We start from the raw sequence: 144179 nt of genomic DNA on the forward strand, positions 1-144179 counted from the left end.
AGACTTAAGGAGGGCAGTGTCAAGGGTCACCACATGGATGGCCTCGGGTAAGGATGGTTTCTTTGCAGGCTTTTATAAGTCCTTTCGTGTCCCCCTTTCCCATTAATGGTTGAACTGTTCAATGATATCCTGGAGACGGAGGAAGCCCACGAAACCTTCTCCCGAGCAATGATCACAGTCATAACAAAGGAGGGTAGGCACCCCCCAAAATGCCGGTCATACCACCCCATCTCACTCCTAAATATTGATGCTAAAATGTACACGCGGGTTCTGGCAGCAAGAGTAGAGACACACATGCCCCAATTGATACACTCGGACCAAGTGGGCTGTATAAAGGGGACGCCATGGGGTGGACACATTTCGGAAAACCTTGCATCTGATTCATGAAGCAAAGGACATGGGGGGGATCCCATTCTTCTATCTGTGGATGCGGGAAAAGCCTTCGACAGGGTTGAGTGGGGCTTTCTCAAGGAGGTACTGGGTAAAGTAGGTCTGGGTCCAAGGTTCAAGCGAGGCATTATCACAGTCTGCAGGTCCCCCCAGGCGTGCGTGGAAGTCAATGGAGGCTTTTCCACATGGTTTGCTTTGAGCAGGGGTACGCGTCCGGGCTGCCCTCTCTCCCCTATTTTATTTGCTCTCTCCCTAGAACCGCTAGCACAGAGAATTAGGGATGAACCAGGAGTAGAAGGATTCACAGTGGGGTGGTGGAATATAAGGTTGCACTATACACAGATGACATGCTCCTGCACATGAGGAAACCCCTAACCTCCATACCCAGGGCAATTGTGCCGATTGAAGAATACGGAGATCTATTTGTGTTTAAGATCAACAGATCAAAATTGATACTGCTTCCGCTGGACAGGAAGGGGGACAATAATATAGGAAGGTTCGCTCCTCTGGGACTAGTTGTTCGCCAGGACACATTAAGATACTTGGGAATTAACCTCACAAGGGTATTGGAAGACCTATTCCAGGCTAACTTCCCCACGTTGCTAGCCGGATTTCGTGCGGATCTAGAAAGATGAGGGAAACTCACCATTTTGTGGCTCGGACTCCTGAACGCCCTTAAGATTGTGTGTTTACCGAGATTCCTCTACGCATTTCAAATGCTCCCAATTTGTGTCCCTGAGGCATTCTTCCGGGAAATAAGATCCACAGTGTTGAAATTCCTTTGGCAGGGGAAAAAGCTTAGAATATCATTTGACGTCCAAACCCTACCGAAAGACAGGGGAGGGGAGGGGTGGAGCTCCCCAATATGAAACTGTACTTCAAAGCCTCACAACTATGGGTCCTTGTCCCACACCTCAGAATGCAGAGGGAGTACCAATGGGTGGGTCTGGACAATCTACATCTGTCCCCCGCCACAGTTGGGGAATGGCTCTGGGTCCCTAGAAACAGGCTCCCCCACAGGATCTGTGACCACACTATCCTAGGCACAATATGGGACCTCTGGAGACAGGGTACCGAAATGCAGGGGTGATGACCTGGCCCTCCCTGTTGAGCCATTTGTGGGCACCAGAAATAGAGAATGAAATCCCGATTCCAGGGAGATTTCAGGCCTGGTTTGAGGCAGGTCTTGAGAGAGTGGCTCTATATTGGAAGAACGGCACATTTGTTAACATAGGTGAACTTCAGGGGGAGCTGGGTATGGGTACACTCTCCATCTTCTCATATCTTCAATTAGAAGGGATGCTTACAAGTGGAAAATGGAGAGATAAGATACAGAGGGATAGTACTCCTTTCGAGCAGCTCTTAGATAAGAGAACTTAAATGAAGAGCCTGATCTCGGTCATGTACAGAGAACTGGTGATTGCGGGGAAGGAGTCAACTGAAAAGCTGAGCCGGAAGTCGGAAAATGACCTGGAATGGGAGATAGATCCTGCATTGTGACTGAAATTGTGTAGAGGGGCCTCTCAGATGTCTATTTCCAGCTAACATAAGCTCCATGCCATTAAGCTCTACATAGATGGCAATATGACCCTGTCAGGCTTTCTAAGATGTTTTAGTATGCACCCCGGAGTGCTGGCACTGGTGTGGGGCAAGGGCCGACTACTGACATATGTGGTGGGGATGCCCAGGGGTACAGATGTTTTGGGACAAAGTGTTGGGCTGGATAAAGGAAATTGACGGGGTACCACGAACTAAAACACCATTCCTGACCTTGTTCTGGATGGAGGAAACTGACAGTGATCTGGACAAGATTGGGGGGCTGATAGCCCCCCTGCTCCTTGCGGCACGAGCCTGCCTGGTTATGAAATGGAAATGTGCCCAGACCCCAGGTAAGAGGGAATGGGTCAATGTGGTGCTAAATATCTGTACTATGGAAAGGATCACGGCGGCACTCCATGGGAGGTCAGCATCTCATGAGACCATGTGGGGGGATTTCATGGCCAAGCATTTGAAAAACTAAAGCAATAGGGAGTTTAATATATGGATTTAGAAATGAGATATTGTGTTATGCTCAATGGATGTAAAGGGAAGGGCGTCCCCCCAGGGGACCTACCGGTGCATTGGACGACGATGGCCCCAGAACTATGAAAGACGCAGGAGGCAGCCATGGGCATGTGACTATATTTCTACCCCACGTTTGACAGCTGAAGGATTTCTTGTTAATGTTTCTTTAAAATGAGAAGATTCTGTTATCTGAGGCATGGGGGGTGAGAAGGGGATGGGGGAAAAAGGGGTTTTCCCTGTTGATGTGTTCTTAATGTCTTCTGTTTCTTTGGGATTGTGAAAACCCGAAATAAAATAAAATGAAATTTAAATAAAAAGAAGCTGCGAAGGTGCTCGCTCTGTTCATCACCTTCATGATAAACGCCTCATTTTAAACTTGCACAGTGCCAAACAATCTCAAAGATGCATGGGCCATGCCACTTCTCAAAAAACCAAACCACCCCCATTAACTACAGGCACATAACTACAGTACCTTACTGAAAATCCTGGATAGAGCAGCATACCTTCACATTCAAAATCATTTAGAAACCAATAACCGTGTTGGACTGTGTCAATCAGCGTTCAGACCAAGACATGGCACAGAAACAGCCCTCATTGACTTAAAAATTCAAATAGATGAATTCTAAGATAAGAGAAATGTGGCCCTCCTCCTACTGCTTGATCTATCAGCTGCGTTTGATTTAGTCGACCATAAAATCCTCACCAGACATTTGACCACAGCAGCATCCTTCTCCACGAATGCTGCTGCTTGGATACAGTCCTTCCTAGCAAACAGTCCATGAGGGTCTTTGCTCCATCCGCCTCGACTGATCCTGCACCAATCTCCTGGGGAGTTCTGCAGGGTTCTTGTGTCTCCCCTTCTTTATACAATATCTTTACTAAGCTATTGTTTGACCTTCTGGATGATTTGGGTGTGACCTCCACTAACTATGCGGATGACACGCAAATCCTCATCACTCTGACAGGATCCTATGACAAAGATTCCAAACTCCTGAACGAAATATAACTAAGGATACAGGCTTGGATGGCCATTCACAGCCTCTGTCTGAATGACGATAAGACAGAGTTATTTCTTATTGTATCACGGTCACGATTAAATAAGTTAGACAACCAATACAACTCCTTCAATATCGACAGTAACAACATCAAAGTCTCTAACGAAGTTAAAACCATGGGTATATATTTGGACTCTACCCTCTCCTTTACCAGACAAGTTAATGCGAGGGCGACGGTAAAAGTCTGCACTTCCAAATTGATTAATGCTGGCAAGCCCTTTTTGACCATGAAGAGCTGCATCACGTTGGCTAGAGCACTTACCTGATCAAAATTGGACTATTGTAACACTCTCTATGTAGACACAAATAAGTGAAACTTGAATAAACTACAAGTGCTTCTGAATAATGCGCTAAGAACAGCTCTAAGCATCCCGAGAGGCAACCACATATCATCAGCAAGACGTAATTCCCAGTGGCTCCCAGTGCAGGACAGAAGCACATTCCAAACATTAGCGATTACCCACAAATGTCTTTCCAATTCTGCCCCAAAATACTTGGTCGACAAATTCACCAGAAGCCAATCCAACAGGCCCACCCGGTCAAAATACACACACTGCTTAAATATCCCCAGATTCAAGTTACAAAAAGCAGGTGGGATCAGTTTCCAGTTCTAGCCTCTAAGCTCTGGAATTCATTGGCCCTCATCAGGAGGTTGGAGGTAACCCTGTCGCTTTTAGCGGCATGGTTGCCTCCTTACCGCATTCCGGGCCCGGGTTCCTCAAATGAGGACTTACCAGGCCATCGTAACCTTGGTGGACCCGGTAATTCCCCGTCCGAGGAACCCAGACCCGGTCCATCCCCATTCCCATTCGAGCCCCCATAGGGCTCAATGGGGATGGAGCTAACAACGGGCCCGTTAATGACAGGCCCGTTGTTAGCTCCCTGGTGTCCTCGTGGGACCCGGAATGGACACCTGGTTTTTCCAGGCGCCCATTGCAGGTCCCGCGAAGAGACCTCGTGGTAGGGCGGAATGGGTTTACCGGCACCGGCACCTTTACCGGTGCCGGTAAACCCATTCCGCCAACCTTCTGATGAGGGCCTCTGCCTCTAGCACTAACAGCTGAACCATCTTTCTGGACATTCAGAAAAAAAAGAAACTGGCTATTCTCCCAGCAGACTTAAAGAGTGCCAATGTTTGCCTGCTGTAAATGTTTCCTGCTCGGCCCGGATAACTGCCTAATTCTGTATCACAAGGCAATGTCGCGTTTTCTCTGTCTGTAATTATTGTGCATTATTCAAGTAATACTTTTTGTCTGGCAAGCTGACTTGATATGTAACAACACAAATCATTGTCAACTGAGTTTTGTATGCATGCAACCATTGCGGATTCCGTAAGCAAAAGCGCCCAGATACCTTCGGGTTCGACGCGCTCTATAAATAAATAAACAAACAAACAATTCAGGTCGGTATCAAGGTGGCACACCCTCTTCCCCCTTCAGACACATCACTTTCGATGAAAGTAGGGATCGCGTTCCTGTAATCCAATGACAGGCTCTGCAGGACAGTCGGTGTGCTCTCAAGCAGTTTCTTACTGGCCTAGGACAGCTGGTGCTTCTGGAAATGTTCCTGTGAGCCTGGCTGCGCGTTGCCCTCTGCACCCAGAACACTCCGCTCGCCTGTGCAAATGCTTCTCCTGGTATGCGTGCCCCCTGGGGCCAGATTACAGAAACTTTGCACCGGTGCAAGTGCAAAGTTGCACGGTATTAGCCCTAGGGCAAAGTCTGCCCTATTTTTAAAAAACAGTGGCACACGCTAGAAAACGATTGCATGTTCACTACATTATTGCACCAGGGCAAAAATGCATAAAAAATGTATCTTTTTTGCACTAGGGCAATTTCTGACCTGGTACTTTTAATATGTCAACTGCACTTGTCATGATGCAATAGGTTTCTAGTGTGTGCCACTGTTTTTAAAAATAGGGCAAAGTTTGCCCTAGTGCTAATACCGTGCAACTTTGCACTTGCACTGGTGCAAAGTTTCTGTAATATGGCCCCTGGTCAGTACTTTCCTCTGCCAAAAGCACCCAAAACCCTGCACCCTGCCACAGAGCCCTCCTGGGGAAGGCTTGCCTCTGCCCCAGGGACAGGTTGTCACTGCTCTGCAGAACAGACCCAGGTCTCAGTGGGCTCCACCATACCCAAACACCGAGCTACCCAGCTCGTGTCACTCTGCCTCAGTTCTCTCAACAGGGTGAAGGCAGTCAATGCTGTTCCCACTGGCACAGGGCACACACTGGATCCCCCCTCCCTCCTGTAGATTGGCACAAAGATTGCAGTATCCTGAGTTGCACTGATGCATCACAACCACTTCCATAAACACAACAGAGAGGCGAGCCTTAGCCATAGAATCATGGAAGGAAAAAGATGAAGGGGTGGACCTGTGCGAACATGGAAAGTGAAGAGGGACAGGCCTTCTTGCAATTTTGCAAACTTCCTGAGAAATACTGGCAGTTAGATTACTTGTAATTCTTAAATACTGTGATATAAGCCCGAAAGATTAAATTACTAGCTGTGCTGGTGAAATACTGACCAGGTTGCAACCCACAGATTCTACAGGCATGCAAACTCTCACAAACTCCATTCCTTCACTCATTCCCCCTCACCTGTAAACAATCGTTACTATTTGTTTAACTCTGCTCCCCCTTTCCTCTTCTCTGATGGCTTTAACCATTCCTCCACAGACTGTCTGACATCCTAGGATGGGGCACAACATGCCACTTTCTGAACAAACCTCAGTGCTGCTACACCACTAGGTGGGAAATGAGTATAAAAAAACGAATAACATAACATATATGCCAGTATTCCACTTTACAAATATTTTCATGGTTGCTGTGTCTAGAATATGCCAGCAGAGTTTTTTTGGGGGTGACTTTTGGATGCAACTTCCTCTTTCGGCGACCTTGTTAGATATTGCCTTTCAGCCGTGTCGCGTTCGTGCAGAAATTTGTTGGAGGAGCCAATCCCCCTAACTCCTTGGTTAGTAAAGATTGAGAGTGGTTCACCACACATTGAATGCGCCACACACAGATTCAAAAAAATGGATTTGTATTTATGGGTTGTTCACAAAAGGATATGCCAGTATTGCTAGTGCAAACGCATTTACATGCTGACTATGCTCAATATATACAGCAATTCCTTGGAAAATAGGTAGTCCTGCAGCCAACGCCCCATATGCCAAGATCACCTGCAAAAGGGAAGGTGCTGATGCAATTAGAGACTGTGGGCCTCATTACGAGTAGGGCGGTAAGGCATGCCGGGCACCGTTAAGGAGACCTGTCCCGGTAATCCCTTACTGCCCTTCTACGAGTTCCCTTAGCGGGTCCCTCCTTCAACGCCTGCTTTTACCAGGCGTTATGGACGGGACCCGCTAAGGGACTTCAGAGCTAATAACGGTACGGCAAATTGCGGTACCGTTATTAGCTACTTCCCCATTCCCATTGAGCCCTATGGGGGCTCAAATGCAAATGGGGAATGTTTTTTTCAATGGGGAGTTACCGGTCCCACAAAGGTCGCACTACACCGGTAAGTCCCCATTGAACGAGACCGGTGCCGGTACCGTTATTGGAGGCAGTCATGGCGCAAATAGCGCCATCACTACCTCCAATCTCGGAATGAGGCCCTGTATATGCTAGAAATTCATGTAAACATTTTGTCTTTCAGCCAGGGCCTAATATATGCCAACAACGTCTTAGTAAAACACATTTTCGTGTTTGTGGCAACCCCATTGTACACACACATATGCACACCTCTTCACATACTTGCACACACACACACACGCACACACTTACACACATTAACGGTCCTGCCCATGCCAGGTCACCACAACTCATTCCTTAAAAGTCTGGTTTTGGCTGAAATGTCTATGGGCCTCATTACGAGGCTTGCACTGATGGAATGAAGGGGGTACGGGACCGGCCCCCTTCATTCCGTCAGTGCTGATTACAGGGTTCCCATCGCGGTAAAATCAGGCATGCTTTCCGGGTCCAGCAAGGGGAAGAAGGAGGGAACAACGGGACACTTATAATGTGCCCGTTGTTACCTCCATCCCCATTCCCATTTGAGCCCTATGGGGGCACAAATGTGAATGGGGAATGGTTCCTGCAAGGAGGACTTACCGGGTCCTCCTATGTCGGAATGACCCGGTAAGTCCCCATTGCAGGGACCAGGTAAATTAGCCCAGTTTGGAGGCAGCCATGGAGCTAATAGCTAATAGTAATGAGGCCCCATGAGTCCTTCGTGCACAGGTTCTGTACGTTTCCTTTATACGCCCTCTGGTAACGCATGATTATCCACCCCAAAGATAAAATCTCCTTCCACCGACAGTTCATTATGGACTTGACAAAAGCAATGGGATTCTTCAGGTGCAAGTTTGGCCTTTTGAGTCAGTCACCGATAATGCTATCTGAATGTTTTGGAACACTGTATAATTCTTAACAACATCAATCCACTGTTCTTCTAAAATTTGTCGCAAAACAAATTCACCCAGTGATCCGTACCATATTCAATGCACGATATCCGCACTTTCAACATTCTCGCCACTGTCCTCTGCTTTCATCCACGGAACACATCAGCAATTAGATTTCTCTTCCCAGGAAGATGTTTGGCCACATACATATGACTCACATTTGCGGGGGTCTTTTGGGGCAAAGGGGACTCTGGAGGACAGGGATGGGCTGCCATACCCGCAATGTGACTCTGGATGCGGTATAAGGAGGAGCCTCCAGTGTCCATTGAGCCCCGGCCACTCTCCTGCATTGCCCCAAGCCCCAGCCAAGCCTTTCCCTTTTAGGACCCATGACATGTACCATAAATGGAGGCAGGAACATCTTGTTTTGCTAGCCCCGTGTTTGGGAGATGTCAGGGGATGCCAACCCAGAGTGGCAAGGTATTTTGTAGACTTGTAGGCAGAACCCAACCCTGCCCCTTAATCTGAAGCTTTACAGCAAGGTACATCAGAGACGTCCCACGGCATGCGCCTTTCGAGTAGAGACAGGACCCTTCCCCATAGTGAGAATAAAAGTGAACTGAGTGCTCTGTGGTACCTCCACATGATACGCTGTAGCCTCGGCACCAGTATAGTGAACTATGGTGTCAGCGTGTCTGAGGACAGGTTACTTAATTTGTTTTGGAGGGCCTTGTGGTCAGTGTTTGACTCAATCTTGCCCCCCCCTGATATAAAGTAAACAGAAATGTCCAGCCCCCTTCCCCCACCCCAATGTGCAAAGGTAACTCCATGCATGCATTGGATTCAAGAGCAGTAGGTGTTTGGTCTGGTGTATCTGCGTGATGATGCCGCCTCAGAGGAGGTGGTTCCTTTTTAACTTCTTCCTGGTGTAGGCAGTGGCCTTGGTGCATTCCATTGAGCAGCTGTTGAGGGCTACTGTGAACCTTTAATCACAGCAGAGGCCAGTGCTTCAGCTGTCAGCGATGTATCAGGAGGCACACGTTTGAGTGATAGCTAAGCAAGCCAACAGTAACGGCGTATTTGGACATTATATTGACTGCTGGGGATGTGACAGAAGAATTTGTGACAGTATCTTTAGGCGTTGACAGGTTTTGAAAGGGAAGTAATAATTTTCTCTCAGCACTATGCTGTTTCCCTTGAAAGGCTCTGGGCACTGCCTCTGCCGAGGTGAGGAGCGAACATCTGCCACAACAAAACAGAGCGTGTGTTTATATGTTGTATTTGTGTGGCGTTAGCTCGCAGGACAGCCCTTTGTTGTGTATTGCCCAATTTAGTAAGGGGTATTGCCTCTTTAACAAAACGAGTCACAAACTCGTCATGACTCATCTTAATAAAAGGGGCTCTGCTGGCACGTGACAGGCACTGCAGCAGAGCCCCAGGAAGTGGCAACTCTGACTCTACGTCTTCTTGGGGCTTTGTTCTGCCATGTGATCACGGCCTGTGTGGTGACTGTTGTGGTCCAACGGGGTCTGCCCACCTGCCGCCATGAGGTTAATGAGAGCCAGGACACGGAGCATGAATGCACACGTCTTTCTTTATTAACTTCACACGGGCTCTGTCAGTGATGAGCAACGGTTCTTCATGAAAGAAGGAAGTGTGTTTGTGTGTTTGCTGTTGCCTTACTGCAACTATGTCTCCTACCTCCATCTGAGGCTTTGGAGCACCCCGACGTTCGTCCGAATAAGCTTTCATCCGCTCCTTTGCAGCTTCATCACGCTCTCGTACCTCTCGGTCAACTTCAGGTTGACTGTTCTCTGACCCGGCTTGGGGCAACCTCGTCTGGATGTCCTTTCTGAACATCAGTTCAGCTGGGGTCTTTTCGGTGGTGCTATGGGGTGTGCCTCGGTAATCCCGGAGTAGCTGGTACAGTACTTTTTCATAAGGTTGCCCTGTAAGCTTGGCGACCTGTAATGCTCTCTTTAGATTGACCATGAATCTTTCGATCATGCTGTTGGGCTGCGGCCAAAGGGGAGTAATCTTTTGATGGTGAAACCCCATGTAGCCGACAAACTGTGCAAAGTTGTGACCTGTGAACGGAGGTCCATTATCTGTTTTCAGTACCTTTGGGACTCCATACGCAGTGAATATGCGATCTAGTGCTGGTATTACGTGATGGGCCGCTGTTGATGAGACAATTTGAGCCTCCGGGTACCTGGAATATTCGTCCATAATGGCTAGCACATACCTCCCCCCCTTCAATAGGTCTGAAGAAGTCGGCGGCCACAGCCTCCCATATCCCTTCGGGTAGTTCAGACATTTGGAGCAGTTCAGGATGTCTGCTGGGAGTGATAAGGCAGCACATGGGGCACGATCTAAGCAGGTCCTCCACCGTCGAGTCGAGACGTGGGAACAAGACCTTCTGGCGCAGCATGCGTTTGATGGACACCACCCCTTGATGTCCTTCATGTGCAAGCTCAACAACCTTCTTTCGCAGGGACAGAGGGATTACGATCTTGCAGTCCTTCAGCAGCAGATGATCATCAGAGAGTGCCAGTTCTTCCTTTACCTGTAGCAGCCACTCTATGTCCACTCGTAACTCCTCCCCCGCCGCATGCCCTTTCTCTTTTGCTCTCCTCTAGTGTCCTGATCGGAGGCCTTCACAGATTATCTGGCAGGCGGTATCATTGTCTACCTCTCGGGCCATCTGGGATGTCTTGATTCCTTCCGGCATTGTTTGCTATATGAGATATCTGAGGTATCGGTCCGCCACGGACGGTTCAGGGACACACTCGCTTCTGGGGCGTCTGGAAAGAAAGTTGGCAGGGTTTTCACCTTTCCCCAGCTGATGGGTAATTTCAAACAAGTAGTCCTGCAACCTTAACCCCCACCTCGCGATGCAGGGTTGCATTTTCACCTCAGGATTGCCGTACAGGAACAACAGCGCCTGATGATCAGTCACCACCCGAAACAGTTTCCAATATAAAAAGAGTTCAAAGTGTTTGCATGCCTACACCACTGCCAACCCCTCCTTTTCGGCTTGTGAGTATGCCTGCTCTGAGGGGGAGAGGCTTCTGCTGGCATATGCGACGACATGCGTCTGGGCCGTATCCGCTGTACCCACTTGAGCTAGATTGGCCCACAGGCCCACTGGACTTGTGTCCTCGGTCAGTTCTGTTTTCCGGTTGGGATCGTAGTAAGACATGTTTTCGCCATTGGCGACCCGTTCACAAATGGTTTCAAAAGCCTTTTGACATTCGTCCGACCAGCAGAATGGGACATCCTGTTTGGGTAGCGCTCTCGGATGTTGATTTACAGTGGCCAAGTCCTTGACATAACGAGTGCAATAGCTTGCGAGGCTCAAGAAGGACCTCAGTTCCGACACATTTGATGGAGTTGCCGTTTCATTCAGCGCTGCAACTTATTCGGGATCAGGTGTCATTCCCTTTTCTGAGAAAATTTGACCAAAGAAACGCAGCATGCTTTTTCTGAATTCCCACTTTTCGCGATTGAGCGTGAGGTTGGCTGCTTCCAATGTCTTGCATACCTTGGTTAGAGCTTCATCGTGCTTGGTAACGCCCGTCCGAAGACCAAGATATCATTGCTACAATTGATGCAGTTGGGGATGTGCTTGATGACATTGTGCACTTCGGCCTGAAAGATTTCCACGGCCTGGGTGCCCCCAGAGCCAAGGGTTATGTTAGCTGGGTGCCCCCCAGCACAGGTGTCTCACTCCGGGGGCCCGGACTCTGCAGGTTGCTCTCTGCTGTCTGCTTGCTGCGTGGACGCAGCTCCATTGGTGTACTGGAGTTGCTATTGTTATTTCGCTTGGTAGCTTTGTAGAGTGTCAGGTACCGCTTCAAAGAGCTAAGGCAGGACATGAGAATATTAAAGCCAATCTGGAGGGACCATATTGGGGTGGTGTTACATATCAGAGAGGTTGAAAGAGAGACACATATTGGGTGTAATGTACATTTAGGAACCTTTCTGAGAGTGGACAGTAGCCGAAAAGAAGCACGCATCAGAAAACCTTTCAGAGGGCCACGTGATTCGGATTTTGAAGTTAGCACTTGGACATATATATAGTGTGTGATGGGTAAGACATGCTTGCTAGGTGTGAAGTGCTTGTAAAGTAAGTGAGCCTAAGGGATCAGGTGGATCTGGTTGGGGGGTGATGTGAGGGGAGGTCTATAGATCCATTCTGCGAAGCACGATGTCAGCAATCTATTGAAACACCCGTAGCTCGATTCGATCTATATAAGGGAGGGGGCCGGGAAGGTCATTCCAGTGATTGGATGGTATTACCCAAATTGTTCGAACACAATTGTTCGAATTACCGAATTGACCGAAAGTCGAGGGTCCGAATTGACCTTTGCACAATTGACCGCACATATATATATATATATATATATATATATATATATATATATATATATATATATATATATATATATATATATATATATATATATATATTGGTTTGGTAATATATATATATATATGTATATATATATATTTATATATATAATGGGGGGTTGCGGGGGGTTTCCCCCCGCATATATGTAACAATTGACCTTCACAATTCGGTCAATTGTGCAAAGGTCAATTGTAATTCGAACAATTGTAATTCGAACAATTTGTATACATCCGATTGGATCATAATGGAGTGACTGATGTTCCACCATGTTTGTGTTTACTGAGCCATGGTATTGTCAGGCTGTTGTTAAGAGGTTTTGGAAGGGTTCACTTGGGGGGTGTCTCTACTGAAGAGGATGTTCAGGTAGATTGGGAAGTCTTTCTGGATAATATGGAGGTTAGATAGAGTGCCTTGCTTCTATTACCATGTGGCAACTATTTTTCACCGACCTACAGTTTCCCCAAATTTCTTTTTGCTGACTTTTCTGCTTTTTTCCACAACAATTAGGGGGTACCACACCCTTGGACTCCCACTTGCTACACCTACCCCCACCCCATATATACCATACCCCAATATTTTTTGCAAAAGAAAGTGGGAAAAAATTCAGCAAAAAGATGTTGGTGAAACTGTAGGTTGGCGAAAGTGGGCTACACTAGGGCCTTATATTGGATTTGTTTCTCAAATAATAGCCATTTGGTGGATTTCAGATCCAGTGAAATATGGTCCCATATTCTGAACTAGTTGGAGTTGTTGAATTTGAGATTTGTTTAGACCAAGGATAGACTATTGCAATAGTTCTGATGTGAGCATACCAGGGCCTTAGTGACATCAATTTTGCAGTTCATATCCAAATATTGAATGATATTTCTTATGATATGCAATTGAAAATGGGATTATTGTGATATTAGATTGGCTGGAGGTCAGAGGGCAAAATTGCTATTGAAAATCAACCCCATATTGTTGGCTTTATCAGTGGGATTATGTGCTATGTTCATCCGGGCTGGCCATCTAAAGGGAACGATGCCAAAGACAATTATCTCAGTTGTGGAGATGTTCAGGCACAGAGCAAAAATGTTCAATTTTGGGATTTTTTTAAAGAATGTCTGTGATACGTGTATTTTTTTCACAAGGTTATAGGTTCAGAGGGCTTTGTGCATCATCTGCATATATTTGAAAGGAGTAAGTGCATGAGTTAATGGAATCTGGCAGGGGTTTAATGTAGACAATAAAGAACCAGAGTGAGATAATGGATCTTTAGGGAACCTTAGTTTTTTTAGAGATAAAACACCCATTTTAACTTCAGATAAACAATAATTTAAATTGTTGGAGATCCAATCCATTGCACTTCCATCAATGGCCATTTTAGTTTTGACCCTAGCCAGAAGGGTTTGGACTATGACTATATCATCTGCCACAGGTAGGCCAAGTAATAATGGTATAGGCATATGTATTCAGTGAATTCAGTATTTGTCCTCTCATCTGCAGAAGTCTAGTTCCAATACTTCTGTTAGGACGGAATCGGAATGTATTTTTGTGAAACAGGTCAGGTTGTTGTCTGTCTATCGATTTTTGGGTATTTCTAGTATATTGCCTATAATGGGGACATTGGAAAAAGGACAATAGTTTTCTGGGAGGTCAGGGTCCTTTTCTTTTCATCACGACGTTAGGATGGCCTCAAAGAATTCTGCCAGTGGTTAAACTAGGATAGGAATGTGGCCCTGTCCATGCTGTTAGTTTATTTGTCAGTCTTTTCAATTGCTCTGGTACAGATTTTGCAAATTCTAGGAATTCTGGGTTATGGATTGATTGTTCTATCAAGACAGTGTTATATTTATTCTGAAATTTATTTTTCTTTTGGATTTTGTCCAGTAATGTGAGCACTAGGGTATTAGACAAGTAGTTTTTTACATGTTTTGAAGACCTCTTTTATTTTACAGTGGGCTCAGAGAGTTGCTCTTGAAATAAAAAAAATCCCATTCTAAAGTCTTGTAGTAACCTCAACTGTATGCCTTGGAAGTCGATTTGCCTTGGTGAAGTTTGGACTTCCGTACCGTTTCTCAAAATTACATTCTATTCTTTTCATTGCTGATATTTCTTCATCCAACCGTTTGTTGTTTTATGGGATAATGGCTTTAATTTGTTTTGATCTTCTTGGTGTAAGACTCTAGAGTATTTGTTGTTTCCTTCCTCAAATTATTCAGGAGGATGTTGGGATTGTTCAGACTGATGGTCTTTCATTCGTGGTGTGACATTTTACTCACGATTTGTCTTAATTACTTTTCTGACATGTCTTACAAGTAAATGTTGATTCTGATTGGGATTATCTCTTAGTTTGAGGTTTTTATGTTGCATGCAGTCCAATTTATTATGTCGGATTTGATGATCTGACCAAAATGTACAGGCCATTACAGTGGGTGGCGTATTAATAAGCATAGCTTGTCTCTCTGGGGAGAGAGGAAGGTGATGCCTCTGCCTCATTTGTTGGATCTGTTCATTGCCAGTACTTTGTAGCCTATAGGCAATGTATAGTCCAATGCCATTGAATAGCTCACCGAATTATGTTTCCGTGATGACTAACAGGTAAATATCTAGCACCTCTATGTATTGTTGGCAGTTGTTGGCATTTGTGGTAGCGGATCGATTATGAACTCTGCATACAATTAGGGGTTCTTTTTACATGGATTTGATGAATAGAGGTCGTATGTTGTAGATCTATTGGGCTTGGGAGTTTTCTTCCTCTGTCTCTTGATTATAAGGTTGGTAGGGGCCTTACTTAGTCGTGGGTTCATGATAGAGCGAATAGCCTCTTTGCACTCCTGAATGTCATCAAGTCCTTTTGAATTCACCCAGGTGGTGACTGGGTTTCCAGTCCTATTTGATGAGGGCTATTTTTAAATAGCCGAATATGCTTTGGGAGATAACGGATAGTGTTTTGCTTGGACAATTATGTTTCCATTATCATAGACATTGAGCTTGAGTTTATATTCCTTAGTGATTGAGGAATTAACCTCTCTCTGTCCAAGCTTGCTAATACTGTTTATTCCGATATTACATCAAAGCCTGTTTTTTTGTGTAATTTTCAATAGACTGAAGTTATTAGTGAACATAGGTCCATGCACCTTTTTTTCTTATTAATGCCTCGACAGATAGCGTAGCAGAAATCTGGCCTACTGTGTAAATAGTCTTTCCTAACAGTTTTCTTTACCGTTTTTGGAGGTGAACAATTTGGGGTGGTTAGATGTTAGCAGCAGCTCACTCTGAGTGGGCTGGCAGTACCTAACCTCATCCCAACCATCCCTACGACGCTAGAGATGAGGTCAAGCAGAGTTGGGCAAGAGTCTGCTGTCTGCAAGCAGCTGCTGATGGGGGTTGCTAGCTTCCTGGATAGGCCTTGTTATAGGATGGACTACAGTCTCAGGGGTTGATCCTAAAGATAAATGGTACGTTTAGGATTCCTACTGGGGTGTCCTCATATTGAAAGATGTGTTGTGTTTGACACAAGGTGTGAGGTGATTAGTAAATGGCAACATCCCTCTGCTAGTGTAATAGTCCTAATTATGTAGACTGTGACCAATACTGATAAATATATAAGGTGGCGGGGGTAGAATATCTGATCCAATCTGTAGTGCGTGTTTGCAAAATGATCAGACTAGGTAACTTACAATCATGTGTACATCTAATACAGGTTACTATCTAATACATTCCATTCTTAGATAACATTAGCACATGTTGGATACATTCAAAAGTGACGGCCCTTAGAGTTACAGTCAGACATCTATTTGCATTCCTGTTGGGGGGAGGGGACACAATTTGCTATGTTTAGAGAGATGTTCCCTGCTAAGAAGTGGAATCAGTTAAGTTGCTGTGGGGAACAGTGCAGGAGCTGCCTGTGCCTATGCTTTGGGCAATGTTAGATGGGATTAATGCAGGCCCCCCTGCATGCTATCACAACAGGATACAAATATCACCAGCACTTGAGGGATTTAGGGTTATGCTTTGTGTCAGCAGGAGTTCTTCTATCAAGAGGCTGCAGCTAAAAGAATGCACACACAGAGGTGAGCCAGTGGTGTTAAGTGCTGTTTTGGGGCTATATCTAAGCGGGGTTAGTGACCGAGAATGTCAGGGGGCAACTCAGTGGGGTAGAGTACCAAGAGAGGGGAGTTAGGGTTTAGTGTGATGGAATCATGATGTGCATCAGTGATGCACATGTGTGACAGGTGGCAGTGAAGTTTAGGTTAAGGGGATGTGATAGGAAGACGAGTGTTCTGTAAAGAATGGAAACAGACAATGAGGTAATGAGTGGGTGGGCTCTTATAATGGGTCATATAAGAAACCATCAAAATACTGTGATAAATGTGCTTTAATGGTGAGAAGTGTTCAGTAAAATCCAGGGCCTCGTCATACCATGGGCTGCTGGTTAACAGAGGTTAGCACTTGGAGCAAAGATCCTGTCCACCAAGAAGTGTAGGCGCCATCTTGGGGACAAGTGTAGGGCAAGAGACAGCCCAGTGACCAGGCATACAGGTTGGACCCTTAGCCAACTGCCCTTGATCGGGCCACAAAGGCCAGGACGCACAGGTATGCTAGTGCTACAAGCAATCCTCACATTCAGGTTTTGCAGGTAGGCACCTGAGAGAAGCCTGGACAAAATGGGGGCAACTTTATCAAACTGTTCCCAGACAGATGTTGGTCCTGGGGAACATCTGCTTGCAGCAGGCAATGCGTTGCTCTGTGGCTTGGAAAGTAGGTCTTACTTCTGGCCTCTTGGTGCACTTCTCAGCCTGATCACGTAGAGGTTGCAAATCAATCTCGCAGGCCAGGTCTTGCACGAGGGCCGGCCGCTGTGAGGAGGCTGGCCCAACAGTGTATCATCTAACTCTTCTCCATTACCTTTCCTCTCTTCTTAGTTCTGCTTCAGTTCTTCTTTGGATATCCTCTCATTTGAATTCCTCTTTTGTTTACTCTTAATACTCTACTACATTCTCGTATAATTGTATAATGGCTGTGTTCGGTTTTTCTGCACATTTCTATGCAGGTGACACTCACATTTTCTTCCCCTACTTTTACCTCTGACCTTCGGAACCGGCGATCTGGTTGTCTTTTAGCAATTAACTCCTGGGTGTCTACTCATTCCCTTTGTGTTGATTTGAAGAAAACATTACGTTAATTGTTCTGGCTATAGTTTCCATCCCATTTCCTTTCTCTTTTTCTTTTACTCCTCTTTCTGTAATTTGATGTGTCTGTATCCTGCCACGATGAGATTATGTCGTTGTCAACTTTACAATAGCTTGAAAATTCAACATTTAGTTAATTTCTCTGCCACTAAGCTTTGGCTACAAAGTCTCTTCCTCTCCTGTCTTAACTATTGCTGCTCCTTGTATGTTGGGCTACGTCCTTATGTTATTTTGCCTCTTCTCTTTGTTGTGTTCTCTGTTCTGCTGTCCAGGTACTTATTTGGTTTTAAAAAGCCAACATCTATTTTCCTTATTTATCTCAACTTCATTGGCGCTCTGCTCCTTCTTGATTGGAATTTCCTTTTCTGTGTATTGTTGTTAAGTGTGTCCATGCACCGGCCGTGGCCAATACTTGTGACTGGTTTCATTTTATCGTCATCTCCGCTCTCTTCATTCAGCTTCTCAGCTTCTGCTTTCAACTCAACGCCCTCTTTATGCTTCTTCTTGCTTTCAGTCTATCCAATTACTTGCTCCTAAAATGAGGAACACTCTTCCTTTTGAAAGTCTTCCTCTACTTTATCTCTATTTAAAAAAGTCTTAACAAGTGTTTGTTATCATCTACTATATAACATGTTGCCTATGTTGCTTGGGATTCTTTATGTACCCATCTCTCTTTGCTGTGTTGTAGTTAAATGCTGCTGGTGTTATTTATCAGATGTTCTCATGTTCATGAACTAACTATTTTGGTTATAATTTGTAAACAGCTTTGCATACAAGCAACTATAAATACATATTAGAAACTATAAACAAAATAATACATATCAAATGAGGCAACTTTTTCAAATGGGTCCCTGGCGGATGTTAGGCCTGAGGGCCCTCTGTGCTGTCTGCAGGTGCTGCGCTGTTCTGTGGTTCCGAAAACAGGCTCTTCTTCTGGTTTCCTGGTGCACTTCTCCTTCCGGTCACGTGGGCCTAGAGCCTATCCCACGGCCAAGATCTTGCAGGTGGCTCCTAGGAGAAGGCTGGCCAAACAAAAAGGGCATCTTTTTCAAAAAGGTCCCATGAAGCTGTTAGTCCTGCTCAGGCTCTGCACTCGCTGCAGGTGACACATTGTTCAGTGGCTCAAAAAACAGGTGTTCATGGCGCGCATAGCAGCAGTGTCACATGGGACCTCCAAGCCAACACGTGGCCTAGGTCGTGCAGGTGAGCGACTGGAAGAAGGCTGGACAAACAATGAGAGTAACCTTTTCTAAACAGGTCCCAGGCGTATGTACGGCCTGGTGTTTGCTGAAACTAACCAAGGTGTTGCCCCTGGCCAGCTTGGACCTCTGGCAGCAAAGAGTGGGCTGAGAACAGAACTGAAGAATGACAGTAGGCATTTTAAAAGGTCAGGCTAAACACTTAGAATTCCTTCATCCTTTGAAGTGAGGAAAGGTGGCAAGTAAGATCCTTACCGGGTGTAGGTTTCCACAAACCTTACTCCCTAAAGAAAAGGGAACTGTGATTTGACCAACCAATGATCAAAACATGGTAGGTGGATATTTCCAGGAGCACATACATACAGCAACATACAATCCACCTACTTAGTGCAGCCTAATAAACATTCCTCTTTGGTCAGAAGCCATATCAGGTCTTTCTAGAATACATTCCGTTGAAGTACAACTTTTCACATTTTACTCATTCAAATTAACAACATTAAAAAGGATTTCACATTCAATGTAGCACACCTATTTCAAAAGTCACAATACAAATATATATGGGATACATTTATGGAGATCATCACACAACAATCATCAATGTCCTTACAATTAATGAAACCCAAATCCCCATATCCATGGCAAACAATTCACCAGTCCATCTCCATCACTTCATACATATGTGCCCAAGCCAGAAGCGATGATCACTTCTAGTCCTTGAAATTCTTTCTAGAAAACAGATATGAATTCCCCTGTTACTCAGTTTTCTCAATCTGTTTTGATGGAATGCAGCTCTATACATATATAGATGTTGCCAAGAACAATTATTTGTCTAACATGTTTCGTTCCCTGGTGGCAACGATGGAACTTTCTTCAAGAAACATGGGGCAAATAGTGAAGGGAATTCTAAGTCTTGTGCAAGTTGCTTGATTGGAGACACAGTACTAATGGCCGGGGAAGGGAGCCACGTGCAATAGTCACCAAACACCTCCTGTTGTGAGAAAGTTATACTTAAAAAGAGGTCTGGGGTGTAGAGGAACAATTCATAGTGAGAACTTAATTCCACCCTTCAGTTCCTAAATCATTCATGCTTCAGTTGGTGTGTGTGTGGTATATCATTGTGTGTATCCTATACTATCTGTTGTTTTCACAACCTCCAAGATCGCCCTTGTAGGTGTCATCTAGCTTTGTGGGTATTAGCAGTCCCAAACTCATTGCCTCAGTGTTTGTACGTAGGTCACTTGACTTTCAGCACCCTAGTTGTTCAGGTCCCACACAAGTGCGCGCAAGGGAAAAGTGTTGCTGTTATTGAAGCACTACTCTAGCACTGCTTGAAAAGTTCCACACAAGTGTTCCTGAGGCGAAAACAGCTGTTGTTATTCAGGTTCTACTGTAGCGCTGCATGATGGAAAAGGTGTGTTTCTATCAAGAACCTACATTAATGCTGCTTACAGAGCGATGGACGTGGCATTCCTGAGAAAAGAGTGGCATTAGTCCTGGTAGAGGACTAATGATAACTTCCACTTTGCAGCTCCGTAATTAGGCCTAGCCACCACCATGTCATCCAGTGGAAATTGACGAGTTTCACCTTACCCAAGACCTTGACTTCTTGGTGATAACTGAAACCTGGCTCAAAGAGATCTCTGGTCACTTGTTTGCCTTGGCCATTCCAGATGGTTGCCTCACTACAATCTAATTGTACAGTGTCAATAGGAGGGAGTTATAGGCCCACTCTTTCAATATTTTTCCATACATTGGCCCAATCCCCGGGTTTGAGATTTAAGTATCAAGATTTCCAACAGCAATCTAACACTACTACAGTATTGGTATATTACGCACCTAACTATTCTCCTGAATTGGTCTCTGAATTTCTAGATTGCATGTTACCCATCACGCGCCTCAAGGGTAAATTGCTCAGAGTTGGTGATTTCACTTTTGCGATCAAGATTAAATTCAAGCCAATAGACTTTGGAGCAACTTATCAAACCTAGAGTTTAAACGATATGACAGGGCCAGGGACCTTACCCCGCCACACCTACTACCTGATGCCATTGCAATGTATCAGACTATTTCTGTCCGAACAGACTGTAGGAATGTGCCGCTTGTGGGTGCCCAACAAAAGATTCTGTTGGCAAGTTCTATGGAATGCTGCAGCCAGGATAGTTGCTACTACTCTGTTGCTCCAACACATCACTCTTGTCCATCACAAACTACATTGCCCAGAATCAAATATAAGATGTTGACTCTTGCCTATAAGGCCTTGCATAGTAGAGGTCAACAGTACCTGAAGGGTGAAGTAGTTTGGTACTTAGTTTGTCTTTACTTGCCTGCTCATTCCCTTCATTCCAGTGCCAAAGACTTGCAGGCTGTCCCACATTTCACATGCACTCATGGGCCTAACTATGGCAATACTGGTCTTCACCAGGATACCCTAACTAAAGATCTCTACAGTGACACTTCCATGGTATATCACATTGTTTTCTTCTTAAATGTATAGTTTTATGGTTATAGTGCCCAGCCTGGTTCTTGGCAAAACATACGGCCATATTCTCAAAATGAGTGCATCTCGTCATTTATGCCAAAAAAGGTAACAGCCCAATTTACAACGGGCATCTGAATAAGCACATCCTAGATGCGCTCATTCAGAACGCCCCCCCCCCACCCCTTTGTGCATTTATGCAAATAAGAGGGCCTTTCTGGCCATTTCAAAGAACATCCTGAGGGTTCCATGTAATAATGTCGCCACAAAAATATCGGCATACAAAAATATTGCGGAAAAATGGTTGTTTTTTGTGGCGACATTATTGCATGGAACCCCCACATTTTTTTTTTCTTTATTTTTTAAAATAAATTATTTGATTTTTTTTGCCCCTGTCGCCATATATATGGTCACCCAAATAATATTGCCACGACATTTTCCCGGCGATATTATTTACGGCGACCATATATGTGGCGATATTATTACCTGGTACCATCCTGAGTTCACATTCGGGTTGTGCTTTAAAATGCCCAGAAATTAGGGTCATCGCCCAGTGCCTTTTAAAACAGACGCAAATGGGGGCAGAAATCATGACATGGTAATTTCTTTTGAAGTGTGACAGCCACAATTTAAACCACGGCTACCACATTAGCATTTCCATCCCCCAAACAGGGATAGAAATGCGTTTTTTTTGGTTTAGTCATTTCACCAAGACAGGCCCTTTAACTGCCCACCTCAGTGAAATGCGCACCCAGAAACCATGTTGTTGCTGGAAGCCAATCATAGATTAGTATCAGGAGCATGCCCCAGACACTAATGTATGCATGGGGACTGGACAGCGCACCTATGAGCTATTGATCCAGCAATGCTCAGGTCACCTTTGTGAAGAACGTGACCTGAGCATGTCTCATGATAGTACAAATGAAACAAGCACATTCTCTATGCTCCTTTCATTTGCTCTATTATCAGAGAATCTGGCCCACTGTCTCTATCTACTCCCTGCTACAGCTCCCTCTTCAGAAATATTTCCACCGCTTGCTTAGGATTTTTCTCAGGCTGTAATATCGGTATCCGCAGCGATGGCTCCTTGGCCAAGATCCCCAGGCAAGTGGTGGTAGCGCTTGATACTCTCTTCAGGTCTGTTGTGGTCTGGGTTCTCTCATTGTGGGAAATGTAGCCCTCTGCAAAATCTTAGATTTCTCTCTCAAGCGGATCTTTCCCCATGTCTGCTCATGCTCAAGCTGGTCTCTCCCCATGTCTGCTCATGCTCAAGCTGGTCTCTCCCCATGTCTGCTCATGCTCAAGCTGGTCTCTCCCCATGTCTGCTCATGCTCAAGCTGGTCTCTCCATGTGTCTAGTCTTGCTCATGCTCATGCTGGTCTCTCCCTGTGTCTGCTCTTGCTCATGCTGGTCTCTCCCTGTGTCTGCTCTTGCTCATGCTGGTCTCTCCCTGTGTCTGCTAATGCTGGTCTCTCCCCATGTCTGCTCATGCTCAAGCTGGTTTCTCCACATGTCTGCCCTTGCTCATGCTCAAGCTGGTCTCTCCCTGTGTCTGCTCATGCTCAAGCTGGTCTCTCCCTGTGTCTGCTCTTGCTCATGCTGGTCTCTCCCAGTGTCTGCTCTTGCTCATGCTCAAGCCGGTCTCTACCTGTGTCTGCTCTTGCTCATGCTCATGCAGGTCTCTCCCTGTGTCTACTCCTGCTCATGCTGGTATCTCCCTGTGTCTGCTCTTGCTCATGCTGGTCTCTCCCTGAGTCTGCTCATGCTCAAGCTGGTCTCTCCCCATGTCTGCTCTTGCTCATGCTCAAGCTGATCTCTCCCAGTGTCTGCTCTTGCTGGTCTCTTCACATGTCTGCTCTTGCCCATGCTGGTCTCTCCCTGTGTCTGCCCTTGCTCATGCTGGTCTCTCCCTGTGTCTGCACATGCTCAAGCTGGTCTCTCCCAGTGTCTGCTCTTGCTCAAGCTGGTCGCTCCCAGTGTCTGCTCTTGCTCATGCTCAAGCTGCTCTGTCCCCGTGTCTGCTTTTGCTTGTGCTCATGCTGGTCTCTCCCTGTGTCTGCTCCTGCTCAAACTGGTCTCTCCTGCGTCTGTTCTTGCTCTTGCTCATCCTCATGTTTTTCTCTCCCTGTGTCTGCTCTTGCTCATGCTGGTCTCTTCCTGTGTCTGCTCTTGCTTAAACTGGTCCCTCCCAGTGTCTGCTCATGCTCTTGTTCATGCTGGTCTATCCCTGTGTCTGCTCCTGCTCTTTGATTTCTCTCTCTCTCTGTCTCTTTCTCTCTCGCTAGTCTTCCTCAGTGTTTTAGATACAGCCTTGAACAGGCTCTTTGATGTCTCCCTCAAACTGGTTTCCCCATGCGTCTGAAAGACAGCCCTAAGCAGACTCTTTGATTTCTCTCACTCATACTTTCATCTTCATATTTTAATCTTGCAAGACATTGAATAAGCCCGTCTACAGACACCATTTGTAAAAGGTCTAGTCAGGGCAGTGCTCTTGGCTAGTATTTCCTACACCTGGCTTCTAACTCCAGCGTGTGTGCCTTCTCTCCTCTCTCTGCCCTTAGATTTGTAGCCTAGCCTGTGACCGTAACTGCAAGCACTAGCCTCATGTATATTGTCTCTTATTAGCTTAATAATGCAAAGTATTCTCTGATCTAAGATGTTGAATGGTTATTCCTACTTTGTGACTGTTTTACTTCTTGTGTTTTCCTTTTGCTACTAATAATGGTCAGATGTAGCGTATTATTGCTCCCTTATTGGTGCCTGCTACTGATTAGGCCTTCCACGGCAGCAGCTGAGGGTTTAAGAGGGAGAGCTGCCCTTTTGAAGTCAGGTTAATATGCCAAATGGCTGTGCAGGTCTGTGTCTCAGTGCATTACCTCCAGATCAGCTCCTCTCTGGTTGCCTGCAGTATATGAGTGGGGTAAGGAGATTGGCTGGGAAGATGAGGTTGTCAGGAAGAAAGGGGTTTTGTTAACATTAGTATGCAGCAACAGCCATGGCTCCCATGCACCAATCTTTTGGGGCAGTAGTGGTAGGTGTAATACTTCCCTAAAGGATACTTCAGTGAAGGTGCCAGCAAAATGGGCTTATTGACTCAAAGGAATTGGCAGCAATTGCCTTTGTTATCATTATACAAGAGGGACTGTGGTATAGAGGTGGGGCTCTCAGGAGTCCCCCTTTATTCCTTTAGTACCCCTTTTTATGCTGGAAATGCATTGGAGGAACAGGGCATCCATGGCACCCATGGATGGGGGTACAACCCTGTACCACTAGTGTATGTTTTTGGGCACCTCTGTGTCACCCACAGAGCCGGGTATGTGCTGGTGGCAGCTCCATGCTGAATTTGACAGTGCTCTGAGTATCCTCTATTTTGGGATACCCAGGCCCTGCAATTGGAATTAGTTGATTCCTGATAGGAGACAAGATGGCCCCTGTGGCCTCTTGCTTTCTATTGCCTGTTACCTTGTTTTCCCACAGTCCTGGGAAGCCCCGACTCTGTCCCTTCCCCTGACTGGCTGTTGGGTGGAAGTTCCATATATGGTATTGTGGGGAAGTCCAGGCCAGACTGGCTGGAGTCTTCCCAGTGACTTTATGTTGTGGGAACATCCTTGGGCTGGGACCTGGGTGAATGAAGTGTGTTACCAATACACGTTTCATGTTATGGGTGTCTGGTTTCTGGTATGTGATAGAAAAACTGAGACAGCCATGTCCGAAACTGGTATGAATGTAGTTTGGAGTGCTGAATGGCTAAGTACTTGTCCCAATCCACATTCCTTGTTGTGAGTGTCTAGATGGAGAAAAATGGCCTGAATGCACTGTGAGCCTGATTGGCTGCCTACATGCCCGAATGCCCTTCTGAATGATTGGTTGCCTGAGTGTAACCCAGCAGAGTGAATGAGAGAACAAACAGTATATCTGGGGACCTCTCACTGATGGAAATTGTTCAGAAGCTGAAGTCGAAACTTGATGTTTACTCTTGAAGCCTAGCCGGAAGAAGAAGGTTAACTGCTGTTTCACTTCGACACAATCTGAAAACTGCTGTGCCTTCAAGAAACTGATCCAAGAAAGGACCTGGCTTGGAAACCTCTTCCTGAGTTATGAGGGACCATCGTGCACCAGCTAACCTTTGCCAAGGCTCCCTGGAAGTCAGTCCTCAAAAGGCTGCCGACCGGAGATTGGGACCGCCGAGCAATTTCGAAGCGCAGCACTCAGACATCGAGGCCATCGAAGTCCATCATCGTCGACCAGGGTTCGGTGGATAGATGTGATGGATGGAGGCCCATCGAAGCTGTGTTGTCCAGAAGCGGTGACAGCTTGACGGCGTGCAGCCGATGACCGGAGCCGCAACGCTCCATTGCCTAAGATCACTTTGAATCAAGGACTCCCTTGCTCATCACCGTCGATTGCTATGTCCCGCCGGAGAAAGTCAAGGTCACAGACGAATTTAGGAGAATCCCCTGGTGAGTTTCCCGCCACCCGAAGACCACAAAGACACAGATGACCCAACGCCCTTGCTTGGCCAAAGTTCTTCATTGACTCTTTGCAGCAACGAACTATCGTTGTCGAGGTGCACCGAACGCCTCATCTTCGCAGGACATCCATGGGCGATCATCGACGAGTACCGCCAGGACCGAAGCTGCTGCCTCAAAGCCATTGTTCACCCTTTTCTTTGAGAGATGTCGACAATCCGTGGCTCCTGCCTTAAAAGGAGTCCACTCAAGAGCGATCCATTGACGACCTGACGTCGAACTCTGCTAAAACAGGTACATTGGGGTAGTAGAACATTTGTAGACGGAAATAAGACTCTGCTAACATATATGGACGGGGCTTGTCAATATACTTTATTTACAGGTTGCCCAGGTGGGGGGATCCGCACACAGAACTGTTTGGGGCCCAGTATTCTGCCAATTGTTTAACCAACTTGTTTTCCTCCCAAGTCTATGGTTGATATCTGTTGCTATTGATTTGTATACCATTTGAAACTGTCAGCAGTTGGTGCATTTTAATGGAGTCAAAGAGTAATTGTGGTACCACATAGACATTGTACATTTATCATTATAGTATAACCTGAGCAACAAGTGTGTTATTGTATGTGTATATAACTTGAACCTTATTTATATAACGAGCTGTGTTATCACTAACATAGTGTGTGGACATTCCTTTGTGGGGGATTGGGGACTACACTGTACTTAAGAACCAGCCTACAGCACCTCCTGAGAGCTTAAGCCTTGATTGCTCATCCACGTTTACCAAATAGAGAATCCTGGCTGGGGTGCTCTCTGCTTATACTCTGCCATATAGAGTACAGGAGTACAGATACCCCCTCCAGTCTTTACACCCATGCATCGCCGATCGCACAGGGGCAGGCCTCACTGGTCCCCAGAGACCATCTGAAACCAAAAAAGTTATGTGTCTTTGTCACAGCCATTAAGACATACGAGCTGGCATCAAATGTGTTAATACTAATAGCGTGGGTTTCAAAAGATTGCAGGGTGAAGATGCTAAAATCCTATTTTCTACTCCCTGGAAACTTTATTTTCTGCTCTTATCCCTAATAGTATAACACCTTTTCGGTTTGAAAATATGGTGGTCCTTTTGAACTGTCTTGCTGCCAAAACATTGCACTTAGAGGAGAGAGAAGACACATTTTGAGCCTCATCATGAGTTGGGTGGTATCCTGGCAGTAAATCCACTGGAATACCACCCAAAGCAATTACCGTTACGGTCACTTGTCCAGCGGTATTACAGCTGGATTACAAGTGGCGGTGGCGGTGAAAGTCCCATTTTTTGGAGTCCACAGGACTCAATGGGGCATTTTCAGCGCAATTACTGCAGCAGTAATTGCACCGTGGTAATTGCACCAAAATGGGCAGAAAGTCCGTGAATTTACCTCGAGCTCAGAGCTGGACGTGAACCTTCCAACTTTTCCCCAAACTCGTAATTGGGCAGTGCGGTAATGCGGCGGTGACGCTATTACTGCTGCATTTTTACTGCACCGCCCAACTTGTAAGTCTGTTATGAAGCAGCATATTTGATTCACATAGCAACTGGCACAGCTATTGGCATGCATAGGCTGTATCACAGATTGTTACTTTTGGTGTCCTTCTGTTTCATTTATTCCTTCATTTTAGTCCATCAACTTTGTCAAAGTACTTATCCTTCTTACTAGTCCTCCTTTGTGTTCATTATAGTCCTTCAATATAGTCCTTCCCCTTTGTCCTGGTCCTTCACCTGTGTTGTAATCCTTTATCTTAGTCCATCTCTTTCATCATAGTCCTTCATCATAGTTCTTCTCCATGATTGTCCTTCATCTTTGTCCTTTCCCTTCATCATTGTCCTTCTCTTTCATGAAAGCCCTATGATATAGTCATTTTCCTTGATGAAAGTTCTTCATCATAGTCCTTCTCCTTTGTCTTGGTTCCTCTCCATCATCATAGTATCTTTCCTTCACATAGTCCTTTCTCTTAGTCCTTCACATTTTTCTCCCTCATCAGAACCCCTTTGCCAAGTCCTTTATCCTAAGACTCCTCCTTCAAGATAGTCCTTCTTCTTCATCAAAGTCGTTCATCACAGCTCTTTTCTATCGCAGTCTCTCATCCTATGCCTTCTCCTTCCTCATAGTTCATCAGCATACACCTTCATAATAGAGCTGGGCCATAGTTCCTTTTTTCATACTCCTTCATCATAGTTTTTGTCCTAGTCCTTCTCTTTTGTTATTGTGTTTCTCCATTATCTTGGTTCTTCACCTTCATCATAGTCCTACCTAATCTTTCATCATAGACCTTCTCCTTCATCAGTCCCTCATCACACTTCTTCACAAGGATTTATGTGTTCAAACTGAATCTTAACTGATCGAATTTCGACCCCTAGTCCCCTCTCTGATCCCTTCCCTGCTCTCCTTTCCACCCCACCCAATATCGTCTGACCCCGACCAACCACATGCCTTTTAGGGATAAAAAACAGTAAAAACAATTAGAGAAAGACAAAGTGGATCAGTTGAGGGTCGACCAAAACACATGAACCCCTACATCATAGTTCTCCTCCACCAAATCCATTTGTCAAAGACCTTCTGATTCATCCTAGTCCTTCTTATTCATAGTCCTCATCGTAATCATTCTCCTTCAGCCTAGTCCTTTGTCCTAAACCTTCTGCTTTATCATAGTCCTTCTTCATTGGTCTTTTCCTTCATTTCTTTTCCTGGCGCACAAGTGCCTACACGGCTTCCCCCCCCCCCCCACCTAGCTTAAAGGATTAGCCTTCACACTCCCATCAGGCCCCCCAGATCGGCCTTTACGAACAGAATCACTGTACCCTCTACCCGCAGAGTGAGAGCAGGCGGTACAAGCTTCCCCAACATGGCGGCCACGCTGTGGAACTCCCTTCCCCCTTCCATCAGGGGGATTGATTCCCATGCAACTTTCAGGAAGGCCATCAAAACTAGACTCTTTGTCTAACTAATGTATTTTGTCCGATGTGTACTTTAACATGTTTTGATAATGTACTCTGCTTTTGTGCCTAAATGTCATGAAAATGTCCACTGGCATGACGACCAAACAAAGGAGGTGGAGGTAAGGTAAGCCCTACTGGACCAAGGCAGAATCCAGGCTGAGTCAATGAAACAATGGGTAGTTGAGCACAAGAAGAGTCCAAAAGAACCTCTGTCAACAAACACAGGTCAGGGTCCTGAGCAATAACACAGGTCCAAAGATAATCCAAGAGACATGCACAGGACTGAGTGTGCATGTGTGAGAAACCTGAAGGTGTCTCCATGGCTAAGCCCTTAGGATCTGTCATCCAGGTGGCCAGGACATGGCCATCGCTATTGGATCCAGTTCCTGGGGGTGGACAAGCGAGGGGGGTCTTCGGGAGTGGTAGTGGGACACTGATGGGTGAGACGCTGTATCCCCCTTCTTTCAGCACCTTTTCCCCATCCTACCACAAAGGACATTCAAAACCACTGCTCCCCCCCCGCCCTTTTCGGACACAAACACTTTTGCATGACACAGCAAAGAATGGACTAATACCAGAGCCATTTACCTGGCATGTCCCAATACAAGGGCCAGGCAAAGTCAGGCAGTGGAGCAGAATAACATACACCTGACGGCCCATTCCTTTCCCCACAGGGATAAAAGGTGAAGCAAGAGAGCACAGTATGAACAAGGCAGACTACACGACGAGACAGCTATCCAGCTTCGGCAGTTCAAGAGGAGGAGAAAGGCAGTGAATTTTGAGAGGCTGACAAGGAGAGACACAACCTTGCCCTTTCCGACACAGACCCGCGAAGCCTACGCAAAGGGTATCGCAAGATCGAGGAAAATAGCCCAAGTGTGCTGCAACAGATGTCAACGGTACACGAAGGGTATCGACACTGATAAGCGCGAGAGAGGGAAACTCCTGCTACCGTGGTACTGGCTTTGACTCCAGTTACGAGGAAAGCCAAGCTGTTCATCACAGCCGTTGAGTCGAGGGGAGAGCCGATAAGATCTGGGCTTTGGTGAATGGAAGACGCAAAGTGGCAAGTTGAACTAAGTACAAAGAACTGTAAAAGTGTTGAGGGGAGACCAGCTTCAGAGTGAACTGGCACCACGTGGGTGGTAACTCAAGAGTCTCTACTCGATGCCCGTTGGAAAGAAAATACAGAAACCAGAAGGCCATAGGAGAGCCGCCAAGATAGGTCAAAGTGGTCATACAGGAGGTCAAGCAAAATCCCTGTACAGTCGAAAGCTTTTTATCTACGAACTATAAGGAAAGCAAGGAAAGTGAATCCTGTAAACATTGAATGTGAATATGAAGTTGGCAAGAGTGAACCCAAACGAGGGAAGCTAACGAAGAGGGGGCAAAGTCTAAAGTCCCAAGAAACAGTATGTTGATTGATTGATTGATTGAATGATTGATTTGTTTATTTATAGAGCGCCTTACACCAAGGCACTGTACAATGGAACAACTCATACAGTGAACAACAATAAACATGTTGTTAAAAGTGAACCCGATCGAGGGATGTCCATTGGAGCTGTTTAAAAAGACATTGGGCCTCATTACGAGGAAGGTGGTAGAGGGTTAATGGTGCCGGTAGAGCTGCCGGCCCCGTTAACCCTCTAACGCCTCATTACGAGGTCTGCTGGCGGGACCCGCTAAGGACGTCAGGTAAAACCAGGTGTTCTTAGCGGGTCCCGTGAGCAGACCAGGATGCTAACAACGGGCCCGTCATTAACAGGCCCGTTGTTAGCATCCTCCCCATTCCCATTTAGCCCTATGGGGGCTCGAATGGGGATGTACCGGGTCCGGGTTCCTTGAATGGGGAAATACTGGGCCCTCCAAGGTCGAAATGGCCCCGTATTTCCCCATTCAAGGAACCTGGACCCGGTACATGGTATTCTTGTAATGAGGCTCATTAAGATTAATGGGCGAGGGAAAAGCCATAGTGAACCAGGAGGAGGGAGGCTGAAAGTAAAGAGTGGTCAGCACCTGGAAGAGGGGGACCCAGGGGTGAAGAATCCTCAACCTAAGTGAAACCAGGAAACAAACTTTCATTTTGTTGAAGGAACATTTGTTTGTTATTTTTGTAAACCTATCAGGGCCTCGGATCGAGAAGAAAAAAACACTGAAGGCCCCGATACTGATAGGAATTGTTTTGGTGATCTAAACCCGGAAGAGGGAGATCCAAGGGGGTGAGTATAAGATATCAACCGACAACACGAGGAACAACAGTCCGCACCCAGAAGAGGGGGATCCAGGGGTGAACCATTATCACCCTAATCAAGAAGGGAATGTGCCCAGATGAGGGGGACCCAGGGGTGAGACCATCGCCCAAAGAACATTTAGAACTGAACTTATTTTGTGTGTTATTTTCCAACCCTTGAAGGCAAGAGATTTTTTTGTAGAAGAGACTTAGCCATCTTGGCTCCTGATAAGCTGAACCAGAACTGTCGACTCGTGCTAGGAAAGCTCAAGAGTCTGCTGTGCTCCAAGATCCCACCTAACCCATGCTGAAAACATGGGGAAGGAAGACCCAAGCTACCGCGTCCTGAAATATTATTTATGAACACTTCTTTCTTTTCTTGAAAACTATCCCACACCATTTTTGTATTAGTTGTAAGGTTTGGCAATAGGGTTCTTAGTATAAGCCCTTTTGTTTGACAGAACGCCACTCGTACTGCCTTATTTTCATTTAATGGTCGACGCTTGCTCCCATCTTCGATTTAGGTTTAGATTAGGCGTTTTTCCAACCTGCATACAGTTTAATAAACACCCTTGAACTGTGATCACTGGTGTCTGTCTTTACTGTTGCCACCATGAGTTATTCACACATGGCACCAAAGACATCGTACAGAGAGGTAATCCAAAGGGAAGTCCAAAAAGGCAGACACATGTAAGCAATAGGCAATCACCAAAGCAGACAAAGCAAAGAGCAATCAGTCCAGTATGAAGTCCAGGATCAAAAATACCATAAACAGGGAATTTACAAACAGGAACACTACTCACAGTGTGGAGACGATGAGAATCACTGCTTCTTTGCTGAGGCCAACTTAAAACTCTATGCGTATCACAGCATGGACCAGAATTGCCACCTTTGACATCATCGCATTGGACATGATGACATCATCAAGTGCAGCATGCAAACGTTCCATGAGGGCCAGTGAGCATGGCCCGGCACTATGGCAACAGTCATGTCAGTGGCCAACTTCCAGGATTCGTACTACGATGGGCACAAAACCTAACACCTTCTCCTTTATCGCAGTTCTTAATCCAAGTCCTTCTTCATCACAGTTGTTTCCTTTGTCGTAGTTCTTCATAATAGTCCTTCTCTTTCATCATTTTCCTTTATCCTAGCCCTTCCCCTTCATCTTAGTCCTTCCCCTAATTCATGCTAGTCCTTTGCCCTTAATCGTAGTCCTTAATCTTCCATCTTCATGTTTCTCCTTTTCCCTACTCCTTAGTCATTCTTCTTCATTGTAGTCCTTCACCCTAGTCTACCTCCAACACCCTAGTCCTTTTCCTTTATACTATCCCTTTGTCTTAGTACTTCGCCCTTCACCCTAGTCCTTTATCCTTCATCTTAACCACTGTCCTTGTACAATCCATCATCATTGTGTTACAGATGGCCTGAATAATGCAAAGAATCCCATTCTCAGTTTAAGTTTTTTTTTTAAACCTTATTTATTTATTTAAGCATGTAGTTACAAAAACCTTTAACAGTGATCATAAGTATACTTATCATTTACAACATACATATATAAGTGATGATACATAACTATCTTAAAACAATTATAGATCAATGTCATATTCAATTTAATTACAAGTATTGATCACTTAAAAAACAATATACAAATAAATAAAATTCTTCATTTCCTCATTTACATACTTTCAATAATTTCTCAATTTTAATAAATAATGTAATTTAATACCAGTCTAGTCCCTGAATAAAGAAAAGCCCATGTTTGGTCAGTGTGCCAATTATCCAAGGAATATCGAACAGTGCGATGACCCTTGTCTATAATATGAATTGTAGCTGTGCATCAAGTTAACAGATGTCTGGCTGTCTCTACTTCGGAACTGCACAATCTACAAAGCCGTTCCCAATGCAGAATTGTTGTCCAAGCCCCCAATCTTGACATGGTGGACAAAAGTCCTAGACGTAATAGCAATATAAACCATCTAGTTTTTCCATCTCTGATCATTTGTAAATATATGAATGGTTCGTTTATAGGAAATGTCTGAAATACATATCTCTTATATACAATTCTAGTTGATATCTAAATAAAATTGTTGTCTCTGTCCCAAACATAAGCTTTTTCTTTACTTTCTTTAAGGGCTATAAAAACAATATTAAAAGCACCCACATCGCACCCAATCTCATCTCAAATGGTAAAAACATCTTTATACACCCAAGACACCAGGCGCCAGCCATCTTCTAGATCTTACATTAACATTACCAACATATTAGGTTCTGGTTCTTCCGACCAGTTCGCCCATTTCCTTTTTGCCAATGCCACAAGCCTTTGATACCTTAAGAACTGACTGCTAGGGAGACCCTCAGCTTGCATCAACTCATCATGGTCCCAGATCCTTCCGTCTATATATATGTCCCCCCACGGAATGATCCCGAGGTTTTTCCAACTCCTGGCCACCGCCAGTTCATTCCTCACCAAGCATGTATCTGCTCACGTTGCGATATGCGGGGTATATGGAACGCTCATCCCCAGTACCTTCAATGCTCTTGCCATACCAGTAGTCCTAATCTAAGCAGCAGTGACATGCAGCCTACACAACACTCCGCGAAACACACTAGGTTTCCTTTGGCACGGCCTGATGCAACATATCCTGCAGCAACCTGGCCTCCACACTGGGCTCGTCTGACAGCCAGTTCACCACATGTTGAAGCTGTGCCGCTCAATAATAACGTTTTAGCCGCGGAAGTTGCACTCCCCCATCTTCATAAGCCATGCTTAATGTGTTCAGGGCAATTCTCTACCGCCTACCTTCCCATAAAAACTCCCTTAGTAAAGCGTCTAGCCAACAGAAAACCTGCCTGCAATAAAAAAGTGCACATTACCAAAGGAATAAAGAAAACGTGAGAGTATTAACATCTTCATTATAGAGATCTGACCCAGAATGCATAGCCGCAGTGTAGCCCAGAACTTCCAATGCCTTGACCATATTTCTAACATGCATGTCTTCAGGTGTGTGGGCTATGTGTACTCCCAGATATTTGAACGTTTTGACTTCCCACTGTAGCCCCAGTTCTGACAAATCCATCACATCATATTGCCGCAATCCCGCCAGCGGGGATAGGCATGACTTCTGCCTGTTGAATGTGATCTTAGTCAGACTACCCAAGTCCACTTAAGTCTCTAGGATAATAGGCGAATTATGCTTTGGTTCACATAGATATAGGAGAATATCATCTGCGTACATGGAAACAAGATGATTTGCCGCTCCCAACAGCACCCCAGCCTCAGAGAATTCTTGATGGAGGAAAACCGCCAGTGGTTCCAGAGCTAATATGTAGAGCGTAGGTGACAGCAGGCAACCCTGCCACATCCCACTTTGTATGCACCATGTGTCTGACACCCGCATTCCTGATCTCAACCTGGCTACCGGCTGCGTATACAATAACTTAACTCTGCGTATAAAGCCTTCTCCTATTCCAAGCCCCCTCAGCGCCCCCCACATCCACTCCCAGTACACAGAATCAAAGACCTTTATGGTGTCAAGAGATGCCACCACGCACAGGGCATACCAAAATTAGTCTGGTCCACTATGTGGCCGAGGCAGCAGAGATTCATGGAAGTGCTTCTACCAGGAACAAATCCTGTCTGGCCCTCATGGATTATGGTGCTGATCACTTTCCGGAGCCTCCCTTTAAGCAGCGCAGTTAATTTCTTTACATCTTGATTCAACATAGCTAGGGGTCGGTATGAATTACAAACCTGCTTCCCATGCTCAGGTATAGGGAATATGTACATCTCCCGCAAACTAGGTGGGAGTAAACCCCAGTCAGGTGCCTCCTTGTGTACTTTCAGCAGGGTAGGAGCCAGAGTGGAAGCATAAGCTTTATAAAACTCTGCAGGATGTCCACCCCACCTGGCCCCTTCCCAGTGAATAAGGATCAGATCACGCCCCTCCGCTCCTCTTCAGTCAGAGGAAGTTCCAGTGAAGCTGCCTGTTCATCGCGTTGGCGAGGGCAACCGAATCTGAGAAAAAGTCGAGTGCAAGTCTACAGGAGCCACCTGTGTCTCGTGACTGTATAGTGTACTGTAAAATGCACTAAAAGGTGTCATTGATCTCCACTTGTGATTGCCAGCGAACGCCACATTTGGCTTGGATTGCCGTGATCGCTCATCGGGGTCGATCAGCCTTACATAGCCACAGTAGTAGCTTCCCCGGATTTATCCCCCTCTTCATGCATGCACTCTATGTGCACCGTATGATCGATATTGCAGAGCCTCTCCCATGCCTCCACAAACTGGACTCGCAATAGGCAAAACTTAGCCTCAGCAGCGGGAACAGCATCAACCTTCGACTCCACCTCCTGGATCCAGTCTTCTAAGGTCCCCAGAGTGTCTCGTAACACCTTCATAATCCCCCCAACCCCGGCTATGACTTCTCCTCTAGTCACTACCTTGATCGCTTCCCACACTACCCTCCAGCTATCCACACTGCCTACATTAGTTTCAAGGAAGGTAACTACGACCTCCTCAAGTTGGCCTCAAAAGGGCCTCAGCTTGTAGTGACTCTGCCGGCATGCACCAGGTCGGCACAGGGAATCTCGGCCCCTGGACAACCCAGTGTACTGATAGGGAGCATAGTCTGAAATAGTACGCCCCATGTATTCTGCCCTCGAGAATTCAGCTAATTGTTCAGCCCCAGCAAGAAAATAGGCAATTCTAGTATAGAGTTTATGAGGGGACGAATAAGATGAGCATTCCCGTCCACTCGGATATTGCTCCCTCCAAACATCTACCAGCGACAACTCCGCCATGATGTCATTCAGGATTGCAGAGGCCTTCAGCAACCCAGCATGCCTGGAATCCAGATGCATAGCCGGAATTGTCTAACAAGTAGGTCCTGAAGCTAATGTAGTTGGGCCCACCACAGTGGCTTGAACACCTGAAAATGGACCACACAGCGCTGCTGAGTGGGCATTTACAAATTTTGGGTGGCTCTAGCCCGCTGAGGCCCTACCACATTTACGCCTCTCTGTGAATCCGATCTATCCAGGGTCCGGTCCCTAAAGCAGTTAAAGTTCACTCTCCCACCCAAGAAACAGGGCATCTCTTCTTCGGACCAGCTTACTGCACAAAGAGTGGAGAAAGGTGGAAACAGCATGGTTGGGGCAGTAGGAGTTCACTATATATATCTCTTGGCGTTCCACATACCAGTGCACAATCACATATCTACCCTCCTTGTCTGCCTCCACATCAAGGAGTCGAAAGGGAACCCCAGGGTCCATCCACACCATAACCCCTCTGGTAAATTTATTGTAGGCAGAGCCATAACCTTCTATACCCCATCTGATGATCACTGACTCCTGTTCAGCAGGAAGCAGGTGGACCACTTGCTCACTGTGCTCAGAGAGGCACAGTTCCACCTCACTGATGAGGCCCGACTAGGCCGAAACACGTGTCTGGGGTTGCTATTGGTACTCTTGTTCAAAGGAGGATTGTCATAGTATTTTGGTGCTGGACTAATCAAGTGGGCGGGACAAAGACTGATATGGAAATGGATAATCCTCCTCTATGAAAGGTACAGTGAGCTAAAACATGTGGCTTTGGACTCTGAGTGGGCACAGTCCCACAGACCAGGTTATTATGCCATGTTGATCCTTGCAGAGGGGTGCCCTGGCCTCTTTTTGTATGTAAAAAGAACATGGGGTTGGTCCCCCTAAGTTACCTAGGGTTATCCAGACGTGGACCCCTTGCTCACTGTGCTCAGAGAAACACAGCTCCACCTCACTGATGAGGCCCGACTAGTCCGAAACACGTGTCTGGGGTTGCTGTTGGTACTCTTGTTCAAAGGAGGATTTCCATAGCATTTTGCGGCTGGACTGCTCAAGTGGGCGGGACAAAGACAGATATGCAAATGGATATTCCTCCTCTGTGAAAGGTACAGTGAGCTAAAACTTGTGGCTGTGGACTCTGAGTATGTGCATTCCTATAGAACAGGTTATCATGCTGTGTTCTTTCTTGCAGAGGGACACCCTGACATCTTTTTGTATGTAAAAGGAACTTGGGGTTGGTCTCCCTAAGTTACCTAGGGTTATGAAGACATGGACCCCTTGCTCACTGTGCTCAGAGAGGCCCAGCTCCACCTCACTGATGAGGCGCGACTAGGCCGAAACACGTGGCTGGGGTTGCTGATGGTACTCTTGTTCAAAGGAGGATTGCCATAGCATTTTGGTGCTGGACTGCTCAAGTGGGTGGGACAAAGAATGATATGCAATGTGTGACTGCAGAGTCTGAGTGGGTAAATTCCCACAGAACAGGTTATCATGCTGTTTTCTTTCTTGCACAGGGGCGTCCTGACCTCTTTTTGCCAGTAAGTAAGGTGCTAGGCAGTAAGGCCGCATGCAGGGCTGCCCTGCTTTAAGTATCCTAGGCCAACATGAGCAGTCGAAGGGTTCATCCAAAGTCAGGAAGCCCAATACTCCCACGCAGTTCGAGGGGTAGGTGCCAATCAATCCATATCAAGTGTGACCCGCCGTCTCACCCAGCAACGTACAGGGGTTTAGGGAGAACAGCAGTCTAGACACTGCCAAGTCCCATCAGGATCTTGTTCTTCAGCTTAGTGATAGTGTCCAGGACCACTCCACTGTCAGCACAGCACCGCTCACTCCTTGCTTGTGGGCACATCCCCCAGTGCATTCAGCTCGCAAGTAGCCCACTGCTCGACAGTCAACCCAGTCAACCCAGACTTGCAGCGGGCAAACTCTATGGCTACAACCCAACCGCAATAGGGTCGCAACAGGCCTTTCCCTCCATTCCCTCTCACCAGGCACCAGTCCACATGCAACTCCACTGTTCAGCCACAAGTAGAAACTTCCCAATGCAATCAGACTACAGCTTGTACCAGTATCCCTCCCACATCATCTCTTATGGGCACCACACTAATTCCTCCATGCACCTCAGCCCCAACTCTGTATGTGGGGTAACAGAATGGGCAAGCAGGTAATCCTCCTTATGAATGCATTTCAGGGAAATCAATCTGCTATGGCCCACACACCGCTGGTATGCAGCGCTGTCTCCGGTCTGCCTTATCCCTCAAGCCAATGCCAGCACAACCCTTATATCCACTGTGCAGTCAGAGAAAGCTGCAGCGTAGAGCCAGGCCGCCAACTCCGGGGCGGATGCCTCCACCCATGGCCAGTCCCAGCCTTCTGTGTCAGGCCAGTGCTTCTCTGAAACTCCTCTTTGTGAGGCTGTCCTCGTGATCTGTAGGGCTCCTCTAGCAGATCCCCGATTCGCAGTACTGGTCCCGCTCTGGCAGCCGGTGGAAACATCCCCAGAGTCACGCTTGTCTCATAAAGCAGATGTGTCAAGCTGGGGCGGCCATCGCCTCCAACCACTTGCGCCGGTACCCCCAGCCACCACACCAGCTCAGCACCCTCAGCCACCTGTACGTTGAGGCCAGGCACCTCCACCACAGTCCGGCCCGTGCAGCTTGACGTATCCACCACACGATTCGGGTGCCCCGCTACGGTGCACCATCAGCCACCGGCACGCCAATAATCTTATGTGTCAGTATGCAGCCGACGGCTCAGGCTTTCAGCTCCTCATCTGCACCGCTCATCTTTGGGCTTTTGGTTCTTTTATCAAATAAGACAATGCCCACAAGTTAGATAGTGTTCCAAAACCCTTTCTAAAGCCTGCTTGCTGATTTTTAAATGTTCGTGGGTTTTAATCCACTGATTTATATATTCCATAATGGTTTGTGCAAATAATGTAGAACTGGTGTCCACCATGTCTAATAACTGATAAATGGAGGAAAGTGACCTGTCACCTCTCTTAAAGATAGGGACAATGATAAATTCCTTCCACCTTTGCGGTACGACACTAGTAATCAATATTTTAGCAAATATACTATGTAAAACGACGGCCCATAAATCAGGGTCAGCTTTTAAAACTATATTTGTAATTCCCTCAGGGCCGGGTCTGCCTAAATTAAATAAATATTTTAACTTCAGTAGACACGTTATAAAGAGTGGTTATGTGTGCAATTCAAGCTGAAACAGCAATGGGATTAATTTCTTTCTCACTATCCGCAGGTTCTGACCATGAGTTGTATAAAGACCAGAATCTATGAGACTTGGCTGTTACACTCACCTGGTATCTGCAGAGGCGTTGGGGCATGGTTGCAGCCCTCTCTGAAGTTGAATCACGTCCTTCAGGCCTCTCCCTCAGTAGAAAAGCTGTGAGTGGTGGTACGTGCTGATACTGCTCCTGCGTGGAGATAAGAGTGTGTGAGTCCGCCAATCTGTGATTGTTGTACCTCTCGAACCCTTCACCTCAAAGTACGGTTTCTGTGAGCATACACCGGCCCATAAAGCTCACCTGTGAATTATGGAAGATAAGCTCTCCGTCCTGCTACTTCTGGCAGGGGCGCGTCAAATGGGATCTAGTTCCTTCACTGATCCCTGATAAGGATTAGTCCAGTCCAGCTGCGACTATGCTTCTCCTTATGATTGGTAAGTCTTTCTTGAGCTCTAGTGATGCTGCTCGTTCTGTTTAATGTCTTTACATGTTGCTCCTATTTATGCCCGCAATAATGTCTCTCTTCTGTTTTCTTCCCTTAGATGGAAATGCGGCCTCAATGCAGCTATGAGATGCGAGATGCGGCCGCATGGAAGATGGATGCTACCGCAATGTTTGACAGCAGGTAAGTGATGGTTTAAGGAAAGCGCGAAGTATGGTAAAGTGCAACCTTAAATTGTTTTTTCGATGTCTAACCTTGTTTTCTGTTTTTCCTTGCAGGTGCTGCTGTCGACGATGGAGCGTGTTGTTCTGCGGTGCCAAGATGAAGATTTCAGCGTTCCGCGAAGTGTAAAGATGAATACTTGGTTCGCCGAAGAGATGTACAGGTAAGAACAGCTTCCCCCAGTTGGTAAGTATGCTGGCAGGAAGCAGGATGTCCAGGAAGCAGGATCTTCAAAGGTAAGTCTGACCTCAGGCGACGGTGAGCGTTAAGCTGCTTGCAAGTGCTGAATAACGCGAAGCGTCTGTCTTGAGGATCGGGGCAGCTTATATAGCTGAGATCGTGGGCACGCCCATTAGGGCCGGCTTACCAGCCACACCCTGCCACTCCTAGAGAGTGAGCACATGCGAAGGCAATCCATTAGCAGCCACACCCAAGAATACACTTGGGGCTGCTTAATGGATGGAAGGTTCAAGGTGAATGCATCCTGCTCAATGGATTGAATGTTCAAGGTTAATGCATCTGAAGTGCTATGTCCATAATAAAAGCTTTTTGGTGTTAAATGGATGCTCTTGTTTACTTTTGTTCATGAGCCTGATGCCAAAGGCGCCAGGACAGTGTCCACCCAGGTCTCCTGTGCGTGCGACTTCTGCATGCCTGTGCCCCTGACTTCGTGACCATGACATTAGCCTCCTGTAGAGCTCTGAATACATTATGTCATTGGGTAGTAAGCAGCTAGGTTTTATGTTTTCTAGCGGCATTTTTATATTGAGCTCTCAATTTTGTTAGCATTTTCCTCTCCATTGCCAGTTCCAATTTCAAGTTCTTAATTTGCTTTATCTCTTTCTTATATTGTTTTTTTCTCTCCGTTATGGCAACATCATAGGTCTGAGTCTGATCCCTTTTTCTGTTAGTGCACATCTTTTCTCCGTATGTCAAGCTATATTCATAGCCATCTTTCACAGCAATATTAACATACCTTTCAGATTTGGCCTAAATATTTGTGACAGAAGTTAGCTATCAATTAAAAGTTCCTACATTCGTACCACTCCAGCGAATACTATTTCCTGCCCCATTGACCTTACATTTTTTCTGTAATCTATCAGATCTCATTTGGTGATATTGAAGAGTACATTTACTAACAACATTATCGCTGTACTCAGTTGGAATCAACAGCAAATCACTAACTTTCACAAATGCATCCCTCGGAATCAAAAGGTCATTTATCCAAGTATTGGATCGACCGTTAGTCCAAGTATATGCAATAACCTTTGGTTTTGTTAGCCTCCCATACACTTGATATAAACCTTGTGATTTCATTAAATCACTCCAGGGGTCAGGCGATGTTAGTTTTTTGAGTTTCACCCGGGCCAAGGGCTTCAATGCCACATTTATTAGTTATATTCTCTACGTCCTTGGAGGAGGGTCTATGATAATTTAAATCACCCATGACAATATATATCCCTTCTTTACTATGTGAAAGCCAATCATTTATTAGGAGTTCCGTAGTCTTTATAATATCTGCTAAACATCAATTTCCAGGGGGATTATACATGTTGATGAGCAGTAACTGAATAATTGTGTGTTGCATTATTATCCTAACAATCCCCTGTAAAATATAAGGATTATGAATGTTAGCAAAAAATTTTATCATTAAATAGTTTCTCACCCCTATTACGAGACTTCCAAAGGGTCTTCCTGTCGCGTTGTGTCTGGCAGGTCTATAAATTATATGGTATCCATCAATAGTTATTTCACGCATGAGCCATGTCTCCTGCAAGGCAAATATATTTGCTTTTAACAATTGTTTAAGGCCCTCCTCCTTTGTCGTAAATGAATTGAAACCCCTAGTGTTCCATGAAAGTAGACAAATATTTAAAGGGGGGAGTCAGTCGACCTCTTCTTGGTCATTCACCCATTGATTACAATTTTCATTATCATTGGGTGCACTGATGCCGATTGCTCCCGCTACTTTTCTAGCAGTCTTCTCAATGTCTATGTCAGTGAGTTCAAGCTCACTTCTCGTCTTATAACCCTTCTGCAATGTCTTACTAGGTTCAGAAGGTTCCTCGTATTTAACAAACTCATATTCAATTTCAAAGAAACATGGTGCTTAAAGCATAATCAAATCCAATATAATCAGAGAGGTGATGTGGATCCAGGCCCAGTTTGCTTCTGTTGCAGTCGCAAGTATTTCTTTTTGTTGTTTTTCTTTTTCATCCTCTTCCTTGCACTTGTAAGTAAGTTAGTCGTACTCTTGCTTATAGCAGTTTGCTCCATCTGAGTTTGACCTTTACTTGTGGCAGCCTCTTTCAGATTCAGTCAATTCGCTTCTGTCTCCTCCAATAAAGGGGCATCCATAATGCTAATTACAGTGGATGACGATCTCGGATCTGCTAACGTGCGTTCTGTGTTTTCTTGAGTTTCTGTATGAGGAGGGTTATATACAACTATGACAACCATTATAAGTAATAGTTTGCCTCGGAAAGAAAATCCAGAGGAAATAATTCTCAGAAAAGAAAGGCGTATTAAGGATTTTATCATACCCAATACATTTATTTCTTTGTGAATTTCGTCACGAATTAATCTGCACTGTAGCAATTTTTATTTTACATAGCAGGAATAATTAAAAACAAAACAGTTTGATAAGATTCATCCTATTCAATCATACATACATTTATACTACATCCATCCATAAGCTCATACACCTCATCGACAATTACAAGTTAAAAACATATAACAAATATAACAATTCATATACAATTTCATAATTATGCAATCAATTTTTGTGCAAAACAACGCATAGTGCAAGGCCACAATACATTTTTAAGTGGTCAGCAGCAACAACACTTAATGCAAGACCATAGTAGATTTTTGAAAACTGTGGTCAGCAATCAGGTTAGGCCAAACAAGATCTTCATAAACGGCCTTATCCTAGGTCTTTCTTGACCGGTTTCGACGTGTGAAAGATGGTTTAATACGTCTTCATCAGGAGATTAAGGGTAGTTGTCTAAAAGCAAACACAAATATAAGGGCCCATCAGTTCCATATCCCACAAATTGTGAAAAAAGAAAAAGAAGAGACCAAGTCCAAGGAAGCGGGAAAGAAAATAGCAATACATGACTCCACTACACTAAATTGCAGACATAAATTGTTCTGCTACTGTCCTGCTATAAGTGGCCCAATATTTACATATATTGGGATTAAAAACTCAGGGCGTCATGCATGGAGTGCTACCAAGAGAAATCAGTGTCCCTAGACCAACCAGGTGTAGATCATGAGGAAGGCGGAAAGAAATGACTGTAAGATCCAACTCAAGTGAAAAGGAGGAAGGATCCAATTGGAAAATGTCAATCCCCACATGCAAGTATGTTTAGAAAGGCAACTTTGCCGAAGAAAAACCTTTTTTTTTTTTTTATTTTTTTTTTTTGGGGACCAACCTTGTCAATTGTGGTAGGAGTCAATCCATTCAATAATTATTGTACGGAACAGCAACACTGTCATACAAATTGGCAATGTTCTAATAGACGATCCTGCAAGGCAGATAGCTGCAGTTGGACTCCAATCTACAGGGGTTACAAATGAAATTCTGTCTAAGACCCCGGCCACAGAAGTAACTTCATAATATTACATAAATGTCTTTTTTTATATATATAAGGATGTCTAAACCTGCGCTCAATACTCAGGGTTCCAAGAGAGGCTCCACCCCAAAGTCAGGCCCAAGTGGCCTTAAGAATCTTTATGTGGAGAACCGTTTTTTATTATTTTAAGTTGGAAAAAATCAGATTTCACCATTCCGAAATATCCAGTCTGGACTGAAAAAGTCCATGAGGAGAGTAGAGGAAACCCCCTCTAAAACCAATCCCAAATGTTCAATTCTAACTGAAGGCTACTTACCTGCAGAGAATATCCCACAGAGTGCATCGCTGTTACTCGAGCGAGACCCAGAGTTCGCTATTAACTCCGGACGTCTGTGTCGCGTCCAAATGGAAGGGAGACGCGCATCTGAATTGCCTGTCCTTGCCAGCCCGTTAAAGGCAGCTGATTACCTATCATGTGGGTGCCTTACGCCACGTTGATAGGAAGAGCACGTGACTACTGGGCCGCTTGCCACGTGACTCTGTCAATAGTGTTCCGAAATACGCTAACAAGGGGTATGGCCAGCCCGAATGGCACGTGACCGTCAGCACACGCAACACACACTCAGCCCTTCTTTTATTATCGGCTGTTGTCTTACCAACTTGGTGCAGACAGTGTACAGCGCTTTTAATATTACTAGCTGCTCAGCATCTCTTGGAACCTCCTCACCTGAAGTATCCGTGGATGAGTATGTTTCATTATGCCTAGTAAGAGGTATTTATATCATATAGGTCAGTCGCTATGCGCTCCAGATCTGGAGATTTGGATAAATTAGTGGACGTGCTCGGAGGGGTGCCTGGTAGTGTTATTGTGTCTTCATTGTTGTACTTAAGTTGTCGCTTTAGTTGCAGGCTTAGGCATACATTAAGCAAAGAATTGTAATCTATAGGTGGGAGGCCAGATGAATTTGCCGGTGTTATGTTTTCATGTACTAGTGTCTCTGCTACTGCGCTAGCCTAAGTTCTAGCATCCACGTCAAAATTAGCTAGTGGCCGTAAAAACAAAGTAATTTTTCCTTGCATCTCGTCAGATACAGTTGTGCTTTCACAAATGCTGCCAATTAAGCCTGCGGTCCCCACCTTGTCTTTAAGTTTAGTTAAGTTTATTTTGCTTGATGTCGTAGAGATGATTGAAAGACGTTTGCCTGCTGGGCCCGCCCCACTGCTTGGCTGATACTTTTCGGGTATGCCGGCATAATCAAACGGCAACCCCAAATATCAAGACTCTTAACAACAAAATATCAAGCAACACTCCCAGCAGTTCCCTGTAGAGATCGCCTTATGTTCTGCTGTATCGCTCGCCAGCAGCGAACCACTGCAAACCACTTTTCACCCAGTACGCGATCGCGCGGCATAACCCGTGCATCCGTCCATTTGGACCCATTACATAGCAATTGCTCATTCCATCTCCCCCCCCCAGAAATGTGTAGAATGAGTCTTTGTTTTGTTTTTGGCATAAAAAGGCTGCAGATATATTTTCCACAACATCATAAAATCATACTGTACACATTAGTGGAAATAACTCAGAAGATGCGGCGACTGCTCTGTGTCCAACAACCTGCTTCCCCCTTTCCTTCCAAAAGTCCAGTATAGGCCCAACTCTCCCAACCCTTTGCGCCTGAGCCTCGCCTGCCCATGCAGGTGTTCCTGGGCGGGGAGAGTGCCGTTTCCTTGGGGGAAGCTGAGCCCTTGTTGTTCCCCCCAGACGCCCCTGCCGCTTAGGCTCCCAAGGGGCGCTGGTCTGAGAAGAGCGAAGACCCTTCCGGCGTTCTCCTGGCCCATCCGGAGTCTGTCTCTTGTGTTTGGTCGCCCAAACACCGCCACGCCACAGGTGGGTTACCGCCCGCTGTGGTTCCCCCTTTTCCCTTATTTTACCTTTCCAAGTGGTTTTTGCTGATTTCCAACCAAGGAGCTCCCTCCCCTTAGCTACCAAGTGGCTGCCTTCCACCAGCTAATACTCCAGGGATTTTGAGTTAATCAGCCTCTGCCCGCTCTGTGAAACACCTCTCCAGGAGCTTAGTGCATTTTCTGCTTAATTTGTAAAAATGTTTCCGCCCCTTGCTGGCCAGTGCACTCGTCCTTTGTAAATTCAACCAGAGGCTTCACTTTGACCACGTTGTACCTGTTCTGGAGACCCTTCAGCCCCTACCCCATTTCACCTCTCCAGGATGTTAGTGCCCATTGTGCCCAATTTCCTGTACATTTTCCCATGCTGGCCAATGTACTCGCTCTTTTGTAAATTCAACCCGGGGCTTCCCTTTGACCAAGTTACGCCCATTCTGGGGAGCCTTCAGCCCCTACCCCATTTCACCCCCTGGCTGCTCTGTGAAACTCCTCTCCAGGAGCTTAGAGCACTTTGTGCCCAAAAGTTATTTTTGCAAAATTTCCCATGCCCCATGTTGGCCAGAGCCCTCGCCCTTCTGCGGATTCAACCAGGGGCTTCACTCTGACCACGTAGGGCCTGTTCTGAGGCACCTTCCGCCCCTACCACCTTTCTTTCCTTGAACTCCAACCACTGGCTCCTAGTTTCCCTAGAAATTCTTCCCCCCCTTTATTGGGCTAAGACTCCCCCACCCCTTGCACCTTGGTCTCCCTGCCAGTGCAGGAGTTAACAACTGGGGGAGCGCTGTTATCGACAGGTGAAGTTGGGTTTTTAGTCCTTTGTTAGAATTACACCTCTGGTTTCTTTCCCCCGCGCAATAGGTGGCAATACATGAGCAAAATCCGAGCGCACCTGATGAGTGGCTATGATTTTTGGGGAAGTCATCCGTGTCTACGTGCCATTAATGAGTCTCCCCTCTCCCCTCAGCCAGAAACAATATACAGCGTATGTCCCATAACATTGATTCCGGGCACTGACCCGTTGCCCAATTGCTTCTCCGACCTCTGAAAGCTTCTCCTTCACCTAATGATGGCCCTGTGACCAACCCCATCTTCTTGCCACCCCTTGCCATCCAGCCTCTACCGGTGCATAACCCATACTGTATGCACCTCCCTCTGTGAATATCTCTACCTCCAGGTAGCCCATCCAGACAGTCTTTATGCATACACCCCATGAAGCCCCCCCCATAAGTGAACCCCAGTGCCCTCAGTGCAGCACTTCGCTCAAAACTTCGGCCCTCTTTGAACTGGTAGAGCCCTTCCATTCTAGCCTTCTAGCTTCCGCCCCACTTCTGTAATAACCCACCGTGGTATGAGTCTGGCAGGTAGTAACCAACACCCTGGGATGATCTGCACGCCCCGATAACTGCTTGTTCCCTTTGGCCTCTTCCGCTTCCCATTCCTCTCAATGGCCTCTCGGACAGATTTGTGCGCCACTGCATGTATTAATTACCCTTCTAGGCCATACTTTCCAAGCCCTCTATCACCCTTGTCCCTACCGCCAAAACCTTTCCCGTGCATGCTTGACAAACAAAGGAGTAAAGAACCGCATAAATCAACCTAATTTACTAAAATGGTTTACCAAGTCCTTTTAACCACTCCTCACTTTGAGTGTTATGCCCTTGCCAAAGGGACCCTCCACGTGTCCCACACCTTGCCACTAATATTGCCCCGGCAACAATTCTTATATGCCTGTTTGGAATTTAAACCGGTAAAAGAACCGTCTGTTCACTTGCCTGCTTAAATTTGCCCAGGCAATGGCACCCTTGCCTATCCTTTCGGCTTTCCTGTACATTTCGGAGGGCTTCGCATCACCTGGGCTCCAACTACGTAGCCCATGGTTTCAAGGACAAGAGTGCGCTAGGAGACATAGGTCCCAGTTCATCCCGGCAACATCAATCAAACCTGAAAGACTCTGTGAAAATGCCCCTTTAAGTGCTGTTCATTCCCACTAAACATACTATCATGCATTAGCCGGCTGGGAGACCCCCACGAAATGCTGTCACCAAGCAAGGTTAACCTCTTATCCAACACCTGTGATTTTTGCACCCCACTCACACCATGCTGCTTCGTATCCTGGGGGCCTGCCAACATCTATCCTAAACCAATGCACTATTCGTGCCTCCATCCCGTCATCCTGCCTCCATAGTATGGATGTCTGGCACCACATCCTATCCCATCGACCCATTCGCCCAAGGTGTTGCACCAAACCCGAACCCATCTATCACGGTGTTCCAAATGGGTTTTAAACCCCACGGCCGTCCCCCATAATTCATGCACACGACTGCCAGGTTTGTATGGTAAGCCCCCAACATTCATGGGCGTATTTGTTCAGGGGGGGCAGGGGTGCTTGACCCCCCCCCCAACTTTCCTGGTAACATTTTGTCCCCATTCATTTGGCTGGGGCACCCTTTTCTTCAGATGTAATGTCTCCCCCAACATTTTCAGCAAAGTTAGTCCACTACCAACATTCACTGTAAGAACACAACTACCCGGGTGTTCTGAGTCGGCCTTAAACCACTCCGCCGTCCCGAAAATCCAGAAACCAAACTGCCACGTTTTGTATGTTGCAAGCATGACTTACTGACTGTACATTCACCAATGCATTCGAAATGGGCCTTACACCACCATTCTGCATTACAGGACCCAGCACTTAACACCTGCGCCACTGTTGGCTGTGTCCAATTACTATGTTGATAAACCCTTTTTTTAAAAAAAAAAATATTTATTTTTTTAAACGCGCTTGATAACCCGCTCTTCCTATGTGTGGACGCGGCATTCCACCCTGCGACCCTGCGTCGTTCCGAGTTGTCTCGCCTCCCCAGCAGGCTCCCTGTCCCTGCGTTGTGCAACCCCTGCTGCCATTGCCTTTGATGGTGACACTATTTCTAAGTCGTAACCTCTCTCTCGCGCAGCTCAACGCCCTTATTGTGTTGAAGAAGGCGCCTCCACCTGCGTGCCCGGCGGATTGGGATCATAGTCTCGCGGGCAACCGAACTGCCAAAATGTGCACGCAAATCCAGCGCCACCCCGTGAGCCCAGGGTCAACCTGCTCATAAACATCTATGGCGCTATATTCTTGTTCCCGCTTCGGGGTCGCTCCGTTCAAACCTGCTATTTTGCATTCTTTACCAGACCGTAATTTCAGGACCAATTCCTGAGTAAGAACCCATTCTGTGACGATTGCTATCATGTCAATTAAAACATCACCTTTTCACATCCCATCTGAAAGCAAATACACCGTTCGGAGAGGAAATGGCCGCATAGATAGGGGAAAGCGCACACAGTACTTTTTATCTAAATGCTTAAACAACTGGTGCTGTTCACCGAAACACTCGGGCCGAAGTTTGATGTCTTACAAGATGATGCACCAAGGAACTACTTTAGGAAAATACCAGCCGCCTTCTCTGCACGTGGCAAGAGACGGGCCAAAAATTGCGGTCTGGAGCGGATAATACTTTTGCATTTACAGCGCTACGAACCTGGGTATCTGAGCGCTGCTTATTGTTACCCACAGTGTGTGGTGCTCATTCGTTGACCTCAAAAGGATGAAAGGCTGAGTTTGGCCCTGCCGGGATTCGAACCTGCGTTAGCAGGCTCTGCATTGATGTCAACGCGAGCGATATAATCCGATGCCGTACGGCGTCCGCCTTAACTCGAACATCCCCGCAAATCTTATCCTCACATTTAAATGCACCTGAATATTAAGCGTGTTAAATACAAGGCGTTTAGCGATCTTTCCCAACCATTTTCCTATTAAAACCTGATAAGGCTGGGTCGCCCAGAAATACACCCTCCGTGTCTTTTAGTTTTTAGTAGGGCAATGGGGCATGATCCGGTCATCGCTTGCCGCTGTACTGGCCCCCATATTTACCAGACCTCCGGTACAACCTTGGAATGCGCAGCGTGGAGACCATACATAGCACACGTAGTTTTCAAACAGGTGCCCATACTCGAGGTGAGAGATGCAAATCCTGACTCACCCGGGCCGTGCTTATATTCCACACACTTTTAAGCATAATGCCTGGGCAAAGCGCCCGAAGGGAGACAAAGGACGATGCCAAAAAACCCCTCCATGCCTTTATAATCACGCACATCGCACGCATTTCCTGTCCCACCTATTTACATTTCCTGACAACTGTCGCCCACATAGATCCAAACATGATGCAAAATGACCCTCTATGCCACCTCGACAAGCACAGCCATAAAAGCAACATCCCAACGTCATTGCACAGTCCCCTGTTTTCGTCACGCAACTAGCCCAGCTGAGGACAAAACCAAACTCCGGTTGCCTGTCGCCCGCCTCGTGAGCACTGGCTGGAGATTCCGACCATCGAGTTATAACCCAGTCTCCCGCATTCTTTGACTACTACCCGAGAGCCTGCGCTGCTGTGACTTTGACCATACCATCTCCCATTAAACAACTTTTGGGCACCACCGCTAGCGCCGCACATTGTATAATTACTGTAAAACAAGGCGCTCTCCTGCGCTCCTGCCCTGACATTTAGCCTTAATAACGTTATGGCGCACGCCGCCGGTCCTCAAGTGCTAACCGCTGCCACGCTGTATATGTTCCCCATTAATTCCCAAGTCACCGGATCACCTATTAGCGCCCGAAACCAGCCCTCACTTCATCCTGATCCTGGCATACCCGCAGCAGAATCCCACTTTCAGCAGAGTCCCACTCTGCTCTCTATTTACCCTGCTCCTTACCCGACGCTCCTTCATTACTGCGACGCCGCTCCTCCTTCGCTGGAACCTGCCATCACCGGACCCTTTCTTACTCTGTAACGGACCACAGCAAAATTTCCTCACCAACGAACGGCAACACAAACCAGTCCAAATCAAAATCCTCTGGCAAGGACAGCCACCCTTCTGTGTGAGTGACAGCCAGGCTGGAATGAATGGGGGAAACTCTTTAAAAGCAGGTCGCTGGGACTTGGAAAGCAGAGTATATCACTGGAACGAAAGAATCGAAGACGAGCTGAAGGAAGACGACTTCTGCAACTCCTGGACGACTGGTGAAGCCCTGCTGCAGGTTCGAATTGCCTGAAACTCCATCGACAGAGAAGCCCTTCAAGGTTAACTTCTTCCCTTGAGTTTGGTGGGAACAACCAACTCGCAAGCCACCTGGACACCGTTCATGCTCTGGTTGAATTTTCTTCAGAGTGCTGTTGAAAACCGGATAGCCAGTGGGAAGGAAACCAGTTTGTGGAATTTAAGGCACTCACACCTTAAACCGACAATTTGGTCAAGCTTCTGGCCTCTTCTCTGGGCAGTGCAGGAACCTCACAAAGTCCTCATTCTTGTCTCCACGACTGAAGCTCAGGAACAGCGAGATCTGCTCGAACTGCCACAAACAACTGCCTCAGCTACAGCTCTTCTTCACTTTAAAGGTACTGTGCAAACGCAGTCCGGAAATCTTTTCGGCCACGGAGAACGTTTGTGAAACTTTCCCGACTTCGAAGGCTTGTCCTTCCCTAAACCAACATCTAACTTTCCGTCTGACCAAATTTTTCTAAGATCTGTGGCAAAGATTTAACTGTTTACTACCAGAACTATACAAAGACTCTGAACCATTGACTTTGGCCTAGGCCTATGAATTGAATTGCTGTTTGTAATAACTGAAACCCTTTGCCCTGCCTATGAAAGTATTTGTGCTGTTGATTCTTATAACCTTGTCTTTTTACCCCCTTTTAAAGTAACTGAAGTGCCATTTTGCTCCCACTTCAGGGGAGCTAAATTGTTCAATAACTTACTTGTTGTGTATTTGTAGTATATTAGTATATGATATTCAGCTGCTCTTGCTAGTGTAATGTTTTCCAACTGACTGTGTAAATAAATGTATATTCTTTTACCAAGAAACCTTGAGTAAGTGTTTGTTTGAATCACTGTACTCCAGCTCTTTTGCTATATTTTGGGACTTTGAAAGCAGAGTCGACCACTGGAACGAAAGAACCGAAGACGACAGCTGCAACTCCTGGATGACTGGTGAAGCCCTGCTGCAGGTCCGAATTGTCTGAAACTCCATCGACAGAGAAGCCCCTCAAGGTTAACTTCTTCCCTTGAGTTTGGTGGGAACAACCAACTCGCGAGCCACCTGGACACCGTCCCTGCCCTGGTCGAATTTTCTTCAGAGTGCTGTTGAAAACCGGATAGCCAGTGGGAAGGAAACCAGTTTGTGGACTTTAAGGCACTCACACATTAAACCGACGTGTTGCCAAGCTTGTGGCCTCTTGCCTGGGCAGTGCAGGAACCTCCTGTTGTCCTCCTTCTTGACCCCACGACTGAAGCTCAGGAACAGTGAGATCTGCTCAAACTGTCAGGAACAACTGTGTCAGCTACAGCTGTTTTTCACTTTAAAGGTACTGTGCAAACACGGTCTGGAAATCTTTTCGGCCACAGAGAAAGTTTGTGAAACTTTCCCAACTTTGAAGGCTTGTCCTTCCCTAAACCAACTTCTAACTTTTTCGTCTGACGAACTTCTTCTAAGATGCGTGGCAAAGACTTAACCGTTTACTACCAGAACTGTGCTATCCTATACAAAGACTCTGAACCATTGACGTTGGCCCAGGCATATGAATTGAATTGCTAGTTGTAGTTAACTGAAACCCTTTGCCCTGCCCATGAAAGTATTTGTGCTGTTGATTCTTATAACCTTGTCTTTTTACACCTTTTTTAAAGTAACTGAAGTGCCATTTTCTCCCACTTCAGGGGAGCTGAACTTGTTCAGTAACTTACTGGTTGTGTATTTGTAGTATATTAGTATATGATATTGAGCTGCTCTTGCTAGTGTAATGTTTTCCAACTGACTGTGTAAATAAATGTATATTATTTTACCAAGAAACCTAGAGTAAGTGTTTGTTTGAATCACTGTATTGGTTGGTCATTTGTGTAACTTGTTGTACTGCTCACTCTACTCTTGAGATAAGTCTGGCTGCTCAGCCACTGCTACCACATTACTATGTAATACAGGCTTGTACCAAAGGTGAAATTGTACTGACACTTGTAGTCTTAATTGCATGTAGTGTTCCCCAAGCGTACTGCATGTGATTCTGCCTAACAAGCACAAACATAATTCCTCCTTCAGATAGCACCACAGTAAAAAGACGTATCCACACCCCAAATCAATTTTCAGCCATGCAGCGCTCTGCACCCGAGTAAAGGGTTTTAAACGGTTGCAGTTTGAAGTACAAAAAGAACTCCTCCTTCAGATATGACTACTGCAAAAAGCCTTATCCACACTACAAACCACTTTTCACCCACTTCTCGTCCATGCGGCGCTCGTGCCTGAGTAAAGGGTTTTAAAGGCTTGCAGCTTGAAGAACAAACAGAGCTCCTCCTTCAGGTATGACCACGGCAAAAATACTTTTCCACAATGGAAACCACTTTTCGTCCACTTCTCGTCCGTACAAGGGTTTTATTAACATTATAAAAACATTTTGACTGCTCTTTGGCGCAATGAGAACAGGAAGTTGATCAGAGGCACCGCTTGGAAAAGGGGTTTGGGAAGTGGTGATAGGGTGGTCCTTCTCTTTCTCATCTCCCATTTGTTTCACTCCCTAGCCCAGGTGTCTGCAACCCCAGGTTAATGTTACCGACCGGTAACCCCTACTGCCTAAAAGCTGGCTTTGACTACTGCTGGATTTCTCATATGCCAGCTATCTAATCTCCCTCAGGGAGTTCCCAACTGGCCTAATACTATCAGTAGTTAGTTCTAAAGGGTGGGGTAAGTGTGCCATTTCATCTTCAAGCCCTCTATCTGCTTAATACTCTCCTCCTCCCCTACACTCCTCCTCCATCCAACTCACCCCTTCTACCTAGTCCTCGCGCAGACAGCTCAGGGGCAACACGCTCATAATGGAAGCAAGATGACTCAGAGCAACACAGGTTCAATCCCCGGTTCCATGCTTAGAAACCTCCTGGGTATTTACGTTCGGTATAAATAACCCATTACAATTACAATTACTTTCCTCCGCACATTCTTCTCCTCTGTCTCTTTGATGTTCTTCTCTCTCCTCCCACCTTCATCTGTCCTCTGATGTTACTACCTTCTTTCCTACTATTCTCCCCTCTCCACTTCATAACAACTCTGCCTTTCCTGCACTACTACTCTCCCTTCTCTTTACTACTGCTACTCTCCCTGCACACTACTATTCTCATTGCTACTACTCTCCCCTCTCTGCACTTCTGCACTTCTCTCCATTGACTTCCACACTTCTAGACCATGCCTCCACCCTTTGATGTTTCTCCTCCTTCTGTCCTACTACGACCACTCCCTCCACATTACTACTGCTCTCTTCTCTCCCAAACTCAGGAAAAGGGTGCCATGCTCACCCTTCCACTACATTCACTACTCTTCATCCCTCCCCACATCTCTGCTACACCCTTCTCCTCACACCCCTCTCTGCTAGCCTCACTCTCTCCTAACACTCACCACCTCTCATACTAACTACTACTACCCCACTCCCCTAGTCCTGTGTCCTAAATTATCTCGACCACTCTCATACCTTCTATACACCCCTTCCCACTTCCTACTGTCACGACCCTCACCCAAAACTCCCACGGGCAAACCCATTGGCCAGGTGGAGTCAGGACTTGGGCCTCTAGAGCCTGGCATCCTCTTCAAAAGCCCTCATGGGGCCAGTCCTGGCGCCTATGGCGCCAGGCTCATACACCATGAAAAACAATGTGTTTGGGAACTACTTTATTGTATTGTCAGCCAACATGGAGGCATCCACATATCTTGGTTCCTAAGAACCAAGCTATGCGGTCTAGTGTTTTGGGTGTGGTAGCCTAGGGACTACTTTAACTGGACTATTTTGTTGGGGCTATTTAAACCACACCCGAGCAAGACAACACGCTTCACGTTACTTTGCAGCTTGCAACGTGACGCTCACCGTGGCCAGCTATTCCCTTGAACCTCGGAGAAGCAGAACCTGCAAGGAGACAAAAGGAACATCATTAGCAGCAGCATCTTACCTGCAGTCTTAATCTTTAAACACTTGCAGCTACTGAGAACAGCGTCCTCGAATCTGCACGCCTCCCGGACAGAACGACCTGAAAGAGGAAGATAGAGGCAACATTAAAGAAAGCAGCAGAGACATTTACAAATTACAAACTGCTCAAAACGCTTATCTGGCTGGTCGCCTCTCGGCTGGCACCACTCCGGACATTCCACTCGCGCTGAAGAACACCGCGACCTACAAGGAAGGAAAACACAGGTTAGCAAAGGCAAGACTTCACAGCGCTGCGCATAGCGCTTACTTACCGCATCATAGCGCTCTTAATGCGCCATCATTTACCAGCGTGGCTCAACCAAGCCAGTTCGCCGTTCTGAAGCTCTGCATACCTAAGGGAGAAAAAAGAGACATTTTAAACAAAGAAAGGCATGCAGGATAGCAACAAAACAAAATAACAGCAATAAGACCTACCTGAACAATATCAAACAGGCCGGTGTCAGTGAAGTAACTGGACCGCACTCGCCCATAAAAGACAACGCGCCCCTGCAAAGAAGGCAGGACGGAGAGCACGCCTAATTCTACCACAAGGTGAGGAGAGGGCGCCAGAGCGACTGAAATCATACGCGGGTGGAGGGAGGATACTTACCCCAGTCAGTCAGTCTTGAACATAGTCCTCCTGTGTTTTCAGACAGAACCTTCCCCGTAGACCACATCAGGGCAAAGCTGAGAAGCAAACCAGCGAGTGATCCGGCTGGGTGGCGTCCCTGTGGATACCAGGTGAGCGTAACAGAATGCGAAGCCTACCATATCAAATCCACCTGGGCGCCATGGAGACATCAGAAATTGACCAATTGGCCCAATTACTAGGAGAGCTTCGTGCTGAGGGTCATTCTGCCCGACAAGAGACTAATGCCCTCCGGAGAGACCTAATACTGACCAAAGAATGCACTGAAGAGATTAGCAGGCAATACTTGCAATCACAGGCAGGACAGACGCCTCTACCTTGAAGCAATCCAACGATGCAAAACCCCGCCATACCACCCACTTCGGTACAGATCATGTTACCTGGAACAGTGCCGCTGGCACCACCAGAAAGGTTCTCAGGCAACCCACAGAAGTATGCAGCATTCTTCAATCAGTGCCGCCTTCATTTTCTTTGTAGGCCTGGAGCATTTCCAAACGACCAATCTCGCGTAGCTTTTGTCTTATCATACCTAAGTGGTAGTGCAGCAGATTGGTCGGTGCCGTTGGTAACCCATGACCATCCTCTATTACATGACTTTGGGGGGTTCCAGAGAGAAATGGAAAAACGTTTTGCTCGCCATACCCAGGAACAAGCAGTAGACAATGAACTCTTGTCCCTCCGAAAGGGGAATCAGGACTTGTTAACGTGCATTACTACCTTCAACAGACTGGTTGCCGAAGCTAGGTGGCCAGGAAACAAAAGAACCACGTTATTCCATCGAGACTTACGAGGTGAATTAAAGGACGTCTTAGCCCAGGTGGTTGATCCACCCAGAGACTGCAGAATTCATAAATCTGGTCGTGCAGCTAGACCACCGGTTTCAGGACCGAAAGGCAGACCGGTCTAAGACAGACACTCGGACCATGTATGTTCGACCAAGGGAAAACACACCCCGTGTACCTGAAAATGCTATAGAACCCATGCAGATTGGAGGGATACTGTCTCCATTAACAAAACAAGAGCGGGACAAAAGAAGACAACAACAGCTTTGTTTGTATTGTGGGAAACCAGGACATTTCCTGAAGGACTGTCCAGTAAAACCCCCAAGAAGAACAGTCGGGCCACAGAGAAGGATGAAGCTAAGGAATCGGAAAACTACCAAGCTCGAAAAACGAAGAGGTCAGTTTGTCGAGTGAGAAGAAAGAGTTGCTGACCTCGCACTTTGCCATACCAGTGATCTTAATTAACCACCAACAATCGTCAAGAAGGCATGCCGTTGAAGCATACACCGATAGCGGAGCAGTTGGAAATTATATTGATCAAGGACTGGCAGCAGAGATGGGGCTTCCTTTGTGTTCTAAGCCAACTATGGACAAGGTAAACACCGTGGATGGGACAGAAATCGCTTCAGGACCAGTAACCCAGTGCACAGCCAGGGTAACCTTGCTGTATCAGGACGGACATCGGGAGTCTATTTCATTCGATCTCATCAAGGCACCTCGGTTCAGGCTAATACTAGGGATGCCTTGGTTGGTTGCTCACAACCCTTTGATAGACTGGCAGGCACGAAAATTAACCTTCCCCAGTGACTACTCCCCTGCCTGCTATTACCAAGAGGAGAAACCCGATGTCTGTATCCTCATGACTCCCGGAGAGACAGTATCAACCCTGGGAGCAACTAATACCTTGAAAAGTGAATACCATGATTTCCAGGATGTTTTCCGAAAGGACCAAGCCAAGACATTGCCGCTGCACAGGCCCTATGACTGTCAGATCGACCTTGTTCCTGGTGCACAAATCCCTTGCGGCAGGATCTACCCTCTCACAGAAGCAGAAAACCTTCATTTGAAATCATATTTAGACCAGTACCTTGCAAATGGATTTATCCGTCCTTCGAAGTCCCCCGCAGGCAGTCCTTTGTTCTTCGTACCGAAAAAGGAAGGAGACTTGAGAACCTGTATTGACTACCGCGCATTGAACCAGATCACCTTGAAGAACCGCTACCCCTTGCCACTTATCCCTGAGATGCTAGACCAAGTTAAAGATGCCCAGGTTTATACCAAATTGGACCTTCGAGGAGCGTACCACCTGGTCCGAGTCAGAAAAGGAGATGAATGGCAAACCGCCATCCGTACTAAGTACAGCTTGTTTGAATATCAAGTCATGCCCTTCGGGTTATGCAACGCTCCTGTGGCATTCCAGTATTTCATGAATGACGTCTTAAGGGAGTTAATTCATGTGTGCGCCTTAGTGTACATAGATGACATCTTAGTATACTCAGCCTCGGAACAAGATCATGTCAGGCACGTTCGTTCAGTCCTCATCAAGCTCCGTCAACATCGCTTGTTTGTAAAACTTGAAAAATGCTTTTTTCACGTCACCCAAGTAGAATTTCTTGGTTTTATCCTTACTCCAGGAGGCATCAGAATGGACGTGCACAAGGTAGATGCCATTCTGAAATGGCCTTCACCGACGTCTCTGAAAGGGGTACAAAGCATGCTGGGCTTTGCGAACTTCTACCGCCAGTTCATCCCAGCCTTCTGTCAGGTTGTGCACCCAATCACAGTATTATTACGAAAAAACAATAAAAAGTTTGCTTGGACCGAAGAAGCAGAAGAAGCGTTTCAGGAACTTAAACAAAGGTTTACCTCTGCTCCAATCCTGCGACATCCTCGTCCAGACCTCCCTTATGTCATTGAAACTGATGCGTCCAGTCTCGCAATGGGGGCTGTCCTTTCACAGAGAGACCAGGAAACCGGCCAGCTACATCCTGTGGCCTTCTGGTCGAAAAAGTTCTCACCTCCAGAGATTAATTATGCCATCACGGACAAGGAACTCCTGGCTATCAAATCCGCCTTTAAAGCCTGGAGGCACTACCTTCTGGGGGCCAGACACATCATTACAGTCATCACAGACCACCGAAACCTGCAATATCTCAAAACAGCCAAGGCCCAGTCCTCGCGCCAATTACGGTGTGCCCTTTTCTTCGCCGAATTTGATTATGAAATCACATTTCGACCAGGAGTCAGAAACGGAAAGGCGGATGCCTTATCTCGCATGGGCATAGATGAAATAGTATATCCAACTCCAGACCCAGTACCTATTATACCTTAAGACAAACTCTTGGGTATCACGACAGCCTTAACACAAGCAGAACTACGAAAAGAAATCCAACGGACAATGAATCCTGATGCCTACCTCGCATGGCAAACTCAAAGAGAACAATATACCATCAAGGACCATCTACCCTTTTTTAGGGATTGCCTTTATATGTAACCAAGAAGGAATTACAACAGCATATTATTTCAAACTATCACGATTCACTGATCGAAGGGCATCCTGGGATCGCCAAAACCCCAGCTAAGGTGAAAGAGAACTTTTGGTGGCCTACCTGGCGTAAGGACATCATTCAGTATATTCAGTCCTGCGGTGTCTGCGCACAAAATAAATCACACAAACAAAAACCATCTGGTCTCCTACAACCATTGGACATTCCTCCAGTTCCATGGCACACTCTTTCCCTTGACTTCATCACTGATCTACCTCCAAGCCAAGGGTTCAACACCATCCTTGTAGTTGTGGACTTATTCTCGAAGATGGCCCATTTTATTCCTCTCAAAGGCCTCCCAGACGCAGCCACTTTAGCAAAAGTGTTCCTGGAGGGCGTGGTTAAGCTACATGGCTTCCCTTCGGTTCTGGTCTCTGATCGAGGCAGCCAGTTTGTTTCCAACTTCTGGAAAAATTGTTGTGCAATGGCACAGATCGACGTTCGGCTATCTACTAGTCACCATCCCCAAACGGAAGGCCAAACCGAGAGAACCAATCAGACACTCGAGCAATATTTACGGTGCATGCTGCACCACGAACAAAGGAATTGGAAAGACCTACTATGGATAGCCGAATATGCATATAACAACTCTTTGCATTCAAGCACGGGACAAACGCCCTTCTATACCCTTTATGGCAGACATCCATATACCTCTGAACTAGACCTTCCAGCCAGCTTGGAAATGCCAGCGGTAAAGACTCTACACACAACCATTACTCAGGCTTTCAAAAGGGCAAAGGAACACCTTATTCATGCCAAAGAAAAAAAAAGAGATTCGCCGACCAACACCAGAAAAAGGCCCCTGATTATTAAGTAGGAGACAAAGTTTGGTTAGCCGCTAAATTCGTACCCATCAAGGGAACCTGGACCTTTCATCCCAGATTCTTAGGACCCTATACCATTAAGGCAATTATCAACCCAGCAGCCGTGAAACTGGATTTACCACCTAATATACACATCCACCCGGTATTCCATGTATCCCTCCTGAAACCAATGCAACCCGGCACACGGATTGGGACACCACCTAAGCCCATACTTGTTGACGGAGAACCAGAATTCGAAGTCAAAGATATCTTGGACTCTAAATACTCTAAGACCAAGCTATATTATCTCGTCGATTGGAAAGGATTTGGACCACAAGATAGATCCTGGGATCCCAGTGAGAATATCCACGCACCACGTCTAATCAGGAAATTCCATCGGAACTTCCCAACCAAACCATGGCCAGACAGAAGGAACACCATGGGAGGGGCCTTAGGGGAGAGTGCTGTCACGACTGTCGCCCAATACCCCCTCTGGCAAACCCATTGGCCAGGTGGAGTCAGGACTTGGGCCTCTAGAGCCTGGCATCCTCTTCAAAAGCCCTCATGGGGCCAGTCCTGGCGCCTATGGTGCCAAGCTCATACACCATGAAAAACAATGTGCTTGGGAACTACTTTATTGCATTGTCAGCCAACATGGAGGCATCCACATAGCTTGGTCCCTAAGAACCAAGCTATGCGGTCTAGTGTTTTGGGTGTGGTAACCTAGAGACTACTTTACCTGGACTATTTTGTTGGGGCTATTTAAACCACACCCGAGCAAGACAACACGCTTCGCGTTACTCTGCAGCTTGCAACGTGACGCTCACCATGTCCAGCTATTCCCTCGGACCTCAGACAAGCAGAACCTGCAAGGAGACAAAAGGAACATCATTAGCAGCAGCATCTTACCTGCAGTCTTCATCTTTAAACACTCGCAGCTACTGAGAACAGCTTCCTCGAATCTGCACCCCTCCCGGACAGAATGACCTGAAAGAGGAAGATAGAGGCAACATTAAAGAAAGCAGTAGAGACATTTATAAATTACGAACTGCTCAAAAGGCTTACCTGGCTGATCGCCTCTCGGCCGGCACCACTCCGGACATTCCACTCGCGCTGAAGAACACCGCGACCTACAAGGAAGGAAAACACATGTTAGCAAAGGCAAGACTTTGCAGCGCTGCGCATATCGCTTACTTACCGCATCATAGTGCTGTTAATACTCCATCATTTACTAGCAGGGCTCAACCAAGCCAGTTCTCTGCTCTGAAGCTCTGCAAACCTGAGGGAGAAAAAGGAGACATTTTAAACAAAGAAAGGCATGCAGGATAGCAACAAAACTAAAGAACAGCAATAAGACCTACCTGAACAATATCAAACGGGCCGGCGTCAGTGAAGTAACTGGACCGCACTCGCCCATGAAAGACAACGTGCCCCTGCAAAGAAGGCAGGACGGAGAGCACGCCTAATTCTACCACAAGGTGAGGAGAGGGCACCAGAGGGACTGAAATCATACGGTGGTGGAGGGAGGATACTTACCCCAGTTAAACACAGTCCTCCTGTATTTTCAGGCAGAACCTTCCCCGTAGACCACATCAGGGCAAAGCTGAGAAGCATACCAGCGAGTAACCCGGCTGGGTGGCGTCCCTGTGGATACCAGGTGAGCATAACACCTACACTACACTATACTACACTCTGGTACCACTCTCACAAAGATCGCACCTTTTCTAAGCTGTGCCAACAACACTCCAACACGCCACTCTGCTGCTCGTCCTCATCTGGTCTCTTGGTTCACCTTCACCTCATCCTGTGACTTCACCGGCAGGACCCACAGACTGCCTCTCCTGCTGTGTGCTTTTATAGTGTGGGGCTGGTGGTTCTGTGCCAACCCCTCCTCCATTGGCTGCAGCACTCCCCTGACACTCTGCACTAATCGCCGTGTACACCAATCGGTGCCTGTGTTTTCCCCAGTACCCAGGTGAGAGACTTTAAAACACCTCGAAATCCCTTCAAGGTTTCCAGCACGGTTTTCACAACAGTCTTTGATGTTTCCTTGTCAGGCTGCATGGCTGCAAATTAATTTTTCTGCTTTGGTGGTGAGTGTTCTGGTTTGCTGAGGTGCTGGTCACTGTTGGGATGATGTAAAGGCTCCTGGGCCGTCCTGGTGCACGTGTCGCTCTTTTCCCATTCAGTGGATTTCGGTTTGGTTTTTTGTGGCTCCTTCCAGGTGGATTGTGGGAGATGCAGTTCTGAAATGGGAAAAATAGGACACTCACTGGAAACTGTATTGGCAGGCATTGGGCGACACAGAGTGGTATCATCGATAACATGTATGGCATAAGGGGGAGGATTTTCAGGGGGAGGCGACCCCCAAATGTTCATTTCCCATATCTGAGTCTGGGCTGGTTCTGCCTTTGTTCTTAGTGAGCTTCCTGCCCCAGGTTGAGAAGGGTTTCTCTCTCCTCTTTGCCAGGGCCATGGCCCTGTCACAATAGTCATTCATTATAAATGCTCTACTTTGTTCTGGTCTTCTTTGTTATAGTCCTTTAGCATAGTCATTTGACATAGTCTTTCTCCTTCATCATATTCCTTTGTCGTAGACCTTTTCCTTCATTATATTCCATTGGCCTAGTCCTTCTCAACCATAGTCCTTCATCCTAGTCCTTCTACTTTGACATAATTCTCCTCCATCACAGTCCAACATAACTATTCTCCTTAGGCATAGTCCTTCATCAGAGTTCTTCTATTTTGTCTTTGTACTTCAACCTTCATAGTCCTTTTCCTTCATCAGAGTAATTCTTTCCTGTATTTTTCCCTGATCATTTTCCTTCATCATAGTCCTTTGTCCTAGTATTTCTACTTCTCCCAAGTCCTAAGTCCACCTTCTTCGGCCTAGTCCTCCAGACCTAGTCCTTCTCATGCATCCTAGTCCTCCAACTTCATCCTGGTCCTTCCTCGTCACCTTAGTCCTTCTCTTTCAACCAAGTCCTTATTCACAGCCTTTCTTCAGTCTAGTCCTTTGTCCTTCATCATTCTCCTTCTTCATAGTCCATCATTATAGTCCTTTTCCTTTTTCACTGTCCTTTATCATAGTTATTTGTTTATTTATTTAATTTAAATTACAGGGGAAACAATGCATTTTTGGCACTTTTTAACATTGATTTACAGAGCGGAGGACCAGTGCCCTTGACAATGGATGAGAGGATGTGGATATAAGACCAGATGCAGCAGGGCAGGTAGAAACATGAACCAGGGACAAGGACAGCAGAGCATGATAAAGCAACGGTATAGTGGAGGAAGTGCTATGCTTTAGGATGAAGGGGTGAGGGATATGTGCTCTGGGGTTGCCATAGAGAGGCGGAAGGAGAGGAAAACAGGGAGATGTGGTGATGTAGAATGCTATGCAAGTGGTTCTACAGAAAGGAGGAAAGCTAGGCGATTGGATTTAAATATAGATAGAATGGTAGTAGTGCATAGAGGGAGAGAAAAAGCATTCCACCGTAAGGAAGTGAAGAGAGAAAGAGTGCATAAATGAGAGGCAGTGCAAGGCGAATGTGAGGTGGCTCTGAGGTGTGCCTAGGATGATCGTAGGGAGTGTGGGGGAGAGTAGGGAGTGTGATGGGCATATAGGTAGGGTGGGGCAAGCCTATGTATAATTTTGTAGATGATGAGAATGAGTTTATCTTTGCCCTCTGCCTCATAGATACCAGGCTAACTTATGACAGTCTGGGGAGGTAGAGGTGATGCAGAGGACTTTGTCGAGAGGTAAGAAAGCATAGTGGGAAGGCCATAGAATACACTGACATAGTAGTCAGATCGAGAGAGTACTAAACAGGTGCTTATCAGTGTTGAAGGGAAGAAGAAGTCTTATTTTTCTGATGTTGAGGAGATTCTGGTCTGTCCGCAGTGGCCGATTTGGAGATGAAGAGTAGTCAAAGGGCGACACCAAGGTTTCGAGCAGATGCAGAGTAGAGAAGGTAGTCATGAGAGAAGAATAGAAGCATGGGAGAGGAAGAGATAGCGTATTTGGATGGGAAGTAGAGAACTTCAGTCTTAGCGAAGTTGAGCATGAGCAAGTGAGATGTCATCCAGTATTTGATGGCGGAGAAACAGTTAGAAATGTTTGACCATAGCTAGTTAGATAATGAGGAAAAGGAGAAGAAGATCTGAGTGTCATCAGTGAAGAGTTGCTAGGAGAAGCTATAGGAGGAGTGGATTTCAAGGTGCCAAGAGTGGAGGTATAGAGAGTGAAGATAAGCAGTCCCAGGACTGACCCTTGTGGAACAGACACTAACAGTAAGGGGGCGAGTGGGGAGGTAAGGTTGTTCCATGACACCTGGAAGTGTTTGGGGGCGATATATGACGCAAACCAAGCTAGGGCCTTGTCCGTGAGGCCTAGGAGTGATAGTGTTGAGAGAAGGGCAGAATGGTTGACAGTATCGACGGCAGCAGAAAGATCATGAAGAATAAGAATAGATAACGTTCTGTATGATGAGCGGAAGAGATGTAGTAGCTGACATTGTGGAGAGCTGACTCAATAGGGTACAGAGGTCAGACCCCAGATTGAAGAGGTTGTGTGTGTGTCAAGTAAATTAGTGAGTCAGTTGAAAACTAAACTCTGTAGGATTTTGGATTAGTGAGGTAGAAGCGAGATAGGACAAACATCCGCAGGACAGTTAGGATCTAGCCCAGGTTTCCTAAGGATTGGGATGACAGTAGCCGACTTGTAGGAGGATGGAAAGGTGGCACTGTAAAGAGAGGAGTTGAGAGGGAAGTAAGATATGGAGCAACACTGGGAACTATGAGTTTCACTATGTGTGGTGACACAGGGCTGATGGGGGCACATGAAGTGTGAGCCCTGAGTAGAAGGTCAAGAATCTCAACAAGTTAGTGGAGGCAAAGGAAGACATTGTCACAGGAGAGGAGGCGAGAGGCGGTGGAGAAAAGTGAACAGGTGGGGGACAGAAGGTAATTTGCGAGGGTATTTTGAATGTTGGAAATTTTTGGAGCAGGGCAGAGCGCTAGAGGGGTAGCAGAAAGAGTTTAAAAAAAAACTTAGATCATGACATGCCATCCAAGGACTAAAAAGAAAATGTTGTTTTCTATGATTACGTGGGCGTATGGTTTAACAAATACGGGGACAGTGGTCGAAGTGGGCGGGAGCGGTTGGGAGCGGTGCTCCTCTACTTCTTTTAAATAGGTTTTACCGTTCCTATACTTTTATTTTAAAAAGAAAGCGTTCCGGAACGGTTTCGTTTTAAAATAAAGGTGAAGGAACATGTTGAAACTTGCACTTTCAGTGCACTGCACTGGATGTTCCTTTTAACATCAGGTGCATGTGTTTTGGGGTTTGTATTGTGCATGGGTGGAGGCGCAACAATGGGGTTTGTGGGGAGCAGTGCAGGCCAGTAGGGAACATAGTATCCACTACTTCATTTCGTGCACTTCGACCACTGTACGGGGACTGAAACGACCATACTCAGAAGTGCTAATTGACTATGAACAGGCAGACTAGGGCACTTCTGAATTTTTCTTATAAATATGGGGGCTCAATAATTGATCTAGCCCTAGAAGTCTACAGGGCACAAACAGAATCCGCTGTGTTGTATGCAGCTGAAATATGGGAGTAAATTGAGATAACAAGACTATAAATGTGTGAAAATAAGTTCAAAAAAACATTATTTGGGGTACCTACAAGTACCCTAAGCATAGCTGTCAAACAGGAACTAGGACCGCTTTGAATAGACTACCATGCATATTTGAAGCCACTTTTATTTTGGGTCATGATTCAGTCTAACAAAGAATTGATGTGGCGTTCATCCCCCATTCCAGGGGTGGGGGATGAAGGACATTAGCACCCCGGGTTACCAAAGCAGTAACTCAGGGTGCTAAAAAAAAGATGTTCCTTCCTACAGCGGGACGCCGCGCACGTCCCGTTGTAGAAAGGAACATTCTTTTCCGCGATGGCCACCATGGAAAGGGAAGGCGGGGCTCCGTTTCGAGCCCTTCTTCCCTTTCCATGGAGGCCATGGGAAGCTGACAGGAAGGTGCGGCTGCGGCAGCAAGGGCCACCGCAACCGAAAACAGAGACAAAGGGTAGGTGGAAGGTGGCGGCGGGGGAGCCGACTGTCAGGCCGCTTGGAGCGTGGGCTTACTCCGGCAGTTCAAGCCAGTCTTCCTAGTCACCTAATTGGCTAGCTCCCCCCTGCCGGGTGCTAATGGTCTATAAGGGGCATTGATGGATCATGTTCTAGAAAAATAACCATGTTAAACCCTGGGCATGGCTAAAGCACGTCAAAAAGTTATTGGTTAAGATTGGTTTAGATTCTTTCTGTTACAATCCAGGACTACTGGTACTTGCTGATCTAGGAAAGCTCACAGGTTTTCTTTTGGGACTGGGCTTTAACACATTGCTTGCATAAAAATGAGTGTCAGCGCAACCTCCATATATACATCGGAACTAAATTGGTACTAGGCTGCCAGCAGTATCGCTCCTGGATAAAAGTGCAAGAAACCTCTATGTCAAGCTATGCTTGGGTAAATTACCTTTGCAATATGTAACTAGAAATCGGTCAACACAAGCAAGTACTTGTTGCCTGATTTGTGGAGCTGTGAGGAAGGATCAGTATCACTTCCTGAAGTTGATGTCTTGTTCCAATATTAAAAGCAAACAAAATTAATACTGTGTAAGGGGCCTTGGAGTTTTGCAAAACCGCCAGGCGTATGCCTAGAGTGTACGTGTTTTCCATTTATTTACTCAGAGCCTGAACCTGCCAGACGAAATAATGTAAATGATCATTTACATTACTATTGCTTTTCCAGACTATTTGAAGTTTTTATATTCAATGTTCTAGTTCTATGTTAAGACTGGAGGCAAGCATTGCATTATGGAATGCTTATTGTGCGATGGTAGTACTGATATACCATAGGAAAGTTGATCTGAAGTACGCATTGCGGATTTATAGACGGCTGCAGCCGCATTGTTTTAGATAGGCAATTCAGTAGAATGCTGGACTGATTTGAGCGCTGCGCCGTGAGTCAATAGAACAGAACGAATTATCGTTACGAGCGTGGCGGCATTCAGAGCTTTTGTTTGGCTAGACACCGGCGGCCAGATGAGGGAACCCAGTACCACATTGCCGGCACGCCCGGGGGCTCACGCGGCCTCGCAGTCGTGGAGTAGAGCTGCTCCTGCCCTCGCTCGGGCAGAGCTAAGCTCTTGCGGAGCGCTCTGACCCCCTCCTTTGAGGACGCGGGGTCAGAGAGTGACACGGGTATATTTCCAAAGCGTCTAAGGGGAAAGGAGTACGAACACGGGCCCAGCGGTGATCTACCTAATAAAGAATTGTAAAATAAGATTAACGTAGCAGTGCTACGAATGGGCACGATAAACCCTTGCTGCAGGCACACACGCAGCAGCTTGGTCAGACCGGCTGATCCGGCAGCTCTAAAGAGCTATAAGCGGCACGCAGGGCCGAAGAAACATAGGAACTCTTCTCTACAGGATTAGGCCTCAGACAGCCTAACAAGAAAGCAGAAGGCCACAAATTGGTCAACAGAGATCAGAGATATACTGGTGCTAGCCACTAATAAAAATAAAATAAATAAATTAAGATAAAAGAAAAACACATACCAAGAGGGAGATTGATTACCTCCTACAAGACAATTAACAGAGCATCATACTCAACGCAGCAGTGGGCGTGCAAAAGACACCTGACTCAGGTACCAGGCACACAGCACTCGCAGGCATGTCACAATTTGAGGGAAGAGGAACAGCCTCTAGACCTCGCTGACAGCTTTAAAGAAGTGCTGGGAAGCTCGTTGATGGATGCAGTGGCCCAAGGGGTAAAACCCCTACAGGAAAGGCTGGAAACTCTGGAAAGCATGCTGAGTCAGCCCAGAGAGAGCACCAGAGATGGCAACAGCACGCCCTGAAAACAGGGCCCAAGGGGAGTAACCAGACCCGCAAGAGGAAAGCCTCTTCTAACCCCCCCGGGTCGACCATACGGGATGAAAGGAAAGACCCCAGAGGCAGTCGACGCCTTTACCAAGCTGAAAGAAGCCTTCATGCAAAGGCCGACAGTGCCAGGCCTCAGGACCTCCTTCCCAGGGGAAGAAAATATGGGCGAAGATGACCCAGGCTCGGAAGAAGAGCCAGCAGAAGGTAAGCTATCTTCCCACGAAGAGGAAGAGAAAGCAGAGGAAGAATGGGTGAAACCCAGCGGGGGTAAGAGAGCCTGCAATGAAAACATCTGGCCGAGGATCCAGAAGAGATACTGGATGTGTTTGATCCATACAGTATCAGAAACCCTAGATCCTCTGACTGGCAGCCCTCCCCCAGAGTGACACAGAATTTTGCCATCATACTGAGGAAGGCCGTGGACAAAGAGGTGAGGCAGCATCTTCGAGCAGAATGCCTGCGGCCAGACCTCCCAGGACAGGTGGCGGAGATGCCAGAACTAGACCCTAAGATGTTGACCTTCATGTCAAAGACCAGCAAGGACCCGCGGAAAGGTATTCACAGGTCCGGGAGGAGCTGTCAGGAAAAACTGTTAGACATATCAGGCCTGTTGGCTAAAATAATGGATCTGGCGGAGAGAGCCAGAGATACGAGAGAAGAAGTGGATCCCGAAGCACTGGCTAGTTGGGCACAAAGAGCAGTCTGCCTATTAGGCAACACTAACTGTGCCATCTCTTTGGAGAGGAGAAGAGGTCTGCTACTGAAAATAGACTCGAAGTTAAGTGACCTAGCATCTTATGAGGCCGGAGAAGTGGCACAAGGTCTGCTCTTTGGAAAGACTTTTGGCAAGGAAATGGGCCGATTTGTCAGCACATATACTTCATCGGAGAAGACTCAGGCATCAATTCGGAAGATTTTCCCTGGCAGAGTTTTTGCTGGGACCGGCCGCTATCGGGGTCGAGCAGCCGGTCGCTTTCAAGGAGGCAGGAGATCCCAGAATCCCAGAGCCCAGTACTGGGAGAATAAACAGCAGGACTCCTTCTTCCCATCCAGTGGAAGATTTCCAAGAGGGCGCAGAGGAAGAGGAGCCGGCCAAGGACAAAACTTCACACCAGGTGAGATTAGCGCAATACCCACCAGTGGGGGGCAGAACAGAGATTTTCTGGAACAATTGGCGCGTGCTTTCCAGTGATACTTGGGTTTAGCAAACTGTCAGAGGTCTGCATCTTGAATTTATTCTACAGGCGCGCTGGCCTGTGCTACTCCACCTGGCGCAAGCAAAGCAGGAGAGCCTAGACTGCGAGCTGCGACAGCTACAGAGAAAGGCAGCCATAGAGAAGTGCTACGCAACCCCCAGATTCGTAAACAATATGTTTCTGGTCCACAAAAAAGAGAAAGTGCAACCAGTCATAAACCTGAAAGAGCTGAACGGCTGGATTTTGTACTGCCATTTCTAAATGGAAGGGATACATCAGCTCAGGGATTCTCTCAGAGAAATACACTGGCTAACAAGGTTAGACTTGAAGGACATGTACCTAAGAGTGCCAGTACAACAGCATTTCAGGACTTTCCTGGCATTCCACTGGGACAGCCAACTACGGCAATTCAGAATTATGCCATTCGAGCTAGCATCAGCTCTGTCAGCTTTCAGCAAGTTGATGAGACCGGTAGCAGCAGCATTTTGAGATAAAAGGATCAGAATGATCATTTATCTAGGCGACCTGCTGCTCCTGGCAGAGGAGTGAGAGACGCTGGTGTACCAGACAGCATGGGTACAGGACCTCCTGAGGTTCTTGAGGTTCCTTGTGAACGTCGAAAAGTCAGAAACAACGCCAGCGCAGAGACTAAACTTCCTGGGCTTCATACTGGACACCAAGAAACAGACCCTAGAATTACCAACACACAAGATCAGGGACATCAAGAAAGAGATCAGGGATTGCTTAAGCAAGCAGACGATATCAATCAGGTCACAAGCGAGTATAGTAGGGATGCTATCAGCGTCAATTCAAGCTATCTTTTCAGGCTGCACTACCGAGCACTTTAGAGACTGAAGATCAGACATTTGCAACAGGGTCTGAAATACCATCAGCAGATACCTTTAGATCAAGAATCCATCATAGAACTAGAGTGGTGGTGGAAGAATATGGACGCCTGGATAGAATCAAGCGCAGAGGAGTAATTTTGAAAAGCAGTGAGAGCTATGTTAGAGATATGAGGATCGTCTAGATCTTTGCCAAGTCCAAAGGATTTTCCTCATTGTTGTTTTCAGGGTGTGGATAGTAGGTGTAATCCAAGGCCGTGGAGGGGACGGTATAGGAGTGAATGTAGTAAGTGAGAAGTGAGAGGAGACGGAGCATTAAGAGCAGCGTTAAAGTAAGTGAAGGCTTTATCAGTGGGTGAATTCATCACAGTTCTTTATCATAGGCCTAGCCATATTACATCTCCTTTATATTAGTCCTTAGTCCCCTTTCTTTTTACAGTCCTTTGTACTAATCTTGATCCATTATAGTCATTCATCTTAGTCCTTCTCATTCATCATAGGTATTTGCTTTAGTCATAGTTCTTCATAATAGTCCTACATTCTTGTCTTTCTTCATCATAGTCCTTTGCCTTTTTCATAGTTCTTCATCCTAGTTCTCAGGGATATACGTAATTACACCACAGCGCACAGTTACAAATTTGAATATGTTGATTTCTAAAAGCGCGCTGCAGTATAATCACGCATTAGATGCCCCACATCCCTTTAGCAACTCTCCCCTACCCCCTACTTCCCTTTTGGCGGCAAACTTCGTTGTGTGCGCTGACGCCCCTGCCCCCCTGCAACGCCAGTTCCCATCATTTAAGTGGACAGGAATCCAGGCTGCGGGGTCCTTTTTTATAGCTTTATTTTACAGACAACGGGGGGCGACCCCTGCAACCCCGATCCATTGTAGGAGAAAGGGTGCAGGGAACACCCCTGCAACCCTGCTCCCCTTGTTCGCTATAATGGGAACGTATGGTACAATTTTTTTGTACCACCGAAATGCAAACAATTATACCATACAAATATTTGTTTTTTAAATGTTCTACGGCTTCGTTCATCAGCCGTGGACCTTCTGCATTGCAGTCCTTCTTTCTTGCCCTAGTCCTTCTCCTTTGTCATAGTCCTTCTTATCCATCATTTTTCTTCACCCTAGTTCTTCTCCTTCATCATAGTTCCTCACCCCAGTCTTCTTCATCATAGACCTTTGCCATAAAAGTTATGAATCATTATAGTCCTTCATCCTAGGCTTCTCCTTTGTCTTAGTCCTTCATCATAGACCTTCTCCTTCACCATCGGAATTTTCCCTAGTTCTTTCCCTTTGTCCTAGTCCTCCTTCCTAGACGATCTCCATCATAGTCTTTCATCGTACTCTTTTTCCTTTGTCATAGTTCTTTGCCCTAATTCTCATCTTTTATTGTAAACTTTCATCCTAGTCTTCCCCAGACACTGGGCCTCATTACGATATGGCGGTCCGGAAATAAAGGTGCTGGTAGCAACGTACTGGCACCCTTTCCGAATCACCATACTCCAAGAAGGCCAGTAGGGGCTACCGATCCCCCGGCAGGCTTGACCCAGCGGTAAATCAGGCCCCTACTAGCATATCTCTCACTGAAGCACTGCCACTGTTAGCTATGGTGCCCCTGCATCAGTGTCCTCATTCCCATGGAGTCCTGGAGGGCTCCATGGGAATGGGGATTTACTGTTCCGCGGCCACTTGTGATATTTCGTGGCACCGGGATATCAGGCGAAGAAATCAGTGTTACGGGGTTGGGGCAACCCACCAGTAGCACCAGCGGGTTACCGCCAACCTAGCAATGAGGTCCCCTGTCCTTCACCTTCTTCATAGACCTTTGTCACAGTACTTTTCCTTCATCATTGGCCTCGATAGCCAGTCTTTTTACCATGCAAAGGTCACAGCATTTTTTGTAATACACATTCTTTAATAAATGTGTCCCGCAAAATGCAGGGGGTAGGATTGGGTGAGGCAATATGTGCTAGGGAGAGGGTTGGGGTGAATGGATGTGCAGTGGGCTAAGCAGGGATTCCACTCACATTTTGCAGCAAAAATGAGTAAATGATTTACTGCAAAAAATCTGCAGTGCTGAATTGTGCAGTCAAAACATGTGTCTTGCATCCTAGTCCTTCTCCCTTGCCATAGACCATCTTCTTCCCTATAGATTTTCATCTTTGTCCTTCTTCATCATAGCATTCATCAATAGCCCTTCACTTTCATTATAGTCCTTCATAATTGCCATTCCACTTTATCCCGATCCTTCTCATTCATCCTTCTCCTCCTCCATAATTCCAGCCCTCTTCCGTCATTCTAGCCCTTCATCCTTCTCCTTCATCCTAGTCTTTCTCCTTCATCCTACTCTTTCTCCTTAATCCTTCTCCTTCATCTCCTTCATTACAGCTTTAGCCCCTGGTTTTATGGCCCTGTTCCGGCTGAGCACCCTTTACATGTACCACTGGGCCAGTAATGGGGCACACTGGAACCACACCACCGTCCCAGGCCAGCAGGTAAGCTGAGGTGCTAAGCAACCTGCTATTTAAACAATCCTGGGTTCCTGATATTAAGTAAGGCACAATACACCGCATTGGGATTTTTTTTACCCCTGCAGGCTTTCATAAAAAATAAACTATCAACAGGTAGACTTTCTGTCATGCCATACTAGGCCCATTCCTTAATTCTATTCAGTGTTTGTTATTACATTTTTTAGAGTAGAGGACACCCTTTATAACAAACCCCACTATAGGTGAACTTTGAGCAGGTTCCTAATCTCACATTTCACTGGGTGCCATCCCTTCATTCAACCCACCCATTTTTCCTAATACACTTTAGTTGTAATCACTTAAATAACATTGACAACTGCAGACTTCCCTTACTTTTGAGTCCAATGTCGCCATTTGTCAGTCACTTTAAACATGCAGTAACTCCCCTAAGTACAGCACCTTTTTCTTTATGCTGTCCTTCCCCGCCTGTCTATCTGATGCACTTTCCACCACCAGTTTTGTGTATGCCCGCTCTGCCGCATGTGGCTGCCACAGTGTTATGCCCTGATGTATGGTGCCAGGCTACATGTGGAGTGGACATTAATTTGCTCAATACTCAATAGGGCTAAGGAAGTCTGTCACTTCCTCTGTGGCTTGCTTCACTTTAGTGAGGCTTGTTAAAAACTGTTGTTTCCTCTGTTGCAGTGCTTATTGATAATGGAACTAAATCAGCTCCACTTTCCTCCGAGGGTGGTGCTTTGATTGCATCTGGCGGGCAGTGTTGATATTGTCAGGATCCGCCCAGGCCCTGCCCACTAGGACTGAGCCTACGCTAACTCACCACACTCCAACGATGAGTCCTGCCCACGTAGGATGCAGCAGCTGGCGCTCCAGGTAAGTCCTGCTCTGCGCCACTCTCCCTACGTGGTCCTGGGGAGGACATTAACCTCATAAGCTTCCCGTCAGTGCTGGCAGTCACGAGCATGCCGCTGGTGCCATCGGGGTTCTTTATCTTCATACCCTTCCTGTCTGGCCCTGGGCTGGGTGGGCTTCCAGGTGTCCACTCGGCCTAGGATTCTCACTCTCCTCCGATTTGCCCAGTCTGGCCAGCAACCGGACCGTAGCCTCACAGACTGCGCCCTGGTTCGAGGACACCTGCTTGTGTGGAGTCGGGATGGGGCATCATTCTTCACCAGGCTGCACACTTCCTCTGCGACCCGGCCTTTCTCTTGTTGCCGGCCGACCCAGACTGGCCTTTTGTTGGGCCCTTGCCTCGTAGGCCTTGCTGCTGCTTATCTCGCGGTCGCCTCATTCCCGTGGCCCGGGGCTGGAGCCGCTTCTTCACCTGGATGGCACCCAGGGCTTTTGATCTTTTGCCACACTGCAGTTGGCATACAGAACCCGCCAAGCCACCTCCCTGAAGCCCTAGGGGGCGGGGGACGGAAGGTTTGATGCCGCAACCCCCCAGGGAGCGTTAATCTTCCTTCTTTTTTCTCTTCTCCTCTTCCTTATTTCTCTGAATATCTTTTTCTGCCTTATGCTGTTTTCCCCTTCTTCTAATTGACCCTTCTTTTCTTCACTGAATTCCCTTTTAGAATCCATCTCAGGTAAGCCCTTTCTTGCTGGCAGAGGAGACCTGCCCATTGTCCCAGAGTTCTATGTGTCCCCCCATGGTGGAAAACACCTAGTTCAATCAGGTAAGTCTAGTCAAGCACATACACGTTCAAATAAAGACTTTTAAAACCCCTGTGTCTTAGTTCTTTCTTTTAGTGCTTCCTTTATGTTTGCCCCTACATGCATCTGTCTATAACCCCCTACCTGAAAGGGTCCCATTTGGACTGGGGGTTACACAGCCCTCTTCCTTCATCATAGACTTTCGTCCTTCTCCTTCGTACTGGTCCTTCTCCTTCATTTTGGTCCTTTTCCTTCATCCTTGGTCCTTCTCCTTCATCTTTGTCTTTTCCTTTCATCCACATTCTGACCATTTATACTAGTCGTTGTCCTTTGTCCTACTCCTACCTCTTCTCAATTCATCCTTGTCCTTCATTTCACTCCTTCAGCCTTCATCTGCCTCCTTCTCTCTAGTCCCAGTGCTTTTCCATCATCATATTCCTATACCTTAGCTCTTCATTATAGTTCTTTCCCCGAATTCTTCTCCTTTGTCATAATCATTCGTCATAGTCCGTCATCATATCCTTCATGAGTCATTCTGCATCCTATTCCTTGATCATAGTCTTTCTCCTTTGTCATAGTCCTTTATGCTAGTCTTTTTACATCATTTTAGTCCTTCATCAGCCCTTCATTATAGTGCTTCATTACAGTCATTAGTCACAGTCCTTTTCATTCATCAGAGTCCTTTGTCATAGTCCTTATCCTTTGTCATGGTCCTACTCCTTTGTACCAATCCGGTTCTATGTATTTACAAAAAATCCCCATTGAATACGATTATTCATAATTGAAAAAAAGAAAATTATTTTAATAGTTGTGTGTATCTGTGAGGATATCACGCTTGGTAACACCAAAACAAGAAGACACTGAACACTGAGTTACTAAAAAGTAAACAATATGTGGTTAAAAACAGTGAACATACATAGAAAAATTGGCAATTAATGTTCAAAAGAATTTGAGTATACATAATATTAGCCAGTGGTTTATTCCCTCACTGCTATAATGTTTGGAACAAATACAATGTTTGGTCATAAACGCAGTTTATACGATTTGGGGAAACATTTTCAATAAGGAAGTGCGTAACTGAAGTAGAGGCGGTTGATTGAGACAACAAAGGAAAGAAGAGGAAAAAGAGTTCAAACACTTTTTCACAAGAAGTCTCAAAACCTGTGTGCATATGGACAGTTGTAACTAAACATACATATCAACATAAGTAAAGAATACAAACAGTTCTAGATTAAAGAATAGTTAATATATTGAAGGAAACACAATCAATGAGTTAAACCTAAGTTATTCACAAAAAATAATAATAATCTATTGCATGTAACAAAATTGCTGTGCTATGGCCTTCCGACGTTATACGTCATTTCTTTAAGCATAGTTGTCTATCGTTCATACGTTGTAGAGCTTATCACAACCTGATTCGAGGACCCCAAAGGTGTTTAGTGGGACCCTGTCTCACGTTTTGGCGGGTGACAACGAGTCATCAGTGAAAGGCCTTCTTCAGGGCAGATAAAGACAACCTAGGGGGAAGCAGACAACGAAAGATAGTTACCCAATGTGGGTGACTACCTGAGAGGTGCACCCTATGGAGTTTATGCTGCCTATTCTTGAACATTCCCGGGGCATACTCACCCCTGACTAGGCATGGGGGAAAGATCCATATATCACATCTCCAATTAGTGTGGATGGCACATCCCGAGCCAAGCCATCCCCATTTACTGAAAATTCTGAGAGGTAAAATAAGGGAGAGGGTCCAATCAGGATTTTCTCCTAATGAGCTAGGGTACTGTGTGTCTAAAGTGACAGGACAATCTGTGTGGTTCCACAGCAGTCAAGTTCCGCATGTGGAGCAAAATGTGTCATTTTATTGAAAAAACTGAAATACCTTTTATTTCAATGTATCCGTTACGGAGTTGCTGTGTTCGTGGCGGTGGCACATCAAGTAGTGCGTGACCTTGTCGGGTGTGGCGAATAGGCTCCTGCTTCGGGTAGCTGTTAATGAAGGAACAGGGCTGGGAGGGAAAGGGAGGAGACGTCTATCAATGTCACTGGCAGTATTGTGTTGTATGGATTGGCGGGTGAGCACGTATACGCTTATCTGATTAGAAAGCGGGGCGTGATCCAGCTTTGGTCATCGCGGGCTGTGTCTCATAAAGAAACTACAAGATTGTTGACGAGGATGTCGTTATGGCAACCTTGTTAACTTTGTTGATAGGGCACGTATTTTCAGCTACCGTGTTGTCGTAGAATAGCAACGTGCAATCCTAGTCTGAGTGTACGTGCTGTCATGGAAACCTCGGCAGACGCAAGTTCCCGGGACCAAGAGAATTATACGTTTATTGTACGTATATCCCTCACTGAGTTTAAAAAGTCTGTGAATATACAGTCCGGCACCTAAATGTGGCGGGACGATACAGTTATCACGTATATTTAAAAAAAAGAAGAAGATACTCGTTTAAAATTCCACAAGTAATTCTGTTTTTTAGGAGGCCACCGTCAAACATCGCGTAGTATAGGAAGCTGAGTCCTAGAGAGATTCACAATGGATTGGACAAATATGTAAATGTTAAAGATGTACACTGTGCCATTGGGAGCGATCCAATAAATGCTCTTGGGCTCATCTGCTAAACAATGTTTACGTGCATGGCTAAAGGTGGCCGGGCTTCACCTGACTATTGTGTAGTCTCTCTTCTGCTGCCAAAGTAAAGGAGATAGTTGGTGGAATCATGATAGTAGCTGAAATTCTTTGTTGAGTCCTTGTTGGTGAGTGTCTAGTTGATGAATCCAACAGGCTTCTTTGACTAAAAGGCTCCTCATGGGATGTAAGATTTATTTTACTATGTCAAGCACCCACCAAAGTATGTCATTGGGAGAGTGGTGATACTCAATGAAATGGTTCACTAAGGGTGCAGAGATGTTTCTACACCGAATTTTGGACCTGTTTTCTGAGATCCTGATATGGATGGATTTCATAGTTTGGTCCACACCGACATTCAATGCAATAGACAACTTGTTTTGTCTTGCAGTTGGTCCGGTTGGAAAGTGTTAATGTGCAGTCTCCTAAATTAAAGTTTTGTGAATTTGCATGCAACACAATTGTCACACGGAAAATTATCTGTGACTGTTCGTAAATTCCAGAGGCCAGTCTACGGTATGTGTTTAGTAAATTGTGAATGCACTTGTTTATTATGGATGGTTCATCCGGTAGACACAGTTCAGCAAGGCGGCAGTATTTAGTGATACATTTTTTAAGTTGAAAGGTGTGAAGGCTGTGTGTGATCACACACATCATCTGTTTGTCATGTCCTTCGTCAGAACAAGATTTAGGAGAGAGCAGACTGTCTCTATCTGTAAATCTGACTCGTTTTTTTTTTGCTTAACAGATTTTTAGGATATCCTCGTTCTCTCAATCTAGAGTCCAGATTTTCTGCATGGCTGTAGAAATCCTCCAATGATGCACAATTTCTCATAATATGGAGATATTGGCCACAGGGTAAGTTTTCCTTCAGTTGGCGGCGATGGCTGCTGGTAAAATGTAATAAAGTGTTCCTGTCACTGGGCTTGTGATATGGGCTACATTCTAACTTCCCTTGTTGGTGTTTAATTTTTAGGTCTAGGAAGTAAATCTCTATGTTGCTGTGTACCATTGTAAATTGTATGTAGGTGTCCAGATTGTTCAACCATGATGTAAATGAAAAGAGTCGTCCTCTGGGCCATCCCAGATGAAAATAATGTCATCGATATATCTCTCCTTTGTCCTGATCCGGTTCTATGTCATATTTTTGCATTTTAAAGCCCGAACCCAAAAAAGAGCACATTTATTTTCCAGTTTTTATGTTGTCTTTGAAATGCTAAAATAATACATACTGTCCCCCTCCTTACCCAGCACCACCCTGTCCCGCTGATTCTCTCATTAATCAGGGGGGGTTTAACCCCCAAACCCCCAAACCCCCCATTTCCCCACCCCTCCCTTCCCGGCACAACACATGCATAATCACCACACATACGCACACAGACAGACACTCACCTCTCACTCTTGCAATCGCTCCGCTGGGGCTCACAGTGCCTGTCAGTCACTGTGTGCACTCGTGTGCGGTAGAGGCATGACAGTTCGATATAGAAAGACTGCTCATGGAAGAGTCTTTTTAAAATAAATCTTTTTATCTTTTGGGGGGGGGAAACTACATTTTCACATGGAACGCCTGATCCTTATGCTTCATCACAGTTCTTTTCCTTCATCTTAGTCCTTCTTCTTCATCCTAGACTTTCTCCATTATCCTAGCCCTTCTCCTTCATCTTTCATCCCAGTCCTTTATCTTCTTCCTTTGGCAAAGTCCTCCTTCCTCCTAGCCATCATTCATCCTAGCCTATTTCCTTCATCCTTTTCCTTCTCCTTCATCCTAGACATTCATCTGAGTCCTTTATCCTAGTCCTCCTTCCAAATCCTCCATCATCCTAGTCGTCAATCATCTTTGTCCTTCTTCTCTTTTGATCGTAGTCCTTCACCTTCTTCCTTGTCTTGCTCATTCATCTTAGTCCTTCTCATTCATCATAGTCCTTTGGCTTAGTCCTCTTACTACATTCTTTTGTCCTAGACCTTCTCCATCATAATCCTTCGTCTTAGTCCTTCTCCTTTGTCATAATTCTCCTTCATCACAGTCTGACACAGCCCTTCTCCTTACTCACAGTTCTTAATCTGAGTCCTTTTCCTTTGTCCTGGTCCTTCTCCTTCACCATAAGCATTGTATGGAAACTGCAATGCTTGATTTAAAGGACAGCCTTTTGGAAATTATTGACAATGGCTGCACAGCCATGTTAATGCTGCTCGCCCTCTTTGCGGCTTTTGATGTTGTCGATCATACACTGCTGTTGAATAGGCAAATCCAGACTACAAACTGCTTGAATCCGCTGTAGCGTGGATTGGTTCCTTCCTTGCCCTTGCTCCACAAGGGTCTCGATTGATGAATTCAAGGAGCTTCATGTTCCACTGCTTTGCAGTGCCCCACAAGGGTCATGCCCATCTCCATTATTATTTAACATCTTTACTCGTCCGTTGTTTGACCTACTAGACAGCTCTGGGGTTAAGTATACTAACTATGCAGATGATAAACAGATTATCTTTGAATCTATCTACCATACATCTAATTTACCTGCTGATTCAGTCCTGGATTTCCATGAATTCTCTAGTACTCAAAGATAGTAAGACTGAGTTACTTATTGTGGGATCAGGCCCGTGACTGAAGAAGCTGGAGCTGAATTATCGTCAATTTAAGATTGCTGTTGGTAGGAAATGCCACATGCTATCTCGCCGATAGGCTACATGATGCCCCTAGACCAAGAACATTGTGGTCGAATGATGGCAATAAACTTTTTCACCCTTGTTTCAAACTGAAACATTTTGGTGGAACGAGCTTTGATGTGCGTGCACCGGGCCAATGGAACAATTTTCCGTTAACGCTTCACACAATATCTTGTGTTTTCAAGTTTTAGAAGGCCATAAAAAAATGTCCTTTTTAACTCAAATGATTTAGAACTGTATCTGCACTGCTCTGATGGATTTTTGTTTTTTTTCAGATACTTGCTCTGATCACTCCATTTGGCTTATTTTTTTTGGCTTGTTTGGTTGGGGGCAGGGGGGAAGGGTTGTGCGCAATGAGGCCCATGGGTGTGCTGCGCTTAAGAAGTAATACATAATAATAATACTAATCATAGCCCTACTCTTTCATTATAGTCCTTCTTCTTTGTCCTTTGTCTTTGTCATAGTCCTTCTCCTTCATCATAGTCCTTATATAAGATAATGAATTATTGGTGGAACCGGAAGAGGTTTGCACTGCATCTGCATTAGTATGATGTTCTAGATATGAAAGCAGTGTTTTATGGATGATGGATGTATTGAGTTATGAGGTTGATTTAGAATCTGTTTGATGTTATAGGTACGAAAGCAGTATATTAGCGTTGCTGGAAGCATTGAACTATGAGGCTGAGAGGGGCAAGGAATGTTAACATACTAACTAATCAAATAAGTAATGTGTAAAGCTTGTTATGGTTATGGTGTTTATAAGTGATTGTATGAATGACTTATAGATGATTCTATGACATTTTATGATTTTTTTTAACATATTTTTTTTATTTTTTTTTTACTTTTGATGTTATGTGTAAAGGTTTATACTGAAACACATAAAATAAATAAATAAATCATAGTCCTTCATCATAGTCTTTCTACTTCTCCCAAGTTCCTAGTCAGTCTTCTTCTTACTAGTCCTTCACCCTAGTCTTTCTCCTGCATCCTAGCCCTTTGTAATTAGCATGATCCTTTCCCTTTGTCCTAATCATTCTCTTTCATCCAAGTCCTTTGTCCCAGTCCTTCAATGTTCATCCTAGTCCTTTGTCTTTCGTCATTCTCCATTGTCATTGACCATCATCAAAGTCATTCGTTATAGCCCTTTTTCTTTGACAGGGTCCTTCTTTAACGTAGTACTTTATCATAGTCCTTCACCTTTATTATAGCCCTTTGTCTTAGTCCTTTTCCTTCATTACTGTCCTTCATCCTAGACTTTATCCATCATCATAGTTCATCTCTTTGTCAAAGCCCTTTTTAGTTCATCACAGTCTGACATAGTCCTTCTCTCCAGTCATAATTCTTCATCATAGTTTTACATTCCTGTCCTTCTCCTTCATCATAATCCTTCATTCTAGTCCTCAGCCTTGGTCCTTCTCCTTTGTTGTAGTCCTTCTTCCTTGTCCTAGTTCTTCTCCTTCATCATTGTCCTTCTCCTTCGTAATAGATGTTTGTCAAAGTCCTTCTCCTCCATCATTGTCCTTGGCCCGAGTCCATCTCCTTTTTCATAGTCCTTCATGATAGTCCTTTGTCCATTTTTAATGGAAGCCCTTCTCCTTCATCATAGACCTTTGTCATAGTCCTTCTGCTTCATTCTTGGCTTCTTCATTGTCCTGTGCCTTCATCATAGTCCTTCCCCTTATTGGTGGGCATTTGCCCTTGTCATTATAATTCTTCCTAGAACTTCTCCTTCATCATATTCTTTCATCATAGTCTTTCTCCTTTGTCATGGTCCTACATCATATACATTCTCTTTTGTCATAGTCATTTGTCCTAGTTCTCATCTTTTGTTGCAGTCTTTCATCCTAGTCTCCCTTAGTCACAGACCTTCATATTCTTCATATTCCTTGGTCATAGAACTTCCGCTTCATCATTGTCCTTCCGTATCCAGTCTTTTTATTGTGTAGTAAAAACACATATGACCTCTCCTTGATCCTAGGCATTCTCCTTTGTCATTAACCTTTTTCTTCCCCATATATTCATATATTTTCATCCCGGTTAATCTCCTTCATCCTAGCCCTCATCGGTGTCCTACTTTGACAAAGTCATTCTCCTTCATCAGAGCCCTTCTTCTTTATCACGATTCATCACCTTCATCCTAGTCATACACCTTCATCCTAGTCATTCTCCTTCATCCTAGTCATTCTCCTTCCTTCTAGTCATTTTCCTTCACCCTAGTCCTGCATCCTTCAGCTTCATCCATCCTAGTTCACCTTCTTCCTGCCAACCCTCTTCCTTCCTCATAGCTCTTCATACCTCTGCTTCATGCTAGTATTTCTCCTTCATTTTAATCCTTCTCCTTCATTCTAGTCCTTCGTTTTGGACCTTCTCCTTTATTCTTGTATTTCTTCTCCTTAACCCTAGTCCTTTCCCTTCATCAAAATTCTTACCCTGCATACGAGTCCTTGCCTTTTATCGTAGGCCTTCCCCTTCGCAATTCATTCTAATAATTAATTTTACTGTATCAGCCTTCATCCTTCTCCTCTCAAGAGCTAGTCATTATCCTTCATCTTAGATCTTCATCATAGTCCTTCCTCTCAGTCTTTCTTCAACATAGACCTTCATCATAGTCCTTAATCGTGGTTGTTCCCCTTCATCATACTCCTTGAACGTAGTCCTTCTTCCTTATCTTTTTAATTCATCATTGTACTTCATCATAGTCACTAGTCAGAGGCAAAAATGTACGCCACACACTTCAAGAAATGTGCTAAACTTATATAGGGTAACTAGTTATTAGATTTATGTAGTTTGAGTCACTAACATAAATTAACAGACGATGCCCTTTCAAGATGACATGTGTTTCGACACACCAGTGTCTTTTTCAAATCAGGGCTAATAGCTACATCATATTTACATAATTCAATGCAGTTTAAATAAGTATGTGCAGAAGGATAAATAGAAATCATGATAGAATACAATATAATGCAGGTTAAACATTGGTAAATGGAGAATCAAATCAAACAGAAATTGGTTCATCATAAACAAAATCAAATTAAACAGAAATTGTTTCATCACAGACAAAACAAGGGCCGGTAGAGGGAGTGGAGGTTTTAGGAATGCGAATAAGAACAAGAATGGAAGAAAGGTAAACAAAATATTTTGTAAGTATTATCAATTATATAACAATCTGAGTCAGTGTTTGTTATTTACTGTTTGGTGCCCCTAGGGCCCTTACCTATATTCCAAATAGACTAATTCCATCTGAAGAACCATAAAATTCACGGGATGAATATCTCTATTGAAATTAGTTGGAAGTTTTATGTTTAGGGCTGTACAACATTTCCAAGATGTCAGTTTTAGTCTCCATTTGTATCCTACTTAGGTGTACTTATTTGATTAGTAAGGAGCATTGTGGTATAATCCTTTCAGAGAGAGAGTTCTGTTAGGTATACGTAGGTTAGTGAGTTCTTAAATTTCATAGGCAGTCTGGGACTGCATGTGGATAGCAAGGCAGTCTACTGAATGTGGACTGCAGTACATACAAATAGTTGGAAACGAGAAAGTAAAGTAAAATGCACTCGGGACTGATTCTGGATACGTGCGTCTGATGCACGTTATTAGGATTGCATGTGGTTACACATAGCAGTATTTCTAAATATGGGCTCAAGTGAATTGGAATTCTGTTAGTCAGACACATTTAGATGTAGCCGGGACTATTCTTGAAAATGTCCGTGAACTCCTAAATCCGAGGCTGCACGCGATATGGTGGAGCATTTAAAATAATATCAAAGCATGCGGTTCTGTGTTATTAATTTAGGGTAAGAAACCCGCTCGATCGTGCAATCCCGTCCCTAAGGGCTTACCTCCAAAGTTACATTGCATCCTCATGCCGTCTGTAATGGCGTCTGAAAACGCTGTCTCATATAAACAAAGGTTGCCATGGTATCCTTTGTCCTTTTTCAATTTCTGTTCTACTGAGCTTGTTACTCTGTGAACGGCCGCCATATTTTGGGCTAGCTAAGCGTAATATGCTAAGAAATGAGTGCGGAAAGGCCAACAATTCTCCCATAATAGAAATAGAGGTGAAAGATAAAAAAGATAAGAATATATTCCTCATAATTGTTATGAAATTAATGTCCATAATAAAGTTAAAAGTATGAAAAACACGACTGAACCCAACTCGTAGGAGATATATTTGGTAGCAGCGATATGGTTCGACAAAGTCTCATTATAGATAACAGTGAGACTCGGTTCGAGTTCGGGTTACAGATAGACAGTACATATTGTGGGGACAAGCTAGACTGAAATGTGAGAGTATTTTAGCATTGGAATTAGTCAGTAAGTTGTACAGTATGTGTGTTTGCAATGCAATGTTATTTAGTGTAGTCATTATAAGAAATTTCAATAAATGTCTACATGCGCAATTAATGAAATAGGTGTGCCCGAGATGCCATCTGGTGTCCATCCTAGCTATGATATCTGAACTTCAGTGTGATTCCTATGAATACTGAGAAACTAGTACATGGTAGAGAAAAGGGATAGACAATTTGAAAAGAAAAGAAAATATGCCATGTTGATTAGGATTAGCTTTTTACAGGAAGTGAGATATCTCATGGTCTTGATTTAGGCCAAATTCTGTGGCCCGTAATTTGCAAATAAGGTGAGCTTCAGCCTGGCGAAGGAGAACTTCACGATTTCCTCCTCTATCGCCCAGAGTTACCTGTTTGAGTCCAATGAACCTCAAATTGATCTTGTCGTCCAATTGATGATTCCTTTGCCAGTGGTGTGCCAATGGTAAGGATATATCTGGTTTGCTCATACCATAGAAATGTTCACGTATTCTGAATCGTAGTTCCCTTTTGGTACTCCCGATGTATATTCGACCACATATACAGATAATAGCATATGCAATTTACTTGCTACGACAGTTGATAATGTCAGTAATTCTGAAGGACATTCCTCTTGAGTCAGTGAAAGTTTGTGTGTTAGGGTGTGCTAATTTACACATGCCACAGGATCCACACTTCCTGAATCCTTTGGGTATAGTCGGTAACCACGATTCCGATCCTGATGATGGTGTTTTTGGGAGTAGGGATGGGCTGAGACAGGTCCTCAAAGTTCTTGTCTTTTTGAAGATTAATTTTGGTTTTTCATCGATGAACTTGTTGAGATGTTCATCCAGGCTTAGAAGGTGCCAGTTTTTGTTTAGGATTTTCCTCATTTCAAAGTTGTTGTGGCAGAAGGTTGTTATATATCTCACTTTGTCCTGTTCCTCCAGTTGTTTGGGATGTTTAGGAGTAAGAGTAACATCCCTGTTCATCATTTGGCTTTTTCATATGCCTGTTGTATACATTTTGTATTGTAACCTCTTTGTCGAAATCTTTGTTTGAGCAAGTCATATTCCTGATTGAAGTCTGTATTAGTTGTGCAGTTCCTTCTGGCTCTCACAAATTCACCCTTTGGTATGTTATTGATCACTAATTTATGATGGCAGCTGGTCGCGAATAAGGTTGAGTTTGCTTCTGTGGGTTTGAGGACGGTTTTGGTCATGAGACGATTATCCATCACATAGATCGTAAGGTCCAAGAAGTCTATAATGGTACTACTTGATGGTCCTGTAAGGTGGATGCCTTGGTCATTATTGTTAGGGAGAATTCTCTCTTTAGGCTGAATTTCCTAACCTAGTGAGTCCCCCAGCAGCTTTGCTGGATTTCTGGAGTTTGTTTTTTTCCTCCTGCCAAGAGTTAGACTCTTTTTCTCCCACTCTTGGACATGATTCATGGTGTTCCTTTGAATGTTAATGTGTTTTATAGGCTATGGGGTCCTTTACTCCATAGGGTCTCATGTGTTTTTACTATGTGTGTTGCACAGCACCCTCTGTGCAGTAACACAGGGGTGTCATAGTGACACCCCACCATAGACTCCATACCCTGGGACTGACTACTGTCTCCCAGGGCATGTAAAGTCACCATTGGCTTTACTAGTCCCAAATTATTAACAGAAACCAGTACAAACCATCATATTGTGGACGTACTGGTCGGGGCAATTCGATTGCCCCGGGGTCTGTTAGTCGAGGGGGCACGTCTCCGTCCCCCCTGATCGAGTTTTGGCTGGTGGCAGTGGAAACTACTTTTTATATTCGACCGCAAATATTTTCCTATGGGATTTTCCCATTGTTCGAGGCTACCAACTTCAATTATTTAATTCTCATAGCCTCGAACATACCGCCGGTTTATTTATTTAATATTAATTCGCCGGTTGGTATTTTTTGCCAGGACTCGATTCTAAAATGGTGTCTGTGTTCTCTTCTGTGACTCCAACCCAATTCGAGCCCTTTGTTCCACTTTTTGGCGGGCTTCTCCACAGAAGCCTCCAAAAGTGGTGCCACTCTGTCTGGGTACCACAAGGGGGGTTGGAGGGGGTTTAGGCACCCTGGACTGAGTTACCTTGGTAACTCAAGTCGCACTCTTGTGTGATTGGCCCAAGTGGTGAGCCGGCCGGCTCACCACTTAGCATGTTTGATTGACAGCTAGGCTGAGTGAATGGGGGTATGCTGCATAAAAGCAGGGCTTTGGGGACTGGAACTTCAGAAGTCACCACAGGACCTGAGAATCCGACGAGGGAGAAGCTGAGCTGACCTGCCACGACAACACCACCGGTGGAGCCCTGCGGAACCGACTCACCACTTCCCGACGACAGAGACGATCTCCCGGCTGTAGAGGCTTCTTCCCCTGACTGGTGAGCACAACCAGTTTTTACCTTCTATCTTCGCACCTCAGACCGGTTTGTGGTCGAACTGCCCGTGCCAAGCACTCCGGCGGCCGGATAGCCACTCACCACTGAACCGCGAATCAATGGACCGTTCCTTGTACCTGAGAAACTCCGCGGCTGGTTTCTTCCCTGGCAGTGCAACGGACTCCTGTCTTCCTCCACGACGAGATCCTCTCTTCCCCCCGGACGAAGCACCGACTTGCATCCGCTGCCAGGAACAACTGCCCCCGCTGGAGTCTTCTCACCACTTTAAGGTACCGTGTCCGCTAGGCCTCCCTTTCTAAAGATTGCTACAAGGTAATAATAACTCCTTAACCTTCTGGACTGGGCTGGCCGCCTTGACCCTCTAACTGGTCCCTTTCTTTGGTCCAACTCCTTTTTGAACCTTTACAAGACTTTTGTGCACTGCAACCGTGTGACCTTGGACACATTTCGTTTGGATCCTCTGAAAGTGGATCCGGCCTCTTGAACTCTAACTTCACGGTTTTACTTTGCCTTCCTCTCTTGTTATGTTCTGGTAAAAGTGTTGGGATCTGTTTCAACTTGTTCTCTGCTTTTCTCTCCCTTTTTAAAACGAACTATTAGAGTGCCATCTACGTTAAGCGCTCACCACTGTCTGGAAATAAGTGGGGCTTTACTTAAGACTTGTCTAATATTCTTTGAAGGGAGTGTATATCTTTTAGTGACCGTGTTTTTGAATTGTTATTGTTATTGTTATTGTTATTTTGCACTTATATAGCGCCTTATATACCATTGGTATGGTCTGAAGGCGCTGGTAGGTTGAACGCCCTTGGGAACCGAAGTTCAGATCAGTAGAGAGAGTAGGGAGAGTCAAAAGGTGCGTGTGTGCACCGGATATGTGTGCAGCTCGTGCGGTACATGTGTAATAGCTGATTCTTATTGGTAGGTGTGGTGGTTGAGAGATCAGGAGAATGTGTTCGTTCTGGCAGGATTTATCCGGAACGGATGTGGCTGCGTTAGGCCTGAGGAAGACGCCTGGCTGGGGTTGTGAGACCAGCAGTGATTACATAGAATGATGTGGAGTAAGCGGTGGATGTTCGTATGAGAACAGTTATACCGAATGGTGTCATAGTATCTCTGTGTTCTAGTTGAGTGGTGATGTAAAGGAGAGAGTAAGCGTGGGGTGTGGTAAGAATGGTTATATGCTCTTTCAATGTGCAAACTTCTAAAATCAACTTTCCCAGAGAGGCTACCGGGCGAACTTCTAAGTACAATTTTCCATACAGAGGCTATTGGGAACATGTCTAAATTCAGTTTATCAGCGAGGCTACTTGGTACACTTCTAAGTGTAACTCTCGCGGAGGCTATTGGGTACACTTCTAAATGCAAATTATCACAGAGCGTCTACTGGGCACATTTCTAAATTCAATTTTCCAGAGAGGCTATTGGGCAAACTTCTAATTGCGACTTTCCAGGGTGTCTATTGGATACACTTCTATAATCAACTTTCACAGATGCTATTGGTAGCACTTCTAAATGCAGCTTTCACAGCGTGGCTAATGGGCACGCTTCTAAATGCAGCTTTCACAGAGGAATATTGGGCCCATATCTAAATTCATATTTCCACAGAGAGGCTACTGGGCGCACTATTAAGATCCATTTTCCAGCGAGGTTATTGGGAATAGTTCCAAATTCAGTTTTCCAGCGAGGCTATTAGGAACATTTCTAAATTCAATTTACCAGAGAGGCTTTACCAGAATTGCTTACTATAAGTGCCTGTGTGTTTTTCTAGATGTGGTTTTTAAATAAATAATTATATCTCTTTTATACCAAGTCCTGGTCAGTGTTTACTTGTTCTATTGTGTTTTCTTGACCTATTGTGAATACTCTGTATACTGCCTAACTCTTCTTGAAGGAAGTCTGACTGCTCAGCCACAGCTACCAAGTGAATCGGTGTGGTACAGACTGCTACCAAGTGGGTTTACTGCCAAACACCTGTAGTCCTAAACATTTTGCAGTGGTCCCAGAGGGAACTGCACAGGTTTCTGCCTAACAATTATTATTCAGACGTTCTTGAAATACAGTAAGTTCTTGGTCATTACCATTCCAGATTAGTAGGATGTCATCAATGAATCTGGTCCAAATCACAATCTTGTCTTGTGCAGTCGTATCTGTGTAAAGAAGTTTATCCTCAAACATACTCATAAAGAGATTTGCAAGAGCTGGTGCATACTTGATGCCCATTGCTACTCCCTTTTTTTGCCTGAAATATCTTTTGTCAAACAGAAAAATATTGTTTTGCAGAGTTATTGTCAGCATTTCCTTTAACATATTTACGTAGTGGTAGTGTGAAGCTGTATCCCCACGGAATATGTACTCTAAAGTTTCAATAGCTGATTCATGTTTAATCGATGTATACAGTGCTCCAACATCTCAGGTGAGAAGTTATAAGTGGGCTTCCAAGTTATGTTTTGCAATTTTTTAATGACATCAGTAGAATCTTTGATGTAGGCTCTTATCTTGGGTACTCTTTGTCGTAATACATTGTCTATGAATTCACTAATTTTTTCTGTGGCCCAACCTATGCCACTAACAATCGGTCTGCCTTCAGGTATTTTGTTGAATGATTTATGTATTTTTGGTAAAATATAGATAGTCGGAACCACAGGATATTGGATGAACATGCATGCTCTTTCAGCTTCAGTAATTAGGCCTTTCTTTTCCCAATTTTTAATCCGCTCCAAGATTTGGTTTTTGATTATCACAGTAGTATTTAACAATAGTTCTTCGTAGCATGAGGGGGTTGATAAATGGTTCTGAGCCATCTGGATATAATCTGTACGGTCCATAATAATTATCTTCCCCCCTTTGTCGGCTTCCTCAATAACAATGGAAGAATCCATGTGTAGCTTGTGCAAAGAGTTAAGTTCTTCCGAGGTCAGATTGCTTTGTTTTACCTTCAATTTTTTCTTTTTTTGACATTCAAAGAGATTGTTATTATCCATTTGGACCACTTTATGGAAGGCATCAATCATATTTTCTTGAGCAAATTGCGGTGTAAATTTCATGTACCTCTAAATCTTCAAGTTCTAGTGATTTTAGTAAGTGTATATTCTCAATATCTTGAATGGACAGAGTACTTGGTATTGGGGTTTCCTCCCTTGGTCGATATTGTCGGACTTGAGTAGCAAAGAACTTTTTTAGTTTCAATTTGCATGTAAATTTGAATAGGTCAATCTTAGCTTGGATGTAGTCATATCTGAATGTGCGGGCAAAGGATAGGCCTTAGTTCAATAATTGGTTTTCATCCAGTGTCAAGTCATTTGACGAGATATTCATAACCAGGTTATTTAATTCTTTGTTACCAAAGCTAGCCGAGCACTGGCTCTTGTCAAGCGTCTGTAATCTTCCAGAGCGTCTGGATTTCCACTGTCTATTGCCCCCCTCCTTCCACGCCGCCTGACAAAGCTTGCTGAGGGTTTGTTGATGAAGTTGCTTGCAAACTGACTTTTTTTGTGTTGGCTATTCTACTTCCCTTTTTGAAGCGTCTGATTTGATTCAGGAAGCCTGAACCAGCATTATTGCGTTCTGAATCCCCCGATTCTACTTTATCAGTTTCTGAATTGACGTCCGAACTGCCTGGTGAAGTATTAGGTGTGTTTTCTTTTGATAGTGGTTTAGATAGTTTGCTATATTTTTTTGAAAAGTGTATATTTTATCTTCCCGGTAATCTCGTTCATCTCTGTAAAATGTGCGAACTTTTCGTATCTTGATCTCGTCTTGGTATTCTTTCAGGATTTCATGCATTTTTAAAAAAAAAATGTCTTTGGTAGTTTCAAGTGCTTGTGTTTCTGTTATTTCTTATGTAATAAGATCTATTTGTTCCGTTGCTTGCTTTTGTTCCATTGTTGCATGTTCAATAAGAATCTGTAGCATTCAAGTGGAACTCATATTGAGATTCTTTTCCCAGTCTTCCGCTAAATCTTTGTCCTCTTCTTTTGAGAAATCAGGCAATATTAGTATCCGCAGGCCACAGGGTATAAATCCATTATCTAAGTAATTCTTCAAGGAAACAATTTCCCAAAATATATCAATTTCTTTTCTTGAGATTCTTTCTAATTTAATGAACTTGTAACGTAAATCCTCTCTTTTTGGTAGGGAAGACGAAAAGCCATGTGTTGTGTCTCCTCTTTGCGTAAATAGGTTTGTGGCGTCGGTTTCACGATTCAATATGTATTCCGCCATAATACTAGTTTGAGGCCTTCTCCTTCATCACTGTCCTTCATCATAGTCAATATCCTTTGTCATGGTCCTTCTCCTTCATCACAGTTCACAGTTCTATCCCTTCTTCCGTGTCCTTTGACCAAGCCTTTCTCTTTCATACTAGTCCTTCTTCTTTTTCCTAGTCTTTCCATTTCATACTAGTCCTTCTCTTTTATACTTCATCCCAGTCTGTTATATTATTCCTTTTTCCCAGTCCTTCTCATTCATCCTAGCCCTCCTTCATTCTAACCTATTTACTTCATCCTAGTCCTTCTCTTTCATCTAAGACGATCATTAAATGCCTTTATCCTTGCCCTTAGTCCATCATATAAGTCATTCTCCCTAGTCCTCATCCTCATTTTCCTCCATCATCCTAGTCCTCATCATCTGTGTCCCTATCCTCCATCCTGGGCTTTGTCATTGTCCTTCCCCCTGATCCAAGTCTTTCTACTTTAGCCTAGTCATTCACATTCATTCCAGTCCTTCTCCTTCATCATAGTCCTTTGGTGCAGTACTTTTTCTTCAATATATTCCATTGTCTAATCCTTCACCATTATAGTCCTTCATCCCAGTTTTTCTCCTTTGTCATAATTCTTCTCCTGCATCACAGTCTGACATACCCCTTCTCCTTAGTCATAATTCTTCCTCGGAGTCCTTGTCCTTTGTCCTGGTCCTTCACCTTCATCCTAGTCTTTCATATCCATTTTTGTGTCTCTCCTTCATATTAGTTCTATATCCAGTTCCTTCATCCTAAACCTAATACTTCATCCTAGTTAGGTTGCCTCTCTGGTGAAGTCTCTCAGTGATTCCCAGTGCCCTTCTCTCTACTGCTTTATGCTTTTCTATTTTTGCCTTCTATATGTTTACCTTTGCCATTCTGTCGTGCTTGCTGTCCCTTCCTCTTTCTCTCAGTGGGGAGTGCGGTGCCAGTGAGTGGGAAAATGGTGCAAGAGAAGGCAAAGAAAGAATGAAAGGCTGCATGGAGAGTTGTTTTTAAGGGTGCTGAACACTGAAACCATAACATGTGATGTCATCTAATAGCATTTTGCACTGTTGGGCTGCAACAACCACACCCTAACCCTGCAAATGAATCTGCAAGTGGCAATTCTGCAGTTCATAACTGGGGGCCTCACTTGGTTTCAGGGATTTAGGTATGCATGGAACTTAAGCACTGTTATTAAGTGTGAAACTTGCTGACAAAGATTGAGCACATTGGCTGCTTCAGTTTTCCTGGAAGTAAATGGCAAAGCTTGAATGCTGCTTAAATATTTCTCAACCAGAATTGGGCATATGGACTTCGGGCTCCTGCATTTTCCTTACCTCAGTCATAACTAGCATGCTCATATGAACGATGATGCTGTCTTTGCATGGGAATGCCTGGCTAACTGGTGCTCGGTCTTGGTACAATTTTCACATTTTGCCACAAACAATAGTTATCAAGCAGTACATTTGGTCTTGTGTATCATGTATGGCTGTATTCTGTTTGGGAGTGGTACAGTCCTGATTTTGGCCTTGTAGGAACCAGACTGTTATGCATTGGACATCCTTTATGATCCTTGGGCATGAAGGTGTGTTTTCACATTATTGATGATGCCGACACAGAGATCAAAAGCAGTTTATGGTCCTCGGCGCCAGGCTGGATAAGCTGCAGGCTTTGCGCCTGAGCTGCCGAATTAAAGTGCTAGAAATATTAAATAGGCAAACAAAGGGTAACAGCTCGTAGCAGTAAAATAATAGGCATCTGATGAAGGGTCCTTCAGCTTGCATTGTCTTGTTGCTGGACCATTTCTTTAAGGGGCTATCACAAATGCATGCCTATAAATGCAAAGTGCAATGAACACTTGCAAAAGCCAAACCTGTTGGATTTCCCAAAGCTTGTTTAATCAGCCATGCCAAGGATAAGAGTCATCAAAGTGGCTAAGGACTTCTCCAATGAGGAATAATAGCCACTGTAACTGCACAAATCTAACATGGAAGGACATGTATTGCCTCTCGCTAAACATAACAATGTTAGATAGACATTGCCCCTCTACCATTACATTGGTATTACGATTGTATAGACTCACATATTTACACAAGTAATCTATGTCCTTATGTATTAACACCCACTCAGATATGTGTATGTCTTTTATGATTCCCTTATCACTCATTTTCTTCATCATCCACTCTCCTTATTCTTCTTTGACAGTCACTTTATGTTTAAACCCTTGACTACCTTTGGGATGTATGCACGCCTCCTCATTTGTCTGGGAAAGCGCTAACGTTCTGGTTCGCTTTCTTGAGATTAATTATTTGCTTGTCATCCCATAAGCACTCACATTTTTTCAGAGACCACATCATGTAGTCAGCGGAATCACTCACAATACTCAAGGTCATCTGTAAAATCTTTTGTTGCCCGGCAGGATGTTGCTTCATATGTAAAGCTCTTACCACCAACTAATGCGGCAGCCTTTTCAGGAATGCACACCTTCCTATAAACCCTTCTATCTCGGAAGCCTAATTCGCTGGGACGTTAGCCCCCGCGTCACCCTTATTGCCAGTTTACTTGCCAAGGTTTATACGTGTAGGGTTCTTCTTACCTAGTTTGTTCTTGATATGAACATGACAAGCCTATTCCAGACTATAGGATTTGGGGAACCAGAGACAAATGAAACTTTAACTGTTAACTGCAACCTCACCAATCTGAATGATTTCTTGAGTTGGGCCATATTCATGTTTTTTTTAGCTGTAACTGATGCAGCTAGCTGTGTCAAGCTCCAGATTCTGCTCCCCAACTAACTTGTTTCTCCTTTACAATTTCCCCTCTTTTTCTAACAGTCCCCTTTCACAAAAAGACCTTTCCCGTCGCAAGACGGGCATGTTTCCCCATGCCAGGCAGAATTTAAAACGAGCCTTATGCATCAAACTGTCATCGAAGACACACAGATTTGTTATATTGCTACGTTTAGCATCAGCCATTTTGCTCTCATTCACTGCACATACATCTTCCCCGTGACTTTTGACATTATTAACTTTTGAAAATGAAATACAGCTGTACGCTCGTGCAGTCTCACTAGCGCATTGCATGGCCTGTCCCTGGATTATGGCTATGCCATTGCTTGCACAAGTGTTGCATTAATGTTATCATTAATTGGGCCGGATCCGACAAGCATGTGCTATGACTTGATTCTATGTCAAGACGGAGGTGAGCATTATGCATCACCTTCCGTTTTATTCCTCTCTCCAGCAGTTTCAACAATAAACCATTTTTGTAACTTCCCTTCTGGGAAAACTCATTTTTTTCTTCTTTTTAACCAAAAAATTACATTTCCCTTTCGTCCCAGGCCCACTGTAGTCCCAATGTCCTGGCCATGTGACCTTAGTCCTTCCTCTTCCTGTTCTCACCCTCTTCTTTCCTGCTCTCTGTTCAGATAAGTTCATTTATTTTAGTTGCATAACTCATACAGAGAATGTCTATACTATTGTGACTTAAAAATGTCATTAACGTATTACAGTAGCATACACCATCCAGCGTTAGGCTTTCAAGGGTTTAGAGCGTGCATCGTTTCAGAGTAACTTTATTTACTTATATAAACGGAGAGGTGGCCCGTGATGTATAATCGGCTTACCAGGGGCGCGCTGTCCTTCGTTACAAGTTTCTGAGGGGTACTGCCTGTCAGCGGAGAAAGCTGCAGCTGCGCAGTCAGCTCAAAACAGAGAAGCAGCCTCCACCTCCGTGGGGGCGAGGCTTAACACACACACACGCGCGAGGAAGCGCTGTTTCAGATGATACCAGAGCAGACAGCACATTGGTGGGAGAAGGGCCCCCACCCTCGTGAGGGAGGGGCTTATGGACGCAAACAAGCGTAATACTACGCTAGAATTCGCCCTGCTCCTGGAGAGATCTAACCTACTCTGAAAACTCGAACACAAATATGTAAAGTGTTTTACACCCGGGAACGAGTAGCACAATGCCAAAGCCCTTGGTTGTTCAAGAGAACACTCTTTCCACGCAGTCAAGCACAAACCAGTGCATAGTGGACACAGAGGTCATTTACATAGAAGCCTGCTTGGCAGACCAAGGTGCAGCCTCAACCAGAACACAAAGTGAGCTAGTGGACGTGCCACTACACCTGGAAAGGTATCACAAGGCACTTACCAGCCCAAAAGAATGACAGAGTTTGAATGGAGTGAGGAGGAGTAGGAGGCAGCCTATGCTGAGGATCTAGCCTATAGCTTCAAGGAAGTGCTCGGGGACTCACTCACAGAGGCACTGGCTCAAGGGGTTAGGCCCCTGCAAGGGAGACTAGAGACAATAGAGACATACCTGAGCCAGAAAGAGACAGGCACCTTACCAAAAGAAAGCATGTCCACAAGAGTCATGCTAGAGGACACACAGGGGTGTAAGAAGGCCCAGAAGAGGAAGAACTTTTCTGACCCCCCGGGCCATGCAGACGGGGCAAAACTGAAGGCTCCTGAGGTGACCGACGCGTTCTTAAAACTGCAAAATGCATTTATACAAAGGTCGGAAGTGCCGAGCCTCAAGACCCTCTACCCAGGGGAAGATAATATGGGCAATGAAGAGCAATTCTCCAAAGAGGAACCCACAGGGTCCCTGAAATCCTTGCAAGAGGAAGATAATAAGGAGGAGGAAGAGGAGGTACACCATCCACCAAAAAAAAAAGTTGAGGAAACTCAATAATACAGAGGACGAAGAAGGGACATCGGATATGTTCCAGCCTGAGGACATCCGAAACCCGAAATCCTCGGAATGGTTGCCATCGCCCAGGGTTACTAAATACATGACCCACAGGCTACATAAAGCTCTGGAGAAAAAGGTACGGCAGAGAATGAGGGCAGAATGTCCTAAGCCTAATCTACCAGGTAAAGTGGTGGAGGCACCGGAGCTAGATCCAAAGATGTTGGCCTTTGTTTCAAAGTCCACCAGAGATCCTGGCGAAGTTGGCAAGAAAAAGTGCTCGACCTAGTGGGCCCGCTAGCGAAGATCATGGACTTACGAGCAAGAGATACAGGGAAAAAGTGGACCCGGGGGTGCAAGCTAACTGGGCCCAAAGGGCAGTTTGCCTCCTTGGTAACGCTAATTGCGCAATCTCATCCAAGCACCGAAGAGGACTGCTCCTCAAAATAAACCCAAGCTAGGCGATCTAGCATCCTACGAGGCAGGCGAAGCAACTCAAGGACTGCTATTTGGAGAAACCTTCGAGAAGTAAATGGGGAGGTTTGTAGGAACCTACACCTCCCTGCAGGAGGCACAAGCCTCAATAAAGAAAATATTCCCCGGAAGAGTTTTTGCCGGGACCGTTCAGTACCAAGGCCAAGCGACCGGTCACTAGCCACGAGGGGGCCTCAGAACAACAGGGCGCACTATTGGGAAATCAGGCAGCAGGACACCTTCTTTCCCCCAAGAGGCCGTTTCCCAAGAGGAAGGCAAGGCAGAGACCAGGGAAGAGGACAGAACTTCCTCACAGGTGAGACAGCACACATACCTGCCAGTGGGGGGAGAACATTGACATTTTGGGAGAACTGGAGTGCACTTTCCAGCGACACCTGGGTATTGCAAACGGTCAAAGGCCTCTAGTTAGAATTCACAGAGATACCATCACAATTCCACCCCTGACCCCTATGCTCAGCGCAAGCGGAAAAGGAGACATTACACGCAGAGCTGCGAAGTCTGGCCAGCAAAGGGGCAAAAGAGCCTTGCATTACGACCCCAAAGTTTATAAGCACTATGTTCCTGGTACACGGGAAGGAGAAAGTAAGGCCTGTAATAAATTTGAGGGAGATGAACAGTTGGATAGTGTACCACCATTTCAAGCTGGAAGGAATCCATCAGCTCAGAGATAACCTCAGACAGAACAACTGGCTCACGAGAGTCAATCTGAAGGATGCATATCTCACAATACCAGTCAAAGAAGAATATTGCCCCTTTCTAGCATTCGACTGAGGCGGGGGATTCTGGCAATTTGCGACAATGCCGTTTGGGCTAGCCTCAGCACCATGGGCATTTACGAAACTCATAAGGCCCATAGCCGCGGCAATCAGAGAGAAAGGGATAAGAATGATTATATATTTGGACAACATCTTGCTGATGCCAAACAGCAGGGAAACACTCTTATACCAGACAAACTGGGTGACAAACCTTCTGATGTCATTGGGGTTCCTAGTGAATCGAGAGAAGTCAGAAGTGATACCAGCAAAGAGGATAGAATTTCTAGGGTTCGTCATAGACACCAGGACGGCCACATTAGAATTATCAGCCAGAAAAATAAGGGATATAAAGGGAGAAATAAGGAAATGCCTCAGCAAAACCGTGATCTCTCTGAGGACGATAGCAAGAGTAATAGGTCTACTAGCAGCATCGATCCAGGCGATATTTCGTGGACCTCTACGCTATCAAGCCCTTCAACGGCTGAAGATAAAACACTTACAGCAAGGCTTACAATACCATCAGCTAGTACCTCTAGACCTAGAGTCGAAGACGGAACTGGAATGGTGGTGACAGAATATGGACGCCTGGAACGGGAAAGCCATATTCAGCGATCGGCCCGATCTGGTGATAGAATTAGACACCAGCAGAGCAGGCTGGGGAGCTCGCTGCGGAGAGCTGGAGACATGGGGCAAGTAGAGTTCAGAAGAACTCAAACTACACATCAACTGTCTAGAACTATTAGCCGGGTTGTTTGCTATCAAGTCGTTTAACGAAAGACATAGTGAATGTGTGTATACTGCTGAAAATGGACAACAAATCAGCAGTCAGATACATTAATCATTTAGGATGGACAAAGTCCAAGTAATAAGCGGGGCTAGCCAAGGACTTCCCGCACTTTTGCCTAGAGTCAGGGACATGTGTAGTGGCAGAATATCTCCCGGGTTCGCTGAACGTAGTAGCGGTTTGGAACTCCAGATACCTAGCAGACTCCAGCGACTGGATGCTAGACAGGGAGATCTTTTCACAGATAGAAGAGATATGGGGACCAGTACATACAGATCTGTTTGCGTCCAGACTGAGCGCTCAAGAGAGCAGATATTTCAGCTAGAGACTGGACCCGTCGGCAGTAGGAGTAGACAGGGCCGGTCTTAGACCAGATTCCACCCCAGGCAGGAAGCATCCTTGGTGCCCCTACCCCAAAAATGAGAACAAAAATTGCATGTTAACATTTTTTTAAACAGGACACTCGAATAACTAGATGAAAATGCTATACACAATGGATACATTAGATACTAGGTGACAGTCTTAGAATGTTACGTATATTATGTGTTCAAAGAATTTCTTCTTGACTTTGCCCTTGTAAATTGAAGCACAGTGTCGGATAGATCGAGAGACTGACCAATGTAATTTTCAATTGATCAAATAGCCAGCTATGTCAGGCTTCCAATGGCCATTGTTGATCAGAGGTCCCTTTTAATGAGCTTCAGTTTGGAGAAGCTGCGCTCATCACTTATAAATGTGATGGGCAATTCGTATGCATGGATTTGTCGTGTTGCACTTTTCAATTAATTTCTATAAAACATTATTCTTAAAAGCCAGGCATACGCACACATTTCTACCAATTAGATATGAGAAGATATGTACTTAAGTGACAAAGTTAAAGACTGGTCTCAAATGCCAGCTTCCCTACAAAGTGTGTGATCCTGGACACATGATTATATCTCACTGTGGTTTATCTGCTAATATTAGAAGAGCCTAGAGATTATTATTTTCACACTGCACCATATAGTGCACCTTGAAACATGTGTGTATAGGCACATTACAAATGAACAATAAATGAAATACATGCCAACATTATACATTATATTAGGGAGATGCTAGTCCATTCCTGGTTTTAACTTTACATTCTGGGACGTGCAGTCCTGGATTTATAATGGGGAAAACCAGGACTAAAAGTCCCAGAATGCAAATATAACCAGGACTGGGCTAGCATCCGTTGAATGGAAGAGATATGTTGGCATGCATGGAGTACACTATTAAAAATAAAGTCTTATTCATGTTATTTTGTTTCATGTATATATCAGTGACCATTTATAAATGCAGATCAAAACATTATGTGCATCTTGGTTTACTGATGGCATCTTGCATGCAATGTGACTGACTTCCTCTGTTGCCTCTAGTATCAAAGAATGAGGTCACTCACTGTAACATATTTTTCTATGATGTCAATACATATGCAACATAGGGCACCCTAGATGTCCTTTGCCGCACAGCACCTCACAATCCCTAGAACCCTCCCTGCGTATTTCAGTGGAAATTGACATTGTTTGTTAACCTTAAACTAGTAGTAACAGCTTGCTCGCCTAAAGCCCAGCAATCTTTAAAATCCACATTTAATACCATTCAGTGTACTACAAACTATCTGAAACCGAAATCACTGCACTTTCATTGTGTTATTTTAGTAAGTGCACAACAGGACACCGACCATAAAGAAAGGTCATTAGTTAGTGTGAGTTTTTATATTACAGGTTGGAGAAAGTGTCAATGTGGTGACTCCACTCTCCTGGCAAAGGTGACATACTTTATTTTTGTAGTGCCAAAAATGGCACCCATAAACATTGTGTGTGATGGGTGGCAATGTTTAATTTCCAGGGGACTGAATATGCACAATGCACCAAACAATAGTAATTTCTGACCCTTCTGTGAGTTTATTTCAGGTTAAAAGCAGCAAACATTTTACGCAGTTCGCATCACAGCAAGCACAAATGCATTTTTTAAAATGCTAAAAGCATTTTGTGAGATTCTCATTTCCTATGTACAAAACGTTCTGTGAACAAATGTTTTTTTCTGAAATGGCCACACCTGCATGATGCTCGGCACAGGTCCTCTTCAGTTAACTACTGCCCCCTTCCCTTATAATTACACAGGCTCTTCCTGGCCGTGGTTTCTACTAAGAAAGAAGAGCACCTTAAGTATGTATGCTATCCTCGTGAATATTCACAAAGGGTCGAAAACCTCTCCCTCTCTCTATATATATAAAACCCTTCCACCTGAAGTGTGAAAGTAGGAAAGTCCATTGGAGCCAAGTCATGCATTCCACAAATCCACCCAGTAGACATCGCTAGAAGTTCACCTCCAGTTCTGAGCCACAACAGAACATGGCCAAATGCTCCAATCAGAAGGTTTGCATTTGATCTAATTTGCATACCCACAATGCCTTGCGGTTGTGGCTGAACTGGAGGTGAACTTCAAATCGACACACGCACATGTATATGTGCGTGTGAAAAAAATCAAATAAACACACACGTATAGGTTTGATTTTCAAAAAAGAGTAACAACTAGCAAATTGCACTAATAAACAAACAGCACTAGATAAAGATGGGTTTTTGTGACAATGTGATGCGCCTAGATGCAGTCGGTGAGTAATGTAAGGCTACGCCACGTCTCCTTCAAACGGTTTAACCATATGTAAACCCTGGCTCAGCATTACACACCTTGCGCCTCCCAGCCAGCCCTCCCCTCCAGAGGCAGTGAGTGGGGTTTAGGTTTGCGGTAAGAGCCAGGAGTGCAACTAGACTAAGATTTCCGGGGGACCAACCCTTAAAATGTTGTGAGGGGATAACTTCAGAGACTGTAGAGGAGGTGAAAACTTACTTGCGTGGGGGTATCTTACTTCTTTACACATACTAATGAGACTATTTTAGTGCAGCTTCGATGTTACAAGCAGTTAACTCTCTCCTTCAAGTCTGAAACCAGCCACTTAAGAAGTGTTGTGAGAATGAGCTGTCCACTGTTCCGCAACCTTGACATGCAAGAAGTACTAACACCCCATCACCATTTCAATTACCTAACAAAGTATGCATACAAATGCAGTTGCTAACGATAAAACACTTTACAGTAGTAATTGCCGGGCCTTTGTTAACTGTGCAGCTGCAGGGACTGTAATTGTAATTGGTTATTTATAATGCGCTTAATACCCAGAGGCTTCTAAGCGTGGACCCACGGATCGAACCTGTGTTGCTCTGTTTCATCTTGCTTCCAAGGCGAGCACGTTGCGCCTGAGCTATCCTCCTGAGACCGGTTAATACCTGTGTCCTGTCCTACCAATGGTCTGTAGGTCAGGCAGGTCAAGTCAACATAACCCAACATTTCGGGGTGGGGAGACTGACCTGCCCAATGGCCTTTGCGCCACTCGTAGCAGCACTGCTATTTAATTGCATTCCGGCACTTATAGTTCTACTTTGCCCACGTTACAGGCACTGAGATACAAGTTGAGTTGCCTGCCTCCCTCCCCAATCTCAAGCCAACACTGGCATCTCCCATGAAATCCCAAACTGGCATGCCCTGAAACCATATTTGAAGAACCCCCTTACCTGGCTGCCAATGGTGCAGGCAAGGCCAGTCCTTTCGCCTGCAGATCACTCCCTTCACTGCAAGGAGGCAGTATTTATGCACGATCCCATAGCAGGCGGCTGACAAATGGCCATTTTGTCACAGTTGGCTTCGCAAACAAATCCCTCGCTCGCTGTTTGTGCCCAGCAATAGGGGGAGATGGGATAAGGCAGCGGCTGGGAGGCCAGCCTTACATTAATGGCCGTTCAGGCGACAAGTCTCGAGTGTTATGAAAAACAATGAAATGAGTATTGTGTAGCAAAATGGTAGCAGGATAATCGATCAGCAAGTGCTTCATAGGGAATATGGATTCACAAGTAACGTATTTAAATCACAATAAATAAAATACATCTGCCAGATGAGCACAGCAGTTTGATTAAAATTAAACTGAAATAGTACCTTTCCCAAACAGAAGAGAGCAAACACAATAGATCTAACACTTTGGAAATCACTGAAATATTCAAGGGGCTGTACATAGTATGCAACATAAAACATGGCAGCAAAAGCTCCTAAATAGGTGCATTTATTTTGCCAATGGAGCACCAGAATGAGGGTGCATACACTTTTAAAATACATTAATCAGATTCATAAGGGAAATTGTGTGTAGACTTGGAAAAGGGTAGCTGGTGTAGACTTCAAGAGGGGCATCTTAAAGGCACTGAGAGGGGGCTGCTCATTGGCTCAGAGGGGGCTTCGCGCTGGCTCAGAAAAAAGCCCCTAGAAGCTTGCAGAGACCCCAGGTGCTAAGCATCACACGCACCGCTGCTGCCGGCGGCAGCAGCACCTTAGCTGGCCTTTGGTGCTACTGGTCACTGCTCCAGTGCCCAAAGTGAGAGGTTTCATAGCACTTTGTACAATTACAAATAAATGAGGCATGATAGCAGTTGTTCTGGCGCCCCTAGAAGCTGCTGGCACGTCAGGCAGCTGCCTGTACTGCCTGATGCAAAGACCGGCTCTGGGAGTAGACGCATTTCTGCAAGATTGGAGAGGAGAGATGCATTACACTTTCCCACCATTATGATGAACAGAGTGCTAACAGAAGTGCGCAGACATAGAGCGACAATGATAGTAGTCACCCCAGTATGGAAGTCGCAAGTATGGTTTCCAACGCTGATGGAACTTGTGACAGATTACCTGAGAATACTACCACCGGGAGATAGTCTTCTCACGGACCCAGTTGGGTCATATCATCTTCTGAGAGTGAGAGGGACTCTCCCACTGATGGCTTGCAGGATAGCAGGAGACGCTCGAATCTCCCAGGGATTTCGGCACAGGCTTCTAGCCTCATCGCGGAGTCGTGGGCACCATCGACAAGAAGGAGCTACGACGCAGCTTGGAATGGATGTTCACAGTGTTGCAAAAGGAGAAGTCTTCATCCTGTTTCAGCCCCTTTAATAGAGGTATTAAACTCCTTGGCAGAACTACTTCAAAACGGGAAGGCTTATAGAACAATTGGAGTATACAGGTCAGCGATATCAGCGAGCCATATACCTATAGAAGGATTTCCCATAGGGGAGAACGTGGCAGTAATATGGCTGCTTAAAGAAATAAGATTTAGGAAACCACCACAGCCAAAGTATGATTCATTATGGGATGTTTCAGTAGTTCTAAAACTCCTGGCCAGCTGACCAGGGAACAGGTACCTGTCACTGAAGCAACTGTCAGGGAAACCGGCAATGCTGTTGTGTCTAGTGTCATGTAGAAGAGTAGCAGATGTCAGAGCCCTAGATGTAAATAGTAAAGTGTACAGACCAGAAGGAGTAGCCTTCACGCTAGCCAGAAGAACTAAGACAGATTCGGCGACAATAGTATACCCCTACTTGCAGGAACACCCGAAATGGTGTGTAGCAGCCTGCATAAAAGAATATGAGCATAGGACAGCAGAAATAAGGCCCATAGGGATGACGCAATTGCTTATAGCGCGTAGAAAACCACCTCACAAGGGAGTAGCAGTAGCCACCAAAGCAAGATGGGTCAGACAAGTGATGCAATTGGTAGGTGAAATATGGCAATGTTTTGAGCGCATTCTGTTAGGGGCGCGATGGCTTCAAAAGCGCTAGCACAGGGCGCGATGTTGCAAGATTTCCTACGAGCAGCTGACTGGGCCAGTGATAATACCTTTAGAACATTTTACTTTAAGCCTGTGCATTCAGTTGCTGAGACAGTGATGACAAGCTTTGAACAAGCATAATGCTTGCCTCCATCTTGACATAGAATGAATATTTCCCCTGCTAATAGCGCTGGGAATCTTGATTCTATTAAAGACAAGGAGGCGAGCATTACTTTCCTGCCCTAGATACATGGGAGAGTTAATGTTGAATTATAACAATGTACTCATGATACTTTTCTCCCATAATAGGGTGTGTATCAGCCCCCTTAATATGGTCTGTTGTATCTTTCATTAGGAGATGAACAGAAGAACAGTGTAGCCAGATTGTTGAGAAAGACGAGCTGTTGAGAGCAAGGACGCCAGTTCTAGGGCAGAGAAATTGCAGAAAAGTGGACAGAAACCACGTTTGGACTAGTTGATATATCCGTTCAAGTTAGATTACAGTTAAAGAGCAGTCAAGAAGAGGGAGAGAACAGGAAGAGGAAGGACTAAGGTCACATGGCCAGGACATTGGGACTACAGTGGGCCAGGGACGAAAAGAAAATATAGTTTTTTGGGTAAAAAGAAAATTAAAAAATATTCCCAGATGGGAAGTTACAAAAATGGTCTATTGTTGAAACTGCTGGAGAGAGGAATAAAATGGAAGATGAAGCATAATGCTCGCTTCTGTCTTGACATAGAATCAAGTCATAGCACATGCTTGTCGGACACGGCCCAATGAATGATAACAGTAATGCAACACTTGTGCAAGCAATGGCATAGGCAAAATCCAGGGACAGGCCATGCAATGCGCTAGTGAGACTTCACGAACGAACAGCTGTATATCATTTTCAAAAGTTAATAATGTCAAAAGTCACAGGGAAGATGTATTTGCAGTGAATGAGAGCCAAATGGCTGATGCTAAACGTAGCAATAAAACAAGTCTGTGTGTCTTCGATGACAGTCTGATGCATAAGGCTTGTTTTAAATTCTGCCTGGCATGGGAAAATACTCCCGTCTTGCGACGGGAAAGGTCTTTTTGTGAAAGTGGGCTGTTAGAAAAAGAGGGGAAATTGTAAAGGAGAAACAAGTGAGTTGCAGAGCAGAATCTTGAGGAAGATGAAGCATAATGCTCGCTTCCTTGTCTTTAATAGAATCAAGACTCCCTGCGCTATTAGCAGGGGAAATCTTCATTGGTTATTTATAACGCGCTTAATACCCAGAGGTTTCTAAGCGTGGACCCAGGGATCGTACCTGTGTTGTTCCATGTGGGCTTCCTTCCAAGGTGAGCACGTTGTTGCTGAGCTATCCTCCCGAGACAGACACAGAAGTACGTTTAAAAGCCTTCATTTAACTTAGTCAAGATAGGGTAGGGTGCTAAGCCTTGGGGGGAGGGAATAAGGGTTTATCCATAACCAAACACGGTAGTCCCTCTTTCCTCATAATGGAAGAAAATGGCGTCAGGATAGGTTAAACCAGAATGGGATGCTGATCTAATGAGGATACTGGTCACCATTGGTGTCTCTAATCTAATGTACACTCTCAATGATATAGCACCTGGCTCACTTTTTGGCTCCAATCCACAAGTAGGAATTCTTGGGATAAATGCCTTTGAGGTCTATGCATATACCTATAAGAAGACATGGGTGACTAACTCAACAGCATCAGGATTGGATAAACGATAAAATGTCAGGGTTACTCATAACATGGGGATACAGGCCTCCCAATGATATCTAAGGTATAACCCAGTTCCAGGAATGATGAGGTCTGCCACTCCTTTACAAAGCTCACACTCTCAGGAATATAGCGCCCAACCATTTTCTTGACACCATTATCTTCACAGGGTTATGGCACCCTACTTGTTACTTGTAATCCACACCAGTAGTGTAGTGTCTGGCACACTGCTTTCTGATCAGGTTTTATAGTGCACATGTTACTTGAGTGTCAGAGATGGCTTCACTTTCACTCTACAGGGATCTCTAGACTCCTGGCCACTCTCCTCTATACACCTGTCTGTATTTATAAGGGATATAGAGCCCTTTCCAATTCGTGGGTTACCTTTCTCCTTCTGCTGTAACCTTTAAAGTGCCCTTCTTACTTACGAGGGTGTTGGTGTCCGCCCTTCACACTGGAGTAGGCTCAAGGTTCAGGATGCAAAGGGGGCCAACTATCAAGGTATATCTATCCGCTCCTTCACAACTGTGAAGCTAGCTGGCCTGACCCCACGTCATCAAGGATCTTTACGCATTGCCTCTGGTGGACTTCAACCCTCTCTGTAGTCCCGCTGGGTCATGCTGTCTCCTGCAGATGCGCTACTCTCTCCTTCAGCCAGTTTCAGGTTCCTGCATTCCTCTCTTATATAGGCCATACCCATCGTTTTCTCTCACTCTTGTGATTGGTTAACAGTGGTTTCTCTTTGTACCTCTTTATTGGCTGAGCAGCACAGGTTTCCTCCTTTTGTGGCCTGCTCTGTTCCAAGTCTATAAATCAGTCGCCACCCATTTTGTGTACAGGCGGAAGTCCTGCCTTTCAATCTGCTTTGGTCTCCTGATGGCTTCTGCAGTGTCCTCCAACCTCTTGTAGTCTCCTCCACTGTGGAACTCATTACTATCCAACTCTCTGGTCTGTAAAATAAGTCCTTGGGCCGGATACACCAATCTTCCTGTTCGAGGATGGGAGCCTGCGCTACACCACTGTTCACTATTCAAGCACCTTCCCTCGCCCTGGCAGATGGACGGCGTTGGTCTGCTATCTTGTGAGGGATTTTTGGAACTTGTCTCATGTTTCCGATATCCCACTCTCACCCCTCACCTGCAGTAGCTAATCTTAGGGAGACTCCAACTTTCGGGCTGTACGGCCCCTTAGTTTACACAATGGCTGACCGGTTGTTGTAAAGGGGTTGTGTACCAAGGTCAAGACAGGAGTTCTGGGATTGGACTTGCTTTCTTTAACTACATATTGGCAGTGGTGATGTACCCAGATGGTAAAAGGATAACAGGTTTCTCTAGCATAGACATGACATAACTCAAATCAGGCCACAAACCCATTGATGGAGTGGATCTTTGCAGCAACCAGCATATACCACCTCCCGGTAGCTTGCGGCTCTGGCTTCCTCTTAAAGCCAGCTGTCCTGGACTATGAAGACACTTCTGGCTCAGGGGAGCACATTCATCCACAATATTTCTCTAATTGCTTTGTCATGTCAGTGAACCCAAGCGGCCCGATAGCACAGCAAGTACATCTGTGCTGGGCCTGCTGGCGCAGGTTCGAATCCCGGCAGGGCCAAACTCAGCCTTACGAGGTCGATAAATGAGCACCACACACTGTGGGTAATAATAAGCAGCGCTCAGATGCCTGAGAGTTCGTAGCACTATATAATTGCTAAATTATTATATTTCATTAAGTAAAAACGGGCCATATTTGCACAACATTTTAAATGCTCTTATATTTTTCAATACGTTCTCTCTCATATTCGTATCTTGTGTCAAACTTATGGCAGTCCGTCATAACGGTTGTCTTGGAAGCAAAATGTTTTTCCTACAATGCAATTGCCTATTTAATTTAAAAGTATTTAACTCCTATTCTGTGCCCATATGTATCAGCATCAAGGTTCAGAAGACACTCTGTCCTTTGAAATCCAAATTATGTATTAGAATAGTTTAAGATTTTCTTAGTGAAGCAACATAGTTTGTAGTCCCATCCAAATCTGCCAAGAACTCCGCCATCCATTCATTCTATGCAATGGTTGCCTGGTAGCTGAAACAATTTGGAAGGTGGGTCAATCCACTGCATGTTGACATTCCTACTAGACAAACGCAACTAAAGGAAATTACAAGTCAGTAATGCTCAAACTGGCCCCCTCCTCCCAAGTCTTGGCATAGCAGGGCAGTCTTCTGTCTGCTACTGTGTGTGTGTTGCTGCTGCCTGTTAATGATTGTTTAAACTTAAAGAACATGATGTAACAAGTGTCAATGCCTGTCTCGCTGAGTGCTGCCTTCTGCCTCAACTTCTAATTGGTGAGGGTTTAGGCCCTGGTGCCTTTGTAAAGTCTCTCACTTTAGTGGGCTGCCTATGCACTGCAGTCCTCTTGAGCCTGTGAGTTGTGGTAAGCCAGACGAAGGACTTGGATCAGAACATATAAGTTTCAGGAATTTTAATTAACGTAAAGAAAAAACGCCTCACTATCCCTATTGCTAGAGGCCGATCCCTGCCTAACAAACTACACGAAGGTGTTAGTCAAAAATAAAAATAGTCCTCTATCCAAACCTATCCGACACCCTACCACGTAACAAAATGTAATAGAAAACATGCTGTACCCTGTACTCAACGGTTTAGTAAGAAAGTCTCTCTGAGTGTTCCAGGAACCTTTCCTTGGACGTTATTCCAGTATTCAAATGGCCTTGCTGTTATGCCTCAAAGTACAGTTCTTGTCAATCACTGGTCAATTCCCCAAAGTTCTCCACAATGCCACAAACACACATTTTTCTGAGAAAACAAAATGTCTAAGAGTTTTTAGTGGAGGGATATATCCCTCAGCCTTCTCCTCCATACCTCTTTATCACATTCATACTTGGGTGCCTTTAGGCTTCCCACTTGTACTTCCTTCATTCATATATATTGTTCTCTTTGGCTTAGGTGGATGGGTATTTCCCTTGTTCCTCTCCTCCAAGTATCTGGGCTTTTGAACACATTCAGAAGCTGGTAAACTCAATGCCTCCCATGTATCAGCCAGGGACATCATTTAGGGGTTGCCAGGGGTCGCAGCTGCGACCCCTGAGATCTCCCTTGCTACCCATGTGGTCTCCCTGGCTACCCCTAAAAAAACTTTCTTTAAAACTTTTTTTATTAAATGGTAGGTCCTGGGCTGGGGTCAGCACCATGCAGCTCTTTGTTTCTGGAGTGGCTTGCTTTCTTGTTCAGGCCTTTTAAAAAATAACATGGGGTTCCACAAGTGTATCACTTTGAGCCGTGACCCTAAATAAGAGAGAATAGAAATAGCAAATAATGTGTCTTTCTGGAATTCTATCCAATAATTGCTAGACTCATTTAAGGTTTATTTCAGGCACACTTCAGGGGGTGAGTCACTGATTTAGTCTGTTCTTAAACACCTCAAATTTACAATGCAGACAAAAACTCCCAAAAAGCATTTCGAGTAGAATAAGCATTCGGACTATGTATTTTGTTTTTGCAAGTTGCAGTTATAGCATGTCTTTTTCTTCTCTTGTCTCTGTTATGATCAACACTAGACATTCCATCTCGGTGTCCTCGGTCACTTGACAAAATACTTGTGCCTAAAAACTTGTGTGCAGTGTAGAAATGTTTGACCATAGCACATAAAGTGGCCCTTGCTTTGATTGTGCCACAATGAATGCCTTGTTGCAATGTGTCTATCTTTCCTTTCTCCATGGCATGCTGTTCAGGATGTTTGTTTGCATGGATAAGGTAACATGTGCCCAGAGTACTGGATGTCATATGAGACCAACCTCTGAAGCCTGAAAAGTAGATCCATGCAGGCTTGACATGTGGCCAATTTAACACCAGACCTGCAGATGAACTGACCTGCTGTTAAATCTGCTACCAGTTTAATGGTATCCACTACAGAGTGTAATTTGCTTTCTGACGCTCATTTAAATATAGCTTGTAAGATATCTCAGAGGTTGATTACTCTCTGCAGCGATGTGTGTGTGATCAGCTGGTTGCAGGTTCGAATCCTGCCAAGGCCAACTCAGCCTTTCATCCTTCTGAGGTTGATAAATGAGTACCAACACAGGTTGGCTGATATTGTATGTATATTTTTTCTGTATAAAGTGTGTACGGGTTAGTGCTATATAATAACACATCATTATCATTTGAATTTGGACGTCTGCTTGCATTCACAGTAATTTGGTAATATGGGCCTATACACACTGATGTTGACGATAAATATGGTGATCCATTCTTGTATGAAATGTATTTCACATTACAGTGATTTGAAAACCGCATTTTTCATAGTATACTCAGGAACAATGGTATGTGATGCCACTTCCTGTTTTGTCAAGGGGTGAAAGGTCATGTTCCTTCGCTTCCCATGATGTCATTTCAGGGTGAGGTCAAATGACATCACTTCCTCTGATGTCATCAGAGGCCAGGGGTCGTGTGATGTCCCTTCTGGTACCCCTGGCATTTTGGTGAAATGATGTCCCTGGTATCAGCGTCTCCTTTCTTCCCTTGAAAGGTATTATTTTCCCTTGATTTAAGTTGATGGATCTTTCCCTGATCTCTCTACTCCAAGTTATGGGGCGTCTTATCACCATCAAAAACTGTGTGCCTCTGTCATTTCCTGTTAACTGCATCTGATTTCCTTTATAGTAATATATACAGGGTCATTCCGAGTTGGGCGGTAGCCATGGTGCTATTAGCGCCATGGCTGCCTCCCAAACCGGGTCCGGTCTGGTTGAGTTGAATGGGGACTTACCGGGTCATTCCGACTCTGGAGGACCCGGTAAGTACCCATTCAACCAAACATTCCCCAATCCCATTTGAGTCCCTATAGGGCTCAATGGGAATAGGGAAGGCGCTAATGACGGGCCCGCGAATAGCAGGCCCGCGAATAGCAGGCCCGTTATTAGCGCCCTGGTTCCTTAGCGGGACCCGTAAAGGACGTGTGGTCAGACCACACGTTCTTTGCACTCCCGCTAAGAGACCTCGGAATTGGGCGGTAAGGGTTTACCGGCACCGGTCTCCTTACCGGTGCCGGTATCCCTTACCGCCCAACTCAGAATGACCCCCATAGTCACTATACATTGCATAACCAAAATGGTAAATGTTTTCATAAAACCAAATCCACACTATTTACAGTAGTTCCTCCTTGTGACAGGCAGTCCAGGTGTAAATACCCATTCTGTCCCCTTTTCTTTGCACAGTGGTGAGTTCCCCCCTACGCTGTTGCAGACCTTCCCGCCACACCCTATGTTAGAGGGTGATCCCAGGAAGCACCATTCTCTTGTCTGGTACCTTCTACCTCCTGCCCCCCCCCTTTCTCTGTCCACCTTCCCATCAGACCCTCCTGCCGGGCCAAAGCCATCCCAGTGAGAGGCAGACCGTGCCCTCATCACTACACCTAACCGGCCTCTGGGTCCTCCCGGGAGTGGTAAATCACTGCTCATCTGGTCCACCCCCGTCTGCTGCTCTACCTCTCTGCCTACTCTCAAACAAGGGGGAGGATGGGATGGAAACTTGTCTCGAGAGAGCGGCAGAGGTTTCCCCTGGCTATGTTAGTGGTCCAGTCATGTGAGGAGGGTCCAGGAGATACACGGGGCGCTCGGTCAGTCATGCAGTCAAAAGTAGAGGAGCTGTTGCTTTCCTTCCACTTTCCTGACGACAACCGAATCACAAAAGCCAGCAACACACAAAAAGAACTATTCAGCATCATAAAGAAAATGAAGAACCCAATTGGTTGCAATAACACTCCAGCACCCTCACTCAAACTATGCAACGACCTTGCAGACCACTTCAAACAGAATCTGGGGCATCCACTGAATCATACCAAGCAGACCAGTCAACCAAAACACTCAACCCACACCGACCATGGAATGTCAATACAAACTCCAAAATATCCCCCAAATACCAATAGAGACATTCCTCAAGCTGATAAGAAATAGCAACAAAGCAGGCTCCCCCGTGGACTCCTGCACTCCATATATCTCAAGACAATCCTTGCACTGGGCATACCTGTGGAATGCTACAGAAATCTCTTTAACCTATCACTCGCAACAGGGAAAGTACAGCAATCGTACAAATCGGCGTACATCAAACCACTCTTCAAGGACACGGGTGGCAACGTGGAAGATCTCTCTAACTACAGACCTATCTCAAACATTCCCTAACCAGCAAAACTACTCAAAACCTATGTCTTCGGACTGACACAGGAACACATAGAAAAACACCAGCTGCTTGACCAAGCACTAAGAGAGGGACAGAGATGGCACTCCTCTCAATCTGGGATGATCTAAAGACAAACGCAGACTCTGAAACAAACTCGGCTCTCATACTGCTGGACCTCCCTGCAGCGTTCGACACAGCCAGCCACAACATCATCATCAAAAGACTAGAAGAAATAGGAATTACCAATGTATCCCTACTCTACATTAAATCATCCTAAACGATAGAACGGAAACCATCCGGATTAAACCTTTTAAATCCACTCCAAGGAATACCAATTGTAGAGTATCAGAGAGATCGCCCTTATCCCCACTGCTCTTCAATATCTACCTGACCCCATTAAGGAAGCTCATAAAAAGACACAGCGTTACATGCTACAACTACGCGGACAATATGCAAATCATCTACAAAATCGAAGACGTACAATTAGGAAACTCAACGTTTGAAGAATGCCTACAAGAAATCTACGGATGGATGAAAACAAACAGCCTCAGACTCAACTCAGGCAAAACAGAGATAATGGTTATACCCAAAAAACAGGAAAACATCCACCACATCTCATGGACCATAGAACTAGGAACAGCACGGATGCCATCGAAAACAGTCAAAAATCTTGGAGTTCTAATGGACAACGAACTAACACTAGAACCACAAGTAAACACACTAATCAAGAAAAGCTTCTTCCTCCTGCACAAGGTAAAAGGGATCATACAATTCCTCTCCATCACCCATAAAACACTCACCATCATCTCCCTCATCATGTGCGGAATAGACTATGCTAATAGCCTCTACCTCGGAAAGCAGGAACGCCTGCTAAAGAAACTGCAACGTATCCAAAATGCAGCGGCCAGACTTCTCCTCAGACAACCACAAAAGGAACACACCACCACAGCACTAGAAATGCTACATTGGCTACTGGTCAAATAACAAATCCCTTTTAAAACAATGTGCATAACACATAAAGCAATCCACGTCCAAGGAGCAGAATTCCTACAAAATAAAATAACGATCTACCGATCGACAAGACCACTCAGATCAAGCAGCGACATTCGCCTGGAATCAAAACCTTACACAAGAAAAAAACTTGGGGCTGGTGGTCATCTTTCTCCAACCTGACAGCAAAAACTTGGAACACCCTCCCAATAGAAATACGCAATACGAAGGATCACCAACAATTCAGAAAACTACTTAAAACCTGGCTTTTCACCTCAGAATCATACAGAAACTACTAGGAATGATAAAGACACCACTGGAAACAGAACACACCACAGCAAGCAGACACGGAAGGAAGAAGCCAGGGAGGGACACTAAGAAAGACCCACCCCCAAACAATAACATCACTCTAGACATCATGGCAGGGACGCGCACCATAGCTGCAGAGGGAGGAGCATTGCCAATTAACTGGCAGCCCTGGAGGCCTTAAAGCGCCTTCCTCAAGGGTGGGCACTCTGCACCAAGGGCTAGGGGGAGGCAAAGGTAGGTACACCCTTGACAGCCTAAGAGCAAACCCTTCAACTATACCCATCTCCACTGAGGGATGGAGAGAAGGCTTCACCACCTCATGACCATAGACCACCAGACAGTTAGAGAGGAAAGCTACCACCATGCACAGAACCCAGCTAATGAACCGCTACAAACGCACAGGACAGGCAGAGACGCTGAGCACAGACAATTTAGTGTGGGTAGGAAAAGGCTGCTCCTGATTTACTTTGACAGAAATTCAATTAAACTTGATCCGTGAAGGGCCGCAGAATGTCAGATCCTTCACTGACTTGTCATCCCAGCTGTGCCCCAGAAAAAGGAATTGTTATTCCTCCCTGGGTGCACTCGGGGTTCCATCCTAGGTCCCATGACCACTGTCTTGCTGTCTCTCTATTCTAGTCTTCGTCACTCCCACCTGACCTGTTTCTTGCCTTTTTGTTATCCCGGACTCGTGCCCAGATCTTGTGGCATGGATTCTCTTCTCTGTAATTGTGACTGCTTTTAATTTCGCTATTTAAGACTAGGCCACCGTTTTGGGGTCTGGAATGGCATTAAGCCTTCCTGCCCCTTTGCTACCCTCGACCCCATGTCAACCTCCTTGTACCCCGGAGCACTACTGCATTACTAAGCTTGTGGCTGCCAGACCCCTCAATGTCCCTTCCCTGGCAGCATTTTCAATGAATAGAAGCACCATGTCACACTGATGCAACTCCGTAGAAATATGACAAAGCAGAAAGAAAAGCAACCTGATTGTGGAATTTGCATAGGCTTGCAGTGAGGATGTGTGGGTGATAAAAGCAGCAGCACGCAACAAGGGAGGGCTTGGATCTTTGTTGGCTGTCTTTGATTGTGGGTCTGACCTTGCCACTTCCGGCTCAGACCTGGCCCTGTCGTTTCCTCATCTGATGCTCCTTGGTGCCACTGAACTCGCCCATACCTTCCTCCTTGCACTCCACCTAGGACCTTCCCCTTGCTGTTAGACTGAAACTCTTCTGGGGAGAGATTTGGGGGGAGTAGCAGGAGCTGGCACATGTCATCTCCAATGTCATGTAGGCCCCCCATCCATCGGTGCTGTCACCAGTATTCGGTATGCATGCAGTCTTCCTCAGGTCCAGTGCACCTTCTTTATCCCAGCAGTCTCTTGATTTGGCAGGGGCAGCAGCGTAAGAATGGCACACTGGAAAACTGAACCACAGCTTTGGGGAACCTTTCCTATCCAGGCCAAATTGAACGTGACCGGAAGTGGGTATTCCTCGTCCCCAGGGTGGCTGCCAGTTCAGTCCCTGAGCTCCCTGTGGCGCGAACTCGCCTCCATTTATTGTATCATTATCCCACATGAGTACCGAGAAATACATCCTGCCTCCACAGCGTCCTGGACCATTAGAACAGCGTGTTTGTTTACTTTCAAGCACTCCCTTATATACATGTGTGAAAGAGAACCACCACACAGACATATGTTATCAATGACGAATTAAGTTAGAGCCTCTTTGGACAGCTGCCAATACTGAGATTTGATATTAAATTCTTGTTAGCGTATATCCAGCCAGCTGGAACGTAGAATCTGGGGAATCGCCTGCAAAGCCCTGCAGAGGATGCCAGTTTCAGGCCTATACACCGATGATGCATAGTCATTCATAGATGCGTGGGCACGGCTGCGTGTGTGTGAACATCCATTCTTGGCAAGGCAGGTGATTGCCTGCATAGTAACCCTCACCTAGGCAATGCTTTGATTGCTTACTGTAATCTTCATTATTTGTAGTCCTACTCTTCCTCGTCACAGTACATACTCATGAACGTCCTGCAGAGCTCCTTCTCAAACATTTCTTCTATTTTGTTTTGGTTTGCTTTATAGCTCCCCCCCCCACCCTCACAGCCGGGAAGAAAAAGCACCTGGCGTGTTCCATAATCCTCCTATCTATACCAAAGGAACCGGGACGATTTTACCACTTGGGACTAAGAGGAAAAAAAAAACAAAGATTGCACCGGCACATACTTGGACACCCCTGCACAGAGGGAGAAGCAGCAATCCCATGGAGAGTCACCCAGACAAGGGGAGTGAGGAGTACATCCCTCACAGAGACTAACTGGGGAGGGTCAAAGAGCAGCTGCTATCGAAGGACACACAACAGTGCTATTTCACTTAAAGCAAGGGCCCTTCACCTAGACAGTTCAAACTTGGGGACTGCCAGAGAAACACTGAAGCCCCAGGAAATGATCATGGAAGAAGGCATCCACATGCCAACTTCTACCTGGAGGAGCAGAAGGAACAAGCCAAACAAGTCAGGTGCCCAGACCTCCCTTCAGCATCTGAAAACTAGATGATCGGGAAGAGACCTCTAGCAAAGAGTCCTCATCCGAGATAGCTCCTTCCGTCTGATGGCCGGCAGTAGCCCAAGTGTGGGCCGAGCCAATCATTGGAAAAGGGAAACCAAATGGCTTCAAAATGACTGACAGGATCCCATGGTACCGAATTGTAAAAACATAAAAATTGATATGAGGCTGGGAAGCCCAAAAGAAACACACCAACACAGGTTACAAAGGACATACAAGTGCTTTATTTAAAAGCTACAACAGTTACCAAAGTCAATTGACAAACGGATAGCTATTCGGCTCTCAGAGTAACGTAACGAACTTCAACGAAGGTTCGATGCATTAGTAGAGAGACCGTACATTGGAATACTTGGGTCTTTTATATGGTTTGTCCAGCCCTGGGCCAACCCTCTCGCGGGTTAACCATTCTTGGGATCAGGCCTAGGGTTCCTTGCCAGGTCAATCCTATAATGTATGCATTTTGATCAGTTTCGCTGATATAGTTGTTCATTTACACATAGGTCAGCAATAGGACAAGGTCTCAGTTTGTGACCCCGACAAGTGGCCTGCAGGCATATTAATTATTCGTGTGTGCGGAGGTCACAACGGCCAGAATCTCACTCAGAATGTCATTCAGCCTCCATTTTGATGTTCAGGGTGACTTCCACATTACAAGAGAACCTAAAATGGCGGCTAAATCCAAGATGGCGACTTACATTACTTTCTTTAAGGTCAAGACCTTGCCGCGGACTCTATTCACATGATATTTTAGACAACTTGGCGTAGGCCAATACACATTCAATTACTGCAACAGGAGGCATAATATTATTTCAATTCCAACAGACCCTCCTTTTGGCCTATGCCAAGTGCTAATATCATTTCTAATACTTTTGCAAATAACTCCATGCATTGTCATCCATACATCCCGAATCATTGTCTGTAATGTCTATAGCCATTAGGTCGTTCATCAGAACCTCTTGTAACACAAACTCTTTAGATGCTGTATCTGGGGCATACATTCTGTGCCCTACTGTGCTCACTGCTTTAGCACAACATCCCCCTAGCATTCCACATATACTCGGAAGACATTGAAAACAGCAACAAAGGAATAGCAGGATCCCCAAAATAACCAGAATGACAGAAAGCACCTTCCAGCCCCAAGATCGTAAAGAATCCCAAAACCAAGTGCTAAGATTCCAATCTCCTACAGGGATATGCACTTCAGAACTAAGGATATGCAAGTTCTGTATTGCTTTAAAAATTGTCGGCGAGGAATCTGGTACGAAAACACAGCAAGCGGACCCCACCAATTTCCATACTCCACCTCGTTCTGCCAGAATGACATCTAATGCCATCCGATTTTGGAGTGCTACCAGTCTTATTGCTTTTTGATCTAGCGTCATATTGTAGAGTATGTCCGTGGTCCGGTTGATCGTTCTCTCCAATACCCTTGCTAATCCCCTAATGTTCTCAGAGTTTGTTATCTGTCCCCAAAAGGGCACAACTGATTTTGCTATATCTCCCAATACTTGCCCAGGGGTATCTCCGTTCTCGTCCCGCCGTGGGCGAGCCTTAGAAACCTCCAATGTGCTAGCTACAAATACCCCAGGTAACAGGATTCCTAAATAACAGGTTCCCTGCCAATCCTTGGGCAACCAGGGAGATGCTAAACTACCACAAACAAAATAAACAGGCCCCCCTACATACAGAGGCCTGTTTTCTCCAGTCAAATTTACAATGTTCATACAACCTTCAAAATCTCCCATTGGCCGAGTGCCATTTCTTTGTACACAAAAGGGGACTGAATCAGGGCTATGATTTATAGAGTAGGAAGGAGGCACAGCGTCCTTATTGCCTATCAGAGCCATTTTAAAGGAAATTAGAGTTTGAAAGGGAAGAGATAGTTTATCAGACGGCCTAATAGAAGCGACATTAGGTTTACTTCTATTTGCAAAAAGCGAGCATCCCAGGGGAGTAAATTCACGTTTCTCAAAATCATTCAAATTAGATCCATCAAAGTACCATGAGATGCTATCATTCCAACGGCCAAAGAATAGTGCTCTAAGAGAGGCATAGCAAGCAGTCGTTAAAGGTAAAGGGTGAATATACCATCCTATGCCCTTGTTCCCATGTTGCGGTAAATGAGTGCAAATCCAACAATTACTCTTATTAAAAATGGCATGCGTTGCATTCATTACTATCATTAAAGTGTTATTATGATACTTTCGTCTATGTTGGGAGTCTCTAGGGGACAGAGTGTGAAGGTGTACAGAGGGAGTCAAAGCAGTAGGTACAATCTCGATTGGCAGTAGAGGTTTTAGAGGGTACATTTCTTCAAAGTACCAAAGTCCTACAGCAGTATTTGCACAAATACCAATTATCATTAACAAAACACAGCAATACGTTTTCGGGGCCCAGGCACATTGTTCATTGTCCAAGTTGGTCACCCCCCTATTCACAAGTCCAGTGCGGGGAGCAGCAGTGGAGGTGGCAGGCATTGTAGTTCGACAATCGACGACCCCAATGTTCGTTGCTGGCGACGCTACGGTTGCGCGATTTCTTAGTCCTTCCCAACCCTAGCCAGCAGAATCCCCTTTCTGTTCCTTTTGTTCAACAGAAACCTTCTTATACAAAAGGAAACATTCAATCACTTCTCTTTTTCCAAATGCACGGAAAAACCCGTGCCGTAGTTCTATTTTCTTCATCGAAGGTTGTACCTGGTGGTACCCAAGACTGTTTGATCCGAAAACAAGGTGTCGTCACTTCCTGAGGGAAGCGACGTATCGGAGTCGACGGAAGTCGCAGAACCTGAAACAATGTTTTCCGGAAGTGATTTTTCAAAAGAGTGCGGAGACGAAATGGACTGTTCCCCAAGCTCCACGGGCTCAGAGAAATTCTCCGACGCACTCACAGCGCTGTTTGCTACTCCAAGATCAGAGACTGTAGCATCGCGCGTGGATCCAGTGTTTTTTCCCAGCCACCCGCACTGCTGTCCGGGTGACCAACAGCACCTGGTAGGGTCCCTTCCAACGAGGAGCGAGACAGGAAGACCTTTCGTAGGCCTTCACTAGGACCCAATTTCCAGGCTGAATATCGTGTCCTGGGCCCGTGAACCGTACAGGTAAAGCTGAATAAACCTGGTGATAAATGAAATACAGGTTTTTAGTTAACTGGTTACAGTAGTCTACAAGCAATACATTTTCCACCTCTCTCAGGGTTTTAGGCTTTGGGAGACCCCAAATGTTAGCAGGTCTCCCCATCACTACCTCAAATGGAGAAAGCCCAGTCTTAGTTTGAGATGTGGTACGCATGGCTAATAATACAATGGGTAAGGCATCTGGCCATTTCAGTTTGGTATCGGCACATGTTTTTGCAAGCTTATTCTTTAAGATACCATTATGTCTTTCCACCAACCCAGTACTTTGAGGATGTCTGGCTGAGTGAAATCGTTTCTCAATATGTAACGCTGTGCATATCTGCAAAATTACTGCTGCAATAAAATGAGGACCATTGTCCAACCAAATTACCCTTGGGAGCCCAAATCGAGGAAAGAATTCTTTTACCATAGTCTTTGCAGTGGTCATGGCAGTAGCATCTTTAAGGGGGAAAGCCTCGACCCATTTACTAAAAGCACAAATAATTACAAGAACATATTTTAGATTGTTACACCGTTCCATCTCAATAAAATCAAAGTGAATGACCTCGAAGGGAACAGAAGGGGGCCCAAAGCTTCCCCTTGGAGTTACTGTCCCCTTGCCCACATTGTGCTGTAAGCAGATCATACAGTTCCGGACGTGACGTCGTGCAGTCTCCAGAATCTTGTTATTCACCCAAACTTGTTCTAACATTTTTGTGACCTGTTGAGCACACACATGTGTAGGACCGTGTGCCATCGTAACCATTGCCAGTACATATGAATCAGGAAGCAACCATTTTCCTTCAGATGTATCCACCCAACACCCATCATCATCTAGTTTCCCCATTCCTTCGGCCCACCTTTTAGATTCTTCTACTGTGGCATCAGTTTGAATATCTCGCACAGACCCAATACCTTCATCCATTACATAGGCATCTTTTGTTTCCCTTAGAGCACACATGTCCGTGTTAAGGTCTGTGGCCGTTTGCCTGGCTATCAGGTCCGCAAAAGCGTTCCCTTTTCCCACATCATCTATGACCTTACGATGTGCTGCACATTTCATGATCGCTAACTGCCTAGGGAGCTAGAGTGCCGAGAGCAATTGCACTATCAAGGGGCCATGCTGAATCTTGGTCCCATGTGAGGTCAGGAACCCTCTTTCCGACCAGAGCCTCCCAAAGTTGTGAGCCACCCCAAAGGCGTACTGGCTATCAGTATATATATTTACTATACGCCCTTCGGAGAGTTCACAAGCTCGGGTCAATGCTATAATCTCTGCGGCCTGCGCGGAGTTATACGAAATTCTCTTAGTTTCAACAACTTTACTCAACGTAGTAACTGCGTAAGCAGCTGTAGATGTACCATCTGAAAGTTTGAAGCAGGAGCCATCACAAAACAGCTCCCCTTCTGCATTGTCCAAAGGAGTATCTATAAGATCTATCCTGCCCTTCGTTTCTTGTTCAGTGGTATACAGGCAGTCATGTAATTCTTCGTCACCGCAAACAGTGTTTTGCGGGAAAGGTAAGAGTTCAGCCGGATTAAGAACACAACACCTCTTAATTTGAATGTGAGGGGCAAACAGAATTAATTCATACCTTGTTAGCCGTGCAGAGGTGAGGTGTTGCGTTTGCGTTTTGTTCAATAGGATATCTACAGAGTGAGGTACCATCAAAATCAAATCATGGCCTAGGACCATTCCCTCACTCTGTTTTACAGACGCGGCAGCAGCAGCGACAGCTCGCAAACATCTTGGCAAAGCGCATGCGACAGGATCAAGGGCGGAGGAGTAGTAGCCGCATGGCCTATTCTTCCCTCCGTGTTCCTGTGTTAACACAGCCAAAGCACATCCATCACATTCATGCACAAACAACACAAATGCCTTGTCATAATTTGGAGTACCCAGAACCGGTACAGAGCATAACGCAGTTTTGAGAAGCTCAAATGATCGTTGATGTTCCGATTTCCATGGCAGTGGCAGAGAAATGCCCTTCTTCGTCAAAGCCAACATCGGTTTTATCATTAGTGAAAAGTTCGGGATCCACAACCTACAGTAAGAAGCCATACCTATTAAGGCTCTGACTTCCTTCTGTGTATTTGGAACAGACATGCCAGAAATGTGTTTTATTCTTTCAGGTGTCAATCTTCTCCCCTCCTTTGACAGGAGGTAGCCTAAATAGGCGACCTCCTGACAACAATATTGAAATTTTTTGAGCGAAGCTTTATGACCATTTTTAGCTAGATGAACAAGCAACAGTACAGTGCCTTCTTTACAAGCATTTTCAGAGTCTGCAGCCAAAACCAAATCATCGACATACTGAAGCAGTGTACAAGTAGGTGGCAATTCAAGGGTGTCGAGCTGCTCTTTCAAAGCTCTACTATAAATGCTTGGATTTTCAGTATACCCTTGAGGTGCCCTACTAAATGTAAATGTACGTCCCCCCAAGGTGAACGCAAACAAATATCTACTTTCCTTATGTATAGGAATGCTAAAGAAAGCATTTTTTAAATCCACAACGCTGAAGTGCGTAGCCGTACCAGGGATCATTGTCAATATCGTCGTTATATCAGGCACGATTGGAAATTGTGGGGCGACAACTCTGTTAATAGCACGAAGATCAATTATGAACCGGTATGGGATTGCATTGTCGCCTTTCTTATATACAGGCAAAATCGGACTGTTACATAAACTACCTGTAATCTCCTCGATCACCCCACGATGCACAAAATCGGAGACAATGCATTTCAAAGCACGCTCGCCCTCAACTGATATTTTATACTGCGGAATGCGTGGTAGTTTAACTCCATGTTTCAAAACTATTTTAACGGGCTCAATCTGTAGTACCCCGACATCATTGTCATCAACCGCCCATAAACATTCCGGGACAATGCTAAACTCAGGAGGCAAAGGTCGAATCAGAAACTTAGAATTAGGAAGTTGCTGTGGTGAAACCGTCAGACGTACTCCATCAGAGGAACAATGAATTACTGCATTCAATTTCTTTAACAAATTTAACCCCAGCAAATTCTCTCCACAGTTCGAAGTCAGAAGGAAAGGGCAATGGTCCGTAAAGGGACCCAAAGAAACAGACACCGGTGAAGAAACCGGACAGACAATTGGTATACCAGAAAACCCTACGGAAACATTTGTTTGCCCTGACAGTGGAATGTTTGGAACCCAAGAATGATCAATGGAGCACTTCTGTGCTCCAGTGTCTATCAAAAACTGGTGTTTCCTATTCCCTACTAATAATTCAACGTAGGGGCCTCTCTGATTAACGGGAATAGGTGAAGGTTCCAAACCCTGCTTCGGGCAGTCCTAATGAAATAGAGTATCGTCGGAAGGAAGCTCTTCAGAAAGGTAGGCAGCAGAAGGGTGATCAAATATGTTCCTCGAGTCCACACTCGAGGTCTGATTTTCCCGTGAAAAAGGTTGCTGAGGATCTTGCAAAAACTGACCTCTATCAGGGCCCCCTACTCCAGGGCGGCCCCTAGGTTGTCTACCCATACTCCCAAACGCACTGTTTGACCTTTGTCGAAGGACGGGGCACTGTGCTCGCCAATGACCTTCCTGGCGGCAATAAGCACATTGATTAATATTCACAGAACCCAAAGGAGCATTTCCTTTTGGGACATACTGACCTCTGGTCTGTGTCGTGCCTCCTCTGGGGTTTCTAACAATTTGTTGTAATAATACTTTGGTTTTCAAATCTCCTTTCCTTTTTTCTATTTTCTCCTTCTCATTATTAACACGGTTCTCATAATACTGAGCCATGTGCAAAACTTCAGATTGAGATTTTGCCTGCCAAGCGCTCTCAGAGGACATAATCTGTGACTGGATGTCGGGCAACAATCCGCGTACAAATTTGTCCACAAACAACCTTTTCCCAGACTCTGTACCCAAGTCCTGCCCACTGAAGTCAGAAAATACCTGCTCGAATCTGTTAAAGAATTCGGTGGCGCCTTCAGTTCTCCCTTGAACACAGGCCGTAAGCTTGTCCCAAATAATTCTTTTCTCTGGAATTATAGTTTTTAATTTTGCGACAATTCTATCAGGCAAAGTAAGTATTGCCTGAGGTGGTTTCTCACCTGCTGGTCTTTCCCCATCAACCCTAATCATATTAGCCCACGTATCTCCCAACCCTGGCACATCGTCTATTGTCCGAACCTGCTTCCATACATCCACGGGTAGGAGTACAGGGAATAGCAAGTCGATATCACTTAAGGTGAACACAGAGGACTGCAAGACGGACTCTATCTCTTTGTAAAACCCTGTCAGGTTTTTCCTAATATCGGGAACTGATTGTTTAATAGTGTTCACTTCCTGTCGTGAAAACGGGACGTGAACAAATTGTGATACATAATGCGCAGGGATATCCACAGGGGGTGCACCAGTCCCAGCGTTAGCGGGAATCTCAACCTTTGGGACGAAGGTCGGAGGAACCTCTCTCATAGGCAACTGAGATATAGGTACCTCCGGCCGCTTACTAAGCAATAGAGCCAGGTCGAGCGCTAAGGCAGCCGAAGAAGTGTCGGGCAAAAAAGCCCTTTTACAAATCCCCAACAACTCTATGAGGCAACTAACCTTCTTTCTTACACATTCTTCTTGCAGGTACTGTACCATTACCTGAATTACCCTTCTTTGCATTTCTACTGTATACTGACTATACGTATCATATACTTCATCTGGCGGAATCGATGAATCCGAGATCCATCGAATCGCATCTTTGGTACAAATTCGTACTTCCTCAGGTGCCGATCTACGACACGGAAGGAACCGTTTCTGTACATACATACTATCGTCTTCATCATCCTCATCTCGTGACTTTTCAAAGTCCTTCCTATACTCAAACAATCTTTCAACATGACCATGTACTTTCTGCTCTGTGTCCCTCGAAAGTGCCAAAGCATTTAGATCTCTTACCCCTTGTGGAAGATCCGAATTTTGTAATCTACCCCGCATCACACATAAATCAGTCCCCAAACCTTCGATAAAAACATTTTTCTCGGGAAAACTGTTCAAATTACATAATGTGGAAAAAACATTAATTTGATCACCTTTCTCCATACAGTGCTTAGCCCATGCAAACAATTCCCGTTTCTTATCTGCAGAAACAGTATTACGAGTGACAATCTTTGACCCTGCACCTTGATCAACTTCAGTCAATACGGGACCACTCGGGAGCGAAGGTGCAGGTAAATTTAATAAGGGTGCAACTATCGACGCAGGAGGAAGGGGCGGTGCGATAGGTGGAGGAACAACAACTAGAGGAATAGGAACAATAGGTTGTGCAGGGGGAACAGGAATAACAGCAGGGACAACAGCAGGAATGGGCAGAGCGCCCAAAAGAGGATCATACGGAGGTGGCGCAGGGGCACCAGGCCTGCGTTCGTTTAACAATTTTTCAATACATTCTTCAGAAACATGGAAATCTTTAGAGGGGTACATTTTCTGGATTCCGAGTGAAAAAGCCCTATCCATATTTTTAACTGACTCTGAATGTTTTTCCTTATCATATAACAACGCTTTTTCGGCATTTGTTTTATGACGGCGTGCATGTTTATCCCTACTTTTAAGCTGCTGCAATGCTTCTTTTTTCCAATTCTGTAAAACATCAAAGGCTGCAGGTCTAGCCTTCTTTTTTAGCAAGACCGATTCTAGGTATTCAATACGGGGGATCTCAAAACTGCCATTGATTGGCCACTGAAATTCGGAGGCATGTCTGGTCTGTCTGTGCCAAATATCATTAAATACTATACTACCAATGCCATACTTACAGTACATAGTACATGCTGGCGACCCCTCCTGTGGTGCCGGGCGGCTAAATTCCAAAGATTGTCGGTCGTTGCGGAACAGAGCTCTAAAGCAGCTATACAATTTCCCAGGCATTTCACAAAAAATTGGTGTTACCTGGTCAATAATTGTGTCTGCAGATACAATACGCCAAATTCAAATTGTCAGGGTTGAATTAAGAGCCGGGTCACGACTGCACCTGACCAAACCTAAGGAGGACCGTACGGTTTACCAAAGAACTTACCTAACGAATTTTACCTTGTGTTTGGTGGTTTTGACAAATCTGCCCTCCTCAAAAAATGGACCCTCGTCAAGATGCCGTGTCAGACCACATGACTATTGTCCAAGGATCGGATCGTGCAGCGCTGCCGAGGTATCGCGTCTCGTTCGGTCGGGCCCGCAGTATCACACCGTCCGATCCCGGTTCGATAGTCTGCGTCAACCTTCAATAATCCAGCATCAATCTTGAGGGTCCCTATTCGGGCGCCAACTGTAAAAACATAAAAATTGATATGAGGCTGGGAAGCCCAAAAGAAACACACCAACACAGGTTAGAAAGGACATACAAGTGCTTTATTTAAAAGCTACAACAGTTACCAAAGTCAATTGACAAACGGATAGCTATTCGGCTCTCAGAGTAACGTAACGAACTTCAACGAGGGTTCGATGCATTAGTAGAGAGACCGTACATATTAATACTTGGGTCTTTTATATGGTTTGTCCAGCCCTGGGCCAACCCTCTCGCAGGTTAACCATTCTTGGGATCAGGCCTAGGGTTCCTTGCCAGGTCAATCCTATAATGTATGCATTTTGATCAGTTTCGCTGATATAGTTGTTCATTTACACATAGGTCAGCAATAGGACAAGGTCTCAGTTCGCAACCCCGACAAGTGGCCTGCAGGCATATTAATTATTCGTGTGTGCGGAGGTCACAACGGCCAGAATCTCACTCAGAATGTCATTCAGCCTCCATTTTGATGTTCAGGGTGACTTCCACATTACAAGAGAACCCAAAATGGCGGCTAAATCCAAGATGGCGACTTACATTACTTTCTTTAAGGTCAAGACCTTGCCGCGGAGTCTAGTCACATGATATTTTAGACAACTTGGCGTAGGCCAATACACATTCAATTACTGCAACAGGAGGCATAATATGATTTCAATTCCAACAGAATGAGCACCAGGACAGGCCGTCAGGCATTCTCGCTTCTGCAGGAGTCAATGGAATCATATGCTGTACGACTTTTGGGAGTGAAGGCTAGTGTGACAGTGGTAGGCTACACTACCCAGCATTCTCAAATGGAGCGCACATATAAAGTCGCTTACAGGTCCTTCCCTCAGAAGCCACTGCACTCTTCAAAATTTCCAAAAGAATTGTTAACCTCCTGCGTTTTGATGCCTACTCGATCCCATCAATGCTCAGCCCAATTTAGTAAGCAATCAAAACTTATTATACAAGAATTTACAAACAATTTTAGTTTAAAGTGAATATGAACCACAATTAAATACAAAATGAAAGTTACAAATCAAATGTTGATAACATCATAATGGGCGCATTAGCAATGCTCTTACAATGAGGTATATACAATTAAGTTTGTATCAATCACCATGTCTCACAATGTTTACAAATTGTTCCAAAGTTGAAAATGTTTTGTTTGAAAACAAGTGTTCCTAATATAGCCAGATCTTTTGGTAATGACCAACGCCTTTCAGATTGAGAACATTTACTCAGGGTGTAGGAACCACCCTTCCTAGAACAGTAAATAATGTTCCTGATTAATACAGGTTATAATGGCATGAATATCATTCAGTGGCTATGTGTATATACATTGACCTGAGTTCATCAAAATAGACCAATACACCTTTCAGAAAATAATTACCAGTCTGAAAACACAAATGATACATGAGTCACATTACAAAATCAATCCAATCATAAGAAAGCCACAGTATAACGCCATACCTTATGTCTTATGTCGATGGACGGCAAAAAACCCTGTAGAATGTTCCAGGAAGTGGGTTTGGCGTAGAGTAGCTTCAGTTGGCCGGAATAAGATGATAACTCCAGTTATGAGTTAAGGTACAAGTAAAGGTTTGGAATATTGGTCGTTGCCGTAGACCAAGGCTAGAAGGTGATGTGGAAGTACAGGTAAGTAAAGATCCATGTAAGTCCAGTTGTTGCCGTAGACAGATGCGAGGAGTTGCTGCAGCGGGTGACTGGTAGACAGTGTGAATGGAGGAGAGGTCGGGAACTGTACCGAGTACAGTACTGGATAGAAGAGAAACAGAGAAAATAAAGGAGAGCTGATAGATAAGTCCCTACTTACCAGAAAAAGGAAGATCCACAAAGCGCCCAGGGAGGAACGCAAAGAATCGCGAGGGTGGCGGAATGGGAGCCGCAAGTCAGAGAGGCAAAGAGCCGAGAACGTAGGGATAGGAGGAAGTACTAGAGGCGGCCGAGTGCCGTGAGAAAAGGAAGTAAAGGAAAGAACAAGCGAAGAGGGGGAAGACTAACGAAGGCAGGAATGACAAACGGGGAACTGCCGAAGGCGAGAGAGAGTGCAATACGAGGTTAGCAGGAGCGACCGTATCAGAGAGAAATTCACAGATACAACGTGCTGGGTGGTGGGCGGGGCTTACTTATATGACGGTGGCCGCCATCTTGGTTGAGGGCTAGCCCGCTACCTACAGGATCTTCTTGACGTTACCTTCCAATAATGCCAAAGTTTCCAGGGACGGATCCTGACAACTATACATTGAAAACATATATATTCACTTCTGCACTAACAGTTAAAAAGTAGTGCCGTCACATAAGTACCCAAGTCATGTGACAATGCCTGAAAGGACCATCTTTTTTTTCTTTTTTTCTTATTAGTATATGGTTTAGTACAAACTTTTACTAAAAAGGAAAATAAATTCTATCAGAAATACATTACAACAAGGAAGAGAAAAATAAAAAAGACAAAAGATAAAAGTATTACTAAGATACAATTGAAAGAAAGCCTTAGCTTGTGCTCAGATCATATCAGATTCAACGTTCTTAATAGCTTGTTCACTTCCCATGTCAACAAAGATTTGTTACCCGAGCTCAATCTTAGAATAATGTTGTCCCCAGCCACCAATCCTTATCCACAAATCTCGCAAACGCCTATTCCCTTAAATCTCTTGTACCCTGACAATCCGTTAGTATACATCTAAGAGTCTGTATTCCGGCTTTATCGCATAACAGGCAAAGATTATCAACATATTGATCTTTATGCCTAACGAAGAGGATCTCTCTCGTTAGTATGAGATTAAGGCAAAATCTGAAGAAATCTCATTGGTATCTGGGGTTTGGGAAGCGCTTCAAGTAACTAGGTAAGGAACCAGATTGTTTGTAGTATGGTGAAAATGGCTGATGAAACTTAGTACTCTGCATTTCTGATATTGTGCGAATTCAGTCTGATCTTTTCAGACGCACTTAAACAGTCATCTGAGTGTCAGTCAAATCCTTTTCCAGGCATTCACAACCCAACAGTATTTCCAGGCGTAAAGTCTGAGACCGTTTAGGAATTTGTGTGAACAATCCTCCAACGTAGCTTTCACATCCTCATATAATTAATCTCTCCTAGGCTCAAGGATTTGCCTATAAAGAGACAGTACCCTCAATGCTACATGAAAGGTCAAGGAATACAATCCCAATTCATTTTTTAGGGGGCAATTGGTAGACACTGCGGGAGAGTTAGCACCTTTTTCCATAGTTTACTTTCTAGGCATCCCCAATTGATTGATTTTATAGCTGGATATATGTTTTGGCCGTATATTAATACAGGAATTACCTTGCCAATATAGAATTTAATCAAAGGTTCTATCGTAAATCTACAATAGCTTGGATTAATTTTATTCATTTGGCAGCCCAATTGTATTAGTTTGCTTTCTAGAGCTGTCCCTACATGGCCTTGTGACAGGAAAGATCTTATGTTGAAGGCTAGATATGTGACTTCCTTCCCCACTGGTATGTTTTGGCCTGGTAGTCTCCAACTATAGGAAGATGGTTTTTTTGTAAACGTTTAAATATTACTATTTTGGATTTCGCTGGATTGATGTTTAGATTGTTAGAACATGCGTAAGTGTCCAAGGCTTCCAGCAAATCCTGAAGACCCCAGGGAGTGTAATCTAACAGCACTAGATCATCAGTGTAAGCTACACAGCAACTTTTTCCAAGCCAATCTTTGGACTCACCAAGCAATGCTCAACCAAGAGACCAAGCAAGTCAGCTAACTAGTGATTGAAAATGCAAGGGGCAACTATACACCCCTGCCTGAACCCCCTCCCAGTAGGTATAGGAGCTGACAGTCTGCCGTGCAAATCCAATCCTACTTTTAAGTGAGAACGTTCATGGAGTTTCACTATTATTGCCAATAGCTGCGGCTGTAGACCCCATTGTTTGAGTTTCTGCCACAAGCGAGCTCTGTTCACTGTTTCAAAAGCCTGTGACAGATCTATCCAAGCCCCATTCAAGGGAGGTTCTCCTTTATCAAAGGATTCACTGGATACATTACTCACAATTAAACCATTCAGAGAGGTCGCCAAACCACAGTGAAAGCCTATTTGATGTTTTGATGGCAGTCCCTCCTTCTCCACCCAGAGTTATAGTTCCTTTAGTATGATCCCTGCAAAGATTTTACTATTCATGTCCAGAAGGGAGATCGGGCGATAATTTATGGGATCTGCCGTGTCACCTTTCTTATAGATTGGGATAACTATCTCACCTCGCCATGACTCAGGTTTAGTCATAGAGCAGACTACCTCATTAAAGATATACAACAGTATTATAGCCCACAGTGTCGAGTTTGATTTTAATATCTGGTTGGTAAACCCATTCGGGCCTGCCGCTCTCAAGGCACAGGATTTATTTATTAGGTCCTCTATGTTTTTCTGATTTATACTCCGCTCAGGATTGATTTTATCTCGAGGGGTTCTCAAATCTATCACTAATGGGCCATAAAGTGATGAGAAATGTGCCTGCCAAATTTCCTCTGCAATTGTATTACTCAGCAGGCAACTTTGAGAAGAGCCTTGTGAGTTGATAATGGACCAGAATTCCTGGAATTGGCCAAACCAACCGCTCTGAACATCTGCTCTCCATCCTGCTGCAATCAATGATATTTGTGTGACTCTGACCAGTACCTATACTTTGATCGGACCTTTCGTATTTCAGCTCTGTAGGCATCTTTACAAACGGTTTCCTGTTTCAGCAATCAAATGTTTCTTCTTAGCTCTTTCTTTCTACTGCACGTGGCTTCATCAAAGGAGTGGCCATGTTTTAGATAAGCCACGGACCCCGTCTTTGGCGGGTTGATAGACCATAAGAAGTCTACAAATGTGTGGGGATTACAATTAGAATTAAGCACGCGTTCTTCAGAATTCGCTGCTAAATTCCACAGACCCTTGTTCAATTTGGACCCCAACCCTGTAAATGTAACCGCTCTGCTGCCTTTATTGTTTACTAATACAGCACCGGGTAGAATCTTTACAGTAGATGTACTCTGACTGGAAACCCCCCACACAAGCATATCATGATCAATTAGTCCATTCGCCTTTACATGAAAACGAATACACTTGTCAAACATGTCTTTAGATAGGAACATGTAGTCTGTTGTTGAACCTTGCCCCTCTCGCGACCAAGTCGAAGAGGGAGGGATGTCTCCTGTGAGAAACCTAAGGGTATTCTCTCAGGTAGACCTCGAGAATCCCTTATTCAGGTGGGCAGGGAAGGACTGATGCTCTCAGATCCCAACACTCCGGGCGGACGAGCGAGGGAGTATCACCTGGGTAGGGAAGCCCAGGGTTATGCTTCGGGGAATACCCTGTGTGAGATGCGGTATTATACCAGGGATGAAGGTGAGGAGGACGAAGTACCTTAGGCCTTTTTTGGTTATTCCACATCTGCCTCCCGTCCACCCAAAGAATCTCCCTTACCCAAATCCAATGACCCCTCCATATCTGATAAATCCAAGAGGAACTCAAAACCCTCTTCACTAGGACACTACATCTCCTAGAATCCCTGTTCTACCATTGCGTATCTGAGTACTCCCAATCATTCTCCTCCATGCCCTCTGATTATTTCCCAAACTGCAGATCTTTTGTGACAAAATACTACTCTTCCCATGATCTATCCTATTCTATTCACAAACCCTTCGTAGGATATTCAAAACCTCTACCCCCTCTTTTCCGACACAAACACTTTCTTACACTGGGACAGACAACAGACCAATAACAAATCTGTTTACCTTACATGTCCCCACACAAGGGTCAGGCAGAGTCCGTCAATTGACAACAATCACCCACAGGGATAAAAGGCAGAGTACGAGAGCACACTACGAGCAAGCGCGAACACACGAGGAGACAGCTATTCCAGACCTTCAGTTCAAGCGGAGGAGAAAAGCGGCAAACCCTGAAAGGACAAGGAGGAGGGAAATGCCCTGGTCCTTTTCAACTCAGACCTACAAAGCCGGGTCAGAAATGGGAATCACAAGACCGGGGAGTACAGTTGATCCTGTTCCGTTGTGGGTGCCCACCTCCCCTCTTCTTCAGGTTGTTTTGGTGTACATTACATTTTTCAGGTCGTTGTTCTTGAAGGGATCTTGATGGTCCCCTGTGCAAGTTAACGCTCATAGAATTCATGTCTTCGCTTGGCTCAATTATCGGGAAGGCTAGCGTTGTCATCGGAGTGTCTGCATCCGCCCTACAGAATTCAACATCCACGGCTCCATTTCTTAGCATAGATTGAGAGATTACTTTGGTACGTAGGGGATTTTGCTTTCCTTGCAGGAATATTGGTGCCACTTTTCACTACTTAGGGGGAATCTCTGTTTGTACCCCTACACTAGCTCTCTTATGTTGTGTAGTTCTCTCTGCATGTGTTTTTCCCAGATGTTTATCTTGTTCCTCACAGCTAAAACTGGTTTCTGTAGCTAGAGGATCATGTTCTGATTTTTTTGAGGAGCAGTGGGCTTGGAAGTTTTTGTGTTTTTCCGGGGATTTTTGCCTTCTCTGGTGGTTTGAGTAGTAACGGCACATACAAACTGGTCTATTGTTCCGTTCTTTTTCGATGACGTTTCTTATTTTTTGGTTTCTGCTCTTGACCATTTTGCAGAGGACCCTCCATCACTCCCCTGTCTTCATTTCTTTTTTTTTTCTTCCTCTACCATTTAGTTTTCGTGGTTTTGGCACAGCCTCTATGGTCGAGGAAGCTGGCAGGTTGATTGTTACAGGAGATTTCTCACTTGGATTTGGATGATAGTCTGCACTTTGTGCTATGCAAATGAATTCTTCCCTGACAGAAGCTGATAGTGGGGAATCTTCAAAAATGTGGTCCCTAGTAGCCCAATCCCCAATAAGCTCTATTCCATCAGCCTTTGGCAACTGTTGCACACCCAGTGCAAGTGATTTTACATCATCGTTCAGTGTTTCTACAAGGGCATTGGAAGCCATACCTTTTTCTTGCAGCTCCACAACCACTGTAGATTGATGCTTGACGTCCGTATTTAGGTCGACTAACAAGCCGCTCAAGGTGGAGTTCACTGCTGTTTTAAGACCCACAATTGAGCTCTCACATTCGCTCACATCCTTGGTTAGTTCAAGCAATAGCCCTGCATGCGACTGGGTGGCTTGAAGACATTAACCAAGGAATTTAAAACAATGTTGAGAGCTGTTAAGGTCCCATTACTTGTTTCATAGGATCACAATGGTCTTCAACTCCTTTGTACACAAAGTTTCCTACTAAGAAGCTCAACACTTGGCAGTCCCCTTGGGAAACAGACCAGCCAAGAGTGAGTATTGTTTTGTCTTTGGTTCGTTAAACTCCACCAGAGTGGATTTGGGTGGGATCATGTAGCTGTCTTCCATGAGACAGCTTTGCCCCAGTAGCCCCAATGGATCCACCTTTTCCGTACCTCCCACCTCCCCCAAGCTATGACTTCTCTGTCTCAGGAAGTAGTGTGTGATGGCTTTCTTCATGTTGGTCGCTGTCAGGGTATACTCCATTCTCTTCTTCTGTGTTACTCTTGAGTTAAGGATAATGGGGGAAGAGATAGTTACTTCCCTCGTAGGTGCCTGCTCATTAAGGCCAGTGATTGAGAGTTGCTGTGTATCAATGTTTAACTGGACTAAAGCAGGCTTAGACATTTTCTGGGTTTGTGTTGAGGTTTGTAGATGACTCCTCAAGGACCTGCTGACCAGAGCTTGCTCATCTAATTCTGGAGCCCTTAGGTCATTATCAAGCAGCCCACTTCTCATGTAGTGAATGGGTGACATTTTCCCTGAGTGATAATCGGATAGCACAAGACACTCACGGACCTTAAGTGCTGAAAAGGTTACCGGCTCATAGGCTCTAAGGGGCCCACAGTCACCAGTGGCAAAGTTGTAATTGAGACAGTTCTGTCTTCTTCTTATTGTCTATATCGGCTCAAAGACTCTGAAACGCCCACAGTCACAGGAAGCAAAATTGATTTTAAGGTGAAACCGTCAGTGGAGTAACTTTGCTGAAAATGTTGGGGGGGACATGGCATCTAAAGGAAAGGTGCCCCAGCCAAATGAATGGGGACAAAATGATGTGCCATGAAAGTTGGGGAGGAAAAACATCCCTCTGCCCCCCTAAAATGACACCCATGGAAACCTCTTCTCACTTGCGAAAATGACTGGCCCAAAGGCTCAAATTGGCCCGCAATTACCGGTATGAAAAAAGAAATATGCATTAGGTCTGGTCCGCTCAAAGGCACGGCGGCCCACAGTTCCCGACCAAAAAAATAGTTTTACTGTGGTATCACCTTAACAGATGGTGTCAATGTCTGTTTGGATGGTGCGGTTGAACGGGGAGGGCAGCGAGTCAGTCTGTCTGGTGCGTCTGCTCGGACTGCTCAGACTGCCTCTCTGTCACCTCTCTGCGCTGCTCTGCGGGTCTTTAGGATTTTGTGGTTATTGCATCGCCTCCACACAGTAAACTTTGAAAACAGACTGAAAAGACAGAGGGACCTGCACAGGCTGCCTCTCTGTCACCTCTCCACCATCTTGAAATGGCTGGAAATAATTGCTGATGCAATACATTGTGAAAAACTACCCAATGATGTTCAACCTACATAATTAGATAACATCCTCACAATGTAATACGATTCAAGGAATACATGGGGCCTCATTACGACTCAGGCGGTAAGGGTTTTACGGCGGCGTAAACAGCGCCAACCCTTACCGCCTGATTCCGAGGTCCCTTAGCGCCATGGAGGTTTTAACACCTGCTTTTAGCAGGTGTTAAAATCCATGGCGCTAAGGGACCTTGATGTTAATAACGCCACCGTAATTTACGGTGGCGTAATTAACGCCTTCCCCACTCCCATTATGCCCTATGGGGCAAAATGGGAATGGGGAAGGGAAAATGGGAAAATGGGGATTTACCGCCCCGCCAAGGTTGGAATGGGGCGGTAAATCCGCCAACCACCATGGCGTAAACATAGTTTACGCCATGGTGGTAAAGTCACGGCCCAGGCGGTAACTTACCGCCTGGGTCGTAATGAGGCCCATGAACATTGCATACATATTACAGAAATATTATTATGAAGAAATAGAAATTAAGCACATTGTACTAACAAGTTTACAATAGTACATCACGAGAAAAATATTTTGAAATACGAATGACAATATAACATAATCCATAATAGACCTTCAAGGACTTCCCAGGATCTCCTTGGACTGCACCAGGAATATAACCTTTACCAGTGACCAAATGGTATTTTGTGGAGTTTATTCATCCTTGTGCTGTCAGGTCAGTCTGCGTGACGGCGGGTTTGTTGAAAATCCCCTGGACACTAGCCTAGTGATGACCAGACTACCCTCTTCCTCTATGGACTTCCTGCAGCATTCAGGTACCACTGGCATTGCCTATTACATTGAGGAATAGCAGGTTCCAGGTATGCCTTACACATTCTAATCCATTCTTTTGCGCCTCTTGCTTAGGGTCTTGGAGGTTGATGTCCTAGAGGGGTTCTCCTTTCCCCAGGGGGCACCCGTTTCACTCTCAGGTGTTTGTGAACTCTACAGGGAGTCGGTGGCACTTTGGCTCTATGAGATTGACACTAGCCACCGATTCCTGACACAGGTACCCTTCTCAAAGAGGCTGGAAAAGGAGGCTTGGTCTACCAAGAACCGGGCCCCCACAAAGGGAACAACGGTCATCAGAAAGAGTCAACCACATGTATGAGGGAGCTGAGCTGAAGAATTCCTACCCAGAGGCTGGTGTCTCAAATTTAACCAATCCTGCCCTACAGCCTGCAGCACCTAGAGACACCTCTCAGGTGGGTTGGAGCAGGTCCCAAAAGCAGAAAGAACCAGGTGCCAAAGGTGCACAGATTCTGATGCACATCCACACCCTCTAACATGTTGTCAAAGCAGATCCTACTTGCTACCACTCTACCTACAGGATCTGAGGTTTGGAGGAAATAGGACAAGAGATAACCAGCCAGACAAACATCATCCCATGAGAACCTAAGTGACTGGGAAGGTTGCCAGTTCTCTCTCCAAAAAGCACAAACTGCATTCGAACCGGGTAGCTGAAAATTGGCCAATAGCAAATGCACAGCCAAAACAGTGAACCTAGAATTGTGCAACACAAGGACCTCTGCAGTTGGCTTAGAGCAAAACCTATAAAGCACATCAACAGAACTAATGAAACCTGAATGCTATGCAAGACAAATCCACAGACAGCGTGTGGCAATCACCAAAAACGCACTGTGGGATAGGCCTCGTCACCACAACTAACAGAATAGTATAGAGGACTGACAGGGGTATCCCTCTAAACTATACTCATGTTCCAAACATTGCAAAAAACAGGTAAAAAGTCACAATTTAACTGCTCCCACTGTTATGGCTTTCAATCGACCCCTTGGTCCTGCCAACTCCTTCTTCCCTGATCTGAACCTTATGATTGAGTCACTTCCTACTGAAATTTCCCTTATCGTGCTGGGGCACCTTAACCTTCCCAAGCGCCCCGCAGCCACTCACCTTGAAGTTAACACCCTCCCATATGACCACTCCCTCTACTCCCTCCACAACCATCCCAACCACTATTGTAGGAACTCTTTTGACCATGTCTTTCTCTCTAATTAACTCTCCTCCTCTGACCTCTCCCTTAATCCACCCCTTTTCCTCTAAACCAGACGTCAAAGTGGGCGGGAGCGGTCGTTAGCAGTGCTCCTATACTTTTTATTTTTAAGTTTCACTGTTCCTATACTTTTATTTTAAAAAGAAACCGTTCTGGAATGGTTTAGTTTTAAAATAAAAGTGTAGGAAGAAGTTGAAGCTTGCACTTCAGTGCACAGCACTGGACATTCCCATAAATAGCAGGTGTGTTTGTTTGGGGGGTTTGGATTGTGTGTCTGAGGGGGTGCAGCAATAGGGTTTGTGGGGGGCGAGGGCAGGCCAGCAGGGAACATAGTTCCACTACTTTTTTTCGTACCCTTTGACCACTACTCTGACCACTTCATTGTTCACTTTAACATCTCTGTCCCCCCTCTACCCCTGCTCTCACTTATTCAGTGACTAAGAGGAAGTTCAGGCTGGTCTCTTTTGCCCCATACCTTGATGATGTCAGGACCGCTCTGCAGTCTCATTCCTATTCATGGCTCTTCCATTGGCTGTACTTTTTCTGACTTTCAATGTGCACTTTTGATGCCCTGGCTTTGACCAACACTATCCTGCTCACACAGTCACCACTTCCTGTCCCTGTTCTCAACCCTGGATCACCTCTGAGATTCACACCCTCATAACAAACTAGATATAACCTATGATGCTGGTGCAAATTACAGACCTCTATCCTACTCAACATCACTTCCTTCCCTCACCTCTGCAGTGGATTTATTTCATCTCTTCCATTTACAATCACCCTGCAAACTTGTATCTACCCTCCAAGCTTTGCTCCCAAGGCAATAGCGATCACCTTCTCCCTTTCTGCTAATGAATTTGCTTACTACTTTTTCCTCTAAAATCTCTCAAATTCACGAAACGCTTGCAGTCTTATTCTCTCTCCCTCTCCAACATCCATTCCTTCTGTCCACCCCCTCTACCCCACCTCTTCTATACTTGGCTACCACTCCCCTAACTCTTGTATTGAGTGAGGACCCATCTTTCGCAGTGGCAACCCATCATGCACTCCTATTGATCCGTTTGAACCCCAAATGAACAAAGCCTCAATCACCTACCTTTGACCTTCTGACCTCCCACTGTTCAAGAAACTCTGCTAAACCAAACGTCCCAGCAAACTATTGCCCAGTTTCTCTCCTTCCCCATCAGTCAAAGGTAATTTAGCTAGTGGTCTTCAACCTGATCACTAAATACCTTGAGGATAATGGCCTTAAAGACCCACTTCGAACTGTCTTCTGTAATGAACACTCCACAGAGAATGCACTCATGCATGTCTCCAACTTTCTCTAGAACGCTCGCCATGCCATACTCGCTCCTATACTCATCCGGTTAGACCTGTATGCTGCTTCCGACACTATCATACACGCCTCTCTCCTTCTCACACTCCTGGACCATGGGTTTTAGAAATTTGCTCTCCCCTGGATCGTCTCGTACCTGGAAGGTCAATCTTTTAACTTTTCTTGGAACTCACAAGCATCTGACCCCACCCCTCTCCGTGTTGCGGCGTCCACGAAGGATCAGTCCTTTGACCTCTGCTCTTCACCCTCTATGCCGCTGCCCTACCTCGTCCTTTGGCTTTCACTATCACATTTTTTCTGATGACAATAAAATCCTTTTCCCCTTTCCCACCTTCTCCCCAGACACCTTATAACCGATCACCAACTGTCTCACTGCAATTCATCACTGGATGTGTCTTTGCTGCCTCATGATGTCATCTTTCTCCCAACTTCCAATGCCATCCCTCCTCTCTCGACTTCCACCTGACCTTCTTGCTCCCTCGCCAAAAGCTTGGAACCTTGGGGTCTTAGTTGATTGCAATCTCCACCTGCACCAATTCATCTCTATACTGTCTCTAGTGCTCATATTAACTGCCCCAATTTGTAAAATATGTCAATTTCTTTCTAACCACTCAACATAAACTGCAATCTCCACCCTTATGCTCTGCAAACGTAACTACTGCTCAAGCCTAATACTTGGCTTCCTCTCTAATCCTTCCTCCCTTAAGACAAAGTCCTCAACTTTGCTACCTGCACTCTCTACAACCCACCCAGATCATCCCCAATTTCTACCTATGAACAACATGCTGGGTGGATATCCATCCACAACCTCTCCCCTTTCAAGTGTCAATGCCTGTCTGATTGTATCTCAGTTTACTCACCATCTCGTTCTCTCTACTCATTCTCTACACTCAACCTCACTCTCCCATGCCCCCGCTGCCACCTCTTGCTTCTGCTCTGTCTCCCTACTCGCTGCACTCCACTGGAACCTGCTGCCCACCACCATCAAAGCTAGCCAAACTATGGATGTCTGCAAATCTCAGATTAAACTTCACTTACTTGCCAAAGGGGGAGCCCCCCCTGCCCTATCCCCATCCTATCTACCAGACCCCTCCACTCCCTCCATCAACACCTAATAATGTAATTATGTACATTTGTATAGGACTCATCTTTAGTTTGAGACACTTGCCACCTTAGGTAAATGTTACCTTTCTAAGTTACATCTTTCCTATATATATTCCTGTATGTTTTTTTGTCCCTGGTATCTGTGCCCCTTTTCTTTACAGCTTCATAAATTGGCTCTCCACATTTGTTCCCATGTAGAGGAGGAGCCAAGTACCACTCCCTCAACCGTTCTGCCCCTTTTGCTTGTATGTTGGAAACCAGAGTATATGACATAAACAGAACAGTTGAACCAACAAAGAGCAGAGTATGGACTTTGTGCGGTATCAGTGAAAATACTGACAGCAAAGAGACTCCTGGAGGCAAGGTTCCCATTGAGAAAACCATACCTGCCTACAAGAAAATATGATGGCCATTTGAATAAAATCCGTGAAGAAGCAGAGCCAATAAATGGCAAGGACGAATGGGAACGTCACTAACCATCGCCAATATATGTCATGCAGAGCTGAGATGACATACCCAGAAGAGATGCAGAGACCAGAGAATGCAGATATTCTATAAGGCATCAAGAAAGTATCAAGGATAAGTGACATCTTGGGATCAAGGTGAAGAAGCTTATGCCACAGAAACAGATGAAGACATTGAGTCAATTTACACGTGCACAGATGCAAAAGAAACGCAAGCAGGCAAAGTAATCTTGAAAGCTAGCTTTAAGCTTATAGTGAAAAGATTGCGGCAAGCGCCAAAATATACATATATACCTATGGATAAGGAAAGGATGGATGTTTCCACTATGCAACTCCGTGGTGAGAGGTGGGAGTCGCCGCCTTATGTGAGCAGATTAAGATCGCTACCAGGGAGAAGGCGATGTGGGAATATTGTTCCTGCGATGGACAGACAAATGATGAGAGATGAGAATGAGTTTGGGTCTTCACAGTTTCCCTTATTAGAAAAAGGAGGGGCCAGACCACGGTATATACCGTGGCCCCAGATGGATAAGGATAACTTAAGGTGTAAACGCCTAAGTTTAACTTCTGGTGCTGGGAAGTGGATACATGCGTTAGAAAAAATTACGAGAGGAAACACGTTACCTATAGGTGACATTAAAGTTCTCCTGATCTCCATACTTGGTGAGAGAGCTGATGACGTATGGACATGGGCAGGATATGCTGGTGTTACTACAGTTAACACTGCTCATGATGGATCACCATTCAATAATTGCAAAGTGGCAGTCTGGAAAGTGCTTAAAGTACTGTATCCAGACACGTCCAATATGGGAGCTATATTGACGAAAAAGGTGCAGGATAGAGATGATCCGGTTGATTACATTCAGAATTTTCAGGAACAGTGGTCCTTGGAGATGCGCAAATCTTGGGGAAAATCTAAACCTGTTTTCTATCATATATTGTGCCAAGGGCTGACAGACCTGTACAGAAGCAGCTCAAGATGTTAAAGGGTATAGAAGCCAAACCATGATCGGAGATTAAGCTGACCATTACGCATTATTGTAGACTGTTGCAGGAAAAGAATCGCAAAAAGATGATGCTTGGAAAAGTGAAGAGGCAAAATTAGTACAGAAGAAACAGTCTAAATATGCCATTGAAGGGGCGGTGTTGACCAGTGTAGATGGATCGAATTCACAACAGATGACGAATTTGCCGCAGGTGAATAACCAAAGGCAGTTTGATCAAGGTAATATGGATTCACTCCACGAAAAAAGGGGAGGATTTCGAGGAGGAGGTTTTCAGAGCCATCAAGGGAATTGGCAGAATAATCAGGGAAGCTTCCAGAACAATCAAGGTGAGTTTCAAAATATGCAGAACCGCACCAATGGAAGCACCTGAGAAGCACCGCTTTGCCTGCACACGCTGCTCCTCTGTGGCTTTGGCTGTTTACCTTTCTGCCGGAACAAACTTTGCAGCTGCTTTCATACGTTCATTTGATTTACTAAGCCATGCCCATTGGCTCACGCCTACTAAACCAGGCACCAGTGCGCACCAGCGTGTGCGCACCGAGGGAAGCACCAGAGAAGCACCGCTTTGCCCGCACATACTGCTCCTCTGTGCCTTTGGCTGTTTACCTTTCTTTCGGAACAAACATTGCAGCTGCTTTCATACGGTACTTTGACTCAAAAGACTCTTGTGAGCTTCATTACCCCCTACGGACCTTACACTTATGATATAATAGCTTGTTTTTCTATTGTTACAGTTCATTTGATTTACTATGCCACGCCCATTGGCTCACGCCTACTAAACCAGGCACCCGCACACACCAGCACGTGCGCATCAAGGGAAGCACCTGAGAAGCACTGATTTGCCGCTTCGCCACGGCATCCAGTGCTCTGTGCCTCCCTCTTGGTTCATACGCTGGTATGTCTTTCCTCCTCCCGTAGTACGGTGTTGAGTAGTGTGCATTTCACATGGCAGGAGAGGGCTTTACTCTCTACATTCTCATATTCTCATCTCTACATTCTCATATGCCCTCTCCAAGACATATCCGTATTATGTCAGAGTCACAGCAATCCCCTGAAGTTTCCATAAAAAGCGGAGGATCTCCAAATTCCTGTTCGACTCCGGCTGCTCGAGGGCTAAGAGAAAGACGATTTTTATCAAAGCAAAAGATTACAGCCGCATCCAACTCTGATATTCGTTCCTTTGGATTTGGAAAGGTTCTTGCCTCGATAACCGTAACTAAAGAAGGTCAACAAACCTCTGCCAACTTGTCACCAATTAACTTACCCATCGAGGCATGCCTGAATAAAACAACATCCATGGCGCCTAATTCAGAAATTAATAATCGATCTAGGTCATTAACGTTGCTGCACAAGAAAAGCGCTCATAGTATTTCAGGAAAGCACTCATTCATTGTGGTGCCTTTGCTTTTTATCCCCAATGTCATCAACAAAATTCCACAAAGCGTCCTCAATGGCTCCATAAATGTCTCTTTGACTGATAGCATTGTCCTGAAAAATGCACACACAGGTCCCATGGCTGTCAACGATAGAGGATCTGAAACATTAGTCGATTTAGAGGAAGTTCTTATTGAACTAAACTTAATCAATTCCTGCTTTTCGGCCAGAGAGGAGGTTCAAAATCTGTCAGACTCTCCTGAGCTGTTTCAACATTCTAGTTGATGTGACTCTGCCTTAGATATATCGTATATTTCACCAACTCCACGTAGGCCCCCAGCGGGCATCACGTCCTTTGTAATCAAATCACCTACAATTAAACTGACACAAATAACATTGGAAGTGATGAATACAGCGTTAATGTCTCTTGCTAAGCTGTATGAAACACTTGATAGCAAACTGAATTGTCATTCAGTTCAGTTTGATCAAATTCTTGATTGGCAAAAATCCCGTACCAAGACTCTGGCCCAAAAGCGCAGTTTAAGTGCTGTGAAGTTTGTATCTGTCGCCTCACAGACTACTGGGTGAGACGTTCCGCCTGTGAGTTTGAAGGAGGGTACTCAGTCATTGACGGTGGCCTCGAATGCCCAGCCTTTTGCTGAGGACCCAAACCATTCCGTTTGTTAGCAGAATTATCAGAATAACACAATATTTACAGAGAAAGATGCCATGTCTAGTCGAGCACCTTGCGAGGCCAGTGACCAAGCTCAAAGAAATAAAATAAAAAAATATGAAGTCCTCAAAAATTGTTACTAATACCTTGACTAAACGGTTTGTTATGGCATCTGAAGCAGTCATTAAAAAATACTCTTACATAGCCCAATTTAAAAAAATTAAGGGCTCAGATAAAGCCATTCCTTCTATTCCATCACACTCTCCGCTTGATGCTTTCGTTAAAGTTGCAGAGGATCTCCAAGCTGAGGGTGAGGGTAGGCCCTCTCAGCCTTCCTCACAACAACAGAAAAAGCCCAACACACATTTACAGGATGATAACAGCGTCCTAGTTCAAGTAGCCGGCGCTAATAGACAGGAGATCAGGAAAGCAATTGATATCTATATGCGCCAATTCAGGACTGAACCCCTTACGATTACTTTCCAGGCCTTTAGGAAAACCAAAACTCCTGAAGTTCCTGTTATTGCGAATACTCTGAGCAAACCCTTTGACTAAATTGCTCCATTGCAAGTATCAGATAAAATCAATTGAAAGGTTGAGCCGATTCTTTTAGATAAAGCCCGAATCTGGATGAAATCTCGTGTTATTTTTAGCACAATTTGGCTGGCGGAGGCCTCTTTATTTGACCTTGGTTTCTTAGTTACAACGAGCCCAAACCCAAATTCTATCATCCACCCTATGCACATGAATGAAAGAGTCTCTTCTGTGGAGTCCACTCATTTGCTTCTCCAGGAACAAAATCCATCAAGAGACCATAACAAAAGCAAATGTCATTGCATTCCCAAAAGGTAACTAGTAGTTACATTAGTCCAACAAAAATGATCAATTCTAAATTCGAATTACAGACGGTATAAACATCTGCTTAATAATTCACAAAGGTTACTGGAAAACTTTGATATCATATTATTACTGGAAACTTGGCTGACTTCTGTGCCATCGTGGAACATGTATGATCTCCACTTACAACCTGCAAAAAGAGAGATTAAGGGAAGACCAATGTCCGGCTTATTAACCGCGACGAATCGTACAGCTAACATTATACTAATATCAAAGCCCTCACCCAATCCCTTTATGCAATTAACGTTAATAACTATACAATCCCTTCACTTTGCATTTGTGAATTTATATTGGAATCCCATGGGCATAACAAATACTTATTTTATGTGTGATTTGAATGGTCTGATGGAAAGTATTGCCTTATTGCATGACATAACTCACATTATTGTTGCAGGTGATTTAAATCTACACCTTTTTACAAAAAAAAAATCAAAAGTTTCTGAACGAGATCTCATGTGGAATAATTTTATTAGCACATGGAATTTGGTGTTATTGAATGGTGCGTTTGCAACTGATACTCCGCCACATAAAACCTGGCAGAGGGGTTCTGAGAGCGCCACTATTGATTATATAGATATGTGAGCATGAATCTTTTTTCTTGTGTTTCACACTTTTCGATTGTTCAGTCCATCTACAGCAATCTTTTGTTGCTAACCTTTAACTTGAGCATACCTAAGTCTGTAGCTGTTATCCCTCATAAATATATTTTAGGTACATGCAAGATTAATAATCAGTTAAACAGATTAAGATGGTCAGAAAACTCTTTGCTATATTTTAATGAACACATACAAGCTGAATTCCAGGACATGGTAAACCAGCGGTCTGCTAACAACACAGAGTATTATGACCAGATGCAACTGTATAGTAATATTACAAACCAATGCAATAAAGGTCGCCCGACACATGTGTTTAATCAGGACGTTAAAGATAGAAAAGCTCTTTTCAGAAAACTGAAAAGACAGGTAAGATTGCTCCGAGTGACCAAAGAAAGTCAGCCCTACCTTCAATAAAGACTAAATATAGAAATTGGATTCGGGGGCGAAAAGCCCTAGTTTTCCAGAGAGACGGTGAAGCAATGTTAAGGGCTTTGCAGGGTAAAAACACGGCCCAAATTTAGAAATCTATTAACTCTTCTACGACACCCTCGCAATTGTCAACACAAATTAATGGTGTGACTGAAAATAACTAGATTGATAATTTTTCTAACCTATATGCTATACCTGTATGTAAAAACACAGTAGAGTCACTAAACATGGGGCACCGTTTTGGTCTTGTTTTTGATAGGGATGAAGTGCTTTACTATATCAATAAGACGAGTGCCTCAAGAGCCCCGGGCCCTGATGGCCTGTCAAATTTCAACCTAAAAAAGCATCCTGAAATTCGGGCTACAATATTACACACTATATTCTTATCCATTCAGCATAAGCAACAAATCCCTGACTTGTGGCGGCATATGATTATCTTGATGATCTACAAGAATGGGGATCGACATGAGTCGATCAGCTATATGCCAATTGCCTTATTGGATGCTCCAGGCAAAATCTATTGTCGATACATTTTGAGAGACCTAAATGCCTGGTCATTAGCCGCCAATATGACAGACCCCTTTCAAATGGGTTTTGTTGCCGGTTTGGGCACCCCAATTAATATCACCACACTTAATACTCTTAAGTCTCAGTATGCCACACGGAAGCAACCCCTATATATGGCATTTGTTGACTTCTGTGTGGCCTTTGATTCGATCGACCGACAACTATTACAAGTCAAACTGAGTGACTATGGCTGCCCCAATTCGTTACTTACAATAATTATTCTGCTTCATTCAAACACCACCATGCAGGTTAAGCTGAATATGGAAGGCCTTCTCTCTCCTTCATTCAAGACTGAACGTGGCCTCAAACAAGGTTGCATATTAACGTCCACCCTTTTCAACCTGTTTATTTTAGACATGGGAGAAAACTTTCTGATTGCTATAGCTGATGCCCCAAAATTAGATAACCAGATCATAGCATGGCTACTCTATGCTGATGATCTGGTTTTACTCTCACAAACACCTACTGATCTTCAGAACCTTTTAAATCAACTGGCTCAATATGCACACAAGAACAATCTGAAAATAAACTTAGAAACAACACAAATTGTAGAATGTGGGAAACCTCTCTCAAAGTTCTCCAACACATTTACCTAGTCTATTCAAGAGCAGAACCTCACAGTGGTTGTAGAATATAGATACTTGGAAGTAGCATTTAGTAAATGCTATGATGACGGTGCACAAGAAGTTATCCTAGACTCAAAAATGGCTACTTTGATATCGCAAGTGAAAATTCTTTTGCTTAAGTATGGCAAATTCACCTGCTCTCATGTAATGTCATACTTCCAACAAAAAGTGGTTCCCATTATCACTTACAGGGCTGAGACAATGATCCCGAAGACACAACAGTACTGGGATAAAATAGAGAGACTATTTTGGAAGCAAGTTCTAAACCTTCAAAAAAAGCACACCGTGTATGTTGTTACGCTTTGAGCTAGGGATGCTATCATTGTATGTACAAGTTATTTGGAAAATGTACTCTCTCTTTCGAAAATGTTTACTTGGTTTGTCTGCTAGAAATATTTTAAATATTTTAGCCAAGCATCTATTGACTTCCACTCTTGTGTTTCCCACAAAATGTAGAACTTGTATAATGAATGCACTTCAGGAAGCAGATGTCACCATTGAGTTACTTCTAAAAAATCCTTCAAGAGCGAAGACAAAATTATACCATCATGATGGGCAATCTATTCAAGAGAAATGCTTGTTGCTTGCTAATTTTAATAGGAATCAATAAGAGATTAACTTGTAAAGTGCCCTTCATACCAGTTAAGGTCAACATTTTTAAGATTTCTATTGAATTTATAGCCCATAAATGACATATTGGCCAGAAGTGGCTTGGTCAGTAATGAGATGGGATTCTGTCGGTTTTGCCAAGTGAGAAACATAAGAGAATCCCTCCAACATATTATTGCTGAGTGTGAGCCCTTTTCTTTGCAACGTATGCTTATTTATAAACGCATGACGATTACGCACAGTATGAAAACTAATGAAGAGCTTTGGTATGATATATTTTCTACACGGAAAATAACAGTCAGAATAGCGACAATGTATATTCTAGACTTTGCTCTCAATTCTCTCAAAGATAACTGTGTTAAAATAAGTGAATGAACATGAGTATATATGTAGGTGGAGTCACGAGTATGTCATGATCCCATATCCAAATGCTCTGAGTGGAAATATTGTACCAAAATTGATCTGATTGAGAAAATGTAAAATTGATAGCCATGACATAAGAAAGAAAACTGCTAAAAATTATGCCTTTTAGTTATTCAATGTGATAGAAATTGAAATGTAAAGAAAAAAAGAATTTTCTTTTTACCTTTTTAACACATTTTTTAAGTTGTAAATTGCTAAAACTGCGTTTTATCCTTTTGAAAGGTTGATATTGTCTCAACCAAACAAAATAAATAAAAAAAATAAGTAAAAAAATATGCAGAATGACGGTAAAAACATGCAGCATGGCCAGATTAGGAGGCCACCTATATGTTGGACATGTGGTGGGATGACAGGGCATTTTGCTCGTATGTGAAGAAGTCAAGGGTTCGTGCAAAATGGGCAGTTTTTAAAAACGGACTTCAAACCCGCCTGCATATTCGCAGCACAGTGTTGATGGGATTGCTCAGAATCAAACGATGCAGCAATAGCAGACGCAGAGAGTACAGCAAGGCTTGCAAACGCAGCAGGTAGCAGTCAATCCGTTGCAAGGGCAGTCGCAGCACTCGTCCAGCAGATTCAGCAGAATACAAGT

The sequence above is a fragment of the Ambystoma mexicanum genome, chromosome 2p (assembly GCF_040938575.1).
Source record: "Ambystoma mexicanum isolate Mex_15411 chromosome 2p, UKY_AmexF1_1, whole genome shotgun sequence".
Classification (NCBI taxonomy): Eukaryota; Metazoa; Chordata; class Amphibia; order Caudata; family Ambystomatidae; genus Ambystoma; species Ambystoma mexicanum.